Source organism: Sebastes fasciatus, chromosome 7, assembly GCF_043250625.1.
Source record: "Sebastes fasciatus isolate fSebFas1 chromosome 7, fSebFas1.pri, whole genome shotgun sequence".
NCBI classification, from domain to species: Eukaryota; Metazoa; Chordata; class Actinopteri; order Perciformes; family Sebastidae; genus Sebastes; species Sebastes fasciatus.
In genome coordinates, this window is record NC_133801.1 from 18763940 (window position 1) to 18890410 (window position 126471).

Consider the following 126471-nt stretch of genomic DNA (forward strand, 5'->3'; position numbering starts at 1 on the left):
CACTTTCCCGTCCACATCCAGGTAAATGGTTTTAGGGGCATAGGAGGAGGAGCTGGAGCCCATGTTGACCTCCCGCTCCTCTCTTACACACCCGCAAATATTCTGGCTCAAAGCCCTGATCGACAAACCTGACGAGCCACGAGAGAAACAAATAAGTGGAGAATACAATTTTCTTTTCAGTTCCTTCATGCAGATACAGCTGACGCCTGATAACAACAATACATAATGACACAAGAAGATAAGAAAACATCAGCAACAGGTGAACATGCTCAGTTTTCTGTCAACAAATTTGAAATCCCAAGTTTACAAGAAAGAAAAAAAGAATAGAAATACAGAGGAATACAAATACAAAATACAAATATATATCAAACATGCTAAATAAACTGGCCATTAACATGCATTATTTTCCATAATACACAGCCAGTTTTCACTATGCAATCAAACAATAAAACATTTTCTTTCAATAAAACAAAAAGCAATAATTATACAGATACTACAGTTTTAAAATATCAAATGAATTGAGGAAAGCAACAGCTCACTCACAGTGTCAGCGACGCAGCTTCCCCTGTGGAGACCGGAGGTAATGTCCCAGGTGCTGAGGATGCAGCTGACTCACATGCAGACGCACAAACGCACACATAGGCACAGGGAGGAGAGAGAGGATGTGAGAGATGGGGAAGGTGAGGAAGGGTATGTGTGAGGAGAGCCAGAGGGGTATGGAGTACTATGAATATTACTGGCTCTCAAACTGGTTGCCAGGGGACAGTTACTATGGAAAAAAAAAACTCTAATGTCTTAAGTGGTGTAGGGCTTATACCTGCACTTGTCACACAAACACACTTCTTATCTATATAGTCTGTATCTCACAGGGAAAAAACATACAAGCATTATGGCTTTATCAAATACTGAACATAAACTGTTTACTACACATCTATCTGATTGAAACCTGGCTGGAGAATCACATTATGCCTGTTGAAAACAGACGTTTTCACTGGCTTGAAAGACACACACAAAACACTGATTAGAGCACTCAGCGATACATGGAAAATTATATCTTATCACGGGGGGGGGGACTCTACTTCTAACAGAGGGGGCCCTGATTTCAAGTGAGGCTTTGCTCTGTCAGTCAGCCACTGCGATGCATAAGGGCTGATTTGTATGTACAATATGTGTGAATGTGTTTTATGTTCATTACCATTGCCAAGGAGGTTGGTTTGTTTGTCTGTTTGTCATCAGTATTAGGGAAAAACTACTGGCCTGATTTTCATGAAGAGAGCCCATTACATTCTGGAGCAGACCGGTCCTGGTGGGGGTTTGCGCTCTCTGAGTGCCCTTCTAGTTTGATATGTATTTGTGTTTATTTTCTATGTATGTGTGTGTGTGTGTGTGTTTGTGTGTTACCCTCCCCAGACCACTCATCCACTCAGTTGTTGAAAACAGGTCTAGCAGATGGTTTTGTCAGACAAGTTCAGCAGAACACTTGAGAAGATTTCCAAGTGCGTTTTATTTTTAGCAACAAGGTATATAATTGATCAAGATCAAGGATACAATAACTTGTCTTGATGCATTTCATTTCATGTCATTTTATTTTTTATAATCCCTCTTGGGGGGGGGGGGCTTCAGAATCTATAAAACACTGTCTATCTTTACACGCTCAATTTGGATAAGGAGACCTTCTTTAAGGACAAAAAAAGGAAATCACCTCAGGGGGAGCAACAGAGGAGGGATCCTTCAACAGCAGTTGTGGAAGAAGTATTAAGTATTAGTCCATTCATGTTAAAATACTCCATTACAAGTAAAAGTCCTGCATTCAAAATCAGAAGTACATACTTCTGATTAATACTTAACAGAAGTATTATCAGCTAAATGTAAGTATTAAAACTTTTTATGCAGTAAAATGGCCCATGCAACTGCTATATTATTATATATTACAATAATAAATGAATGCCGATGCATCAGTGTGTAAGAAGCTGGTTGAGATGGAGCTAGTTTGTTATGTACAGTTAGACAGGTATCCAGTGGTTCTCAAGAGTCACAAGATAAATCTAAGGGGTTGTGAGACTATTAATGGCGTAGAAACAACAAGTCCAGCTACACAAGTTTATATTAATTATGTGGATATGTGTGATCTTTGCTTTTTTTGTTGTGAAATATTGGACACTTTGACAGCTTCGGGCCTAAAACAGACATCTGAAACGTGACAAGGCTTTTTGTAAGGAGTTACAAGCCAAAAATGATTCAGAACCACTGGTTTAATATTTAACAACACATTGCACTTTATATACTTATCATATGTTTTAATGTTTAAAAGTTTTAATCTGAAAATTATGTAATTATAGCTCTGAAAAAGTGCAGCGGAGTACAATGTGCAATATTTGCCTCTGAACTGTAGCAAAGTTTAACTTGGAAATACTCAAGTAAAGTAACTCAAACTTGTATTTACGTACAGTACTGCAGTAAATGTACTTAGACAGACAATAGGTGTGATATGTTCAGAGAAGATGCTGGTCTCTCTTTCTTTTGTCTTTTGACCCACATAAAGATCAACGCCTGTGCTGTACAAGGGGACTACCTATTGTGGACTACTGCAGGTCCTGACCTAGACACTAAAAAAAGGCTTTCCAACAATAAAGTCACCCTCCTGAACTGGGAATTTCACATCAACAGGTTGTGAACAAGGACAATAGTGACAAGGCTGGACCAGGCAGCAGGAGGAGGTAATTAATTAGATGGAGAGCATCATACATCATCTCTATTCAACTCATAGGACACCTACTCCCCACACGCTTGCAGATACACAGACACATACACATAAACTGCATGCACACAGATGTGATCCTGCTCCCTAGAGTCTAATTACTGCCTGGTTCTTCCAAGCTCCTCTGCCACGCTGCATGGAGGAGAGGCGGAACACGATGGGATAGACTGTATGACTAAAAAAAACGTGACAAAATCAAAATAGATTAAAAGCAATTTCCAAGCTCAATAAAAATTCATCATTTCATTATCTGAGGACATTTCATTTTCCACTCACGCAAGTGATTATGCACGTCTGCGTGCTTGCTCATCTGTGCTCGTGTGTGTGATGTTGTGATGTGTATTCATGAGCCTGTGTGCCAAGGAATAAATTGGGTTTCAAACAGAACAAAGACGGCAAAGCGCAGATCAAAACAGGCGGATCTGATTTGCTTATGCAACCGCAAGACTCATCACACCTTCAGTGACGGAAGAAGATACATTTCAGGATAAAAGCAATAAATAAAATCATGCAGATCTTCATGACAAAAGACGTCCAGCTGGACCTCTGAAAGGAGCAAATTATCCTGATAATGGTGATGGACCAGGCCACTGCGTGTGTGTGTGTGTGTGTGTGTTTGTGCACATTTGTACACTCTTTCACAAATCTCACAACCGTTCAGCACATCTTTTAATCTTGAATCTTTTTGGTCTTTTTATTCCCTGACAGTGTTTTATGCGCAGTGGAAAAAAACCAACATGCAGTATACTGAGGATGAAATAACCCCCTAAATAATCATAACTCGTATGCATGGATACAGTTGCCGTATACTGTTTATTTCCAGGAACGTTTTGTCTATAATCAAGAAGAGTCTGTTTATAGAAAATCAGCTGGAGGCTACATGATTGCATGTCCTGCATTAAACTATGATTGACTGTAAATATGACCCGACCACACCTCATTGACTTGAAGCCTCCTCTTGAAGTTAATTAGCTCACATTTTCTATATTCATTAGGCCTTTTACTTTATGTTTATGATTCAGATAGAGCACAGCTTGATCCCCGTTGACCTTCTTATGTCTAGTATTGGAAGAGTAAGAGGCACTTTGTCATTAGTCACCCAGTTGCTCATGGATGACGTCTTTAGGTAAAGCAGCAAAAGGACAGAACAGTGGTAACACGTCCGAATCATAAAACACAACTTTGCACAGTATACTCCAAAATAGCATTGGTCAACTGCTACATTTATGGATTAAAAGTGGTAAAGGTTAATATATATTTAGAAGTAAATCTTTTCCTGACAAGTGTGCATTGAAATACAGTATTTAAAATTATGTGTGGGCGACACCTAATGGACTAGAAAGGAATTACGATCATACACAAGATCACATTCAGCTCCCTTACAAAGACAAAAGAAGGTAAAGCCTTTCTACTTTGTAGAATTACTTTTTTGAAACACTGATTAAAAATAAATTACAGTTGTACTGTAGAAATAAAAAAAGGCTAATAACATAAAATTATTGTTTTTTTATGGCACAGTTGTGGTGGAGAGTGTTACAAAATTGATGACAAACTACAAAATATTTGAACTGTTTTATTACCTTAGGTTATACGGTGACCTAATGTGGAATAAGAATACACTTTTGTGGTTTAATTGTTTAAAAAAAAAAAAAAAAACCTGACCCAAAACTATTAACTTACATATGTACAGGTATTTATCAAAATATTCCCAGGAAAATTCATAATTGATCAAGAAGCAAAATATATACCAGAGCTGTCTCAGCATCCTATACATGATACACTACATGCTGGTGGACAGAATATAAGCTTTCATATGACAGGATATCATCAAAAGCCTACAGGAATATTGTGCATAGCCATGGGAATAGATGATAAATAATGGCATATGAAGAGTTAGCTGAAAGTGAACTCATCTCTTATCCTATAGTGCATCAGATCCATTATCCTCGTGGCAGGGTGTGCAACAGTAGACTACACATATACTTTACATATCACAGCATGAAACACACACATCCAAGCAGTTGTCACTGCTGTGGTGGACAGTGAGTCTGATCACAAGGTTCTGGACACTCTGCCTCTACAGGCAGGTGGCTGGTTGGGATGCCAACTGGTGGACGGACTTTTCTTATGGGGCTGAAGCTGCGTGGAGATGAACCTGGGGAGTGAGCAGGGGAGCGGATGGGGCGTAGAGGAGGACCTGGAATGGGTTGTGGGAGAGGTTGTGCTAGTGGAGAAGGGCTGCGGGGGTATCTGCGTGGGGCAGACCAGACGGGTCGATCACTTCTGTTAGTGGAGGGGATGAGGACCGGAGCGTAGACAGCAGGGACACTCATTTCTGATTGGACGGCAGTATTGCCAGAACATTCTTCCAAACGCTCCAGAGTCTCCTGGAACAAAATACATGTGTTACAATCATTATCAGCTGTGGTGTTATCTATGATTTTAATGAAGCCATAATTTGCACAATAAAAAAATAAGAAAAAAACCCTATCAACTGGGCCTTTGTTGGTCTATGTTGATCGGTTGATCCAACATTTTAGTCCAGACTGTAATATCTCAACAACTGATGATCAATGATGACATTTTGTATACAGACATTCTTGGTCCTCAGATAATGAATCATAATCACTTTGGTAATCTCTTGACTTCACCTCTAGCACCACCAGCAGGTTGACATTTTTGGCTTTTAGGGAAATGTTTTGGACTACAACTATTGGATGGATTAGCACAAAAGACTTTGCAGACATTCGTGGTGCCCAGAGGATGAAGCCCAATGACTTTTGTGATCCCTTGTTTTTTCCTCGAGCACCATCACGAGGTTAACATTTGTGGTTTTTGGTGAAATGTTTCGACAACCATTGGGTGGATTCAGTGGGCAACTCTGGGGTCTGAAAAGTGAAGCCAATGCTGAAGTGCCTTAAACTTGCATTCTTTCTAATAGCCAGCAGGGGGCGACTCCTCTGGTTGTGAAAAGAAGTCTGATCGTATAGAAGTCTGTGAGAAAATGACCCTACTTCTCACTTGATTTATTACCTCAGTAAACATTGTAAACATGAGTTTATCGTCTCAATCACTAGTTTCAAGACGTCTTCAATACAGCATGATGTTCATTCAGTAAATTATGGTCCCATTTAGAATCAAATCGTCCATATAGCAGGGTATGCTTTAGGGCGTGGCTACCTTGTGATTGACAGGTTGCTATCACGACGTTGTCTGGTATAGGTGTTGTCCATTTTATTGTCTTCAAATTTTAACCCTTTCACAGTTCATGAAAGTTAATTGTAACATTTTGGTCACCTAAAAAATGTCTTATTCAGCGTTCAGTTGTCACTTCTGGTTGCAAAAAGCCAAGATGGAGATGGCCAAAAGGCCGAAATCGAGGCTCCAAAATGGCAGTCAACAACCCAATGGGTGATGTCACAGTGACTACGTCCACTTCTTATATACAGTCTATGGGTGGATTGCCATGACATTTGGCACAGACATCCACGCCTCCCAGGATAAATTGCAACAACTTTGGTGATAGCTGAACTTCTAATTTAGCACCATCATCTGGACAACATTTCAATTTCTGATGACTAATTACTTGCAAAACTAAAAGAAAAACAAATGTAGTATTGTACTTGTACTTGTACTGTACTTTGTGTTTAGTGCTAATTAACAAATGATATACATGTTACCATTGCTACTGTGAGCATGTTAGCATGCTGATGTTAGCATTTAGCTGAAAGAACCACTGTGCCCAAGTACAGTCTCACAGACGGTCGTGTCTAGAAGGTAACCCTCAAATTGCGAAAACTTGCAAAAACTTGCAAAAACTCTCGTGAGACTCGCTGCCCAACGACCTATCCCAACCTTAACAATTCAAGGTCAATGCCTAACCATCACAATTTACATGTAACCTTCTAGACACGACCCTCACAGAGCAGCTAGCATGGCTGTGTAGACTCTTGTTTCATTGTAAAGCTGTCAATGGCTCATATAGATCCTACATGGAAATTCTGGTAATAAAAGAGTGACTTACATCTTCATTGAGAACATAAAGAGGCATGGGGCTCCTTCGACCAAGTGTTGTCGGTTTGGGAACAACATCAACTGCAAAACATATATTTCTTTTAGTGTCGGTTGACATTCTGCAATGTTTATAAATGTTAATTACAATATAATGCATTGTACGCATATAAAGATGATCAACTGTAATAGTTGCTCACCATCGTGGCCATTTTCACTCTGATCCATATAGATGGGAGCTCTTTGGGGGACGGGTCGATGCTTCTTTCTACAGCAGGAAAAACACACACTGCTAAATGGTAATTATAAGCTATAGGTCACTGTGTTTATTACTTTTTCACCAAATGTTCAGAGTATAATGAAACTGTTGAGCTATACTTGAGATTCTAGTCACATCCTCAAGTGCAATATAAAAGCCAATGAGAGAGAGAGAGAGAGAGAGGAGGACCGAGAAGAAAGAGTAGCTGCTCTCACTTGGATGGTTTCCAACAGGCACACACTGTCACCAGGGTGATTAGGAGGAATATGCCCCCGGTGGACAGGATGATGTATAGCGAGCTCCGTCCTAAACCAGAGTGATAGACACAAAGAAAAGAAAGAAAGAAAGAAAGAAAGAAAGAAAGAGCGATGGAGAGGTTTGTGTCAGTAACAGCAGGACAATGCAGTTTCCCTCACACTGAATCACTAACTTGCACCTTTGCTTCACATATAACTTCAAAGCTTTAGATTTATTGTATGCAAAATCTCTGTCAACCTATTCCTATGTTTCTCTTTGACTGTGGAGAAGTAAAGTCTGCAGGATTAGCTGAAGTTGTGTCTTCACGGAAATACATTTGCCAAGTCTTTTGAGTGTGCTGGCATGAATAAGGTGCAGTGGAGTAGCACATTAGGGTAGTCACTTTGAGACTTTGTGCCGTGCTGCTATGCATGCAGAGGCAATGGAGAGCAGTCTGAGGGCCTGTAGCTGTCTCTTCATGCAACACATCATAGTAGGTAATGAAGTCAGGATTACTGAGGTCCACTGAGGCAGAGCGTTCTCCCCACCTGCCTTCTTTTTCTGCTCCCTCCTCATAAATAACTGTCCATTCATTGGATTAGAGACAGCCTCTCCCTCTCTTTCTCTCTCAGCCTGACATGCTGGCGCCCATTAACAGCCTCTCTGGGCCAACTGTGCTGCGCTCACAGCCTGAGTTTGCACTTGTTGTAAACAACATTGTTAGAGAGAAAGGCATGCATGTGTACGGGGCAGCATGAGATGATAATTGCTTCTAGTGAAAAAATGGATGGTTGTTGAACAAGGAGCTGAAATACACACAGTGTCCATAATCATTTTCCATTTTTCTACCTCACCACATTTATCTGACAGCTTTAGTTACTTGTAAATTCGCAAATTAAGATTTTTTTTATACAAAACATATTATCATCTCATAAAATATGACATTTTTATAGATTCAACTTCCCAACAGTAGGTAAAATAGTTGACATTAAATCCACCTCAACCAGCTACAACATTAAAATGCTGCTTACCAGAATGTACTAAGTACATTTACTCAAGTACAATTATGAGGTACTTTTACTTTACTTGAGTATTTACATTTGATGCTACTTTATACTACATCTCAGAGGCAAGTATTGTACTCCACTACATTTATTTGACAACATTAGTTGCTAGTTTCTTTGAAGATTTTGATTATTTGATTATTTTGATTATTAATAGAAAATATTTATCAACTAGTACATTATGATGTATTATTATGGATTAAGCTACTCAGCATTATATATAAAAAAATGGTAACAAATTAGCTCCCCCTTTACAAGCTGCAATATTAAAGAGATGAACACATTAATGCATCAATAATTATAATTCGGTTATATCATATTATTCTAAAATGGGCCTTTCTGCATCATGATTACTTTTTCTTTTGGTACTTTAAGTAGAATTTGATGCTAATACTTGCTACTTTTACTTAAGTAAAATATTGGGTACTTCTTCCACCACTGCTGCTTACACGTTATTGACTTTTACTTGTAGTTAAGTATTCGTTATTTTTACTTAAGTAGAGGATCTGAATACTTGATCCACCTCTGCTAGAAACTAATCTGATGTTACCATACCATCACTTCTTCATCCTCAATGTAAGTGTGTATAACTTGAGATCCTACCGGTGTAACATGCCACCTACTGTAGACAGTGAGCCTGACAGGCATGCTCTTCATGCTGCTGATGGGGTTCTCCACTGTGCAGGCGTAAATGTCATCATCTGACATCACAACGCGTGAGATGGTCAGCACCTTTTGGTCGCGTGAAAGCTGCAGACGAGTGTCATTGGTCAGCACCTTGCCTCCCTTCAGCCAAGCGTAGACGGGCTTTGTGCCGTTGTCGTGGGAACAGTGGAGGTTAAAGTGCTCGCTGTACTCCAGCACGGACGAGGCCATCATCTGGATGTAAGGTTTGGACACGGGGACTGAAGGGGGGGGGACAGGACAAAGGCTTGAGATTGAATATTCAAAGATCTGAGAGGATGGTTGACCTTTAGTTATATAAGAGCATGATAAGTGGAAACCCATGTGTCTTAAAAAGAGCACCACCAACACTGTGAATCACTCTGTATCGTGTTCTGAATAACTAAACTTAAAATTACACTCTCTAGGGAAAAATAATGTATTTTTCAACTTGTATTGATTTTCTTTTAGCTCATAACTCCTCTTCAGAGTCCTGCTCTTTAAAAGGAAGGTCATTCTGCTGCGTACCATTCACAGTGAGCTGAACGTTGTGCTCTCCAGTGAAGGTGTCATCTGTGATGGAGATCTCCACTTCGTACGCCCCTTCGTCTGACAGCTGCAGGTTGTGCAGCAGAAGTGACCCGTTCTCAAACACCAGGATACGGTGGCGGTACTCTGGCCTCAGGTTGCCTATGACATCTGTCCCTATGGATTGCACGACGGTGATGGGTTTCTCCTTGTCCCTCTTCAGCTGCCACTTAATCACAGGCTTGTCCGAGCTGCTGCTGGAGTAGCTGACTGACAAGAGGGCCTCTTTGCCCACCGTGCCCCTCACCACCGGGGTTTGGCTGGTCACGTTCACCCCTGACACCTCACCTGGAAGAAAAAGACAAAGCGACAGTAATAAGGTCTTGAACTGAGGAGCAGATAGAGAAGAATACAGGGATACTACGAGGTTGTTGGGGGACACAGAGAAAACAAAAGTCAGTCACTTTGCAGCCTCTGATGCTCCGCCAGCGAGCAGAGATCAGAAAAATCAACACACAGTGAGGACTAATTACTGCTACACTAATTACTATTATTACTACAAGAACACACATAAAATTCAGAGCAGCAATGGGGCATGGATACAACAGCCCTGTACAATAACAAAGAACATTTATGCATTGTAAGTACGATATTAAGGTATTTAATTTCCTATTTTTTAGACTTAATGGTTCCCACCATTGTGGTATTATATATTAAAATTGCGTACTTTTTACTCCACTTTACTTTATTTGATTTCTGTAGTTAATTAAAACCAGGTTGGCGGTTCAAACCCTGGCTCCTACTATCTGCATGTCCTTGAGCGAGACACTGAACCCCAAGTTTCTCTCCGGGTTCTGCTCTAAATGCTTAGGATGGGTTAAATGCAGAGGTCAAATTTCATGTATGTACCTGTATGTACAGTATATGATGATTGTAATAAATTTAATTTTTGTTATTCCTCGATGCTGTCACAAAGGGCTTTCATTCTTTAGGCCTTAGTCCAATATGTTTTTTTTCTTGGTTGCAGACTTGATGAATATATTTCTTTGCTTATTTGCCTTAAGGCAACCGTTAGTCAGCTTACTGTATGCTACCCACGCAAACAAACTCATATGCACACGCGTTGCTTTTCACTAACCACTGATCCGTTTCTCAGAACTCCCCCCCAGGAATTCCTCATGACCCCTCGTAGTGAACAAGTAATATTCTAATTTTGATTTGTGTTCCCCAATTATCCTCCACCTCCCACAGGGATAAGGTATTACAGTGTGAGCCACATTTCATCCTTTATGGAAGAGCTCTGTCTTGGAAACCAAACACAGCGAAGCTATTAAGTTCCCAGTGGAGGTTCCTATAACTCAGCTGTGGCCGGACACATGGAGGTCTAAACACTGGCAGCGAGCCTGTGGGGGCATCCTACTGTTAGTCCTCAGTGATGGAATGATCAACCTAGAGGAGAGGGAGGAGAGAGAGAGTCGGCACTGTTCGCCATTCTTTGCAGTGAGGCAGTTAGCAGGGCATCGCCTCATTGCCGTGGTAACCATTTGGTCCGCCTGACAGGGGTTGCCAAGGCGATAAAACAAAGGGCATGATTGTTGGAACTAGTTTCCTCCCTTGAAAAGAGTGAGAGAGCGTTAGAGAGGGAGAGAAAGAGAGTGAGTCTTTGTCACTGGTGAAGTTGGAGATAGACACTGGGTCCAGTGATTCTACCAAAACTGGCCTGGTTGGGTAAACTGGGTACATGGTACCGGTCATGAAATTAAATCACACATTTTTACCATCGCATACTAAACTTTTGACATCACTTTACCCCTCAAATGAACTCATCCAATACTTCCCACGCTCCAAAAAAAAGCAGGTCCTGTCCTATTCACCGATATCATCACACTTAACCTACACATCCCCTCCTCACACACCTACAATGGACACTCCAGGCTCCTTTGAGCTCGGGATGGGGGCCCAATAGAGAACACCACCCATGAACGAATCCATTGTGCCGCCAGACCGTGGTTGAACACAAGGACAAGAAAAAACATCAGGGACTAACTTAACCTGGATTAACTTCACTTCAAAAGGAGCAGGAATTTGAGTTTTGAACTGCTTTTTAAGTGACACAAAGACCGTAAAATAGGACAATTGTAAAAAAAGATGTTAATTGAAATGATAATTACTGGTTTGCTCGTTAAGAAACTGTCAGGATATAACAATTTAATATAAAATCCACTTGCTTTGTTGCCATCTGAGGTAGGTAGCACAGTCTCAGGGATATCCTTTAACCTTCTGGATAGCCTAATAAATGTTTGAGCTTACCTGTGAAGAGCAGGAGGAGGAGGAGGCCAAAGAGCGTCAGTAGCAGAGGAACGTCAGTAAAACTGTCGCCTGTAGAGGAGGTCTTCCTCTCTACCTTCATCTTGTGTCCTGGGCAGAGTCTTTCTCCCACTCAGTGAGCATGGTTTATCCAACCCGGGCACGTCTCTGCGGCTCAACACTCTCTCCACTGCCTGCCTGCCTGCAGCACTGGCCTCTGCCTGGTCACACTGAGCCCCACTCTCCTCACAGCACCCCAGTCACAGCCAACAACAGCCAACTGTGTGTGTGTGTGAGTGAGTGTGTGTGAGTGTGTGTGTGTCAGAGACATAGTGTAGATGAGCTCCTCTCTTCCACTCCACGTTGCCCTTTCAGAAAGGAACTCAAAGAAAATAGTGTTTGCCTTTTTAGACGGTTATTTATTTTAAAGTGTTTTTTAAAGCCTCCTGTAAAAAAACAATAAGTGTTGTCTTTTTGTTAAGTAAACCTCAAAGGGGTTGAATTCAAAATTGAGTTCAGCCACTTTGCAAGAATTCCTGCTGGGAAGAACTACTGAACTCTAAGAGGAGCCTACTTAAAGCTCTGAAATGTCTGAAAAACAAATCACATCCCCCCTCTTTGGCCCACTTTTGTCACATTGTGCAAACTCCTCTCTGGACTGGAGCCTCACAATAAACTCACAATTTGTCACTTGGCAACCAGCCCTGCTGTTGACCCACACACAAGCGCAACATGCAGCCTCGAAGCATGTTGCTGCTAGCTGTTACAGTCAGGTGTATGATCCATAGATGGTACTAAACCTGGAGCTGAGAGCTACATATATATATAATAATAAGAGCAACAAATAAAGGCAACACAAAAAAAGAAAGTGCTGTACTAACTTTGTCCTCTAGGTGGTGCAGAAACTACATTAAGGCAGTGATGTTGGCACTGTTTTAACATTTAAGTTGTGGCTTGTTTTTGTCTTTTAAATGTCTGATATGCATGTGGAAAACAGAAAAAAGGGAGCGTGACACATGGGTCAAAAGGTGTAGGTCTAAGTGAAACAAAAGGAAAACATCACACACTTTAATAGGCTACTTTATCAAAAAGTAAGCACAACTACAAGCCAAGTATACCTTTCTGTAGGCCTATAAGGCAACTTAGACTTTTCTGTATACTTGTCAGTATAAGCCAAGTATACTTATATATAGTTTAGTTAAGTATATCTCTGATTAGTACATAAAAAGTATACTCTCTTATGTTAAGTTTAAAAGAAGTATACTAATAGCACACTTGAATAAACTTCCTTTTGGTAAGGGGTGCTCTGCAAGAAGAAGACAGGAACAAGTCAAAAATACAATAGTTTGAATTCATTTTCATTATATTGCCCCAGGTTTTTCTCCTGGCTGCCAATCCACCACCTCTAATTTCTTGTAAACAAGACTGTCATCTTTTATTATATCGGACATGATTAAACTGCCCATATGCTCATTTTTCACTGTGTTTTGGAGATGAAGGCTTGTATGCATTGATGAGTCATTAGTAAGTAATCTCTCCCACTTCAGGAAAGCAGTCTTTTGTCTAGAGTTTTTCTTTTTTAGAGCATTTTGTTTGACAACAAAGGGAGGTTTTATGCAGAGGAGGAGGAAGCACGGTTGATAGAAAGCTCCAGGAATGTGGGAAGAACAGCTGCTGTTCACCACCACCACCACCACCACCACTCTCCCAGGGCTCAGACACAGACTGTGTAGTGGGCCATCAAAGCTGAACCTCTCCCCTCCACCTATGCCCTCGATAAAAGCAGCAACCTCCCTTTTCCTCTCATCTTCTGACACGCTGTAAAACAAGGGTAGACTCTTTCCACTCCGTACTGGAAGAGAGACGGTGCCTGTGTGTCTCAGTCGGTCTGGATGCTTGTGTTATGACAGAAAACCATTCACCATCACGTCTGGTCCACAGCAAGGCTGATGTCATCCTGTGTGACTCAGATAAACAGATTTGACAAAATGTATCTTTACATGATGCCCATCTTATGACTGTGATTCCTTCCTGGACACATCAGGTGCCTGTTTATGCAGCTGAGGCATTAATGTCCTCTCATTAAGTTGCGTAACCTACTTGGTATTAAAGATGATGTATCTCCTCTAAGATGGCCCTGCCAGTGGCATAACCACCGGAAAGCAGATAATTGCGCCCCCTGCTGTTTGTCCTGGCTTATTCATCTCTAATTATCACCCAGGAGACCAGAAAGCTCTTTTCTCTCTGACAAGCTGTCTGAGGAAAAGAGCAAAAACCAACCCAAGCACATCTTTCACATGATCTACTCCTAAAATAGTCCACGTTCAGCTTAACAAGTTGTAAAAAGGGACAGAAGTATTCTACCAAGAGCTTTACAAACTCACGCTCCCTCACACCTGTCTTATTCCCTCACTCTAAGAATTCAATCTTCAGCACAAAGTGGGTGTTGTGCTATGTTTGGAGTAGTGCAGGATATTGATTGTTCACCCACAGTCATTAAAGAGACAGGAGAATGTGGCCATTGCACCTCTGGGACTGAGTAGGAGAAAAGAAAAGAGAATCTAAAAACTCAAATTTGAGTTCTCCAAAAAACGTTTTGCGAGGATTGCAACTCGATCAAAGTCACACATCTCCTCCGCTCCTCTATTTAAGAAACTCCAGATTCTTACTATTTATGATATCAATATTTCTCAAATATGTGTTTTTATTTATAAGATACTTTATGGTGGAAACATTCCTGAGCAGTTCAAGACCTATTTTAAAACAAATTCTTACTCAACCCGTCAGTCTCTAGATCTTCATCCTCCTAAATCCCTCACTAGTAGAGGTCAATTTCCGATAAGATTTAGGGGAACCAAATTATGGAGTAGCTTTTCACATCTATCAAAAAACTGTTCATTTGTCAAATGTTTCAAAAGTCGCTTAAAGGGTCATTTCATTGCTGTTTTGTAATTGCTTTTCCCCATGTTGTCCATGTATCTGTTTTTATGTTTTTTATTTTTTCCCACTCACAATGTTGTTTGGTTACGATTGCCCAGAACTCTTTATAGATATTTAAATCAATATCCTCCTCACAGACACTAACCATACACTTCCACGCAACACACACACTTTTTTGATATATTTACTGTATTGTTATTGTTGTTATTATATATATCTTGTCCTAATTGTTTGTTATCACTATCACTCATTATGTAGTCATATTATTTCTTTATATTAATCTTGTCTGTATGGAGGCTTCAGATAAGCCCAGTGTGTTTTTTGCCTCTTCCTGCACTGTATATTATTAATATATATATATATATTTTTTTTTTATGTTGTGTAGTCTTAAATTGTGCAAAACAAATAAACAAAATAAACAAATCGGTCCATACAAAACCATAAAGAGGATGTTTATGAGATCGTGTCAGCCTGAGAAGGAAGTGGCTTTGCAAAACCACTGGGATGTTGGTTGTCCTATCTCTACAGCTGGTGACACAATCAACAACGCCTCTGTGTGTGTGTGTGTGTGTGTGTGTGTGCACGAGAGAGAGAGAGAGAGAATGAGTGACTTGAGTGGGATCTGCATACTAAAGCACGGCTTGTGTTTTTCCTGTGCGAGAATGGATGTGCAGTTTGTGCAGAGTGCTGTATGGCTCAGATGTGTGTAGGTGGGCTGAGTGGGAGCACTGGGAGACTGAAGATGCTCGAGTCTGTTGCTCATAAAGTGAGCGAAGACTGCCTGGGCAAATGAAGCAACAAAATTGTGTTGTTCTTTTGTGATTTAAAAAGCCTTATTGCAATAAAGGTAGGACCACAACAGTATTGTAAAATACCCAACAGGTGCACACATCACTCGGTAGTGTAGCTGTTTTATAACAATGTTCTAGGATGAAAACATTTTATAGGCTCTGCAATTGCGTACAATCTAATCATTTAAATGGCCCTGTCTAATAGCTATTATTATGAGTAAAAACTTAATTGATTTGTCTAGTGTAATTGGCAGTTGGAAAATGAGAAATGCACAGTTTTATGTTATGAATTATTCATGAGATTCCTTGTGCGAGAGAGCCACGCGGGAGACAAAACATTGCTTCAGCTTCATGGAAACTGCTCCCTCCAATTAGCAGCCGTGTTGATGTTGCAGAGACGAAACAAAAAGGAGCAGCTTGGCTGCTGTAATGTTGTACACAAATCTCAACTTTACCATTGAAGAATAGAAATGGAGGTGGCTGATGACATAAAAGGTACTGTTTGAAACAAACAGACACTTAACCTGAATTAAGGAAGTTTAAAAGAGACATTTCATTGTATATTTAAGGTGGATTTATTAGTGTAATGACATGACTCTACAACAAAGTTCAGCAAGGTACTATTCAATTGGTTTTAAAGCACGACGGCTCTGCAAACTTTTAAACGATTTAACATACGTCGAACCCAACAACACAACAACAGAGCATATTGAAGCATTGTCTCGTAAAGTAAAGCTGCACCAAATGCATCTGTAAATAAAAGTGTAATTACTGCATCAGATTTATAGAAAAATGCTTGAAAAGGTGAAAAGAGAACCTACTTATGTGATCAAAATCCAGCCAACTGCAATGAATTACTTAGAATAAATAGAACATACATAGCTCCTTCTCTTTTGACGTTTTAATCATTTTTGTAAGCAAGTCAAATAGGTAAATAAGATACAAGCACATCAGAAACAATGCAAGATAACAAATAATTCAAGCCACTAAATACGCAAACATATGCATACAAGGTTTATACACAGATGGTATGAACTGATCCATCCAAAATAAGCCCTGTTTAGCATTTAGAGGACATTCATTTTCACATTCACAGATCATCATCTAAAAACTAGCACACTACCAGAAGTTTCACAAGTACATGCAGTGAGTTGCAAATTCTGGGTCAAAGACATCCGTACTGATGATGAGGCTGCTGAAGAAGCAGAGAAGGAGTGTTAAAGTTCACAAAATTCACATAACACAACCCTCAGAACTGTTGGTTCATTTTCCTACTGCTAATTGTGTGTGTTGAAAAAAAAAGAAAATGACTCCTGGGGTAAAAAGAAGTGCCTGAAAAGCCAGCCCAGGCAGCTAGTGCCAACCATCTCTCTCGCTACCTCTCCTTCTCTTCATCCAGGTCAGGACAGGGGCGTCACTGCTCTGGCACAGATGTGTCGTCTCCCTCTACTGCCCCCGATCCTCCTGTCTCTAAAAACAGAAACAGGCAAGGCGTATAGTTAAACACTGAGGAGCCTGGAGAGAGCGGTTTCTCTATCCGCTCTTGTCGTCAAGGTTAGAGGTACTGTGAGGTTGTGGGTGGATCTATTATAAAAACACACTTGAAGAAAACTTTATATCGAGTTGTTACTTTAAAAATTGATTTTCAAAGGAGGTGAAACTTTCCATTATGTAAATATCTCTTTGTAGAGTTAATTTATAAGTTTGCAATGCTGAGAACTTGGCTGACATAACCGATAAGCTCAAAAAACCCAGTTCTGTTGTGAAAAGGGGGTCTCCCCCAATGGGAGGGAGTGCATGGTTCCAGTCCGACAGGTCCATTAATTCTGTTTGGCCCTGTGAAGCATATACTGTACCTAATGCACCTGGAGCTATAAATACATCTCCTACATAAGGATGCAAGGCAGCCAGCAACTGGGTTAGGGAGAGTCACTGACGAGCATCCCTTGTGTCGGCCACATCCCCAAAGAAAATGCTGCTTTGTCTTAGAAGAAAAGGTGAAATTTCGAGGGCTGGGAATCTAAAAGCTTTGTCTTACTTCTCAAACGAACCTATCTGGTTAACGTGTTTCAGAAAAAACAATCAGATTTGAGTGGATAGCTGATGTAAATATGTGGACTTTGTTTTCTTTGGTCCTTTTCGGAGATAAAAATAAAGCATAACAATCTAATCTAAGTGCAACCTTTGCTTTTGTGTTGAAACAGTAGACGCCCTCAGGAGAAAAACAGCCAAAAACATTTTTGGACTAAAAACTGAATTCTGAAACCATGTTCTTGTCTACAGCTGTAAAAAAAAAAAATACAAACTACAAAAACACATCTACCGTCGTGAGAATGTAACTTGACATTTTCCAGGTGAACTGACAAACGTCTTTTCTCTCAAGCGATTTAACAACCACATCTACAAGCAGATTCATTTATAACCCCCTTTAACAGAGCAGCTAATTGAAAGATTCAATTATCTGTTGCTGGGGACCCTATGTGGTAATTACATGAGTCACTCAGTTATGTACTGCATTAATCACACTTGGGATAACCCATAGGGGGCTCTAATAGGTGCATTTAATTATGTATAGCTTTTAAAAGGCTTCTTCTCCAGTGAGTATAATGGTGCATCAGTTTGTGTTCCTGCATTACGGCTCTGAGAAAAGGTTCCAGTCACGACGATCCTCTTCTTACATCTTAAAATGGGAAACCTGAAGAAGTCTAATGCTCAACCAACAACATGCAGAACATCAAACTGCGCTAATATATGAATTCTTTACTGTCAAATAAGCAACTTGCTCTCCATCGCTTACCTTCGGTCACCTACTGTAGTTAGAGCTCCTGATGGGAGCCATAATGCCCTCTTTAACGGCATTATGGGACCTAGCCTTACCCCATGGTCCTACACCACTGACCTGTGACCCCCTGGCTGCCGTTGAGCACATCCCCAGTGCTGCTCACCTCCTCCCCTTCTACTTTGTCCTCCGGCTTCATCTTCTTGCGGGTCATGTGCCCGCGGAAACCAGCCTGGATCTTGGCAGCAGCCCGGTTGGCCTCGGGGTCATCCAGGGGGATGTCCATGATGTCCTCCTCCTCCTGGGGCCGGCTGCACTCCTCCTGCAGAGAGGACCAGAAAGTAGCAGTCTATCACAGAGGGGTAGCATATTACATGATCATATGAGGATGTTTTTTTTATTATTCCTGGAACACTGGTGGAAGAATCTAACCCTCAACAGATTGCGATTGCCATATTTTATTCACTATACTCTACAACATTTTGACAGCGAGAGATGTGCGCTTGTTGCAGAGTGGCTCATCCTTATTACATGACTTCAATGGGGCTCTCAGGAGGTCACTAACCCACATTGCCTCTTTTTTTTTTTCTCTCCCCTCCTCCTCTTTGTCATATAATACATTGATGTCTGAGTCAGTCTATTTTGTAATGAATCACCATCATCTGCTGTGTTTTTTAAGCACGGAAAAGGTTTTTTAAAAAGCCATAAATCTGCACATTTGATTGTTCGTCGTTCATTACACAAAATAAAGCTGCTCTTTTGGTAAAGAAACAAGGTTGGTGTAAAAGATTGCTTCCTGTTTTATAATTGATTTATCAATTTTCAAATAGACTGGAGGTATATGGTTAAAAAAAGTGTTTTTTCAAGGAAACAAATATTTTTTTCTCAGCAATCTGGGCCGAAAAAAGTATGACCCAGCGAAAAATGCTGCTGTAGTCAACACCAGCAGCTCATTCAGTGACTGGAAGCACGGCATCTACTGTCCCAAAGGAAACATGGGGTGGGCAGAAGAGATATTCTGGCTTGTCACAAAGTGTCATTGCAATAGCGCCAAGGCTGTCGACAAGTTATGTAAACAGCAATTCAAATTCTGTGGCGAACACATATCAGCTACACCCCGTGCTTTGCTTATAGAAACAGATTGACATTTCACACAAAGGCAACCCACAGAACGAGCCTACTGTCATCCCACTGCTGCCTCGGTGAAGCAGTGCATCATGTCTCCAGTGAAACCCCTCCAGTGTAGGAGTGTGACCACCCACCTGTTCAGCCAGCATTCATTAGCCTCTCTGTCTGACTGCTCACTGAGCAGCCACAATCCAGTTTTTTATTGTGGCAGCAAGAGATGCAGGACTGCTGCACTGGATTTTGCTGTCTACACACCTTCTCAGGAGTGTTATTGTTTTTATTGCCTCATCTGACACAAATTGATTTGAAATATTCTGATGCAAATCTCATATATTATCCACTAGTGATGAAAATAGCTTCAAAACTGTGTAAAAATGACTTTATGTGGTACAATTTCTGTAATAAAATATATTTTATTCTAGTAAAAGGTTAAAAAACACACATGGCAGTATGCAGTGTGAGGTCAACCAAACACTAATAAACACTATTAGTAACCAAACTGTTTAGAGGTTAAAAATGAATCTATTTAAAAGTTAATCTGAAGCTTCTACTTACATTGTGACAGTCCATGTCTTACTCTCAGAGATGACTTCAGTCTTCAGGTGAGCTGACCTAGTATGACTCGTATGCCTCGATTTCTACGACTGGACCAAGCAAAGCTCTCTTTAAATGAGTCTCCGGTATAATACAGATGCCTCACTGGCTCTTACTAACAATCACTGTATGTTCAGTAACACCCGCTCACGCACAGAGTGAGAGAGGGAGAGACATACAGTCAGTAAGAGAGAGAGAGAGAGAGGAAGAGAGAAAGAGGGAGGGAGGGAAAAAGAGAGAGACCTCCTACAAACTTGACAGCATGTGTTCCATCTTTTCAGTCCCATTAAGGCTGCTGACCTACTGTGTTCACGTTAACATGCACCGAGCGCAGCCTAAAGACTTGAGAAAAGTCACTGAAACAGGCTAAATGTGAATAAAACGTTGTATAAATCACTTTTTCAGTGATTTAAAGTTTTGACAAAATGATGAACTGTGCAGTCTGGATATAAATTAGGAAACCACAAAGTGACTACCACACTGAGCATCATAAAAATTCACAAGTTGCGGTGTTACTCCAACAAACTCCACAAATAAACACAGATGACCAACATAGAAATACTATGTAAAAGCCAGATGGTCGTAAAACAATAACTGCTGACTTTCAAATTCCACTAATCGCGTGAAAATAAAACAGTGGAAGCATCTTGGGCTGTTTTACACTAGGAGGTGTTATAAATTTATTAGAGGCAGAGCGAGCTAACAACCCTCTCCATCCCTCTGATCCCAGCTGGTATGGCCGCCCACACGCCTCTGCCAGCCTCAGAGACAAGACGGAGAGGGAGAGCAACAGAAAACATCCATTTATCTGAGTTATGTATCTGACATGAACGCTCTCCTGCTGCTTTACCAACCAGTCAAACAATATGTTGAGTTATCCTCGCGCCTGATTTCACAAAGCTGACTTCCTTTATCGATCAATTCACTGTTAAAACGAAGGAACGATCACTACTGTGTAATTAAATTGACTGTAATCAATCATAGTTTGCTCGTATCAGTCATTAATGTATCTAACACAGTCTTTATTCTCCTACGATGATGAGAGTAAAGGAACATCAATGTGGGCACTTGTAAACAGTGAGTTAAAGGCATAGAAATGAAAATAAAGAGGCATCTGAGATACTGCAGCTAGGTCACTGTTAGAATAGATGGCCTATATATTGTGCGGTTTTGTGGTAGCTTCGTTTCAGCTGAACTTCTGCCACTAAACAAGAGTACACAAAAAAACACTGTACTGTATGTAAAAATACAGAAAGTGTTGTTTTACGGTTTAATCAGTCAGTTAGACACTGCTATTAAAGGTAGATTACTGATACAGATGGTGCCTAGCAACTATCAGCATCACCATCTCTTATTAATTCCATGACGACACTAAGAGAGAGCAGGATGGTGAGGGGTTACCATGGTAACGTTCTCAGTACCCCTTCCTACACTACCCCTCCCTGTGTGTGTGTGTGTGTTTGGAGCCCTGTTGGTCCAGACGAATCAGACACGGCTAACTGTGACAGCAGTAAAAAATGTTAAAGGCCTTAATTCACGAGACAAATTGTACAAGTCGCCTTTTATGATGATAGATCGCTGAATTAAGTTTCAATCTGTGGAGGCTGAGGTGGCTCCCAAGAGGTTACAGAAGCGGATCTGGCACTAACAAAGCCACCGCATTACAGTTTTATGAGCGTGCGGCAGAGCGAAGGCCTCAAACAGCATCTCGAGAACGCCTGTACACGAACAAAGACACAGATTATGGGGAACTTGGAGACTGAAACTACCATTTCTTCACATCTCAGTTCAGATGTGTCCCTGTCGATGACATTCAAAGTTTATCAGAGCAATCCCCATAACAAAAAATGAACTATTTTGGGGATATGTTCATTCACCTAACCCTAGAGAGTCCAAGGGGGGAAAAAAAGATTGAGGGCCGCTGTTGATCAGACTCGTCCTTGAAGGGTTTATTTATATAGGCTACCTGACACAGGAATGGGAGCAGAGCGGACTTAAATTTAATCTCAGCCTGCTCATACAAGTGGAGGAGATGTGGTGAGTTTGCAGCAGCCTCTATTATATTCAAATCATACAAGTTAAGGCCATAAATTGTAAACTATCGGGGCTATTTTCTCTTTGCAAAAATGTCTTAGGGTACATAAAAATGTGTGAAATATGATATATTCTGTGTTGAGAAGAAGCATCAAACTTTACCTGGTCACCGCTCTTGCCTTCCGGCTCTGTTGAGTCCTTCTCAGACCCAAGCGGCCTTTCCTCTCCTTCGTGGTCTGCAGCCGACCGATCTGCACTTTGAGTGAGGCCGAAGCTGCCCTCCTCACACGTTGCATCACTCTTCTCCTGTATTTCAGAATTTCCTTCCTCTACAAACTCCTCTGCTTCTGAACTTCCCTCCTTTGATGTGACCTCCTCTTCTACCTCTGTATCCTTCGGCTGTGACTCTACAGGTGTTCTCTGACTGTCCTCTGGTAGATGTTGAGCCTCTAAAGTTTCACCCTCCGCCTCCGTTGCAGATAGATTTGACTTGCTAACTTGTGATGAATGATTTTCTGCACCACCTTCATCAATTTCCTGATCCTCCAGCTCACTGTAATTTTCTGTATGTATTTCCTCTTTGTCTCCTCCAGCTGTGTCTGTTGTCTCTTCATCTTCTTTGAAGTCAGGCTCGTTCGCCTCTTTCTCAGAATCCTCACTCTGGTGAAATTCGCCTTCACTTATCTTCTCAGAATCTTCATCTTTATGATCGGTTACATCCTGTGGGTTTTCTTTGTCTGCCTCGGTGGTGGGCTGATGTGATAAGCTGGTGGTTTTAACACCTTCGCACTTCTCATCATCATCACTATCATTTAAATCAGGATCATTTGTGTCCACCTTCCCTTTCGTTATATCAGACGCCTCGTGCTGACTTTCCATTTCCCCATCTTCAGAGTTAACTCCCTGTTCAACTCCCATCATTTCAGGTTCATCATGGTCTTGTGTGCTAGTTATATTTTGGTCTGTTGCCACTAAAGTAACCTCTTCTGACTCTTCCTCCTGTTTCATTTCTAATATCTTCTCCTCTACTGAGCCCTCTTCCTCTGGCTGTTTCTCCTCAACCTCTTTAATCTGCTGAGCCTCTGGAACATCATCAAAACTAATCTCAACTAATGAATCCTCCTTTGGTAAAGCATCACTATCTGAAGCACCTTCTATATGAGCTACACTTTCATGTATTCCCCCAGAAGACGCCTCAGTCTCTGGTCCTTCCTCCTCCTTTGTTTCTTCTACCTGATCTTCTGCTTCATGTTCAGGAGTTTCAGATCGAGACAATGATGACTGTACAACAGCTTCCTCGGGTTGGGGTTTTGAGCTGTCCTCATCATCTACAGCAGCGGCTCCTTCTATTGTTCTTTCTGTTCCTTTAACCTCTGTAGCACAAACATCCTCATCAGCAATCCCAGAATATGGAAAGGCCTCCACTGGTTGTTCAACGTCAGTATTTTCCTCTCTTTCTGAGTCTACATCTACAGTCTCTTGTTCATCACCTCCCTCATCTTCTGCCGTTCCTAACTCCTGAGCACACACATCTACATTTGAAATCTCTCTGAATGATGATGTGGGCTCTAACTCAGACTGAGGTATATCTCGATCTGGAGCAGAGCTGCTATCTTTTCCATTAACTGCCCTGTCAACTTGATCAAATGTAGTTATTGTTGGGTCTTCCTCCTCCTCCTCCGTCCTGCTCAGATCATCTGGCTGTGCGTCTGTAGCTGGGAGCATGTTGGCTGATTCCTCTTCTGAAAGTCCCTCTTCCATTGAAATAACGTGTTTCTCTGTAGCATCATGTTTTTCCTCATATTCTTCTGTGCTTTCAGTTTCTTCAGAGACATTAGGTTGTGTGGTGGAAAGATTTGAGGTTCCTGCGGAATGACTGGATTCATCTTCAGTTTGGGACTCGTATGATTTTTCCCTAAAAAAGCACCAATCAAAATGAAAGACTTGAGATGAGAAATGTTCAATATGACCGGGAGAGAGAATTTAAGTGATAATAGTGAGAACCATACAAAATCATAATGTCTCTGTGACTGTCTCCCTGCAGCTAGTGGCCTCTACTCTCTCAGTCCTGCCCTTTCTTCTCACCCTTGACACTGCAAACCTGAAACGCTTTCAATGCTGAGCTGACCTTCTGTGCTAGATCCAGGCTTCTATTGCACAATGGATTTCTGCTTTAGAGGTTCTTTACTTTGACCTGTCTGAAGCAGGATATAGGACTATTCTATTAATATTGTAAAGTAATTATCATAAGCTACTGTATTTGCTTAAAAACCTCACACAACAACTCCAGGTGTAAACCGTAAAGTAATAAACATTGAAAAATATAATATTTAATTTTTTCTTTGCTTGTCACTTGCTACTATTCTGTCCCTCATGTCCATCCTCTCTCTCTCTCTCTCCTGTGGATCCTCCTGGCTGTTGATAGCACATAAAGTGAGACTCACTTGGAAATGGTCGCCTTTGTTGCAGGCCCTTTTTCAGGAGTAAACTGTTGGGGGGGGCGGGGGGGGGGAACAAACAACAACAAAGGTGTAAAGGTGAATAAATAGAGATACATAACAGAGTAACAGAGACTCACAGACAGTTCCTTTCCCTGGGCCATACGGAAACTGAACAAACAATAAATCTGTGCAATGTTAATACACTGAATGTGAAATACATTTGTCTGTGCAATATATCCTTGATGCAATATACACCTCAAGTGCAACTACCTTTGTTTACATTTTATTTATTACATCTACCCTACCTGTTTTACAATTGCAATTACATCTGATTTACCTGTTTTATTTGCTTTATATAACTATATGTGTTTTACCTGTTATATGTTTTATGTCTTGTCAAGTATTTGTTTTAAAGCACTGACCAGAAGTGGCAACTGTGAATCTCGTTGTAATTAATACAATGACTATAAAGCTTTCTATTCTGTTATATTCAGAGGAAAGATGTATAGGTGTGATGAAAGTAGTGACTTTGATTTAGTACCTCAGTCGCCTTGAATGCATGGTTGTTGTAGAATCTATCTTCCAGCTTAGCAGCCCACTCAGCAGGGTCAATGCCACTTTCTAAAGTACAAACAATCAGTTATTTGACATCAGTTAATGGCATTTGTCTCAATGTAGCACGTGTTAAAGCCAGTTACCTTCTCTCTCTTTGAGTAGATTATCGAAGTACACAGCAGCATATGTAGGGATGTCTTCAGGCTGGTCTCGCAGGACTTCTCGGCTCAGACCCTCCAGGATGGCACCAAACCCTCTCGGGACCCGCAGGTGAGTGTTGGAGAAAGGTACTGACATGTCGGTGACACCTGAGACAGGTAAAGGTATAACTAACTAATTAACCAAGTCCAAGTTGTTTCCTCAGTTATTTACATTCTTCCTCCACTTAAATATATATTTAGTGTATAAAATGTCAGAACATTAGTAATTAGTTACACCTGTTACCTGAAGTAACTCGCAGGTCGTATCCACCTGTGTGTTTTTAAGCTAACAACAGCTAGCTATGCTGTTTTGTTGATAATCGTTTCCAGGCAACGGTTGTTATTAGTGATGGGAATTCCGTCTCTTTTTAGTGAGCCAGATCATTTGGCCCAGCTCACCAAAGAAGATCCGGCTCTTTCGGCTCATCGTTTTATCACTTCTGCCTTTTATAATTCAGGCAAATTTAGCGCTGTTTTGACCTATGATTAGTATGTGTGAAGATATATCACTTAAATTATTCAATTTAATTATTCTAAACCTTATAATTTCAAGAATACCATCATTTTACGTGCTGCTTCGTTTCCGACTGTCACTCATCTTGTCTGCTATTCGCGCACCAGACTCTCTTTCTCTCCTTCCTCTTAACGAGAAAAAAGTCTTAATATTACAAGAATAAAGTCATAACTTAATGAGAAAAAAGTTGTAATACTAAGAGAATAAAGTCTTAACTTGCCGAAAAAAAATTGTAATGTTGTGAGAATAGAGTCATAACTTAACGAGAAAAAAGTCTTAATATTACGAGAATAAAGTCATAACTTTGCGAGAAAAGAAGAAAATAGCACGTAAAATTACTACTTTATAATATTATTATTATTATTATTATATATTATTCTTGTAAACCTATGACTTTATTCTCGAAATCTCAGATTTATTTATTCTTTCCTCAATGTTGCCCTAATACTCTGTCGTACCATAGACCTACAACAATGATACATACAAATTAAAATGTAAACAAAAAACAGTTATTCACTTCCATTTTTATAAATCCACAGGGAGCCACTGGAGAGGGGCTAAAGAGCAGCATGTGGCTCCGGAGCCGCAGGTTGCAGACCCCTGCTGTAGATGCTTGATGGTATGATCTTTGTCTGTCATCACCTGATTGGTCGCACGGACGTCATTAACACAACATTCAGTCACAGTCAGTGCATGGAGTGCCCGTGGCGCGGAGAAGATCGTCCTATCATTCTGCCTTGAATTAAGTAAAAAAAAAAAAAAAAAAACGGCTCTCGGACGGGAGCCAGCTCTTATCGTTCACTTAAAAGAGCCGGCTCTTTGAACCGGCTCGTTCGCGACCAACACATCACTAGTTGTAACAACAGACACTGACAAGGATCAAATGTCAAAACATATTTAGCTTTATTGGATATTTATGCGGGTCCATTATAAACATAGAACAAAACAATATAGAAAGTACATATGCAATGGCTAAAAAAGACAGATAGCATGTATATCAAAAACAACACGTGTGTTGTTCTTCTCCCTCTCCTGTTCCAGCAGCAGCGACCTTTAGTCAGGCATATGTGATGACTGCATACTCAGAGTTGGTGCTCATCTTGCGGCTGACCTCTCTGGGCTGGGGGACATGCAGTCTGTCAGCTGAACGTGAGGCCTGCAGGTGACACCTTGATTCATCTCCCCACCACTGGAGGAGAAGAAGAGAAAAAACTCAATGTTGCATGTTGGGAATAGCAAGACATGTCTCAAGACTTTTAGGGTCAGTAGGTTTAATTATATTATTAATAGTGAAAAATAAAGTATTTATAGAATCCCATACTTAAAAAAAAGTAAGATACATTTAAGAAGTGTTAAAATTGAGCAGACTCCACATTCCTTGTTTGGCAAACTCATAGTGACTGATGCTCACTATGCACAGCAGCAGCTCCTAACTTCCCCTAAGCCTTGAGCTGTCTATAAAGCATAGCCAATTAACTGCTCATTTGTTTAAGCTGATATATTCTGAGTATTCATTCTGCTTCATTGTACATCAACAGCAGTAAACTATAAGAGATCACCATAACATAGGCATTTACCTGCTTTAGATTATGTGATCTACGGTTGCAGAGTTGCTCATATAGAACAGAGGAGAATAAGCTGTCCTATGAATTTGGGATTCAGTAAGATAAAAGTGGCAAACTATATTGACTCTGAAGTCACGTTCTTCACCTCTTTTTGGTCTCCAGGAGTCAAGTAGCCAACCGGAGTGAGGTCCGGTGTACTGACACCTCGGACGGTGATCATTATGTCAGCATACGGAACCTCAGTGTCACTCTCGTTATCTGGGCCAAAGAAATGATGCAATACATCAGTTATTGTACTACAAGCGGTGATGTTGTGTCAAGTGTGGTGATACTGCTGATGCAGAGATCATCTTACCTGGTGTAGGAATCCTCAAAGTCACTCTTTCACTTTGTGCTGACAGTGACCCTGCATGGGGAACATGTCAGGGATTAATGAAAGGCTGGACTGCATTTGGAGACTAAAATTTTTGCAGATTATTTTTGATTATTTAGATTATTATTTTAAAGTGTTTACCCTTCACTGGTGAGGGGACAGCGTGAAGGGGTAGTGGTGAGCTGAAACAAAAAAACATAAAGAAAATAACTAATAAAGAATTTAGCGAAATCTAGATTTTTAATGGTAATTGAACACAGATTTATCCAAATAGTCATTCTTAAACTGTACTCACCCTGACTTGGACACAACAGACTCCCCTGAAATGGGTGAAATTATTAACAAAATGATATAGAGATAAAATTGATACTTTTTTACAGAACGTGTGTGTTCATAGAGTGTGATATTTTGTAATCACCTTTATCATTCCAGCTCTGTCTGTTCCGGTTCAGACACAGGTAAACGGCCAAAGCTGCAAGCACCGTCGCCACAGCAACAGTAACTGTTGCTAAAACCTTAATTCCAGGATATTCTCCTGTTAACATGGAAACAACAGTATTGACTTGGATTGGATTGGATTGAAAGGACTACTTTTACTTTTCAGTTTCACAGTACCGAAAGTTTCAGCAAACTAGCCACCTTTTCCTGATATCACAGCCAAACACACTTATGGTATTTCTTTCTACAATAGAAACCATGATCATGATCACTATCATGATATATGATATAGTGCCATCTCACCTCCATTTGAATCTTCAAGAGATGCTGAGAAATATAGAACATAGTATATATAAATAAAAGTAATTTATACAAATCATGTTTCAATTGTGAAATGTTTTATATCAGACATTTTGATAAATATTTTTAACATACAAGGTCCTCACCATTTTTAGTTCCAGTCTCTGGGGTAACTGTCGAGTTTGGGGCACTTTCTTGAGCTGAAAAACAAAAATAAAGTACTGCAGTGAAATTAAATCTACTTCTGGCTTTGTAACATTTGTTTACTTGTTGTTGAATAATTGCCAAAGACAAGATATATCTTATATTGATTCTCATATAATAACCTTGAAGTTGCAGTAAAACAATGCGCTCTATGTTTTTGGCAAGTCCAGGGTCCTCTGTATTATGTGTGTAGCAAGTGTACTTCTTCTCAAGATCTTCAGTAGACACGTTTGATAGATGAAAGGTAATTGTGCACAAGCTGCTTTTACTCTCTGTCCCGTGACAGACACGGCTTTTTGATTTCTTCCAACAGCCACGAACAAATCCAGTGGGGCAATTGTATGTGCAGTTTAATGTTAGAGGGTCGCCCAACACCACAGCCACGAACTCAAATGGGCCCTTCAGATCAAAACAGCTCACAAAATCTGCAAAAAGAGGAAATTTGATCGACTTTACAGAAAAGAAAACATCATATTACATCAAATACCGAGCAGGGTTTTATAGATGAGTGTATTATTGAATCCAAGTACATGTATTTAACACACTTATTCGCTAAAGTCCAGTCCAATGATGACAAAGAATATATTTTACCTTGTGTCACCCAAAAAAAGAGCAAAGTGAAGTGGACGGAGATCATCATTGTTGTTCTGATTCCTGCTGCTTCAAAACGTGCAATCAAATATCTTGTGCTCATGTAGTTTGGTGATGATGCCTGCACCTGCAGAAAGATTCTGAAATACCCACACAATGCTCCAACCCGTGGGGAAGGGAAACAGGAAGTGGCTTACAACAACATTCAGAGCTGTGTAAAAATAATTCATAACTTTCCATTTATTGCACCTGACTTCCTGCAAAGTAAAAAAAACAAAAACATTCTCAAACATTATGATACACAAAGGACACACTAACTTTTACTTATTTATTAATAATGCATTGCATGCATTTTGCAAGTGGCTTGAAAAAAGCACATGATAATGTGGTTTACACATGAACTGCAGATGCACCATTGCAGCTCACTCTCTGCTCGAACAGAGGATGTGCCTGGCATTCATTTCCCACTAACACTAAATCATTTATTTTCAAATTCAATTCAATTCAATTCAATTCAATCCTCGCACTTTGAAGACAAAAAGGGTCTTTTGTGATAAAGCTTTCAATGTTGCATGTGTGGATTAAATTAATTGATTCCAGAAATCCATCTGATTTGATTCTCTTTATAACCTCTACATTAAACGAATTACACAGATGATATAAATAATTGAAGTGATCCACTAACAGAGACAATATCTAGGTTAGCCTTAGCACACGCTCATGCATTATGGAAGTGGAAGATACAGTTACAGAACATTAATGCACGCCATGATCAGCTAGAGCAACCACCTGGGACTCACATTCCATGCTCATGTTTCACTTTCAGTGACTGAGGGCCTCTCACTTTCATGCCTTTAAACAATCAGCCCTGTAGGCTCAGACCAAACAGCCTTGAAGGAAAATACACAAAAAAATGAACCAGTGTGGACTTGATTAGAGAATCAGTAATAATGTGCTCAATGCACCTGTTCTGTTTTTCAGGTTTGTGGATTTTTCTGCTGCTGACACAATCTGGACTCGCCTCAGGTAAGAGCAATGACTGTTAAAAGAGATATCGTTTTTCACAGTATATTTAACAAATTGAGCTAATTTAAGAAGTAACAAAACCATCTTGACTAGACAGTCAAACATATTGACTAATGACAGACTTCATGACATTCATTTCTATATATAAGAATCATCTGAAGGGAGTGCAGTCCTCCCCCTCATCGAGGAGACAGACATCGATCAGTGTCCAGAGGGAAAATACTTCTCACACCAGCTCTGTTTGGAGTGTCCCTCTGGTCATTTGTAAGTCATCAACCATCTTTGAAATTACTGACCTGTATAATTTTACTTTAAACACTATGAAAATAGATGAGATTATTTCTGCTCCTTTGAAGGAATCACAAGTGAGAATTTGAAATAAGATTAAATTGTGTTAAATCACTACTAATGGGACTTTTAACTGTAATATAGATAATAAATTGATATATTTATGTTGTATAGTTGTCCTGGCAATGTATCTGCACCTCATAGATGTCCAGCAGGAACATTCAACCTCTACACGGGGAAAAGCAGCATCAGTGACTGCAAGGTAAGAGAAAGCTGTGGATAAAAACCCACCATCATACAACAAACTTTTTTTTCTGCCATGCCCTCCTTTGAAAGCCAAAGAAATTGTGTATTTCACTTGATAGTCTTTCTAGCAATGAATCACTTGTCATAGCAGGAGAAGCACGGGTGGAAGTAATAACATTAACGAGGACTCTACAATGCAGTAATTCATGATTAGTTACACCTGTCTTTGACCCTAAGGTCAAATAAATAAGGTCCCTTCAATTTTAGCTTCACTTCACATTTTGTCCTTGATGCTGTACAACAGGTAGTATCGTTGTAATTGTACTGTTTTTTCTCATTTCTATCTGTTTGCAGCCTTGTTTTCCAGGTCTCATTAGTTCAGAAGACAGAGTGGACTGTAGGCTGTGTCCTGCAGGTTTCTCATGTGATCCAGCCGAGGGCACCCTCTCTTTATGCCCCCCAGGACAACATTCACCTGAGGGGGTCCTACAGTGTCTGACGTGCCCTGTAGATTCTTTCTGCACCTCTGGGTTTCCTATTAAGGTAACTATATTCAGTTTTAACAGTTTTCTTCATCTCCTTGTATTTTTATATCTGGTATATTTTTTTGTACTTTGTACTTTGCACTACTAACTTTTTTACTGCCTTTTTACTAACATGTTTTGCACTATGGAACTGTGATGCTGGAAACTTGAATTTCCCTCGGGATCAATAAAGTTACTATCTATCTATCTATCTATCTATTAGAGCAGTGTATTTAAATTACAAATCCTTCATCCTAAAGTGTGTTGCATCTGAGAGAGAAGAACTTCTAGTTTGCCATTTTCCAGTAAATGGTTAGTAAATTGTGCCTAAAAATTCATATGCTTTTTCTCCTTTAAACCTCTCTTCTATGTGCTTTAAAGTGTGGGCCTGGCAAGGAGCCCAATGTAGATCACAACGCGTGTAATGACTGTCCCCCAGGCTCCTACTCCACTATGTGCACTATCCAGTGCCTGCAGTGTCCAGCAGGTAGTGCGGTAATGCATTATCTAATCTGCTCTAGATAGTGTTTGATATATCAGTACATTTTAATGAATATGTGTCCTCTGACTGCCGTAGGAAGTTACTGTCCAGATAGTGGGATGTTTCAGCCGCTCCCCTGTCCTCCTAGTTGGTCTTCTACACCTGGGCAGACTCAGTGTCATAGCTGTAATGAGACGTCTTTGCTGTGTGGGGGAGCTGCTGTGGCCCCCCGCTGGAGCCAGCCAGCCCACAGGGCCAGTCAAACGATCAGCTGTCGACCAGGAACATACAAAGACACGAGGGAAGAGTTAGTATGTGTGGTCTGTCCAATAGGTTAGTGTTCATCACTGCATACTGACATTTATAGTTACAGTTTCCTCTCCTCCTGGAAGACGTCTAATATATATTTTTACATGCTTTTCTTCGCACCAGGTCATTACTGTGTGGGAGGTGTGGCTGTACCCTGTCCTGCTGGGACTTACGGCACTGAAGAAGGCCTGCAGAGGCTGAGAGACTGCACAATCTGTCCTGCAGGTATAGAGTATTGATTGATAGTGGCAAACCTTCTGTTACTCACAGTTTCACGTCCAAACACTATAATACGTGCAATCATATCAGTATCCGTTTGAATATCCATAAAATCTCAACTCATTTACAGTTTTTCCAAGCCTAATAGGCCAATTTTACTTAGCTACTTGTTTTGCATGTCTTTACCATATGTCTTTACTTGTCTATAAATACTTTTCTCTAGGGTTTTACTGTCTGGAAGGCAGCTCACGGAGACCCACCTCCCAGTTCCTGTGCCCACAGGGCTATTACTGTGAAGAGGGCACCGCCACCCCACATGGGTCACCTTGCCATGCTGGTACAGCGGGGGAACAACTGGGTCAGACAAGTAGGGCAGCATGCAAGAGATGTAGAGAAGGACGCTTCTGTCCTGCAGGTAATTCTTAGTGCTAATACATTGACTTCAATGGCTGTGTCAAGGCAAATGTGTCACAGTAACCACAGCCATACTTGAAGGAAGAACATGAAATGGAGATTGTTTGATTTTATATGTTATGCGTGTGTGTGTGTGTGTGTGTGTGTGTGTGTGTGTGTGTGTTACAGGCTCATCGGGTCCTGGCTTGCCCTGTGCTCGGGGGAGATACTGTCCTGCTGGCACCTTGGAAGAAGTGATATGTCCTCGAGGCACCTTCACCCCTCATCAAGGAGCAATAAGTGAATTTATATGCTGTGTTATTACTGTTTTATACTCAGCACTTATTAAGTAATATTTCATATTCACAGTCATTGATTTTTCCCCCCTGCATACCGGGTCTGAGGCTCTGGTTTGCCGTTTATTTATAACGGAAATTTGGAAACTGCCCTATAGTCCCTCAGCAGCTCAGTTTAAACTTATATGGTGCCATAGCAGTCTATCATAGCAAAACTCAGGGATTATATAAATCTATTGAGTGTTGTTTAGTTCCCATGATGAACCAGAATATGTAGAGAAATTGCAACAGATGGATGCCAACAGGGCAAAGAGAGAAAGTGTCTAATTTACAATTCTAAAAAACAACAACAACAACTGTCGATTGCAAGCTGGAGCTGTGAGTCGATTATAGAAAAATAATGGATGACTGTCACAGGAAATCTAGCTGTGTCCTAGATGAGCAGGGACTATAAAATAGGGGTAGCTTGCCAAAGCTCCATAAAATACCTTTAAATGAATCAAACAGACCTCCTAATAAAGATCTACAGTGTATTTTAAACCTATACATTCATCTTGTAACTATTCCCTCCAGGTATGAAGGACTGTCTCAAATGCCCGGTTGGTTTTTACTGTCCTGAGGGGAGGAGCGACCCGGCGCCTTGTCCACCAGGCTCCTTTAACCCCTTAGAAGGCCAGGATGAGTTGGCTGATTGCAGGGAGTGCTATGCAGGGAAGGCCTGCACACAGGTAGCTCTGAGAGCCCCCGATGTGGAATGCATGCAAGGGTAAGTAACCTCTTCAGATTCAAGAGAAGGCTTTCTGTGAAAGATTAAAAAAACATTTCTCTCACAAAGGGATTTTTGTAATCTAACTCCTGATAGGTTTGTGTGTCCCCCTGGTTCCTCTAAACCCAACGCACCAACCAACGCCTGCCCACCAGGGACACTGAGCAATCGCACTGACCTCACTGACCGCTCACAGTGTCAGCGGTGCCCAGCCCGATATGCCTGTCTTCGAGGTGCCTTTATCTTTCACACGTGTTCAGTTGGCCTTTAAAAGTACTGCCTAACATTTCTGTATTAGTAGTATCAGAAGAAATGTATTTGGTTGCCTATGCCAAATAGAGCTGGGTGATATATAATCTATATTTTTTTAAATGAATCAACATATTAATAGCTTCAGCGTGTGTTTTCCTAGACCTAAAGGGTGCATTAAGGATATAATATAAACATTTTAGCTTATTGACCGCTCTAGAGAAATGAAATGATCAATGAATGCCTCTGCTAATTTGATCACTATATCCACATTGATAATCACTTACTTTCTTAAAGTTTTCTTGTTTGTAAACAAGTTCTAAAAGCTATAATAGTAATTCCCCAAATATTGTCAAATTATATCACTATAGGGGTATTTGGTTGAATATAGGCTCTACAGTGATATCTGATTGTGTCAGTAACACCTAAACCTACTTTACTGTATATCAATACATCTACAGCTTGCAGCTTGTTTGCAAGTGTTCCCACCTTGATGCCTTTATTATTTATGCTTTATCAGGAACTGGTGGTAGCCAGAGGCCTGCACTCTCCTGCTTTGCAGGGCATTATTGTCCCCCTGGATCTATGTTCCCCACCCAGTACAAGTGTCCTGTGGGGACATGGAGTGGTACCAGTGGATTGAAGGCTGAAAGTGAGTGCCGTCCATGCCCACAGGGCTGGTACTGTTTGGCTGGATCTGGAGCTACGTCAGGTCGATGCAGCTCTGGACACTACTGTCCTGAAGGTATACACATGAGTGTGACATAAGTGATAATATAGGTAATATCTAGATGAAATTAAGAAATGTGTTTACTGCTGTAGTTAAAAAAATCAAACGCATGATCTTTTAAAGTAATTAAAAGTTTTGCTTTGCAAACTTTTTAAAACCTAAATACAGCTTTCTGTATGAAATAGAATTCACAAAGCAAGATTTGTTTTCTCTTCAAGAGCTGTAATCATGAGTCATTCATGTGGATGTAACTATTCTGATGTTGCATCACCAGGTACTGCATATGGCACCCAGTTTCCTTGCCCGGCGGGCACCTACACCATCCGAATGGGCAACAGATACAGAGAAGACTGCCTGATTTGTCCTGAAGGCTCTTTCTGTCAAAAGGGCACCTCCAAACCTTCACCCTGCCCACTGTAAGCAGTCATTGTGTGTTGAATATATATGAGAATGATGATAATGTGCTATATGGGGTCAAATGAAGGATTAATCTGGTATAATAAGAATGATTTAGTATACCCAATCTGTCCTGTCTTTCTCCAGCTCCACATTTCGCCATCTGAAAGGAGGTCGGAGGCTTGAGGACTGCTCTGCTTGCCCTGCTGGCTATTTCTGTCCCCACTCAGCCACTGTCAACCCCAGAGTGTGTGGAGCTGGCAGCTACTCTGTAAGGCCCCATCTATAACACTGTCCACTGTCGCTGGTCAACTGACAGAACCAGCGGAAACCAGAACTAGTGTATTAGTCTCGTCCTTTCTATAAGCCCGTGTGATTGTCCTATTTTTAGATTAGCATTTATCCGCCCACAGTGATCGTCTTACATTACTCACCATGTATGTACATCTGTAAATGTCAGCGAAAGGAGTAGTTAAAGTTTATTATAGCTCATCTTCTGCTCTCAATATTGAAGAAATATCAGTGTGTTATTCCAGCATCTTGCAACTTCAATCCTCCTTTCCCCTTGTGTTTTCAGTAAGTATTTTGCTCTGTCCCTCCCCCATACCGGTTGATATATCTTTAACTTCATCTCTCTTGAATCTTCCTTCACGTTCTCTTGTGTGTAGGACGAGGGCTCTGCAGAGTGTTCGCCATGCCTGCAGGGCCACTACTGCAGTAATGAGACCACGAGTGAGGAAGCCATGTTAAGCGTCATGGTGTGTCCCCCAGGCTTTCTCTGCTCTCAGGGTTTGGCCCGAGACCCCCAGCGCTCAGCCACCCTCTGTCCTCGAGGCTTCTACTGCCCTGGAGGAGGCATTGTGAGTGAAAGAACAATGCATACTATATATATATGGTCTGCTTTTCAAATGTCTGAAGCACTTTTGGTCCATTAAACTACCTGCAAATGTGATTCCCCCTCATAGGATCCCAACCCCATTCCTTGCCCCAATGGTACCTACAGTGAATCTCCTGGTCTGCGTGACGCCAGCGAGTGTGTCCAGTGTCCGGAGGGGAAGTACTGTTACTCCCAGCAGCCTCAGGAGCAGCCTATTACCAGGCCTGTAAGATGCCAAATGGATGAGATATACACTTTGATTGTATTTCCAAAATAAATGTCACAATTATCATGTATGCTGTAATATTTCAGACGGGTGTGTGTCCTCATGGGCACTATTGCCCCAGGGGGACTGGCTACCCTCACACCTTCCCCTGTCAGGCTGGCAAATATAGGAACAACACACTTGGTCATAGTGGAGAGGCGTGTATTTTATGTCCATCCAGGCATTACTGCGACAGACCGGGAACTCACATGCCTTTAGTCTGTCCTCAGGTAGGAATATCCAGCATTGTGAGAAACAGATTTGTTGCATGTGTGAGACAGTGTGACCGAGACTGTGCATGTGTCACTCTATTAATAGGGTTTCTACTGTCCGGAGGGCACTTCTACTCCCAAACCGTGTCCTGAAGGAACCTACAGCTCCCACTTAGCTCTCAGTGATGGGTCTGAGTGCTCCCCTTGTGGCGGAGGCCAGTTTTGCACCAGCGTGGGACTCTCAGAGCCCTCTGGAAGCTGCAAAGAGCGCTTCTACTGTAGAGAGAGAGCCAAGTCTGCAGTACGAAAATCCTATTTCAATCACTTATTAAATTGAAGTTTCTAGTCTTTAATGCTTTACTCTTGTCTTCATCTATTGAAGGTCAGTGACTCATGAAAACCAGTTTACACTTTCTGATTTTCAGCGTGCTCATGAAACTCATATTATGAAACGTTATTATGTGTTACATTAACTTACTTGGAAATGAGCCTTTTTATGAATGAAATAACTTCACTACAGTACATTTTCTTTACATGCATCTACTGTGACTATATGTCCAGACTCCTGCGGATGGGCCGACAGGAGGTTTGTGTCCAGCAGGAGGTTACTGTCCTGTAGCTTCGTCCTCTCCCTTCCCCTGTCCACCCGGCTCCTTCAGCAACAGCACTGGCCTCAGCAGACCTGAGGAGTGTGTCAGCTGTCCACCAGGGTAATGCCACTCATAACTCACTTAGTGATCTTCCTCATAATACGATTATTCAGATATCAGCTTATTTATTTATGTGAAATAGAAACCTCTATTCTTTGTGTCTCTCCCTGTCAGTTTCTATTGTTTAGGTTCCAACAACACCTTACCTTCAGGTCCTTGTTTTGCTGGTTTCTACTGTACCGGTGGCTCAGCCTCACCTGTTCAGAAGGAAGCAGAGGAGGGTTATTATACCTTGGAAGGGGCAGCCAGGCCACAACCATGTCCTCCTGGCACTTTTCAGACAGTAAGAAATGATAATCAATACAGAATACCAAGTGCCATTCTATTGAAAGTGTACTGTTAAAATGAGATAATGAGATAAAGCCATATTCAAGGTTATTCCCTTTTCTATAAATCTTCCACAGCGTCGCGGTGCACAGTCATGTGTGGAGTGTCATGGAGGCAGACTGTGTAACCAGACAGGCTTGTCCCAGCCACTACTGTGTCCCTCAGGACACTACTGTCCCCCGGGGTCCTCCGTTGCTCGGCCCTGTCCTCCAGTCAGTATCCGTGTGTCAGTGTGTGTGAATGTGGCTGTGTTTATTCAGCTGCTTGTCCTTGTTCTTCAGTCTTCTTCTCATCTCTGTCAGTCATGTTTGCTGTATCTCTTACTTTTCCACTGAAGCTTCATGAACTGGACTCACCCTCATACATATTCACATTGTAAAATGCTACTATCTGATTATTCAGGGCTCGTACTCTGACCAGCCTGGTGGCGACGTTGTGCAGCACTGTCGGCCATGCGAGGCCGGCAGGTTCTGCAGCCGAGCCGGTCTCTCTGACCCTCAGGGTCTCTGTGACCCGGGACACTACTGCACCTCTGGAGCCTCCACTGCTTCTCCAGTAAGATGTAATGATTAACAACTGTGATAGCTTGGTTTCCAGAAGCTTATCCAAGAAAGAACTGATGTTTTATTAAAAACTAAATAGAATGAAATTGAAAAAGAAATATAATTACATAAAAGCATCGAAGTGTGAGTTTTTTTTGGGACAGTGTAAGTAGGTTACTCTCATGGCTGTCTCTTTAAGATATAAAGTGCCTCTGACCAGGTATCTGAGGTGAATACAAACACCTCAGGTACTGAAAGGAATTAAATTGATTACTATGTTTTGATGTCATTACCAAATTGTTTCTTTTTTTTCACTCATATGCAGTGAGGTAGCAAGAAACCAGGCTCCAATGCCTTCATTTATTTACCATGTTGACCTCTGAATGATATACAATGATGGTGAAATGTTTGACATTTTGTCTGCTATGTGCTTGTTGTGAGGCAATCTTGTATTTTTAAGCCAGAGCGAAGGAGCACAGACAAGGAAAACTTAGGGCAGTTAAAGGTGCAGTGTGTAGGATTTGGTGGCATCTCACGGTGACGTTACAGATTGCAACCAACTGAAACTTCTCCCGTGGCCGACATGAAAAGGACCCACTCCCTATGTTCTGTATATGAACAGCTCATTCTAAGGTGAAAACACGATTCTTGTTTTCAGGTGATTACTAATGAAAATGCACTTAATATTTATGTTCCATTTCTGCTAATAGATCCCCCTAAATGCTACACACTGTTCCTTTCAAGAGGTGGAAATATCCTGGTCTTTAAGTTGAATAGTTTTTCTTTCGAAGTTAGACCTGTGTAGTTGATTTGATGGCAGCTATTACTTTCCCACACACTTTGACTGCTAAAGTGTTTTCTGTCATTTGATATGAATATGAATTTAGAGGCATGTTCAATCCAAGTGTGCATTAGGCAATTAAAAAAATGTTTTTCAGCAGTGTTTTTTGGATAAGCTGCTGATAGTGCGTGGGAAATGAATGACAGCTACCAACTCAAACTGCCCACAGCTTTAACGAAAGTTCTGACTATAATTGAAAGCCAAAATGATCAAACTTTGTCATAATCTGATGATTACTTCAACGTTGCCGCAGGTGGCCGTGGCCTCTGGAGGTGTATGTCCTGCAGGCTACGTCTGTCCACGAGGGACCGCGTACCCCCAGCAGCACCCCTGCCCTGTAGGAACCTGGAGCAGCACTGTGGGAGCCCAAAACCTGTCAACCTGCTGGCCCTGCCCTCCAGGACTCTACTGCAACAGTACTGGACTCAGCCAGCCCACAGGAATCTGTACTATAGGTATAGGAATTAATTATCCGGTACAGCATATAGGGAAAAATCATGTTTTTGAAACTGTTAACAGCTTAATGCGATAACTTTGAGATGTTAACATTTGAAGTGTTTTTTCTTTATATTTATCTACTGAACATTCCAAACTAGTATTTTATGGGTCGGTGAAGATTTTCTGCCCTTTTTTTCCTCACTTTCTGTCCATTAATGATTTTGTATCTATTGATTTATAGGCCATTACTGTTCAGGAGGCGCCATGTCTTCAATGCCCTCAGACGGTGTGACAGGGGACATTTGTCCAGTTGGACACTACTGTCCCATGGGCTCAACTTCTCCTCTACTCTGCCCTGATGGGACATATTCGAACACTACAGGTATAACAAATTCATTTCATGGAACTGCATGACATATCACATATCATGATTTCAAATATAAAATGCAGGCATTACTTCACTACTTTTTATTTTTTTTTTGGACGAAGGAGCAGAAGAGTGTGATGAATGCCTCTCGGGGACGTACTGTCTGTCAGGAGAAGGTGTCCAGCCCTGTCCAGCGGGACACTACTGTCTCGGTGGCGGTGTCGAGGGTATCCTGCCCTGCCCTCCTGGGACATACAACCCTCAGTTTGGCCTCAGCCAAGTGGAGCAGTGCCTCATTTGTCCAGCAGGTGAGAGTATTGTCACACGGTTGTCTCTGTTGCTCTGCAAGACACTGGAAACTTTCTCATTAAATGTTTAGTTGGCTGAATCAGATTTTAATGTACCGAGACCTTCATTTGCTAGATGTGTTGGAACTAATTGATTTAGATAAAAGGCAATAATAGAATGTTTTATCACATTTAATTAACCAGAGGAGGAATATTATTGTATGATGTGAGAGGATTAACAATCGACACTTCCAGTGCGTTATTGCTACTCCAGTGCTTGTTTTCAATTCTTCATGCTGTGTTAACAGGCTTCTACTGTGAGGACTGGGGCCTGTTTGAACCTACTGGACCCTGTCAAGCTGGTTACTACTGCATAGCAGGTACACTACATGTATGATACTAGCGCAGTTGTGATAATGGCAATTGTCAAAAGTCCCCAGAAAGATCATATGACCACACCTGAGGCAGAGAGGATAAAACAAAATACTCCTGTCTGGAAAAGAACCGCCCCGCTCAGGTGCAATCACTTCCACTCCATTGACTTGGCTCGAAGGACCATTTTGTTGGACAGGAATACACTGGCCTTGGCTTAATGACATGAGCAACAGAATGAGAAGCAGAGCAGTTTATTTTTGTTTTTAGCAGTTTATTCAGAGGCAGATTCCTTATTTATTTCTTTGCCTATGTCTGTGTGGTTTTAGAGGTCAAAGGTCAGAGGTCAGAGGTCAAAAAGAAGAACGTTAGGAAGTCAGCGTATAGCCTCTCATTGAGTGGAAGTGATTGCACCTGATGGCGGCGGTTCCTTTCCAGACAGGAGCGTTTGTTTTATCCTCACTGCCTCAGGTGTGGTCATATGATCTTTCTGGGGACTTTTAACAGCAATATTACCTTTTATCATTATAACCTAAAGACCTGATACTGTACAAAAGGGCCAGTGTGCTACTAAACTGAATTGGACAACTAAACTTACCTTAAAATGTGCGACTTGTCAAGGTGTGAACTTTCAGAATCCAGACGGTAACTTCAGCACAGGAGTTGGAGGAGCCTGTCCTGAGGGGAAGTACTGTCCTGAGGGCACCAGTCTCCCATTGCCCTGTCCACCAGGAACCTACTCTGACAGGTTGCTGGATCCAAATATTACACACTTAGTAAGCAGTAAATCCTTTTGTTTTGTTGAGTAACTGTATACGTTTGTGTGTGTTTACACATGGTATGGTTGCAGTCTTCATCTGACAGACGACGCTGGCTGTAGTCCATGTCCAGCGGGTCAGTTCTGTGGCGCTGCAGGTCTCACACGTCCATCTGGACTGTGTCAGGCAGGATTTTACTGTCCAGGGGGAGACACAACAGCTACAGGTAGAATGACAAAAATATTGTGTTTTTGTTTTTATTCATGAGAAGTTAATTTCATTGTGCTTGTTGGATAATGCAAAATGAACCTGGTTTCGACCACTTTTAAATATCAATACTAGGATTTCACTGTTAATTAATTAATGATTCATAATGAATGTAGTTCATACATGAACTGAAATAGTGGAGAGCAGGGCTAATATATAATGTGTGGAGAAAAAAAATCCTATGAATAAACATCATATCGAAGAGAAACAGATGCTGATGAATGCAGGGAGTCTGAATGTGTGAGGGTGTTTTGTTGAACGAATGATTACTGAATTAATCAGGGTTTATCACATGATTCATCACATTAAGAGCTTAGCAGTCATAATCTCAGTAATTCACCACATCTAACTGGTTTTTCCTCTCCAGGCTCAGAAGGAGGTCTTTGCCCACCAGCTCATTACTGCCCCGAGGGTAGCGCAAGCTCAGTGCCCTGCCCAGCTGGGGCCTACACCAACCTCACAGGCCAGGCGGTGTGTTCCCGCTGCCCTGCTGGCTACTACTGTCCAGAAAAGACTGGCGACTTCACCAAGTTCCCCTGTCCCCCTGGCTTCTACTGCCCCGATGGTAGACTCGACCAAAACGCTCTCAGTCACTATCTCGGAGCTTGTTGTTGTACTTAAAGGGACTATTTGTAACTTTCAGAAATGCTTGTTAATTGCGACACCTGTGGCCGTTAAGTCAACGAAAGTCAACGTCTGGCTCGCGCTTGCTCGCTCTAAATAGACATGAACGAGCATCGCTCAATACAGTGAGGCGACACACGTCAGCTAAAACCACAATATCACTCTATATTTCAGCTCCTTGGCAGTAATGTTAGCTGACCAGACGAAGGTCTCTTCATGAATCGATGCTGATCCTAGTGTTGACTTTGAGGCTGAAGCAGGAAGAGAAACGTTATCGCCTCCGACCGCAGCCGGAGAGAGACACCGGCACCCAGTCGGAGACGGTAACATTTCTCTTTCTGCTTCAGCCCCGCTGCAGGAAGAGAAACGTTACCGTCTCCGACCAGGATCCAATGATAACGTTTCTCGCTGCGGAGCCCCGTCACTTCACAAGACACGGAAAACCTCTGTTGGTCTGGAGGAGCTGCAGCATTTATTTCCGCACAAACGTCCACTGTACATTCACTAGATATTCTCAGAGCTACTAACTCCTCTGCAGTGTGTAGTGTGTGCGCGTTCACGTCTAGAGGTGGAGCGAGACAGCAAGAATGCGCGCGGTGTGTGTGAGTGAAGGCAAGCAGGCAGAGGAGCAGAGACTACAGCCGCACGCGAGCGCGCATATGCGAGCGCGCATATGCGACCGCGCATATGTCCCGACCCGGTACATTTATACGCTTAAAAAGTTACAAACAATCCCTTTAAAGATTGTTTTCTGCTTTGATTTCCTTCAGCTTTTACAGTACAAGTGCAAATGTATAGTATTTAAAACACCGACATGGCATGCAGCACTTGTTTGAAATCAAATTGTATTGTATTTATAGGTACAAGGCATGCCACCCAGTTTCCCTGTCCTCGCGGATACTACAACCCAGAGCCCATGACTCAGAGCCTGGACAGCTGCCTGCCTTGTCCTCCAGGACACTACTGTGAGAAGGAGAGGCTGACCAAAGTGTCTGGGAAATGCAAGGCTGGTCAGTAATAGTGCCTTTGTTTATTTCTTCCAAAGACACAATCACATCCATACAGCCTGGTTTCTCCGTGTCAGGACTTTGTCCTCTGCGCCAGCCTTTATTGTCTCCAGGGGTCGGCAAGCCAGTCTAAAGCAGTCTAAAAGACTCGCGGGTAGGGAACAAAGAGTGCACATTAAGCACGAAACATCACAATTCAACACCAGTCAGTCATTTTACTTCTCCTCTCTTTACAGTTTTATTCCTGCATTTCAGCAACAGCAGCAGCTTTTAGATAATCCCCTGTATATTATTTATTTATGTACAAAGGCGCCAAACAGCCTGGCTCCATATGCCAACTATCTAATGCACGCACACGACTCAGGCAGATATTAGAGCAGTGGCTACCTGATTTGTTCTCATCAATGACTCATCTCTTTCACCTTGCTCTGTATGGCTGTCTTCCTGCTCTGTGCAGTGTCTTTTTTCACCCTGTGCTGAGAAAGTTATAGTGGGATGTCTTCATTGATTCTATTTCATGTCAGCAGCGTGAGTGTTTGTATATCACAGAGATGGACAGCAGTCAAAACAGTCAGTACATCATTTTCATTGTTTCCCACTCTTGTCTTTGCTACGTCTGTTCCTCTCAGGTTGGTTCTGTGTGTCGGCAGCGTGGAACTCGCAGCCTTTTGATCTGGACAATTACACAAATGCCAACTGTCTTTGTCCAGCTACATCCACAGGGGGGCGCTGCCAGGTGGGCTTTTACTGCCCCTTAGGTAGCTCAGAGCCTCTGCCTTGTCCACCTGGAACCTTCTGTAACATCTCAGGTATTTGGACACTGATACTGCCTGCTCATGCACACAAGCCACTAGTCTACAATCAGTATAAGTTCACAATAACGTGAGAACACGACAAGTTCTCACTTAGTAAACAGTGAAACCAGACAGTTAACATATTGTAGCGTTTGTTTATGAAGTATATCTGCATGACAGAGCCCGTAGTTCTTATACACGCTTGTGAAACTGCGGTAACGTGAGCCGCAGAGTGCAAAACTGTGGTGCCGCCAGCCGCCGTTTGAATTCCTTTGCTCCTAAAGTAGCGTTATTATGATAGGGATGGCCTCTAAATCACTCTGAGGCTCACGTTACCACAGTCTTGGAAAGGGAGGAGTGAGTGGAGGGGTACTCAGTTGATTGCAATCTGCAACTACACCACTAGATGCTGCCAAATCATACACACTGTACCTTTAACTCCAAGGCATGTGGGGTTACATTTAACTGTGTTTGACATTCACTGATCCATCATCATAAAGCATATTTAGAAGTATATTGAAATATTTACTGCAATATCTTAACCATGTATTTGAATGCACAGAAATACACGTTGCACTTTCTTGCTAAGGAATTATATTACAAAGTATGACTGTATATTGCCTTACCTAACATCAATAATTGTTACATTTCACAATATATTTTGAAAATATTATGCCATATTTTACACCAAGTATTACAAATAGCATTTTATTCAGACGATGGTACAGTATATTTTAAGAGTGACCGAGTAGATAAGGCAACTCTAGGCCTTTTGGGGGGCGCACACATTTTTCTGCAGAAGGAGTCTAAAGCCAACATATACATAAGATTTTTCGATATGTGAAATGCACATAACAAATGCATTTGTGTTGCTCAAAAGGTTTGGCTCTGCCGATGGGTCCCTGCTTCCCTGGGTATTACTGCGTAGGAGGAGCCACTGAGGCCAGACCAACAGATGGAGAAACAGGCAGCATCTGTCCACCTGGGGCATACTGTGGTAAGCCCTGCTTTACTGCCTTGGAACGGTTGTATTACTAACTTGCCAACAAAGTTTTTAAGCATATTAATAAAGTAAAGTAAAGTGCTGGGTGAAATGGACAGTACATCGGGTCCACAGATGTCTGGCATAATGCTTACTTTTGAATCTCTTTCTCTCTCTATATATATATATACTGTATATTGTAGGACAACATAGCCTTAAGCAGAAGTAGACTGGGGGTGTTGAGAGAAACTGAGACCATCAAATAAGTAATTTGTATAAACTGGGCATCATATACCAATATAGTGCAGTATAAGAATCTGAACATAAAGTAAGATATGATAAGACGTTGTAAAGGTCAGCTCTTTGGCATTGATTGGAATGTTTTTATAGCACGACGCCCCCAGCCTTTAACCTTGGGGTTTTGTTATGATTCTCCAACTTCTTCCCACAGCCCAAAGACATGCAAATTAGGTGGACTTGAGACTCTAAAGTAGCTTTAGCTATGACTCAGGTGGAGTGGACACCCTAAATTACCCATGGGTATGAGTCATCTTGTGTCTATTTTTGTTAGCCTAGTCGATAAACTGTTGACCTGTGTAGGGTGTCTTCACACTTTTTGCTGAATGTATCCTGGTAGAACCTTTCTCGCCGTACAGCAATGAATGAATGAATGGCTGAATGAATGACTACTTCAACTATTTCTCTCTTTCAGTTGAGGCATCAGGAAAGCCAGAGTTGTGTCCAGCTGGTACATTCTCGTCAGTGCCAGGCCTAAACAGTGAGGCTGGCTGTCAGCCCTGTACCGCAGGTTTCTACTGTGGAGGAGCAGGTCTCAGGGCTCCGACTGGACCCTGCAGCCAAGGTCAGTACTTACACTGTGTCATCATTCATTGGTTTTATAAAACTAAAGATTTTGGCAGTTGCCTGTTTCATAAAGGTATGCGTTTGATTCATTCCTTGTTCTGCTTCAGCCTCCTCGCACCCTTTACTGTATTGTGACTCTTGTCACCTTGATATAGGCTATTGGTGTCCACCTGGTCAGCCGGTGGCTACAGCTCTGCCATGTCCTCCAGGGCACTTCTGCTCACAGGGCAGTGCATCTCCAGCGCCCTGCCCATCAGGAACCTACCAGGACAGAGAGAAACAGGCAGCCTGTGCTGTCTGTGAGGCAGGTAGGAGTCTCAGCAGAATCATATATTTATTTTCTTTTTTTAAACACTGTTGTTTGACCTCGTGCCATTTATGTTTCGCTGAACAGGCTGTAATGAAAACAGCTCTCAAGCACCCCAGCAAGTGTTTTATTTATTGACGTTGATGGCTCGTTCCAATGCATCTGTTCCATTTATTACACTGCACTTTGCAAGTTTGTTGAAAGAAGTATTCTACAAATAATAGGAATAAGTGTTTAATGTTCCATTATTTATGTCTTTCCCATACTGACAGTGCTGATTTAAAAACATGCATTTTTCTTCTTTCAAGGTTACTACTGTGATTTGCGACTAGCCAATGCCTCTTATCCGAGGCCTTGCCCTAAAGGACACTACTGCCTTGCAGGTACGGCCCTGCCCAACCAACACCCCTGCCCCTTAGGCTCCTTCAACCCGAGACAGCGGACTCACAGCCTCGCGAGCTGCACGCCATGTGCTGCTGGGCAGTACTGTCCTTCTGTGGGACTGTCAGAGCCGGCAGGTGAGAAAGAGAGAGACCTCTTCTTACTATTCTCTTCTCTTCATTTCTGTTCACTGTTAATTTTCAGCAGTAGTAGGTCCTGCTTTGTATGTGATGATGGTTGAATTTTTACAATGATTAAGTCTGATGAGGAAATTAATAGTGTGTTTAAACTTTAATTTATACATAACAATTTTACTATAATTCCAACAAGCTTCCACTGTGTGAATGACACGATAAGACAAAAGCGTGTAATAAGAATGCTGTTCTTGCTTTAGGCGTGTCATGTTCACACCATGTAGTCTGTACTGCAATGTAAATGCATCCGTGTGAATATGCTACGCTCAGAGCTATAGTGATGTAGAATAAAAAGTGAGAAAGACTGCTCATGAGACCGATGTTTTGCTTTATAAGTTACGTTAGGGACGTTTGTGACGTGTTACCATACTTATGTTGTTTCCATACATGTTGTACTTACCGGTAGTTAGGTTTAGGAAAAACATCATGGTTGGCCCTAAAATAGGTATGTAAACTACGTGGTTTTGTTGCCTAAACCTAAGTGACACCTTCATACAAGTGTGTAATATTCACTCCTACGCAATGCAAAACGTGACACGGACAGTGTGTCAGTGTCAGTCTAGTGGACAGGTGGGTGTATTACACGCTTTGGCGTGATACAGGGTTGATATATAGCTAATTTGGGTGATGTTGTTGTCTGTAGCACGTACTGTGGAGCTGTAGATGTGTCTACAATACTGTATGATGATTATGTGTTGTTGTCTTCTTCCTATACTATAGGACCATGCCTGGCTGGTTATTGGTGTAGAGAGGGAGCATCCTCTCCCAGCCCACTGGATGGACTCTCAGGTTCCCTGTGTCCACCTGGTCAATACTGCCCCTCAGGTTACTGGCTTGTTCTCCTTTAATAAGCGATCATCCAGCTGCTTCAGTGCTGCTTTACTGTTGATACCTGAGATTTATTTTTTTTAAGTTGCAGACTAATATTTTTTTGTAATCCAACGCTGATGCAGCTTGTTCTATAGGCTAATATAACCAAATTTATACTGCGTGAGGCTATTAACATTCTAGCCCATTATATCCGAGGGCTACGATGTTTTATTCATGCTAATTACCATTTGGTGGCCTACAGGAAGTACTGACAACATTTATCTTGTAACTTTGTAACAGTTTTTTCTTCAAATTAATTTGTACACTTGTTCTCTCTGACTCGGGGCACTGACCCGTGCTTTAAAAATGCTGCTTTTTCCTGAGTTGTTCAACGCTGCACGCAACAATGGGTGCTTGAGTGTCTCACTTAATTTAGCTGTACTTAAACCCTTCTTACAGTGTGTAAAACATTGTTACAGTTTATTGTATCGCCAAACCTAATAACTGTCATGTCATCTTTTAATAGTTTCTTCATCATGTTCTGCATAATATGAGTTGATGTTTGTGTCATTTTTACAGGCACCACAGCTCCCGTGGCCTGCCCTGAAGGAAGCTGGTCAAACAGCTCAGGCCTGCGTATACAGGAGGACTGCAAACCCTGTCTGGGGGGGTTTTACTGTGACTCTGCCGGCCTCACTAGACCTAGTGGACCCTGCAGTGGGGGGTACAACAGACTCTGATGAACTTTACAAATGCATTTTACTTGTGTCCTTGTTATTGTTCAAGACTTCCTCATTTTCATCCTGTCATAGAGTTGTCATGCTCTCATGTTCCTTATGCAGATATTACTGTGTAGAGGGAGCCGTCACGTCCACCCCTACTGATGGACTTACAGGGGGACCTTGTCCTGAGGGTTACTACTGCCCAGAGGGAACTGTTCAACCCGTGCCGTGTGATCCAGGGACATATGTTTCTGTCACACATGCTACCCAGTGTGAACCCTGTGTGCCAGGCTGGTACTGTGTGTCTGGCTCTCTTTACTTGTGTCCTGCAGGTGTGTGTTGCAGCTGTTCGTATGCCCCTTAAAACCATTTTAAAAACACATTTTCAGTCGTATGCTAATTTAATGAAGTCATCAAGCAAAGTATTATCCAAAGAAACTGAAACACACTGATGCAATTAGCTATCAATTTAACTTTTTATATCCTTCATATTCATGCATTTCCTTGTGTTTGCTCTGTGGCCTGCAGGCTTTTACTGCCCTGAAGGAACTGGCTTTGACTTAAGAGGCTGTCCAGAGGGAAGTTACGGTCCTGACCCTGGCTACTGGTCTGTGTCTCAGTGCAGGCGGTGTGATGGCGGCCATTACTGCTCTTCCAGAAATGGCACAGCTGTCACTGGACCATGTCGGGAAGGATATTACTGCTCACATGGAAACACCTCTCCACAACCTCTCTCACAGGCTGCAGGTAAACAAACATCTTTACCGGACATGCACTGCATGTTCACACAGTCTGACAATACATGTAATGTTCTTACTAAATATGTGAGTAAATGTAAATTGTCAGCCTATCTAAGGAAGTGGTTCTCCATCAGTATTCCTATTTTGAGAGGGTTGACAAATGGCAGCTTTGTCCTCTGTGTCTCTCACCAGAAGAGGGAGGGCCATGTCCTGCCGGTCATTACTGCCCCCAGGCCACCGTCCATCCTCTGCCCTGTCCACGTGGAACCTTTTCTAATCGCACCAAATTAGTCTCCCAGGTCACTTTGACTCAATATTGCACCCACATGTCTCCTTGATAACGGTTGAGAGTTTTCTCCTCAAAGTAACAACAGGATATCATTTTGCTTAGAATTGGCAAATTTTGTGTAATGATTTTTTTCTCTTTTGTTTTGTGAATTGTGAAATTCTGTGCATAATTCAAGATGTTTTGTGGTTCATAAGACAAGAAATATTTTAATCATATGAATATAAATACAGACAAAATGTGGTATACTGTATGTTCATACAGATGTTGGCAACAGCCAGTTGCATAACTGGCTCTGCCCTGTTTGTCTTGATTGACAGACCAATGATATTATGAAATGAAATGGTATTGTGATATAAAGGCTGACCTTGCTGCTGTCAATGTGAAAAGAAGCAGAAACAATCATAATAATGAACTGAGCTTTAAAAATCCTATTGGATTATTTCACAGTTTCATGGTCATATATTTTGTCTGTATTTATTGTTTATCTGTTATTTATTTCATATTATGTCTTATTTGCTTCATTTCTTATTTACATTTCATTATTTATTATTATTTAATATTGAACACTGTGGGATGTCTATAACACTTTATAATAAACGTTAAAAACAAGTTATGGTCTGCAGTCCTGCTACAGTACACCAGCTCTATACAGTATGTATACAATGTTTTCTCTGTCTTTTATTGTGACAGCCAATCAATGTCTAATCCCAAATCAATGTTGCAATGAGCCACTCTCTTTTTTTCCATTTTCTCATAGCCTCTCTCTCTCTCTCTCTCTCTCTTCCTTTTCCTTCCTCTCTCGTTGTCTCTCTTATTTCCCCTCTCAGGAGGATTGCCAGCCATGTCTCCCCGGTTACTATTGCGATGCTGCGGGGCTCTTAGTGCCTTCAGGACGATGCTGGGAAGGTTTCTTTTGTCTGGAGGGTGCAGATCGCCCTGACCCTCCTTTGAGAGACAGGCAGGGAGGACCATGCCCAAAAGGTGATCAGATCCCTCTCGATTTAGACATCTGTATCTCATTTTCCCCAAAAATGGGAGAGAAAAAGTCATTAAAGTCAATAAAACAAAACAACATGGGGATAATGTAAACAGGTTGCTCTTGTTTAGACAGGAAACAGCAGCAAACAGCTTGACTTTGCATGCTATTGTATGGAAATCAAAAGATAATGAGAATTGTGAAGCACAGAATTAAGTTGAACATTCACACAAGCCCAGAGGCAGTTTTGTGAACAAACAAAACCTTCTTTCAAGTTAATAGGACTAAACATAAGTAGCTGCTCTGTTGACACTGGAAATCGAACCCCTGTCCCCCGTGGACTGTGCGTGTCTCTGTTTGTGCGCTTGAGTGTGCGTCTCTTTCGTGACTCTTGCTTTCACACAACCAGGTTATTACTGTTCTGAGGGCTCGGTGGCGCCGCAGCAGTGCCCCGTGGGAACCATCAGTACAGAAGACGGCAGAGCCAGCTGCAGCGCCTGTCCCCAGGGGTGAGCTCGCTTATCAGCCACACACAGTCACTCTGCACCGTAAACATACAGACATTCTCACATATAAACATGATACATACAGTACATGTTTACACGCATAAATGATTTCCCCTCTCATTTTGTATACACATATACACACAGAGACTCAGGTCTGTTTATGCCTCATTTCAAATAAAGTTAATTGCTCTCGCACATACTTTTCTCTGCTTTATTAGGCAACGTTTCGGTCAACAAGGACCTTCATCAGGACATTAAACATTTATTATAACAAATATTTATGCCTCATTGTCATCATCAGCAGACAAGAACTAAGTCATTCCATCCTTGTTTTGTCTGGATAGTTTTTATTGTCCTGGCAGCCGTAATGGCTCTCTGTCGAGGACTTATGAGTGTCCAGTGGGTCATTACTGCCCGTCCGGGACCTGGTCCAAACACCAGTACCCGTGTCCAGCTGGATCCATCAACCCCCACACTCGGATGGCACAACCCCAGGACTGCTTGCCCTGTCCTCCAGGTCACACTCCATTTACCGCTAATGATTATGAGTTTCCTTAAGGTTAAGTAGTTGACTCAGAGTTTAGGACGACCTTGACTGCAAATGGTAATTAAACATTATATTTACAAAATTGAAGTATATACTTCGAAAAGCAGCTGTTATCCTATAGCGAAATAATCAAACAAATACTGGGATTAATACAGTATGCAGTGCCTGTTCTGCACTTTCCCTTTTGCAGGGTAATTCAAGGTAATTTCACTCTTTTTTTTCCTATCAAACCAGGCTCCTTCTGTTTGTCCACTGGGAAGGGTGTTGCATCAGGCCGGTGTGGTGCAGGGTACTACTGCCTCTCTGGGGCCCGGTTACCCACACCAGAGGACGGAGGAACGACCGGTGACAGATGTCCTGAAGGTCATTACTGTCCCCAGGGCTCCGCGGCGCCACTGCCCTGTCCCCTAGGACATTACAGCAACAATTCCAGAAACAGTTATCTCTCCGACTGCCGGCCTTGTCCTCCAGGTTGGAACTAATTTATGATGCATGCATTAGTGTTTAATTTGTCTTTTATCTGCCAGAAGATAAAGCTTCCATTACATAACTTGATTTACTGATAATCCCCTTCACTAGACATGTGCGGCTGCTTAACAGCGTTCCTTTTGCTTTGCAGGTTTCCTGTGTGTCACCAGAGGGCTCTCTTTCCCTTCTCATATCTGTCCAGCTGGCTCTTTCTGTCCAGGTGGAGAAAACAGCAGCCAGCAGGCCTCTATACCCTGCTCATCTGGAAACATGTGCCCACCTGGATCTGATAGGCAGGTACCCTGCTTGCCAGGGACCTACCAGGATTTACCCGGACAGGTGAGGAAGATGAGGACGAACAGACTGCTGGTATTCTCATATGTCCTACTGTCCCAACTACTACTATATAATGCAATTAGAATAACCTACATTAACTGCACTACTGCGTTACACAGTATATGGCTTGATACTATGTTTTACTCTAAAACTGGATCAAAAACAGCACTATTGACTAACTGTATATGACCTATAAAAGGTGGGCTTTTAATATATCATGAGGCTTTGCTATTTGCACATTCTGGGGGAAGTTATGGCTCTCTTGAGACTGTCTTCAACATCTGTGTGCACTGTTTATAGTTTAGCTTTTATCATCTCCAACACAAGCATAGAAACGGTACATGTCCGTTGATATTTGTGAACATCTGTAGTCCTAATTTTGTATTTAGTCTGTGCAAAAAAAATGATGTGCGTAATGTGCCCCTCCACAGGCAGAGTGTGTTAAATGTCCAGCAGGATTTTACTGCGCTGGCTCACTGGTTGCTGACACTGGCCATGTGTCTAGTACTCCCACTCCCACACTGTGTCCGAAAGGACACTACTGCCCACCAGGTAGGATACAACAATGCAGCTATTCTAACACGTTCATGACAAATGCACAAGGTTGTCAGATGATGCTATAAATATATATGGGAGACAAGTGATGCTGTGAGATTGATTAATTAGCTGAAAATGTGTTATATATTGCATGCAAGACATTGCTTGTTTTGTGTGTACTCCTGATTAAGTGGCTGTAACAGCAAATGGCTTTCTAATTATGCAAATGACCATTATAGAGCATAATCAAGATAAGGACGGCCCTCACAAACTGCTCTGTGATGTTTAGTCCTGGACCATCTGTAGATATTATACGCTATTTATCTACAGGAACGCAGTCTGGTGTAGCATTCCCATGCCCAGCTGGCGCCTTCAGCAGGCAGATGGGGTTGTCCAATAAGTCGGGCTGCGAGCTCTGCCCTCCAGGGAGATATTGCAGTTCCTCTGGACTGGCTGCTCCCACTGGGGACTGTTCTCCCGGGTAAACACAGGCAAACTGAACACATACCTCATCATGTTCACAGATAGACTATGAAAGATATGACATCCCTGTTTCTGTTTCGTTCTATCTCCCTTGTCTATAATTAAACCTCCCTTATGCTCTGTCTCCCTCTGTCTTTCTCATTTATCATTTCCTACACCCCAAATCCCCCTCCTCCTCATCATCTCAATCTCCATCATCTTGCTGCCCCTAGTTACCTCTGTATCCACGGTGCTGTTTCTGCCCAGCCAGAGGAGGGCCCAACAGGAGGCCGCTGCTTTGCAGGGTCCTATTGCCCCCAGGGTACCAGCTATATGGTACCCTGCCCTGCAGGCACCTTCAGCTCCATACACGGTGACCGATAACACTGAATAATTACACCTATACTCTGGTGGGGACATTTCAACATAATGCGCTGTCTTAAAGGGACTATTTGTAACTTTCACAAATGCTTGTTAACAGCGACACCTGTGGCCGTTAAGTCAACGAAAGTCAGCGTTGGGCTCGCGCTTGTTTGCTCTAAATAGACATGAACGAGCACCGCTCAAAACGGTGAGGCGACACACGTCAGCTAAAACCACAATATCACTCTATATTTCACCTGCTTGGCAGTAATGTTAGCTGACCAGACGGAGGTCTCTCCATGAATCAATGCTGATCCCAGTGTTGGCTTTTCCTGCTTCAGCCTCCTGGCTGAAGCAGGAAAAGCGGGTCGGTGCCGGGGCTGAAGCAGGAAGAGAAACGTTATCGTCTCCCGACTGCGCCCGCCGGGAAACACTGGCAACCGGTCGGAGACGATAACGTTTCTCGCTGCGGCGCTCCGTCACTTCACAAGACACGGGAAACCTCTGTTGGTATGGAGGAGCTGCAGCAATTATTTCTACACAAACGTCCACTGTACATTTACTAGATATTCTCAGAGCTACTAACTCTCCTGCAGTGTATAGTGTGCGCGCATGCACGTCTAGAGGTGGAGCGAGACGGCGAGAACGCACGCGATGTGTGAGTGAAGGCAGGCAGGCAGAGGAGCAAAGACTCCGGCCACACGCGAGCGTGCATGGGATCCCGACCCGGTAGATTTATACCTGTAAAAAGTTACAAACAGTCCCTTTAACTGAAGGTATTGGTGCTGTTGGTGTGAATTTTTGTAATCAATGAAAGAATTTCCCACCCTCCCTCATCAGAAATCAATTACTGAAAACAAGTCATTTTTCTTTTAGTCATTTCTGATCGAACATATGAGTTGTATTTCTGTTTTTCCAGGGGCCGTTTCTGTAGAAGTATGTCAGCCCTGTCTGTCTGGCCACTACTGCGCTGAGGTTGGCCTCTCCTCTTCATCTGGGCCCTGCAACCCAGGCTTCTACTGCGTAGAGGGATCCAGAAAGGCCACACCATGGGGTAATACCACAGGTAACAGGCTGATACTCCTTGCCCTTTATGTAATGTTAATAAATGCACAACTGGTTTATTTGAGAAATGGTATTTGTAATATTAAAAAAACAAAACAAACGGGGTAATCTGACACAAGCTTGAAAAACACCGTGCTGTGCACCGTTTTCTTTCGATGCACTTCTGTTTTTATTTAACATTTTCATGACCTTTGACTCCACAGTGCTGGAGGGGTTCTCCACAGAACATTTACCAGTCCCCACTGCTTCCCTGGGATTGCAAAAAAACGGCCCTGGCCTTTTAGCCCACTCATTAACCTAATGAGTAATGACATCCAATAAAGGTCTATTGTCTCAGTTACAGGAGATACCGCATCGTCATCCCCACTTCCTGGCGATTCAACCCCGGGTCAGGTCCATGGTGGTGTGTGTCCTACAGGGCACTATTGTCCTAAAGGGAGTGCAAAGCCAAGTCCCTGTCCTCCAGGTAGAAAACCAACATATCCAAACAGAGCTCTGAAAGAAGTGGAAATGATTTCTGTTGCCATGTTAAACAGAAGTACATATACATTAAGTCGCCTGTAATTTCCCTGAGTAAGCCATGTGTCTGACCTCTTGCTTTTATTACACTGTCTCCAAAGGTAGTGTACAGTTCCATAAAGCCCCCAGAGGTATAATATAACGGCTCAATGTATCCAGAACTTTAGAGGTCGCTGTAAAACCTAATGGGAGCCCAATAAAACTGTCATTCTAGTCAGCCAGCTACTTAACTAAGTGAAAAAATGGAGCCATCTATGTGGCGCATGCATGACACTATTATGCCATGCTATTTACTTTTTCTCTGTCTATGTGTGTGTGAGAGAGAGGGAGAGAAAAAAAAGTAGAGTGGACATTATTTTTTACTTACATGATAATTTGTCTCCTCCATGTAGGCACTTTCTTGGGGAGGTCTGCGGCTGAGTCTGCGGCTGACTGTGAAGCTTGTTACCCGGGTTCCTACTGCCCCTCGTGGGCGCAGACCTCTGCCGACCTTCTCTGTCCCCCGGGGTGGTTCTGTCCAACAGGATCAGTGTCTGGACATCAGCCAGGTACAGTACACACATCATCAGGGGTCAGCTGAGGTTTAACCACGGTAGTCTTTGCACTTCATCATTTTCTTAACACAAAGTCTGATCACGTACAGTAAGTCTGGTTTCCAAATGGTTATGCTCACATGATAGAGTGGTTCAGAAGATAAAAGCTTCACTTACTTTACTCACTGTAAAAGGTAGTACCGTAGTGCAGCTTAACATATGAATGATATTGCACATTCTCTAATGTGGACAAAATACTATACACCAAAATGGTTGTACTTTGAAGTAAGGTGAATCAAATTGTCAACATGTTCCATATGGCATTTTGTCTTGACCTGTGATAACCATGTATCTCTGAAATATCAAGCCAAGAAACACAGTTTTCAGATTTGTGACGAAGCATTTTCCGAAAACCTAGTTGGTTGTTGTTTATTATTAATAATTATTAATTATTAATTATTAATTATTAATCATCTGAAACTAAGAATAGTTGTGTTTTCATTAGCTTAGAATGAGTCCTTCATATTTACATAGGGAGCAGGTCCTCTTCACCGAGTCCGCCATGTTGCTCCACCATGTTTCTACAGTAGCCCAGAATGGACAAACTAAACACTGGCTCTAGAGAGACTGACTCTGACACGCTTGTGAAACTGTTGTCTCATGAGCCGCAGAGTGCAAAACCGTGATATCGCCAGCCATAGGGACTCAGTTGGTTGCAATCTGCAACCACACCACTAGATGCTGCCAAATCCTACATACTGTACCTTTTAAGTTTATCTGCAAAACTTAAAATTACCAACATTGGAGATACATGGTTTTCATTAGATAGCAACTATCTCCTATCTCTTTTGATCAGTTTCAACTAATCAGTACTCATCCTTTTTGTTGACGCAATTTGAAATCTAACTTACAAGAAAACGTTCTTTGACATATTTTGCAGTTTAACTGCTGGTATGTAAGCCTTTAGGATCCACCTTTGTAGCAATGATTGTAACTGTAATACGTTACTTTAAAGTCTTTTCTATGAATTTGCATTGTTTATGTCTGCTCCCTTATGTAGTTTGTTTTGTACCTGGTGTAGTAGCTAACTGGTTCTCTGGATGTGTCGCAGAACTCATAAATTACATTACAAATCATACATACTCTACAAGCAGCATGGAGGTGATTCTATGCCTCAGATGTGCTTTCCTCCTCCTCCTTTTGTATTACATGCACACCTGGAGATTCTTTGAAAGGCATCCTCGACCCCCTTTTCGCCTTTCATCGAGGAGACGTTTTGCTAATTTGAGCATGAAATGGCCCAGAACCTATAAAGAGTCGTTGCTGTCAGAGTCAGGACACCTGCTGCTGAGCCTGCTTTCTCTTCTCTTTGCCTCCCACAGGATTTCAATACAGGACGAATAATGCTCAGAGTCACTTTCTTCTTCATTCCTTTGTTTCCATGGTACCACATTGAGCATGGTGAAATGCACCAGCCATGCTTTTGTTTGCTCTTTTATTCTAATTGCCACATACATGGATTTAAAATGATATGTCACATTAGTAGAATAGTCTATATATTCACATTACTCTTGATTTCATTGTTAACAAGGAACTGAGTTTGAACTTTTCTTTATCTGACTGTGTCGCAGGATGTCAGTGCCCGCCTGGCCATGCGTGCCCACATGGTAGTGCTGAGCCAGCCATCTGTAGTGCTGGCACTTTCCAATCTTCATCTGGACAGTCCACGTGTAACACCTGCCCACCAGGTAATTAAAAAAAACTCACACGTGCACTCACATGTACACAAAGAAACAAAGGTGAACTGATGACGTGCACCTTTGGGCAGGTTTCTACTGTACGGAGGGTTCATCTGTGCCCTCTCCGTGTCCGGTGGGCAGTGTCAGTCCATCAGCTGGCAGGACGTCCCTGACTGACTGCTCCCCCTGCCCCTCTGGCTCCTTCTGTAACAGCAGTGCTCTGACAGAGCCGTCTGGACCCTGCAGCCCAGGTCTGACAGTCCAGAATCACCACGGGGAATGGTGTCAGAGAATTAAGCTATAAGAGTGTCCTTTCCTCTCCTGTATTTCTGCACTGTAATAAACCACAGTTTCCCTTGAATGTTGCAGTGTTGTCAGTGAGATGTCTAATCGGATTGTCTACCACAGGACATTTTTGCTCCCCGGGGTCCACCGAGCCTTCCCCTGTCTCCCAGCCTTATGGAGATGTTTGTCCCGTGGGACACTTCTGTCCTCAGGGTAGTGGGTCACCCAAACCCTGTCCTGCTGGCAGCTTCCTCCCAGTGCCTGGAGTGTCCTCCCCGTCTAACTGCCACCGTTGCCCCCCGGGGAAATACTGCCTCAGCCCTGGAGGTTCACAGCCGACAGGTGGGGGATTTCACCAGGTTTCCCATTAGTCAAGGACAGTCAGTCTTATCATTGCTCAATGAGTATAGAGGGCCGATTGTGTAAAATCCAAAACATTTCATGTTTCAGCTGTTACACCACAACCAAGCACAGGTTCAGGTTCTCGAAAACAAAAAAATAAATAAATATAAAAAAAAGATTATATATATATATATATCTATATATAAATATATAGATATATATATATAATTTTTTTTTTTAAATATATATATTCTTTTTAAATAAAAATATTATAAAAAAAAGATTAAAAAAAAGATTATACATATATAATCTTTTTTTAAATCTTTTTTTTAATATATATATATATCTTTTTTAATAATAAATAATGATGTGATCAGCTAAGATGACATATGAGATAGATAATCACTCCATGCTTGTTTTCTAATACCTCCTTGTGTTAGGTCTGTGTTTTGCAGGTTTCTTCTGCTCTGGAGGTGCAGATAGCCCCACACCTCGAGCCAGCCCCTCTTTATTCAGCTGTCTTTGTGAAATACTGGAGGTTTATACCGCAAAGACAGACGCTGCCCTCTGGATCCACAATCTGTCCTGCTTCAATAGCTCCAGTAATTCTGGTAAAATATGGGTTTCTTGAGTTTGTAATAACACAATAAATGCTTCCTTTTGAAAGGGCAGGACATCAATTTCTTCAAACTATTCAACTAGAGAGCAAAGCCCTTACATGTTGTGATAAATGTCCCACAAAGACGCAGCTTTTCAGCTTGACCTTCCCCTCAAGTATTCTACAATTAATCACTGCCTTAGAGTGTTACGTTGAGAAAAGATGTTGTTCCCCTTGGCAGTCTAAACTGTTAAATCAGCATTTAGAGAGAGAAGAGTGGCTCCTCTTTGGTTTCCCCTCTGCGAGACAAAGATATTAACTCAGACATCTTTCATGTTTTATCTGCCACGTTCTATTATAGGGAGAGACGGTAACTGGATCGAAGCGGTAACGCCGCCACGGGCAGACTCAGACCATATTGTGACTCACTCACTGCCGTGTCTCAAGAGTCCACATTATTCCTGCTCCACCTACAGAGGAGATATATGCCCTCAGGGTGGGTAAATCCTGACAGTGAACTCATGTGAGCTCAATGTGATATTTGGTTCCCTCAGGCACACATGTAATCTTTCATGCTCATGACACGGTAGCCCCATTTACTGAAATTGCTGTGACATATGACTGATTTCATCTGATCTCTCCAGTCTGCGCGGCATATTCCAGCTATAACACCATGTCATCTTGGTTTTATTTGAACAATCGAATGATATTTGAAATGTTAAATCGGGACAAGGTGTATGAATGGCCACTTTTTTCTTTCATCATTAGTTTTAACAACATGTCAAGAATTGCAGAAAAGGCTTTTATACAGTAACTCTGTGAAAAGCAGCACAAGATAAATGCTGATGGTTATTCAAATAGAGTACCTCCCGCACTTGATCCTCACTCTTGATGGTTATAATTGCCCTATATGAAGACCTGAAAGGCTAAATGTTGGAGTTAGACCTCCCTCTTAAGCAGCTGCAGATGGTTGGGTGATGGTGCGCATAAATCAGCCGTACTAAAATAACCGCTGATGTCAGACCAGCAAGGAGCAGATTTAAATTCTTGCAGCAAAGTAATTACTGCTCCCTGGAACAAAGAAAAAAAATGGTGTGTTAACTGTAAAAGAAGCAGAAAATAAGAGTTTAAGAAAATCCTCCATCTCTAGAGGGAGTATGTTCTTAAGAACAGTAATCCTCCTGATTGGACTTTTGTTTCCGCTGAAGTTCTTTTGTTTCAGTGATACTTTTTGTGGCTATTTTTCAGGTTTCTATTGTCCTATGGGCTCTTCCTACCCCCAGCCCTGTGAGGCTGGCTCTTACTGTAACCAGACTGGTCGAGATGCCCCAGCAGGGCCCTGTGCTGCAGGATATCACTGCCCCAAAGGCTCTTTAAACCCCCATGCCACCCCTTGCCCCGCCGGACACTACTGCCCCGCTGGAACTCCTCTTCCTCTGCCCTGTCCTGTTGGGACCATGAAAAGTGAGATATTGCTCTTTTGTAACATAGCTGTAATTGTTAGATTGATTCATCTAATAATCGAATCCATTTAAAGGAACAGTGTATAACATTTTGGGGATCTATTAGCTGAAATGGAATATAATATTCATAACTATGTTTTAGTGTATAATCACCTGAAACTAAGAATTGTTGAGTTTTCCTTAGCTTAGAATGAGTCCTTCATATCTACATAGAGAGCGGGTCCTCTTCGCCTCCTCCGCCATGTTGCTCTGCCATGTTTCTACAGTAGCCCAGAATTGACAAACCAAACAGTCAGGTTTTACGTTACCTGAACTCCGACATGCTTGTGAAACATGAGCTGCAGAGTGCAAAAGTAGTGTTACTATGGTAAGGATGACTTCTGAGCGAGGCGAATGGCCTTGGTCTTGGAACACTTGCGGAGTGAGCGGAGGGGTACTCACGTGGTTGCAATCTGCAACCACACCACTAGATGCCACCAAATCCCACACACTGTACCTTTTAATGATCAAAAGAAAACTGTGTGCTAGATGTATTTTCTCTTTCTTTGAAAAGAGAAACAATTAATTTTTAAATTCAATTCAAATCAGCAATCCCTCGCCCTTTTTATGCCTCCGCGCCGGCGACAACCTTGGCCGGGGCATTATGTTTTTGGGTTCTTCATCCGTCCGTACGTCCCATTCTCGTGAACATGATATCTCAGAAACGCCTGGAGGTAATTTCATTACATCTGGCACAAACGTCCACTTGGACTAAAGGATGAACTGACTCGACTTTGGTGGTCAAAGGTCACTGTGACCTCACAAAACACACTTTTGGCCATAACTCAAGAATTCATATTCTAATTTATGACAATTTCCCACAAATGTCTAAGAGGATAAAATGCTGTAGTGATGACATTTTGGACAGACATGGATGTAAACTGCAACTTGACTGGTTGGCGGAGACATTCAACCATGAGGCGGTAATTATAGTTTTCTCATGAATTAATGATGAATGAGTAATGAGACGCAATACTAAACTGAGAAATACAACACCTACAGTAATCCTCTTTGCTGCACACTTTGTCAGTTGTTCCCGCTAATGTCCTTACATGAACTGACGTCTATCTTTGCAGTTCAGTGATGCGGAGGAATATGAAAACTGCCATTGAAGCTTTTTTACTCTCCCTTGGGCGCCTATGAATAATTTCAATCACAAAGTGGTTTAATTGTGTAATTGTATTCTTGTCTCGCGGCGGACAACTAGAATCCTATTAAAATGTGCTGTAGCTCCTTTGTGTGATGAATTAGAAGCTGATTAGGGAATATGTTTGTACTTTACAGCAAATTATCATTATCTATTTTAATGCTTTCATTATGCCCATTTAGTTTGTCAACAAACACTGTGTACACATGGAGAAGAATATACTGTAGATACAACACCAAACAGTGCAAGACTTTTTAAAGTTCGTCAATTTATGAATGAATTTCCAATTGATATGCATATTGTGTGCAATCCATCAGGCTCCCTCGGTGGGTCTACAGTGGAGGCTTGCCAGCAGTGTCCTCCAGGTCACTACTGCCACCAGAGAGGGACGGCTGAGCCAAGTGGCCGGTGTGCAGACGGCTACTACTGTCCTGAGGGACAGAGCTCTGAGAGACCACAACAACATGTCTGCTCTGTGGGACACTGTTGTGAGAAGGTCAGCCATCCAGTATTAGTCTTCAAGCTATTGTCTGTCACCACTGCTGAATATTGTATGTGATGTCTCTGCATGAGGCTTCCTCCTCAGCTGTGGTTTTTATTCCGTCCTGACAAGTGCATCACTGCATACTATAAGTAAATTGATGTTTTCTTCTTCTTCTTCTTCTTCTTGTTTTGCTTGACTTTCTCAGCCTTCTTGCTGTGTAGCGTCCGTCTCAGTCTCCACTGTAATTGCTGTGCCGTGGTTATGCCTAATGATGTATGTTATTCTCCACATATAAATTCTAATAAAGTCAATTTAATGGTTGCTCCAGGGCAGTGTCAGACAGACCGCCTGCCTCCCAGGCAGCTACCAGCCCAGACAAGGCCAGGGCAGCTGTGAGACATGTCCCGCTGGCTTCTATTGTCCAGATCAAGGTAAAGCTGATCGATGGACAAGTTGCTGTATAAATGTAACTAACATTTTGATTAACTAGAGTTTCATTCTGTACCGTACCTGCACATCAGGAATGAGCCTTCCACTTCAATGTGACAGAGGGTTTTATTGTCCCAGCGGATCAGCGAATCAACAGCCCTGTCCAGCAGGAACCTACGCAAACACGTCAGGACTAGTTGAGGAATGGCAGTGCTCACCTTGTGACCCCGGGATGTACTGCAAAGGAACAGGTACAATGCATCCACTCCTCTGTGCCTATTAGTTACTTGTTATGTCTGTCTCTCAGATATCTATCTGGCAGACAGCTGCAGTATACATTTGGTGATGTATTCCTGAAACAGCTGGAGGCACTAAAAACTTTGCTTGAATGATATGTTTTATATAAGGGAGGACTTTCCCCAGTGGGCCATGTGCTGCAGGGTTTGTTTGCGTTGGCGGAGCCTCTGAATCTATACCACGCGACAGTCTGACTGGATTCCCGTGCCCTCTCGGCTTCTTCTGCTCTGTGGGGACTTCTGTACCGAAACCATGCCCAAAAGGAACCTTCAGGTGCATATTCAGCAATATCTCTTAATGCTTAATAATCTCCCTTATAGCTCTAATTACCACAAACCATCCTATTTATAAGATTTAAAAGAATTTGAACTCTAAACTTACTTTTATACTACAGTATTGCAGTACATGGTGATGAGGCATTGTTCTCTATGCATCTAGTAGTAGTATTTGAAATTTTGAAGATGTAATCAAATCCACAGACATTGATGATGAGCCATGTTCAACTTAATGCTTTGTCAGTGTAATGAAGTCGGTGTGATGAAGCCTAGCAATTATTATCCAAATTACATGAAATCGCTTGACTTGCTACAGCTGTTTAAAGTTTATAGTTGCATCTTTTGACAGTGAGCAGAGCGAGCTTGTGGATGAGTCTCAGTGTCGTAGCTGCAGTCCTGGCTCCTACTGTTCAGAGACCGGCCTCTCTGCAGTCTCCGGACCCTGCCTGCCAGGTCAGCAATAACACTGAGAGTTTGTGTCGGTGTGATGCATAATCCTACTTGATATAAAAGAGTAGCTTTTCAAGCATTTTATTGAAGTGTTTTTTTCCCCAGGTGTCTACTGTCTGGAGGGATCCCAGACTGCTACTCCAATGTCAAGTGTATCTGGAGGTGTTTGTCCAGCAGGTTACTACTGCGCCGAGGGCAGCAGTATACCCTCGCCCTGCCCAGCTGGCTCTTACCAAAATGAGACTGGAGGAAAAGGCAAAGATTACTGCAAAACATGCCCTCTTGGTAAGACTGACTTTTATTTATACTGTAGAAATGCCTTCGCCCTCTCTGCAGATGTCCTCACTGTTTGAATGTCTTTTGCCAGGCTGGTTCCAGGATTTATCAGGCCAGAAAGAGTGTAATCCCTGTCCTCCCGGGTTCCACTGCCAGTACCCGAGTAGCAGCCCCACCAGGGGGAGCTCAACTGGAGTCTCCAGCCCTCTGCCCTGTCCTGCTGGCTACATCTGTCCCAGGGAGAGTCCAGACAGTCAGCCTCTTCCCTGCCCCAAAGGCACCTACAGCCCCAGCCACGGCCTCACCACCACAGGTAAAAACCCAGAACCTTTGTGAAAGAAGACACAAAGTGGGATTATCTTGATTCGACTGATATGGGGAGTAAATTATGTTTTGCGGAGTAACTCTCGAGGGCTTCAGTCAAATCGGATTTTCCTGTTAGACTGGAGAAATAATTTCAGACGAGGTTATCGGAACAGTCTACAATAAAATAAAATTGTTTCAAGACTCGTGAAACAAAGTTTTTTTTCTGGAAATGATCTTCCTTGATTTAGTTTACTTTTTAACACATTGACACCGCTAGCAGTGTGCAACCATCTCAGAGACATGGTGATTGATCCCCCCTGGCAGGTAACTTGTTTTGCTGTTTGGACTGAAGGCAAAGCTGTCACTCTGTGTTTGGCAGGTGAGTGCCTAGTGTGTCCAGCGGGTCAGTTTTGTGGATCTGAAGGTTTGGTTGAGCCTTCAGGAGCGTGTGCTGCTGGGTTTCTTTGCCTGACGGGTGCCACAGTGCCGAACCCGACTGATAACAGAACTGGATCTCTCTGTCCACCTGGGATTTTCTGCCAACAAGGGCAAAGAGCAGGTAGATGGAATAAGAGATAACCTAAAATGAATGTTTATGTTTCTCAGTAAGTTTCCATTTTTTAATGCAATTTCAATTTGATGAATTTGAAAGATAATATCCTCCATTCGAACGTGTTGTTTCCCCGTTTTGTGCCCTAGGTGATTGCTGGGCAGGGTTTTATTGCGACTGGGGCTCTAGCGGAGCAGATAAGACTCTGTGCCCAGCAGGTTTCTTCTGCCCCAGAGGGACACCAGTCCCCATGCCTTGTCCTGCAGGAACATTTAGCTCTGAAACAGGCAACACACATCAAGACAACTGCACCACCTGTGCCCGTGGCTACTACTGTCAAGGTGGGAAACATAGATTATCTTACAATTATCTTCAGCAAGAGCATTTTTCTACATTCAACAATCACACCGAGAGGAATTCATAGGGGGGTTTGATATCGTAATTTCCAGGACTAGTCACATTAGATTAGCATGCAGTGCAGCCACAGGACAGGTTTTAATAAGGGACACAGCTATGATCAGAGACAAGTTGAAAGGACATAAATCATTGCCTAGCAAAGTGCAGAATCTTTACAAGCCCATATGTTCACTTTTTAATTAAAAGCAACACATTCACATCAATTCTTTGGGGATTGTCCAAAGTCACTCTGGGAAGCACATGGTTTTACTGATTGAAGCAGATCTCAAACATCTTGAGGTAAAATAGGGACAGCTAATGGAAGTTACACCTCTCTTTATCTCAGCTAATCTAACTGATTTTACAGTGTCAGAGTGCGTTTCTTTAATTATGCAGCTGCATTTTTTCAAAGATAAAGACGTTCTCAATTTGTGAAATCGTGTTTCATTTGATTGGTCTCATCGGATACCATCTGTGTTTATTAATTCTTCTTGTTGCGGCTCAGTTGAAGGTACTGTACAGCCCGCACTGTGTCCCGTTGGATACTACTGTCCGCCCGGACTGACTCTAGGACTGGAGTTCCCCTGCCCACCCGGCACTGTGCAAAGCCAGCTCGGAGCCTCCAGTCCTGATGCCTGCCTGCTCTGCCCTGCTGGTGTGGAAAGGATTAGAGTTTTATTCTACATCATCATAACCTAACCCTTGAAAAAACTACTTGTGCACAGTCAAGTCTGTCTGTGTTGTATGTGAAATATTCATGATGATTACTTTATTCTGTCGGTGTTTCCTGCAGGAATGTTCTGCTCTCAGCCTGGTCTGTCACAGCCAACGGGACTCTGTGAGGCAGGATACTACTGTCCTGCTGGATCAACCAGCCCTAACTCTACTGAGTATCAGGTGTTGCTATTGTTCTCTGTTGCCTCTATTGGTCTGTCACTAGTAATGTTGGTCAGTAGGTTGTTGTTCCCTGAGAAAGATTCATAATGATATGGATGACCCCTATGACCTTTCATCTAATGAAACATAAAAAAAAAAATCGAAATTGCCGAAGCACTTTCATGCTCCCTGTTTTCCATGTTTCACCCAGTTTGCCCATTATCTCTTTTCTAACAGCACCATTAGCTGAAATGTCAACTATTTACATGAGATGTAAAAAAATGGCTGCATTTACATTTCATTAGCTATGGTTATGGATGGTTCCTTGATGATGAATCACTTTTCCTTTAGCTTTATACTATCAAGCTTAAATTTCCACTAGCACACAAGAAATATTCAAATCAAACTGAGAGCTTACCAGGAAATTTTACTGAACACATTTCTGCTCCCTATTTTAGTCGCTCCATAATCTTTTTTCAATATACCCCCTAGGGCAGAAATGTCATGCACAACATTTTACATAATGCGTAATGATCACATGATCCTTCCACATCACATTTTTAGTCTCATTCCTCACAAGACTCTTAAGATTATCGTGTTCATTCAAGCACTTTTGTATTGTGGGGTATAATAAACAGTTCAGCCTCAAGAGAGCCTCAGGGCATCAGTCGACTTTAAGATGCATGCAAGCAATGCATACTTGACAGTAATATGTTTTCCGTAATGCCATTAAAAAATACAAATGTTATTGCGATTGTAATGTTTTAATTTGTTCTCCTGTTTCTCAGAGGAATTCTACCAGAAGCCTCCTTTGTCCTTCTGGGCATTACTGCCACTCTGGCACTGGCTATCCTCTCCCCTGCCCAACAGGCTCTCTCTCTGTCTCCCGAGCACTGAAGGGAGTTGACGGATGCCCACCGTGCCCCCCTGGACTGTTTTGTGACAGGCCTGCAATAGCAGAGCTCTCAGATGCTCTCCCATGTCATGCTGGGTAAAAACTTTTCCTTTTCTGCTTTTTCAGTTTCAAATCTCGCCACACACAGTCTTGTTTTGTTGTTGTCGCCAATAATGGGTCTTATTGTTCTCTTACATTAACTGTTTCATTTGACCTGAAGAGAATTCAAGAAAATAGTTTGTTTTTTAAAAATGAAAGCTATCTTTCCCAGTCTTACTCTCCTGCTTTCAGTCCCTCCCTGATGTCTACCGCAAAGTAAATTAGTTTGGGATTTATGTGTAGGATTTTAAACATGGATTCAAGGCACCACTCCAATATGCCTGCAAGATATCCGGTGTTCAAAAATCAATTGCAAGCCAGCATACACATAAACTACAAAATCAGACAGATAATTGAGGACGGCAGATGGCTTTTACATGAGTGTCTGTTGAGTGTCAGCAGGAAAGGGAGCAGGTGTCTTCAGCAGGATAAGATACACACTTGAAACGCTTTGCTCTCTGTTGCATTGGGTTGCAGATATGCTCTGCAATAAATACTCAAAGATAAAAACCCACCTTAAAGCACCTGTAGCACTTCTGCTGTTTATTTCTACTCCGTTTATAAGCTGTAAATAAAAAGATCTGAGAAGAATTTAAGCAGAATTAAAATTCAGTGCAATTACAAGATATTTGGGCCATTAAACATTATTTTGATCGACATTAATCACTGACTGCAACACTGACAGAAGCAGCTGATGAGGCTTATTTCTGAATAATTTGAACTTAAGTATAATTATATAACGGTAATGGTAACTGTGTTAGGATTACATACTGTATGGTGTATTTCAAACTGTTCAAATTGTCAGTACTTGCTTTCTTGGGAGTATTTATTACTAGATGATTAATATGTCTAACTGGTTAGACTTTCATTCAATTCAATTTGATTGATTAAGTGATTTTTGAATGAAGTGAACTCTCCTCAATGAAAATAATTTCATTGTCAAATGTATCAAATCAGGTTGTCTAAATACAGTCAAACACAGTCATAATAATATAATTATAAACTTCATTTATAAAGTACTTTTTTCAAAATAAAGTTACAAAGTGATTTACATGGTTGAACCAGGATTGAAACATTCCAGGACTTTAGCCAAAAATAAAATCAGGCAAATAAGACATTTTATAATAAGGCTTTTTTTGAAAGATGTGATTTAAAAGATGTCACTAATTCTGCAAACTGGATTGTTGTCCATTGACAATCTGTCTCAACAAAGTACATTTTGGGGCACATCCTGAGGCCTGTCCTCTATCCGAGAACATTAAATACCATCGCAAAACTGAAATCCTCTCCAAAAACTGGAAATGATATTCCCTCACTGACAGATTGCTCAACCTCACTAATGGCTGCTTTTGGCAATATTTGTGATATGAGGTTTGTTTTCCCTGTTTTTGCCTACAGGTATGTGTGTCTTGGTGGCAGCTCCAGTCCCAGTCCGTCTGATGGTTCCCATGGCTACCTATGCCCCGCTGGCCATAGCTGTCCTGTTGGCTCAGCAAGTGAGCTGTCCTGTGAGCCTGGCACTTACAGTCCTGCCCCCGGAGCAGCCCGCTGTATAATATGCCCCCAAGGGTCCATGTGTTCCTCCTCAGCCACTCAAGAGCCCTCTGTCTGCCCAGCTGGTGAGGATGGTGAAACTAAACTTTGAATCTACAGTAAAAAATCAGATCACTTACCCTTTAACGTATAGCAGCAAAACTGTCCAGTGGTCAAATGAACCAATATTTAATAAGTGCTCTCTTCTCAGGTCATTTTTGTCCTGCTGGGACATCCCTGCCTCAGCTCTGCCCTTTAGGGACGTTCAGCAACCAGACAGGAGCTTTTTCTCTCTCTGCCTGCTCACCCTGTCCCTCTGGAGCGTACTGTAGCTCACATGGAGCCTCAGCACCACAAGGTGACCACACACACAAATATATATGGTGACACATTATTCTAGCCTTTTAGCAAAATGGACACACCCTTATACTAGTCAAACCATTTAGTAGCAAAGACACAAATTGATTGTGTTTTTGTCTAGGTTCTTGTTTGCAGGGTTATTTCTGTCAAGGTGGAGCCATGGAGCCAACACCGCAGAGCTCTGACAACTCCCCCAGGAACGGACCTTGCCCCGTGGGCCACTACTGTCCAGCAGGGTGCCTCTCCCCAATCCAATGCCCTCTTGGCAGTGTTCGTGACACCAAGGGTACACCTACTGCTTACACTCATTAGGATAAGATAAGATAAGATACAGGGAAATTTGTCTCGGGCTCCAAGCCACTGCATCACACAACATACCAAAGTCACAATGTACACAGATCATAGATCATGCAGCATACATACACTCATGCATGAACGTGCACATATTACGTGTAAGACAGTAGTTCTTTAAAATAATAAAAGGTAATAAAAGACAGTAGTTTCAAATTCTAAAACCAGGTACAATCATACCAGATTGAAATGGCATTTTTCCTGTTAGTTACACAGTAATTTTATATCAATATCATCTCTTTAATTAGGAGCTTTGATTTGCATTTGAAAGAGGTGCTGATGGGATCCCTTGTTATCTGCTTGTCTGATCTGCATCACTGTTATCTGTTTTCATAGGAGGGGTGTCCATGGAGAGCTGCTCTGCATGTCCTGCTGGTCACTACTGCTCCACTGAGGGTCTGGCCCATCCCACTGGCCCCTGTGCTGCTGGTTTCTACTGCCCTTTTGACTTCTCTTCATCCACTCCATACGCCTTCCTCTGTCCCAAGGTTATTCATGTACTATCTAATTATTTTTTCTCTCTGTATTCTCTCTCTTCCACTGAATGCCCTTTCCTCTCCTTCCCTCTCTTCTATTGTTCTTTTTGTTTTTCTAACAGTATCTCTTCCTGGAGAAGCTTGAGCCATGTTGAATAAGGGATAATGTACAGCAAGCTGTTCATTGTTGTGAAATAAATCCCGACAGGGCGATGTGGTGTATTTCAATAATCCTCTAGCTGTACATTATCCCGCTTATTACACGGCTACTTACTTTAGAAATCAATAATTTGACAAAAACATGATCCACCCGAGTCCGACATTAGGTGTGCGTCCATAGCAACGGTCTGTTATACATAGCAACGGTCTGCTATAAAGAAATAACAGACCGTAGAACGCCCTGATTGACCAGTCAAAATCGAGTATTCAACAAAGCGGTGTGTTATAAATATTTAAAATGTCCTGCTGCATTGAATCCCACCCCTTTTTCTTTTCCATTGTCTCCTAGGGTCACTATTGTCCAGAAGGCTCTGCCCTGGCCTTGCCTTGTCCCACAGGGGAGTACCAGCCGAACCCGGGCTCAGATAGCTGCATCCCGTGCCGACCTGGGTTCTACTGTGAGGAGGCCATAGTGGGAGATCCCTGGCCCTGCCCACCACACTCATTCTGCCCTGCAGGTACTCTAAAAGGACAATTTTGACTACAAGGGATGGGAACTTTAATTTTAATTTATATGTAACCTTATAAACCGTCCCAAGAAATACAAAAACACAACAAAAAAATGCCTCTTTTAGTGTAAACTGTATTCTTTTGTAGTAATAACTATGTAATAAATCACACTGTCGGCCTCCGCTCTACTGCATCTTTTCTTTCCAGGCACAATGGTGCCTCAGCCCTGTCCTAATGGAACATACACGCATTCAAACCAGGGAGGGCTACAAGAAGAGAGAGAGTGTTTACCGTGCCCTTCAGGGAGGTTCTGCAGGTATACACAGGATGCATCACAGCCCCAGTGTGTGCATGCACAAGCTCTCAAATGTCTCACATTCACATGCATACACACACAGACACATGCACATCCTGTACATATACGTATACACAGACAGACACATGCTCAAAGGCAAACATCCATCTGTGCTCTGATTATTCTCACAATTAGCAGAATGCAGGAGTATATCATGTTGAGGAGTCATGGCTCACTGAACAGCCAAATTAACACCTTAATATGCATGAATATAATAAATGTAGATATGGATACGTGAGGTGAACATGTTAGAAACAATGTAATTATCATTCTATTTGCCTAATGAAGCATACACTTAGTGTCCTCTAAATGTTATTGTGCGTATAAGTGTTTCTCTGTATATTTTCCTCAGGGCCGGTAGGATCCAGGGTGTGTGTGCTGCGGGCTATCTTTGTGTTTCTGGGAGTGCGGATTTCACCCCTCAGGGACCAATGTCTAATCTGACCCAGTGTCAGTGGGGCATGCAGTGTGCTGGACCATGTCCTCCAGGTCAAATACATCAATTCTTAAAGAAAACAACAACAACCTAAACACTACCAATAATTCATATTTGTATTTTTATACATAGATTGTCATACTTAAATTCTTTGACATTTGAGATTAGTTCTCTCCAACTTGAAGAGTTAATCAATGTTTTCTTTAAATATTTATTTAGAATAAATTGTTAATGCCTGTAAGTATTTTTTTATTCCAGGTTTCTACTGTCCTGAGGGCACAGAGGAGGCTGAGTTGTGTCCTGCAAATACCGTCAGAAGCTCCCCAGGAGGTGCCAGCCTACAGGACTGCTTACCCTGCCCACCTCAGTACTGGTGTAAACCTGGTATGAGCTGATAATGCTCTTTATGTTTTGAGTAGTTGGAAGTGTTTTTGTAGATACAGTAAATAGGTTTGCGAGGTAAAAAAGCAGGATAAAATTGTAATTATGTAGAGGTCTTTTTTTTGGACCAATTGTTTTTGAAAAGTGATGAATAGGACCGGCTGAGTCGGAGACACTGATTAAAAAAAATCAAAGCAGGAAGAACATTGTATAGTTTGGGACCTCTGGCATTACAATAAGGTCATTTTTTCTTTGGCCCACATGTAGATGAGCAGTTTTCAATCCTGATGCTTAGGAAGCAGCATACTGCTTGCTTGCTTTCCTACTAGGTAGTTAATTGAAGTAATTGTGTGTCTCATGTGTAAAGTGAGTATAAGTAGATACCAGCAGGATCCTGGGACTACAGCTAAAACCACAGGCTTAGAATTGGAAAGAGCCAGAAGAGCCCTGCCTTGAGAGTTATAACTGAGTCTGTGATCATGAAGGGTTTAACAGGTTTTAACAGGTTCAAAATGTAGCCGGGGGGGCTACAAGCGCTTCAGTGATCAATAAAATATTGAGATAGATTCCTCAACTGATAAGCAGGAGTGTAACAAATGTGGCATAAAACAATCTCATCATGAAAATATCTGAAACCTTTTTTTTGTTTGTTTGCAGGAGACCCAGTCCTTCATCTGTGTCCTGCTGCACATTACTGTGATGGTCTGCCTGGCAGTGACTTCGACGGAGGGACAGGACCCAGGCCATGTCCGCTGTACACCTATCGATCTTCTCTTGGAGCAGGCAGCAAGGGTGACTGCCTGACCTGCCCTCCTGGTTCACACTGTAACAGCACAGGTGGGACACACTGCATCCCACACGACAGACTACAACCACTTATTAAAGAGATTAAAATTACAAACACAAATATCAGATTCCTTTATTTCTTTTAGTGAAAGCCGTAATAGTCCTCTCTCTGGCGGGTTTGAATTTGCATTTGTAAAGACAGATGAAAGAAAATTACCTTTTCTAGGTTGTATTCATTTCGCTATGTTCGTACATTATTATACCATTGCCTGAGTCTGTGCCTCAGATAAGAGTGAAAGAGGTATAATGTGATTGAACATTTAAAACGTGTGATACCTGAGGCTATAGTAATGACTGAGTGGTGGATTTACAAAGAAAGAGCTTTTTCTAATCTCCCTCAAAAAATGCTCAAAATTATTTAAAATTGAAATCATAGTGTTATCTACAGTAGTTGTTGATTCCCAGCAGATGGTCTCCCTCCCTCTGGTTATTTGTACGCATAAATAAAGGCTTCTTAAAATTATAAGTAGTAAAGAACTTCACGTGTGTTGGAGTCATGAGCTCAATGGTCGAGGTGTTTTTCATTTAAGGTCTCGCTCAATGTGTGTGGTTGACGATGCGGCAAATATATTTCTATTTTGGTTTATAGTGTGTGAAGTGATGATGATTTTCCAGGGCTTACAGACTACTCCAACAGTCCCTGCCCTCCTGCTTTCTGGTGCAGTGGGTCCGGACCCCCCATCCTCTGCCCCGCAGGCACCAAGAGGCCCCTTCCTGGAGCTGCTGCACTCAGCCAGTGTGAGCCCTGTGCAGGAGGAACCTTCTGCCCAGATCCTCGGGCTACAGGGAAGCCCAACGTAGAGGGAATCCCCTGCAGGGCCTCTTATCAATGCCCCTTGGGTAGGTTCATCAACACAGTTTATAATGTAAGCATTGCACATTATATTCTGTATGATACCTTTATTTTTTTTAATAAACGCCTTTCTCCCTAAAGACAGTAATGCAGTTCTGCACAGTAATGAGTTTTTTTGCTCATAATCCAGGTGCAGTCTCAGAGAGGCTGTGCAGAGCTGGCTCATACTGTGGACCTCAGACTGCTGAGCCTCAAGTCTGTCCTGAAGGGTATTTTTGTCCTGAGGGATCCCATTCCTACCACACCCCCAAACAACTGTGAGTGCACGAAAGGTCCAATATCCTGAAACCCTGGCATGCAAACAGTCGAGATTGACATGGAAATGAGAGGCGTTAACTGTTGAAATGGTGAAAGCTTAATGGAGTTGGACTGATTCTACATGGTGTGGGTTAAAGCTTTTATAAATAACCCTGTCACTATGCCCCACAGCTGTCCGTTTCCCTACCACTGCCCAGCCAACAGCTCTTCCATGAAGTCCTGCAAAGGGGGTTCAATGCCTGTCAACACCAGCGGGCTCAGAGGATCCAAAAGAAGCTGTTGTCGTATGTGCGAGGGCGGCACCTATCGTCCGTACCTCTCCCCCATCCCACAATGCCTTGCATGTCCATCAGGATACTTTTGCCCCCCAGGTCCTCTGCTGACCACAACACGTCATTCCAGATCTCAATTTATGTGTAAAATATATGTTATTTCATGCCTAACTCCAAATGAAGTGTGCATTTGTTTTTAATTCAACAGGTTCAGACTACTACAAAAGTAACTCCTGCCCTGTTGGGTATGTCTGTCCCATGGAATCCACCCAACCAACACCCTGCCTCCCTGGCTCCTTTGGTAACCTCCCTCGTGCTGAATCAATGGGTGACTGTCACCCATGTCCAGCTGGCACCTTCAACCACCTGCCTGCTCAGAAGGCCTGCTTTCCCTGTGGAAGCTCCTCCACCTCAACAGCAGGTTACATCCTATCAAATGTTTCTAGATAAATCAGAACAAATAATAGGGCGGCACGGTGGTGCAGTGGCTAGCACTGTCGCCCTCATAGCAAGAGGGTTCCACCTTCAAACCCAAGCTCGGCCCCTTCTGTGTGGAGTTTGCATGTTCTCCCCATGTTACTCTAGGTTTTGTCCAGGTTCTCCGGCTTCCTCCCACAGTCAGGTTAGGTTAAGTTGACTCTTAATTGCCCGTAGGTGTGAATGTGAGCGTGAATGGTTGTCTGTCTCTCGGTGATAGTCTGGCGAGCCCTCCAGGGTGTACCTGGATTGGCTGAGATCGGCTCCAGCCCCTCCGCGACCCTGAATAGGATAAGCGGTAACAGATAATGGATGGATGGATGAACAAATAATATGTTTATTTTTATCATTTTTAAGTTACTGTTTTGTTGTTCATCAACACAGGACAATTCTGTTGATCTTCTTGGTGTGTCATGTCACACCTGTTTCCTCAGGTTCTCCTTCTTGTACCTGTATCGGTAAGAATCGTTCATTCCAGCCCTCGGATGGTTCATGTTTGTGCAGAACTGGTTTCATCTTCTACAATGAACTGGATTTCAAAAGCTCTGCCTTTGACAGTGAACTGGACTGCCAGCCTGAGGTCAGTAGCATATAGTTGCTATCAATTACTGTATCAAATTTCCACAGTGTTTCCCATCTTTGGATAGTCAACCCAAATATATTCACTTCCATCCAAAACATTTTTTTTTTCTTTTTGGTGTTTGAATTTGTATTTTTTTCTTTTAAAAAGTTTTATGGAAATGCAATCGAAGGTGTGTGGATTGATTGAAAGTCTGCCAGACAGTTGCGTTCTTGTGCAATTGTATTGACTGGAAAAATTCCTTCAAGGTAAAATTGTAAAAGGAGAGGTTGATTAACAGCCCATCCTCAAGTGTTTTGTGTTGCAGTCTCCTGGAAGCATATCAACAACTTCTGCACCACCAGTAAATTATCAACCAGTGGAAAACACCGGCTCGATGTTTGGCGAGGATTTTACTTTATATTGTTTTTTTCAGAAGGTTTTTGAAGTCCATATAAGACTGAGATGGAGAAAATACTCTTGTGCTGGCTTCCAATCAAGAATGATGTAATGACCAGCAAGCTCTGTGTGTTTGAAGTCCTTTAGATGTATATATACGTGTGTGTGTGTGTGTTTGTGTGTGTCAGGCAAACAGACGATGTGCCACAGGACAGGTACGTCTGGCAGCATCCAGAGAGTGTGTGTCACCTTCCCTCCACTCCTGTAATATCACCTGTGGACGACATGGAGGAACTCTGGATGTGGAGATGGGCATGTGAGTCTCACTTACACTTTTCAGTTCAACTTCAAAATACTTTGCACAGTCAATAAATGACCGTGTAAAAACTACTAAAGTTAGAAGAAATTAATTAACATCTCTAAGTAGTAAATAGCCTGCTATGCTGTGTGTCATTCTGTCTCTTCTCCTATCTGCCTGATCCTGACGCCCCTAGCTGCCAGTGTGAGCGATACGTGTCTGCTGAAGAGCTCTGCAACACTTCCTGCCTCTCCAGACTACCTCAGCTCTCTGCCCAGCTCTCGCCAGATGGCCACCTGCTGCTCAGCCTCAGAGAAAGAGACAAGATGGTCTGGGCCAGGGTAAGGGAGCGGTGACAGGGCCATTGACAAAGTGATGATTGGCCGTACCTTACAACATAATGGATTCCTTATTTACCTTATACGTACTCATGAGTTACATTAAATGTGTGTACGAATGAGTGGAAGGATTTTTGGAAGCTGCTACTACCAGATAAAAAATAAGCACAAATCTAATATAAGTATTGTACTGATGCAGCCTTCAGACTGTAGGGTCCAGCTAGATCGGTGAGTTGGCGGAAAGCTTGGCGCAGCATTTATCAGGGTCTCGGCAGGACACCTGGAAAAATGTTGCAGCTGCACATTTGTCGATTACATTGCATGACGGCGAAATAATGACCTCCTCTCTCCATGCAGGAAAATGTATTTAGCAGTTCAACAAAATAGTCTGTCTCATAATTTTAAGATAGTTGCATCACCTATTAATGTGCATCTTTTGTGCACACTGGGTTTAATTTAGAGATATAGCAGCCATTACTTTTATAATTTTTCTTCTGTCTTTTTCTCTACTACAGGACATTTATCTACACTTCAAACTATTTTGTGTTTAAAACATAACTATTGTTTTACCATAATCTACATGTTTAGCCATGAAAACACTATTTAAATGTGTAAAGTACAATTTAAAACGGATATCAATACTGTAGGGCTGACCCGAATGCTTTGAAGCTTTGACCGTTACCATGGTATTCAACCTCCAAATCACTATTCGAATGCTTTGTTTTTTAGATTCTTTGAGATTTTGTTTTTTATATAAGTATGTAATAATGTAGAAATCCCCAAATAGCCCAGGAAATAAGGAATAATCCCACAACATTATTCATTATTCATATTGAACATTAATTATTCTGAGTTATTCTCAGACGGATATCGTTGTTTGTAGAGGTGTGTGTGTGTACAATAGTGCGTCAGCTGCACTGTCGGCGGCACAGAAGAACATGTCAGCCTGCCGCGCCGCGCTGCTCCGCGAAGCTTCGAATACCTACGAATGTTTCTCACCGAAGCTTCGAAGCCCAAAAATGGTATTCGGGCAGCCTTACAATGCACATATTGTACAACAACAACAAAGCCTCTTATGCCACTGTGTATACCAGATTCAGTAATCAGAAAAATATACCATATGTGATGTATATAATTAATGTAGTGTGAAGGTACCCTGGTGTGTTTACTCATTATGCGTTTGTGTCTCTCTAATGATGCACAATATGCCATAGCTGTTCCTTATAGTTCTCCAATATGGTGAAAACACTCAAACCTTCAGTGCATTGTCTTTAATGCAAATGGATGCCTCGAGAAGGCCTCTCAAAATTAGCTATCGATACCTTGTCATTTTATTTCTTGAATTTATGTATCATGCTGTTGTATCGTGCCGCAGTAGCAGTTCTTATTGAGCTTGTATGTGTTTACTTCCAGACTGTAATGAACGTTTTAGGACCAGATATCCACGCAAGGAGTATTGGTAAAATCCATTTGGTCCAGTTCGACCCTGAAGGGGTGTTTGGTTGGATTCCGACACAGAGAGAGCTCATCAATCAGTTTCTGTCAGGTGACTAGCCTTAATTTGTCGTATTGATTCATTTTATTTTTCTAATGTCTTTTAATCAAGCCATTTGATTTCTGTATCCAGTATCATTTTAAAGGAAATTTTAAAGTTCAACATTTAACTTGATTGTCTAAATCGTGAGCACCGATTTACCTCTACTCAGAATCAATAGAACCCCTAAATGCAAGACCCAGAAGGAGGAGAGACACAGGAGACGATGATGCTGTCCTTCCTCGTATCCCCAACCCCGTCGTCTGTCTGTCCTCTGGGGACATGCTCATTTTCCATCTCACCATCAACCACACTGGTACCACAGATTTTGTTTATTTTCATGTTGTTTTTTTATATCATAACATTATGATTTCCTTTTTGTTTCAAACACAGTAATCTTGCTCTAACTTTCTTAATATAGACCGCCGCCTCAGCCACTTCCCAGTGTATCAGAAAGACCACCTGTTTAACAGTAACCCCAGCTGGGACTTTGGTGCCTTCAGACGTCTGCAGATACTCATGAAGCAGACAAACTTCAACTCTACAAGGTAGTGTTGAGTCCACTCTGCAGGTAGAGCCTCAAGTTTTTGAAAATCCCATTTTGTGACCGCATCAAACGTTTCTCTGTTCCTCGTCTTTTCTCAGGTTTGCGCATGTGTTTTCAGAAGCAGGGAAGTATGTGTTTGTTGACAGTGCTGTCCCAGAGTGGAGTATGGTGGTGGTGGTCAGTGAGGAGGGGACAGAGTGTGACCCTCGGGCCTCCGTCTTTCAGCCCATGACCCCGGCACAGCTGGTCAGGTATGGGATTGTTAAGCAGCACAGACTCAACCTTCTACCTGACTGGGGAGTGATAGCAGGTGTGTATCCTTACTGTTTATCTACTCAACATTTTATCATGCAGGTGCATGGAGGTAATGGGTTTGCTTACATTTTATCACCGCGTGTAGGGATCCTGAGTCTGCTGCTGGTTGTAGTTGTGGTTTTGACCACCACAGTGCTGGTTCTGCGACCTGGCAAAGCAAAACTTGTCTCCCAGTGGAGGACTAAGCCAAAGTGGCGCAGCCTTGGAGAGCCCTTCTGTCCAGTGGATTGTGTTTGCAGTGGAGACAGGTCTGTTGGCTTGACCTCTGATGATGTGTTGTATCCATCAGGACACTGATGTTGGGTGTCCTAGTAGCACATACAGTATACTATGCATGTACTCTTGATGATACATGCTGAAAGTCAGCCTCCTCTCTGTCTCATTGTTCTTGTCAACCTCTCTATATAAACCATGTGAAATTACATAAAAATGTGTGGCTTTGTATTTGTGTTTCAGCACAGTTGTCCCAAGCCTTGGTGGCTTCCTAGGCAGCAGGGGTGTAGGAGAAGGAGCAGAAGCTGAGGAGCCTGCTGTTTCAAAAGGAGGTAGGCTCACTGTATATTACCCTGTGCTCCAGATCAAACCCCTTTCAAAAAGTTTAGTAGCAGGTGGGTGTGGTGGAGTGCACAGTGAGTTTGCTGAGTTGTTAAGAGAAGATAAAACTTTTATTCATCCGGAGGGACATTGCTGTGCAGCAGTTGCAATAAAAAGTGGGAAGAATGCAAATATAAAAAGTGCAAATATAAAGATAATGTCGTGCCGCCACCCCTATTTATTAAAGGGCAGACGAGGTGGTTTGGCACCGGAAAACTTTTAAAAGGGATGTTGAAGAACTAAGCAGGAGTAGTGCAAATTGGCATTTATTACTGAAACAAAGGGCAAAAATGAAACCTGGTAATTTCAATAATAGAGAATAATGACCATAGCATTAATAAAAGATCTCTAAGTTACGTCTGACACCTCAATCCATCTAGGAGACCCATACATACCAATGAGTACACTAAATAGAACAGAATGTCATTTACTGCAGAACTACCTTACCAATCTTCCTACATCGTAACAGGCCCTGCCCCTCTCTGCTAAGACGACATAATGAGGCAAACCTGTTTGCACTTTCCTTGATTGAGCTGCTGAGTCTCAACATCCGAGTCAGATCAACAACAGAAATCATAAAAACCCATAAAATAAACGAAACCAGTTTGTGTCATTTACACACCTTAATTGAAAATGTAGCAAATAAACTGCAACATTGGACTGAAATTAATAATTAAATAGACACAAGATAATGTTGGGTGTCATAGCCTGACTCAAAAGCTGTGACAAAATAGGGAGACCAGACGAGTGGGATGCTAAGAAAAGTAATTTATTTGTAACAAAACATAATCCGACCAATTTAACGTGTGAATCAGTACAACAGTAATGGAGTCCATGCATGTGGCAGTTTATGTGGTTAACGGAACACAAAGAAACTACAAGCCATTGTCATGCCTGCTGGGAGTCTCCCAGATAGAGAAACTGAAGGAGGACGGAGGAGTCTATAGGGCGGAGCACACCGGCTCAGGTGTAGCTCATACCGCTGACGACCCTCCATTCAGCACCTGCAACACAACAAGCAAAGATGTTGTCACATGGGCAACAGGACCTAGTCAAAAGGGAGAAAGGCATCCTTTTCACAGATAATAGTATACAGTATATGGGATTAACCCATCTGTTTTCATATATAATAATTTGGTCATAAATCAGTCATTGAAAATGTTTCCAAATGTCCAATTGTTCTTTATCTAGTCTGTGATAATTGTTTCTACCTAAATAACTTAAAGGTAGAGTTGGCTTTAATGGTTTCGCACTTACTTCTTATTGCATTATTCATGCGGCGTGATAGGGCGTTTAAATGTCCATTGGCCTAGTCATTATGAAACCATCACGCATGACCAGGTAGCAGTTAACAGCCCATTCACCGTTTGATTGATGATGAAGAAAATAATGGCTAATATCACACTCTAATGACTTGTGCTGTTATCTCTGGCTCTCTAGTTAGCCTCTGCAATTTTAATTCAAGCACTTACCATCCATTGCGTGCTCCATCTGGACTGTCTGCAAAGCCAGAGATATTGAATTGTTATGGACCTTTTGATCTCAAGGTGCAGCCATTCATCAGGAGTGTATCTCCTCAGTTCTTTAGGATGACGTGATGATACTTTTTTCCCCTTTTATTTCAGCCCATTTCTAACTTATTATGTACATATTTATATAATTGATATTTACTGCTCCCGTTTAGGAAGTGTGTCAGGGCGCTTTGATTTGGAGGAGTTAAATGTGAAGACTCTGTACGACAAACTAGAGGACCAGAACCTGCACATCGCCTCACAACTGGCCCGACACCGCAAAGACACACAGGAGTTTTATAGAAACATTTGCCAACAGACTGAAACAGTCAAGGTGAGTTTTATGATAGTGAAGTGAAGGCATCAAATAATTGTTCCAAGGAAGAATTTGCCATTAGATATGTAATATTCAGGACTTGTGGTCCTCTCAAGTGTCACAAGAAAACTATGTAAACTTGTATATTTTCTTTCAGAATGTCTTTGACAATATGGATCATAAAAAACTGAGTCTTCTTAAGGACCTGCTAGTTCATAATGCAATGAGGGATAAACCATCTAACAGCAGTGCTGGAGAGAGAGATACACAAGGTAAAACTCAATGATGATGATGATGATGATGATATTGGATTGAATTAGAGAAACTGATCTTTTCAAAGAAAAGATATAATTTCTTCTAATGAAGGAAAAAAGACGACAATATCTAATCATAAAACCAAGATTATTAAATGAATAGTTTGTCATATTGGGAAGTACGCTTATTTGCTTTCTTGTCGAGAAGATTGATACCTCTTTCTCTGTATGATAAATAGTTTAGCACAAAGAACCAAGATGTAAAAACGACAATATGTGGTTTCACGGTGGGTTATGTGTGGATTAACCAAATAAGATATAACATGTTGAGGGATCTTTTGAGGTGCTGGTAGGTGCAACAAAGCCTTTATGCTGAGCTAAGCTAACTGGCTGCTGGCAAATAAACGTTTCCCAATATATCAGACTATTCCTTTGACAGTCTTATCACATTTTGTGCCTGAATATAGGATAACACACAAGTGTTCAAGTACTTTCTTTGTATTCAAAGACTCATATCTACCTGTTGTACTCTTTAAATCACCAGTTGTTGTGTTTTGAGAGGCTGAAAACTCTGTCACATCCTTTATTAAATGCTTTTCTCTGAACTATTTCTTGCATGTGACTGAACATCCCCATCGCCCTGCAGCTGAGGCCTCTATACCGTTACTGGGAGCTGTTCTCAGGTCAGTGGAAGCTCTCTTATGCAGGCTGACAGGAGAAGCTTGGCAGAACCAGGATTTGCCCGGTCCCCCATACTGTCATACTGGTCCTCATGATGCCAGGGAATGTGAGCTGCAAGCTGGATACACACATCCCAGTGACACCAACACGTGTTACACACAGGTACCGTAGTGGCATTTGTCGTGTTTGTAGCACATCTTGGAATAATTGAGCGGAGAATAATTTTGTCTTTCGAACTACGTCCACAGTTTTCATCAATGAATATGACCAAAGCAGAGCCAGGTAAGGAACAAATCTATACAAAGGTTTGTTGAATTTTTAAGAGCATCAGGATGTTGATGAATCTGTCTTCTTCAGTCCATCTACAGAGCACAGCTCCTTGTCTCAGTGACCACGACCTGTCCAAGCTGGTCAGCATATCTCCTCTATTCAAGACCCTGCAGGAGATCCAACAGTCTTTACAGAGCCTCACCAAAGCTGAGTCGAATCAGCCTCTCCACAATGGTACAGAAAAAGCTTCAATGCAAGGCCTCAGAAAGAGAAATTAAACTCATAATGAACTAATTACGGTAAATATGAAGCCTTAAATGCAGCATTTCCATCTGTTTCAGCAGCTACAGAGCACCAGGGGAACCACAATGGGCAACTTATCCCGACTGCCCTGGACAACCTCTCACCTCAACACTCGGCCGTTTTCCTGTTTGGTTGCCAGGTCATGCAGTTGCTTGCAAACTGCCCCTTGTTTCCGTCTGTGCTTCTGCTACTGGCCAAGTCAATCCCTGTTTCTTCATCTTCCTCTAATGAGGCTCTGCTGCCACATTGCTCAAGGGACTTTTATTTCGATGCAACCAATCAAATCCTTTATCTGTCAGAGACAAAGCTTCAGCACGTGGGACATTTCATCGCAACTATTCTGCAGTCCATGGCCTACATAGCATCAGGTAATCGGAGAGATAGTTATAGAGGAGAGTCCTGAGACCCAATCTTGTGTCATTGTTTGGCAACAGTCGTGTAATACAGTCCAATAGCTCTGGCAATCATGTTTAAAAGCACAGAGTATGTAATCCTCTCTTGGAATCAATATGATATTTGTTTTTCTTCTTTTAATCCAGGATCAAAACCCCAGAGCTTTGTGCAAGCTCTCCATGAGGCCGTTTCAGCTTTGAGCCTTCAGCTGTTCAACTTTTCTTTCAAATGGGGCACAGCAGAGGTGAGTAAAGTGCTATTTAAGCCTCACACATCAGCCTCCCACTGCACCGGTAGGGGCAGATAACTTTTTATGATTTCTTTTACAGTCAAAATGTGATGCTTCAGAGGGGCGGCACGGTGCATTAGTGGAGGAGTTTCTCAACATTAGAGTTCCCACTGAAGCGCAGTTTACTGAGCACCTATTAGCTAACAGGTTGGTGAGAAAGATCAAATCTGAGAATAGTATGCCCATTACACAAAATTAAGCAATTAAATACTTTTCTGCCTATCTTCCAATTTAGACTTCAGAAATACAAATGTTTCAAGTTAGAGCAGCTCATCATGAACCTCAAACAGAGTTCAACTGAGGACACAGACACAGGTAAGACAAATGTTCATTTTTAATGAGATAGAAAGTTATATTGCTCCCTTTCCAAGCATGTAGAGATCTACGGCGACCTTCAGGTAACGTAAATATGTGAAAGGCTCTCTCTAGAGCCAGTGTTTGGTTTGTCCATTCTTGGCTACTGTAGAAACATGGCGGACTCTGTGAAGAGGACCCGCCCCCTATGTAGATATTAAGGGCTCATTCTAAGCTAACGAAAACACAACGATTCAGGTGATTATACACTAATGAAAACATAGTTAGGAATATTTTTAGGGCTGCCCCCTCTTAGTCGATTAGTCGACTAATCGGTCATTTTGGTCTTAGCCGACGAAGACTTCGCACATCTCTGGTAAACATAAGATTTAAAGTGGCACTTTTGCTTGATTATTTGTGGAGAAACAGATCCGTCCATTAAATAAACTAATCAATTAGTCAACAAAATCTTACGAGTTTTAGTCGACTAAAAATGTCTTTGGTCGAAAACAGCCTTAATATATTCCATTTCTGCCAATAGATTTCCCGAAATCACTACACACTGTGCCTTTAATTTGATACCATGCATCTGTCACGGCAGAGTAAATATGGCAATGGCATCAGACATCAACAAAAACAAAAGTGATTGAAAATCAAAATTCATCATCACATAGAGGCTGGATAGTTGCTAAATTAGTCAATTTAAAAAAGCTTGATATTTATGGCATTCATAGTCAATATACCAACATAAAAAAAACTTGCATAAAGAGTGTAAACTTTTGACCTTTTGATAAATGGAAAACATATCAAGACCTCACTAGCAGTCTTGAACACTTTTTTTCTTGAGATGGGTTTAATGCTTTCAAGACATAATTTTCTGCCGCGGGACCATTGATCCATAACGGCAGGCTATCTAGCGAAATAATAACAATAATGCACCCATATAAACTAATAAACAAATTTAATTGTGATGTCAGATTGAAGTCAAGACGCTTTTCCATTTCTCCCCAGTCAAAGACATAAACATCATTATACGATTATACGAGGTCCTGGAGAGAAAAAGAGTGAAGAAGAATGGTCTAATATCCTAGGACATAATGATAGCATGCCAATGAGCACTGAGGCTATATTGAAGGCAATAGGTGGTTACGCTTCTGCTAGATGCACAATAATCACATATCATTAGGAGTTTCAATTGTTGTGTCTTGCTGATCAATTGAGACATTAAACCTCAAATGAATTATTTTATTCTGGAGAATCAAAAGTCTTGTTTACTTCCTGCAGGTTTGCCACCAAAAGGGACACCGATGCAGGTATCACTCAGTTACAACTCATCTTAATTGAAGAGAATAGTCCCCGTCCTCCATGCACCACCAATTACTTCACCATTTCCTCTGTTACAGATGTCCTGCATAGAGGAAGAAGTTGACCGCATGAATGAGTCTTTCTTGCAGCTGAGCGTGCAGCTACAGAAGAGGGCTCAAATGAGCACATGGCTGAAGGAGAGAGAGAACAGTGCTTGCAGCCATTCTGCGGTAATTATCTGGAAAATTACACTCTTTATATTATATATATAATCCAAAGACTTTGTCTGCATGGTAATTTAATTGCATTGTGAAGGTCTTTTTGTGAGTGATCTCTTGGTATTTTATCCTAAAAATTGTTCAATTAATGTTTTAAACTTTCTCACTACTCATTATTATAGCATTTCATACGTATAAATGACACATTACATTGATACATTTATTTGATTCAGTCATTCAAGCACCATGTTCATTTGCTCCTCCATTCAGCCCGACTAAAGAGAAAAATGTGTCAATCAATATGCATGAATATGTGTGCCTGCATTTGCATATTTGCATCGTTGCTTGAAACCATGTGCATGGACTCATTTATATCTTTTACCACACATTATCTACAATACGTTCTCCATGATATATCCACTTGCAGAGGGCAACACCAACAAGCATGCCAAGCCTGAGTCGTAATGGAACAACCCTGCTGGAACTGAAGAGACGCTACGTATCACAGCGCCTCAATGAGCTCCAAATCACATTAGGCCAGATCAGACAGAGCCAGCAGCATGACAGCAAGTCAAGAGACGGGACAAGGAGCAGTACACAAACAGACAGCAGCACCACTCAACAGGCGCAGAGGGAGCTTTATCCTGGCGTAGATGGCTGCAGTCCCGCTGGCGGCCAGCGGCAGGACGATATTCCAGCTAGCGAGAGTCACAGCCAACAAACAGTAGAGTGCAGAGGTCTTGGTAGCTATAAACTGGAGAGTCATATTTCTGACCAGCAGACAAGTGACACCGTCCAGAGCAACAACCCTGACACTTCACTGGACTGCCAGATGCTGGAGAGCCAAGATCGGCTTAATGTCCAGGAAAGCAGGAGCTAAACAGGCAGATCAGAAAAGACAATACAGATATCAATGACATGTGGAGGCCTACTGATCAGAAACTGGATCTGAATGTAGATCAACACTGAGAAATGTGTTGTTTTTATCCAGTTCTCACCATTTCCTCTCTCGTCCTTTTTGTGCTTTAGCTTTAAAATAGCTCTATAATCTATGTACAGTATGATACTCTGTCTTGTTTGTTGAGCGACGATCTGAATGACCTTTGCCTTAATTAACAGCTGTGTTCTTTTTAATCATCTGTGATCCTGAACAGAAATAATTTCTGGCAAACAAGCAGCGGTGTGGCGCAATCTGTCATCTTGTCCAAATAGTTTCACATGCAGGAGTTAATACCGGCCTTCAAGACAGAAGCTCTGTTCATTACCATATTCTAATTAAGACAATAAACTTCAGCTGAACGAACACAAGGTGACACTTGTGCTTCTGTGTGGGTTCCTGCTCACAGCGACCTCTCCCTCTTCTTGTAAGAGGTGACGACCCACATGTCTTGATGAATATTAAATCTCCCTTTTCCTCTGTTTCGCACACACTCTAACCTTTATTTTTCTAAGCCTCTTTTCATTTGTGAGCTTTCTTTATGACCAACAGGTTAACCAAATGAGCTACTAAACTTGAAATCTTCGTTCGAGAAGACTGCACGACTGCTGCCTTCCTCTGGTTCTGTGGTTTATCTGACGCACGGGGGTTCAGGGTCTTTTAATAGAAAGTGAGTATTCCTACAGGGGGCTGTGAGCCAAATCAGAAGGTCAGATGGAACAAGTCTTCACTTACTATCAGTGTTAGCTTCCAGCTCTGTGCCAAGTCCCCCAGGTTGAATCTGTGGCATTGCCCTGTAGCTGTGTATGAGGGGGTGTGGTTCAGTGGCTCCTGAGATTATATGCCTTATCACTTAGATTAGCTGCTATGTGCCACTGATCTGGCCTGCGTGTGTGTGTGTGTGTGTGTGTGTGTGTGCCTCACGGTGGGACATGACATCATAACTCTACGCCGAGCTGCTCTAAAGCCGTGTGTGTGCATCTTTGTGTGGTGATATGAAGTGGTACTAGATTATGCTTGCTCTAGTTGTTTAGATCAACACAACGTCTATTTTTAGTGAGACTGTCTTTGTGTGACGTTTGTATGAATTACATACAAAAATATATTACAAGAAGCCTGCCACCATTCAGAAATATTTAATACAAATGTCTTAAAAGGGTGAGTTGTTGGGAAGAATTAAAGTATAGGCTGCGCTTGCATGCATCTGTTTGTTGCCATTTTGTTGTGGAAAGATGGAAAAACACGCCACAAAACAACATTTAAATCAACAAATTCATATGCATGCAACTCGCCCTTTTAAGCTAAGCATTTAGTTTTATATTAAATATTTCTGAGCAGACTTCTTGTGATATATTGTGTATGTAATTCATATATTTTATAATTGCAAAACCCAGTGCTGGATGTTACAGATGCAGATGGCTCAAGAATGAATATGATCGATGCTTAGAGATAAGTACACTGAACCACATTCCAGCATTAAGAGGTTTTTCCAGCAAGCTGTGCATGAGATTTACATCTCAGTTTCCAACATGTTTCATCCGTGGCTGTCTGCTGTAATCATGTTATAATCTTGAAATCCTTCCAAATCCCTAGAAATCTGCTCTCTGCAGTGCATCCTCAAGGGGCCCAGCACACGTACACACACACACACACACACACACGTATACACATACATGAGCAAACACTCTCCTCAACCCACTTATTTATACACAATCGCTTAAATTAATCACTCGCTTATGTAAACTGCTGGTTAATACCGTCCTCTTGCTCTCCTGTTTATGAGTGGGTGCTCTCTTTGAGGATAAGTTTACCCTCAAAAACTCAAAAAAAATGCCGTATTCATCCTCAGAGGAACACTTGAAGAGTGTAAACCCATTTTTTATTCACCCTTTTCTTTGAAATGATTTTGTTTTTGTCGCACTGGATGCCTGTAAAGAGGCTTCCTGTTGTCTCCCTGAGTCTGTGGTCTGTCGCCAAGCAGGCCTCCCTTAGTCGCCATGGTACTGCATTACTGTTGCTATGGTTTCCTTATCTGCAGGATGTGGTTCAACCAGGCCTGCCATATTTAGTCTGCTCCTCAGAGCGCCGGCCTACTGCTGCTGATGCTGACAGCAACACGGGAGTGCACTCAGCTGCTTCTTTGCTGCTCTTTTTACATTCAAATCTGCTCCAACCACTGAGCATTACTGCAAAGACCTGTTGATTCACTCTGTCAACAGTCCTCAGCGTTTCTCAGCTCTAACACAGCGTGTCCTCATACTCAGTTTGATGTTTACACATAGATACAAAGAAAGGAATTCAAAATGTACAGTTTTTTTTTTCGACGAACCCGGCCACTCTTGTAGCTGTGAAAGACGGAAGAAACATATATTTAATCAGAATAATTCATGTGATAAAAAAGGGGGGAAAAATCAGTGATAAATTGTTCTGTAGCAATTACTGAAGAATATAATAATTATCTGATTTATAGAGCTTCAATTTTTGACTCAAACACATGGGGGGCATTTTTGGAGACCAGTGGCAGCTCAGCAGGTGGGATGGTCGAACAAGATGTTGGAACGTCAGCAGCTGAGGTGGAGGGCTAAGGAGTGGCACCACGATTCACCACCTCTGGACACTCACCAGAAGGACGAGCCACGGAGGTCCGCTTCCTCTTCTGGGGAGGGTTGGCAGTGAGAGCAGAGTGCTGGTGCACCCGGGGAAGGTCAGCAACACACGAGAGGATATCAGGCTCCAGTTAACTCACAAGAGACAAACACATCAGATGCACTGCAGAGGACTCATTTGTCAGATTAACAGACCCTTCACAGATTCAGTCTTTTATAAGATTTTAGAGAAACACCTTGTATTTGATATTAGGCCTGTACAGTATAGACTGTGTCCCAAAACATTCAGTATTAACAATCTAGTCCACCATGTGTTTACCATTTTGTAAAACTGTCTGATTCTCTAGTTCTTGAGGATTACATTGTGAACATTTTAGGATATAAACATTTTTTTCTATCCAAAATAAGAAAAGCAAATGTCCGACCTGATTGCCTCTGCTGCGTGGACAATCACGTCTCACCTGTGTGATCTAAAGTTTCATCCAGTCAGCCTGCTAAAGGCCTGAGATCAAGTCCATATCTAACTACTGTATGAATCTCAGAGGGGCCAACATGGAGCTGAGTTATGGCTCTTTTATTTTGTTTTATTATTACAGATTAAAATGCTTGTTAAAATACTATTTTGAATGTGATTAAGTCTGTAATGGGTTCAATTAATGAGTTTTATCGGTTGGCCTAAGTGAAGCCGACTGTTTGTATTTAGTATTTCTTCCTTTGAGTTTAGTAAATCCTTGTAGTCGTCACACAGCAGCTGGACCGATATGTGCGTCTCCACATTGAAAGAGGCACGTGGCACAGCATCTGAAACTTCATTAATGAGGCCTATTTAAATCTCCCAAAAGATTTCTACATATCACTCGCTTCTGCTGTTTCACACAGACTCCAGGTTGATTTAGTAAAAACATTTAGAATATATAGCTGTAGCAGCCGCCTCAGCATGAGTCCGGCTCAATCACAGCTGTCCGGACAGTTTTTATTATTATAACTAAAAATCCAGACTGCATTTCCTCTAGGAGGGTCAAAATATTTTCTTCTGTCCTGTCAAGTATATTAGGCTGGTACATGACGTTTTATTTGTTATGTTGGCACTTAAATGTAAATTATGGCAATATTTGCAGTAGTGATGTCATTGTGCGCAGTATTAAAAACAACACGTTATGGCCCGTTGACCACAGAAATAATGAAAGTACAGTATTTTACCATAAGTGAGAGTAAAATGACTGTCGTCCAGTGGTGGAAAAGTAACCAAGTACAATTACTCAAGTACTTTACTTAAGTACAATTATGAGGTACTTGTACTTTACTTGAGTTACATTTTATGTTACTTTATACTTTTACTCCACTCAATTTTGAACGCAAATATTGTGCTTTTTACTCCATTACATTTATTTGACAGCTTTAGTTACTAGTGACTTTGCATATTCAGATTATTTACAGCAAATAAATCAATTAATACATTATGATGTTTTATCACAGGTTAAGCTACCCAGCTGCATACAAAGTAGTTAAAATTAGCGCCACCTTTACCAGCTGCAACATTAAAGTGACGAACATATTAATGCATCACTAATTATAATTCAATTTAAAATTTGAAATGGGCCATTCTGCCAAAATAGTATGTTTACATTTTATACTTTACGTATATTTTGATGCTAATACTTTTGAATTTGTACTGAAGTACGACTTCAAAATGCAGGACTTCTACTTGTAACAAAGTATTTTTACACTGCAGTATTGCTACTTTTACTTAAGTAAAAGGTTTTAATACTTCTTCCTCCACCACTGCTGTAGTCATCTCATTATACAGATAAGATCAGTACACACAGATGGTATTTTCTTGAAACACTGAAATTCATTATTCAATTCAATTGAAATTCAAAAACATAATTAAATCAACACGCAAGCAAGAGATGTCCCTGTGGATTCAGTCTGTTGGCCATTTTATTACGTCCTCATCACATCCTTCAACCTTTACAAGAGAGTCGAATCACTGCAGTTTTCAGTGAGAAACAAAAATGTGATATAATTACACTATTCAGCAGTCACTTCACTCCTCTTCTGGGGCAGGATGTGTTGGCGTGATGTGCAGAATGTGTTATAATAACTCTTCTTCACCCTTCATATTCAGCATTGTTTATACCCTTAAATGATTAAAGGAAAGGAAAGGCAATTGTTTATTGGAGTGCAGCAGTCGTGCAGCATGGAAGAATTTGTGCCCAAATATAGACAGAATATCACAGAAAAGGTCAAGCCCTTTTAAAGCTAAACTCCAGAGGATAGAAGATTAGTGGATGGTGTCCTGCTGTTTCATTGCTGCAGGGAGCCAAAGATATAGATCAGTCTGTGTATGTGCTTAGCATTCATATGATTTCAAAACACAAATCCAGGGTAGGGATCCTTGCATTTGTAATATTTGATGTTTTTATGTGTGGATATGCATGCATATTGTGCACAGTATGTGCTCTTTGTAAACCTGCAGCCATAATATTTGGCTATATATCACTGAAACCCTTCAATTGAACCGCTATCTTCTGAGCACTGAGCACACGTTTCTGGACTAAGAAGACATTAGCCTTTTTCACAGCAGACATTTCGATTTGTCATAGTGGGAAAAGCACAGGCGTAACTAATTTATTAACACTAACAATGGCTCTGTTGTATTCAAGCGTCCCAGTGGGACTGACAGTAAATCAATATGAACAGTACCTGGATCCTGAAATCAAAGTAGCTAAATGGAATTCAGCCATTATTCATTTAATTATTTACACCTGTGCATTTCCTACTGTGACATATCAAACTGTCTTCTGTGAAAAAGGCCTTTTGCAAAGACTTGGGTAGTAATAAGCACCCGATTCAACTGTTATCAGGCCATCAGATGTTTTCAGTTGCTATAAGCACCATAGATGTGGGTCATTTGGGGCCTAGTACACCTACCACGTTTTAACATGTTGTAAAACTTAATGAAACGTTACGTTTTGAACACAAACAAAAAGTCTTCTTTAGGTTTAGGAAATAAATGTACAACTTCTTTAGGTTTAGGCAAAAAACAGTTAGGTTTAGGCAATAAAACTACAATTTCTTTAGGTTTAGGCAACAAAACTACAACTTCTTTAGGGTTAAGCAATAAAACTACAACTTCTTTAGGTTTAGACAATAAATCTACAACTTCTTTAGGTTTAAGCAAAAAACTGTTAGGTTTAGGCAATACAACTACAACTTCTTTAGGTTTAGACAATAAATCTACAACTTCTTTAGGTTTAAGCAAAAAAAACAGTTAGGTTTAGGCAATAAAACTACAACTTATTTAGGTGTAGGCAATAAAACTACAACTTCTTTAGGTTTAGGCAAAAAAAACAGCTAGGTTAAGGCAACAAAAAAGCAGTTAAGGTTAGGGTAAAAACATTGTGTTTTAGGTTAAAATAACTACGAACACAAAGACAACTACACATTGTTGGTTTCACACAGGATGCAAACTCCAGTCTCTTAGGTGAAAGTCCTGTGTTTTATTTCCATCGTCCCAAACCTCCAGCCTTTATGGAGCTTCACACTGTCTATACTACAGCGCCTGACTTCCGCTTCTCCTCCTGTCATAATTACTACGGTCGTTAGAGGTCACTGTAGTGTTCTTTTATACCTTCTTTCGGTGATCTACCACGTGAATAGATAATAAAACCTACAAGTGGGTGTAGTAGGCCCCTATTGACCCACATCTATGGTACTTATAGCAACTGATAACACCTATTTAATAGCCTGACAACAGTCTAATCGGCTGGAATAACGCACACACTGATGTGTAACAAATGAAAGCGTTCTAGCAGCTGCTAAACAACCTTATATAACACATGACAAAGCCAGTTCCTCTTCTCCTCAAAAATACAACTGATTTGCATTTGTTTTTTCTATATGCCATGCTGTGTTTTGTTTGTTTGTTTAGCTCCTGCAGTCAAGAGAAAAGCAAACAGTGCTTGCATGCTGAGCTGGTTTGGTCAAATGACAGTGTAATGTGGTCATTGCACATTGTAGTGTAGGAGGGAGTGACTCACGCATGCGTATCAGAGCCTGTCTGCTCGGCTCTGTGCTAAGTGACTGGTGAAAAACAAAGAGGCAGCGAGCAGCGGCTGGGAAATCTCATCAGTCATCCTTAATGGAGGAAATAGACTCCAAACAATCAATGGCGTTATTTCTTTGAGGGGTGAAATACGAGAGAACTGTCATCAGTGCTTTTGCTGTTTGTGTGAACAAGACTCTGCAGCAGTAAGTGACTAAATCGGCTTTTGGGGAATCCACAGGTTCCTCCTCTTCTTCTTCTTCTTCGCCTGTTTTCTTCTGTGTTTTCTGGATGGATCTGGACTGAATGACAGCAGGAGGAGGAGGACCGAGTATCCATCACAGTTCATGCACCGATTGGAGTGAATTATGAAGTGCTAGATAGGTGACGAATGGCGAGCATCTGCATCTCTTTTATACCTCTTTTTGGCTGCCTTTACGCACACAGTTTGGTTGGGATTTTCCAGTCGTGAGGAGGGAAGGAAGTTTACCTGCGCGCTCGTCTGCCGAGGAGAGGCGCTGTCCGTGGTGCTGAAGTCATCTTCAACAACTCCTGGCTTCGTGTGAAGACAACTTGACTTGGTTTTCTCTAAACAAGCAACAGTCAAGAGAGGGGGACACTGTTCCACCAGCAGCTCCACCACCAAAGAGCTTAATATGGTAACTCAAACCAGAGTTCACCTGCAAACTTTGGTACTTTTGTTTTCTGTTGGTAAGTATGAACTGTGCAACATGTTTCAAATATCTTGTTTGATTGTGAATGTTGCATGTCTTATTGCATCAGATTGTTGGTTTACATAGATGCACATGATGGAGTTAACCCTCCAGCTTGGCTGTGAACTCAAAACCCACTTTCAGAGCAGCAGAAGTGAAATAAATCACACCAGGAAAGGACACAGAAAAAAGGAAATTAGCCTTCTTCTTTTTTTCCTTTTTCTAGTTTCCTCCCCTATCTGTTTCTCTGCCCTATTTCCAGCCCTCAGTATGAAAAAAAAACAGAAAAGAAGGAGAGATGGAATCGATGTTGTCATTGTCCGCCCAGGGGGGCTGTGGGTTATATAAGAGCACTGGACCCAACATGGAAACAGTCACACAAAAGACATCCATGTGGAAAGCTCACAGCTGAGACTGCTGCCTCACTTCACTTCACTTCACAAGAAATGCTTGTGTTTATAATCCCCCTCCATGTTATCCTTCACTTCCTGCCATCCTCTAATTACTCCATCTCCTGTAATGCATTTATTCATCAATCAATGTGTCCTCTTCTTCCTGCTTAGCCCACAATACAATACAGTACACAGTCCCTCCATTTGTTACTGCTTCTGCAAAGCTAATACTAATGGGCAGAGGCCATCATTAGTGCTTACTGGCCTGGATGATGTTGGATTCGCTATCAGTATTGTGACTCAAGTCTCTCCAGTGCTCACGGAGCTGTATAATTGAATTTGTGTCTTCTTAACGCTCACTGAGTTTTGAGTCTGGCTCAATGTTGGAGTCAATGTAAGTGCAGAGTGCAGGAGCTACTGACCTCGATAAGAAGACTGGGCCATGATGAGTTAATTACTACATGTATAGTTGAAATGTGCTTGTCACAGTACTGTGTATGGTTGTATTCTCACAGTCATTAAGTAAAGCCTGACAATGTCAATGACCGTGGCAGTCTGTTAATATGTAATCCTTGCATAGAATTAGTACATGATAACTTATAGCTGCATCTATAAGCACTTTTACTTTGAAAAGCTCTTGTGTTTACAGTGGGCCCACTCTGGGGCAACCAGTTTGGTCCAGTGAGTATTAAAAAGCTCTCTCAAAAACTCCAACAGTTGAAGCTTCCCTCCAAACATGTTTTAATGACTATAAAATACCCTGCTTTGAATAATAATTAGTGTCCCATATGGTTTATCCACAAACAAAGTTCAATTAACTTGTTAGTATGTATTACCTTCTGCTCACTGAAATATCCAAAATCTTTGAATATAGAAATGTTATTTTAATGTCAAAAGTTTAACACGATGTCTCCTGCTTCAGTGAAAAGTCCATTCTCAGTGCTTGTGCACTGAAGATGTCAAGTTTCCACATCACATTTGCATATTTTGAATACTAGTTTCATACTGGCTTCTAAACTAGTTGTGATAATCTTGTACCTGCACATCTTAAACCAGCCCGTTGTCATTCCTATAGGGCGTCAAATACAGACACTTTGTCACGGCCGTCAGCGTTCAATACTGACTCACAAGACAACCCTTGAGCGTCAGTACGAGACGCACCGGGCTTTCCGTTAACTACAATGTAAACCCGTTTGTGACAATATTAAATGCACAGAGAAAGTGTTGTAGTGGTGACGTAGTTTAAAGAGCAGAAGAGACACACCGAGTGGGTGGGAGGGTAGGTGGTTCGTGTCCTGTGTTTACAACGTTCAGTGTCATTTTCACTTTACAGACGTACTAGTTTTAAGCCCCACCATGTTGTTCATTCCTAAACCTAACTATAGTGGTTTTATTGCTTGAACCTAAGCAAGTGTTTTTGTTTATTTCATGCGACCAAGAAGACAAAGCGTCACTTTGTGACGAGTTGGGATGAGAACGTGTTGCTTAACCTCACATTTAAGATGAGCACAGATACACTTTCTCCCTTCAGCAGATGCATGTGAAAACAACCTCTAGTGTCAAACTCTGCACATACATGTACATCATTCTGCTCAGTGAAGGTCAAACATGAAATACAAATATGCAAAGCTTTGACTGAGTTTTCATCAGACTAGCTTGCTGAGCTAAATGTGTGTAACATTTCCATGCTTCCCTCCAGTCCACCTGAGCCGGCCAGTATGTGTCGATGTCCCGTCGGAGACTGACGCCGTCCAGGGGTACCCCATGAAGTTGACCTGCATTTCCTGTCTGAAGAGGGATGAGCTCAAAGCAAAGACACGCGTGGATTGGTACTTCATGCCAAACACAGAAAAAGACATCCCACCTGACAAAACTCATGTAGGTCGCTGCTGCATTGTTGTGTATGATATGCCACGTTGTATGTGTTCATACTAGTACTATATATTTTATACATGCCTGCTTGTTTTTTCTCTCCCCCAGATATACAAGTATGACGTTGACCGCACAGTTGAAGTGGACGGACCGTATAAGGGTCGTCTGACCTGGAATGGGAGCCAGGATTTGCAGGACCTCTCCATTCAAATCATCAACGTCACCTTTAACGACAGTGGCGTCTTTGAGTGCCACGTAGTTCGCACGTTTGCGTTTGACTACTTCACTCCCTCGTTCTCCGTCATCAGGGACATCAAGTTGAAGGTGAAAGAGAAAGGTGCGGCGAATAGTTTCCCACTTTGTTTTTCCATGCTTAGGTTTAGCCAGATGCTTGGTTGCCACTCAGTGTCCAGTCCAGCTATAATGGAGACAAATCAGTTTAGCAGGGTTATTCCAGAGCTACACATGAGGTCATTCAGACCTCAGACTTGTGTGTGCCGTTAAGTGTTTCTCCGTCAGTGGCATGCATACCCCTGTCAGGTTACCAAATATAGACATCAGTCCCAAGAGATCTACAACTCAAATCTGACACTTAAGCTGTTTCCCCCCCCCAATCTATCTATTCAGAATTAGTTTTATTTCAACATTTTAAACTAAAATCTGAAAGAAACACTTTTAACAGTCCTGAAGTAAATGTATAATTCATATTTGGCCTTAAAAATGGCAGTAGGCAGAATGTTTTTTGGCATTATTGGGCAAAAATTCCATATTAACCTTTCAGCATATTGTAATTCAAGTGATCTGAGAGAAAACTAGACTTCGGCAGCTTTAATAAGCTCTTGTAAAGCCAGTGCAGGTCCAGCAGTGTCTCAGCGGGAGTGGCTGTACTGCAAATATTTCAAATTTCTAATTAATAATATATTTTCGCACAATATGTTTTCCCTGCATTGCAATATCAGCAGAACTACAGAATTCATATTAACCAATAGAACTTTTATCAAAAAAGTTTGCTATGCAGATGCGGGACAGCGTAACTGATCATTTCACCGCAGTACTGTACATTCGAACACTAACATGATGATGATGATGATGATACAGCTGCATATGCTGGAGAGGTTGAGCTCAGGTGTGTTAATGCACAATCCCTCCTGGTAGAAACTCAAGTCTATGCTGTGCTGAGTGTTCTCTTTGTGCTCTACATGCCCCTCCTTCGATGTTGCATAAAGTGTTTATCTGACCGCTTTAAGTGTTTTTTTTTCGTTTTATTATATATTTCCCACTCGTTGTTTTCACTTTGTGATGCATCAGCACTAGGGCACTAACAACACCACTCTCCTTCTCTCCCCTTTGTCGCCACTGTACCGAAGAGGAATAATTCTGTGTCTTGTTTTGTCTGCCTTTATTGTTCATCAAAGCTTTCTTCTGTTGTCAGTGAAGGGGTTAATTCAAACCAACCACTTTGCTATCTATAATAAGGGGTAATGTATTCTGCTTCCCGAATGCTTGGCTTGCTGAATGTGTCATTTTCCACCTTGATCGAATATACAATACAACATGTATATTTGGAAATACTACTATTTATATCTGCTTGCACGTGGTATATAGTTCACTATCAAAGGCATTTAAAGCTAAGCCAGGCCAGTTGTATGCCAGCGTTTGGACCTGGAAACAGAGGAAAATTGGACGTGATTATCTTCCGAAGTGCAACTTTCCAAAAATATACTACAGTTTGATGTCTTATACATATTAAAAAAGCCTCTCTTTCACATCTCATACATGTGGGACCAAATTCCACAAAGCCGTCAGCCTGCGTGCTGTACATTACAGCTATAGGGAATCATGTTACTGTAATGACGTCCATAGTAGTAGAATGGATTAGTTTACGGCAAACGTATATGCGCTTTCCCATCTAAGGATTATATTACACTAATAGCCTCTATTTGCAGAGGCTGCAGAATCAAATCAGTGAAAGCTGTCAACTGTCTGGCCTGCAGGCTTTCTGGAATTTGGTACACAGTCACATGGCACACAGGTTCACAGGGGCTCGTAATGATCCTGAAATGGAAGATATTAAAGGATAGGTTCACATTTTTTTCCAAGTCAGATGCACACAACAGTTTTTGCTTGCTGTAATCATTCCTCCTGTTCATACCGGCCATTAAAAGATCCCTTTCTAATGTGCTTCCAGTGTAAGTGATGGAGAAAATCCAAAGTACTGTGTCTGCAAAAATACATTAGAAAGTTTAATACAAAGCTTCAGCCTTCTTCCGAACTTACAGTCTTTTTAGTGTGAAATTCTGTCTTTCTGTTGCTATTCTTCTGAACTCAGCTCTGTGGAAACATGAAGAGGAAATTCTGTACTAAGAAGAGTGTAGCTTTGGAAGATACTCGCTTAATCTGATAAACTCAGACTGCTGAAGCCTCATATTAAAGGAACAGCGTGTATTAGCAGAAATGGAATATAATATTAATACTGTAACTATGTTTTCTTCAGTGTAAAATCACCTGAAAGTAAGAATCGTGTTTTCGTTAGTCTACGTAGGGAGCGGATTCGTCACGGAGTCCGGCATGTTGCTCCGTCATGTTTCTACAGTAGCCCAGAACGGACAAACCAAACGCTGGCTCTAGAGAGAGCCTTTCATGTTTTTGTGTTACCTGAAGGCCACCGTAGTTCTCCAATACGCTTGTCAAAACTGCAGTAACGTGTGTCGCAGAGTGCCAAACCGTGGTACCGCCAGCCACCGCCTGACTTCTGTTGCTCCTAAAGTAGTGTTATTATGGTAAGGATGGCCTCTGCGGCTCACATTACCGAAGTCTTGTAAAGGGAGGAGTGAGCGGAGGGGTACTCAGTTGGTTGCAATCTGCAACCACACCACTAGATGGCACCAAATCCTAAACACTTTACCTTTAACTTCAGATAAACTGTAGATTTGTCCCCATCACTTACTCTGAAAGGACTTTTTCAATGTTCATAAGGGCGAACGAGTATTGTTCTAAGAGAGACTTGAAATAATGTGAACCTATCCCTTTACAGTAAATAAAATATAAAGATATAGCTTAATGTAATTAGTCTTACATTTACATTAAACCAAAATATGAGATGTGTAAAGCCCTGAGAACCACTGTGACTTTGCATATTCATCTTATTTCATATCTAAAGGTACCCTGTGGAGTTTCTGACCTCTATGAAGCAAAGTTTTTACGAGTGGGTCCACGTTTTGTTCGTACCCTGCGTGCGCATAAGTGTGCACGTGCATGCTGCCGTCGGTTTGACGCTATTCTATTAACCGACAGTTGTTGTTGGTGGCACCAACAACAGCAGTGAAGAAGAATGCTTTATTTGCAAGAAACTTCTCAGGGCACCTTTAACTTTCTAGGCTCTATTATCACTGTACTGCAGGTATGGTCATAATGTTCTGTATGCAACATAATTCTTGCATCATTTTTAAAGTGTATCTTCGAACAGGAAGCACACCAGAAAACATGACCTTGCTTTGCTTAAAGTTCATAATAACTATTGCACATATTGAGTTGGACTCAACCGTAGTAATTTTACCTTCTCAATTATCAGCAGTGTTGCACATACATGAACAAGCACTTTCTTAAACCGGTGAATAAACAAGTCTCCCCTGCTATATTCAGCACAATGACATTCATATGACGAATGCATACTGAATAATACATGTTCCTTGCTGTTGTTTGTGCTCCACAGCCACCAAGGACCCCGCAGCGCTCTACTCTGAGATCATGATGTATGTGCTGCTGGTGTGCTTGACCCTCTGGCTGCTGATAGAGATGGTCTACTGCTACAGGAAGATCTCCAAGTCTGATGAGCAGACACAGGACACGGCGTGAGTCTCACACGGACACAAATGTGCGGATGCAAACACAGATGCGTCGGGGTACGACGGAAAGCAGCTAATTCAAAAGCAAACCTTTTGTCAAAATTTCCAGATTCGTATCTGTACTAACCTTCTTTTTTCTATGACTCACAACACAACAAGGCAGTGGGTTCATATTATGAGTCACCAATACAGCGTTACCTGTGTATGCCTCGGTGTGTGGTTGTTACATAATAGGAATTTTAGAAACATGTCGGAAAGAGACATTTATGGGGCAATCAAGAGGCAGAGAGTGAAGGACAGAGAGGAAGGGAAAGAGACAGTCAGACGGACAGACAGACAGACAGACAGACAGAGAGTTAATTGAGTCTACACTGCCTCAGTTGTGTAACCCTTCTGCAACAGCAATCTGTCTTTTCACTTAGAATACCTGACAGGCCTGAATAATTCTAAGTACTGCTGACTGCTTTTTTTTCTAAACAATCTTTTTACATCAGTGGTGGATTTCGCGCTCCATCAGAAACCCACTTTCTGCGTCACCTTGTCAGCACTAACAAAGACCCCAATGCACCTGTATAGTCAGCTCCCAGCGGAGTATCATGGCGTTGACGATGCCAGTCAGTCGATCCAGGTTGACAACTTTTGAACAGGCAATTTATGTTGCGAACAGAACAATCACAGATAACACAGAGCACATGTGCTGAGCCAGTTATTATGGTTTTTGCAGACAATTAATTTTTACTCCAAATCTGACACATAGAGCCCCAAAGAGTAAATATACACGGGGTGGAAACAACACAACACAACACAACATAATAGAAAAACCTCATAAAGTAACACTTTATTTTACAGTAATATCCTAAAAATTTCCTACAAAGTTTCGTGGGAAGAACTGTATAATTAGGGATTTATTCTGGGAAGAAAAGCTCCATTTATTATTTGAAATTTAATCGTCCATGTATGTTGAATTGTATACTTGCTTGGTTACTGTGGTTACTCTAGCGACCAATTCGAATTATTTAATTAAACACTATGGTACTAATAATAGAGAAAATAAAGACTGTAGTAAAGTCTTTGGACATTATTAGGAAGCTGGAAGTTGCAAACCTGTGAAATAAACTATTACCAAACAAAATGACCAAAAATAAAATATACAATATAAATACAAACCAACGCAGCTGTAGTACAATGAACTAAAAAAATCATTGAATTTAATTACTAGAGCTGAACGAATTGACAATTAGTTGATCAACAGAAAATTAATCACCCACTATTTTGATAATTGAATAACCATTTCAGTCATTTTTTGATCAAAAATGCCAAACATTTGCTGGGTCCAGCTTTTCTTTGTCAAACATGACTGGATATTTGTAAGTGTTTGATTGATGATCAGCCAAAATAAGAGATATGCCATCTTGGGCTCTGTGAAATTGTGATCAACATTTTTCAGTATTTTCTGACATATTATAGGCAAAACAATAAAGAATACAATCAGTAAATAAATCAATAATAATAATAATCATTATTTGCAGCACTAGTTAACACCTGAATCGACTAAAAGTGAACGATAAGCTGAACCAGCTATTCTTTTATATTGTGTTTTACTGTATTTTTCTTGGATTGTGTGGTTTGCATATTCCCTCTAATATGTGGATAAAACATTATACATATATAAAATATGTATTTCTGCATTTTGTTTCATTTGGAAACTGAAGTAAAGCCTCATAAAATCAATTAGATCTTTTATAAATCAGTTGATAAAGGCCATGGAAGGTAATTAGATGTTACATTTACTGGCACATTTAAGCCATGAGGGGGCTGCCGACTAGTGTTTTAGTTAAAGTAGAAATCAGCCCAGCATGTAAGTAAAGTTTATTGATCCACAGACAGATCAGCAGTGCACTTTAATTCAAGCATCAAGTGATCGAATGTGCGTATCTCTGTAAACTTCATCAGTTCCTGCAGCTGAAAGAGTTAATGAGTTGTGGCCGACTCTGAGCCATTATTGACCTGTATGACAACACATCCCACAGTGAGAAGCTACTACACACATTCAAAGAGGCTGTTCTGTGGTCGGCTTCTTAGCTACCCGGGCTTTAATGGATATGTACCGCAGCTAGAACATTTTGAGGTTACATTTTGTGATGCATTAGTGGCTCGGATCATATTAGTCATGTTACCGAGGGAAAAGATGGAACGCAAGTGATAATCTGTCAAAGAGATATACAAAACAAGGCTATGTTTGAAATATGCTGACGGAGTCAGAAAACTCTTTTCACTATTATGAATTTTATGCTTAGTCTACACAGTTTCCGTGCAGCTCTATTGAATCGGGAGCATATTTGGTGAAGGTTTTGTGGTTTTTAACAATATGAAAGTCTGCTGTTAAATACTGTATGAGGGTGTCATGTCTTCCTGATGCGCAGCCCGCACAATAGCTCCCCACGGCTCACATTACAGTGATGATTTTTATCTTTTAAAATGCATTCCCTCTGGGGGGTGTACACATTGCTGTGAATAAGGGACGAATACGAATGCACAAAAGCCTCACAGTCCCAAAAGGGAATTCAGTCATGTATTCAAACCATAACCAGCACTATTGTGTGGTATATGGTGGTAGAAACCACCAAGTCTTAGACACTCCTCTGTTTTTATACCAATCTGCCTGCAGGACAAACTACCTAGCCATTCCCTCTGAGCAGAAAGACAACCCAGCCGCTCCTGTTACCGAATAAAAGTGCTTGTCAGTGACACGGTATTTTACATGTGACTCTCTCAACCTGATCCTGATCAGTGAAATCACCCCTCTCTCTCTTTCAACTCATTGTCTGTACCTTTATGACTCATAAGTGTGCAGCTCTGTAGTGGAGTCCTGTTGCTTCAGCTCCCTCTGTGTCCCTTCTTGCTCGTTCCCTTCAAAAGGGCTTTCATTCCTGGCATTTTTGGAAATGTCGCCTGATCACAAGTCCTCCATTCGTCCTCACTCTCTCCGTTCAGTGTTCAGTATTCCATTCGATAGTTCAATAAGAGCATGACAATTTCAAATACAATTGAAATACAGGCCCCTCGGGCACCAATCTGCATAGTGAAGATAGTAAATTACATCACTCTAAAATGTACGGCATTTGCATGTATATGAAGTAGGGCTCCTGATTTATAACAATGCTAAAGGATACAGCTGTTTGTGTGAATTAGATTATGTTGAATTTGTATATTGTTTAACATTGCAGACATGACTTTGGTTATTTAGCATATAAATCAATCCACGTTGAATAAGATTGAACATGTTCTCTGCTCTTTTTAGGTATTAACCGATCACGCTGGGACTTCAGTGACAGACACTATGAAGGTATCATTACTCCCAGACAGCCATGGGAATCCTGCCAACCGACCTCCCCTGTGTATCGACCGTGTTATGTGAGGAGCCAGTCAAAAAAATGCTAAATTTTTCCCCTTCTTTTTCCTCACTTTATTTTTGTTTTACCTTCGTGCCGGGCATCGGAAATAAATTGTTTTCAGCAGGTTAAAGGACAAAAACGTCGGTGTCCTGCACTTATCAGATAAATATCAGCCATGCTTCATTTATTGAATATTTTCTTAGTAGTTAGTGGTGCCTCTGTGATTTATAACCAATGAAAGAAACTGACCTCCTGCTGTCAAGGCTGTTATATACAACTTATAAATGACTCTGTAGTACTCGTTTACTTCATTTTATTACACTTTTATAGACCACGCTTAGATTTTGGGTCACATTTTTATTTGTATTGGCCAATATCTTTTTGATGTCTTTGTAAGGAAAATGGATTGCATAGCTTTTATACTGTATGGATGTGCTTTTCTCCCTGTTTCAGTGAAACCAAAAGGTAATGGAAATATAGAAAAACAGATGAAACAGTCACTTTATTTGAGTTGATCTGAGTTCATCTAGAGGTCTTTCCTATAGTCTCCTCCGTTTAAACCTTTAATCCATTTTCAGTTACTCTAAAATGTATTCTTAAACTGTTGCTGGTGTTCTACAATAGCGTTGCTATTGAGTCTAAATGTGTGCCTATTTCTATAGTACAACACTGTAGAAACTTTGTCCATTACAGATTTGTGTGAGTGTGCTGCTTTTGAACTATTAAATTCAATGCTTTCCACAGTCTGTGTTGAAGCTCCTCTGTTCACTGAAAAGCTCTTGCTTCTGTTTAATTGCATGTGGAGATGCTATTGAAATTGCACAATGAGAGAGTCCGCTCGGACGTTGAGAGGAAAATGCAGTATTGACTCTCAGCGGCTTGTTTCTTATGTTCTCCTTATTTGAAAGGAAAACCATTTGCTCTAAATCAACCACAATAAGGACCTCTGGTGTTTCCAGCTTCTGCAGTGCAGAAAAAACAGCTAACAAAAACGACTTTCGATTTGTTTCCACTTGAAGTAAGCTCGGTGTATTTTAAATGCCAGTCTTACAGAGCTGAGATACGGCGGTGTGTAGCAGAGAGTTTTATTTAGTGGGAGCAGAGCTGGTCCAGATAAGCAAGGCCAGAAAAGGTTGTTGAATACAGAGAAGGACGACAAAAGGTGAAGGCAAGAAGAAAGAAAGGGGAAAAGACTGTCAGTTATGGAGGGATGGGATGTACATTGCTCTTTTAGCTAGCCGTGACCCACAGCAGTGACAGATATAGCAGCAGCTGTTGTTATAGCAACCCAGGAATGCCTGTAGCAAGGTAGATTGCCAATTGCAAAGACATTACCATGCGATAGGAGACACATTCATTTATGCACAGCCATAAAACAAATGTAGAGTGGTTTATTACTTCTTATGCACACAATATATAAAGAAAGAAGCCACCCATTATGCTATAGTACACGAGGCTTGATAGACATAAGAAATGCCACCACAAACCTACCAAGGTCAGGTAATATTGTCTGAATGACAACTAGGTAATGCAACAAGTGCAACCTTCATCCATCCATCAAGCTCACATAGATTGGTTATTGATTGCGCGACACATCCCATAAACTCTTCAACAATATGGCATTATGGCTTTGAGATGCATTGTGAAAGTGCAATTCTGTAACCCTCCCCCTTCTCTTTCTCTCTCTCTGTGTCTCTACTTCTTCCCTCTCGATTGTTACAATGGGCCTCCCAGAGGATACAACCCAGTAATATGGCCCACATTCCACTAATATACGTTTCAATTAAGCCACCAGGCCCCAACTGCCCTCTGCGCTCTGCACAAAGCATTTTAACTCACATTACACCAACAAAGCGTGGCAATAAACACTCTTAATTTGGAGCTAATTTTCTTTGCTCATAAAAGGAAATAGCTTAATGTGTTACTAATGACTGAAAGGGATTCAGTAGCTCAGTATCTCACTGACAAAGCAGTCTGCACATACAATACAACACATAAAGGCTCGTAGTCACTGTATTTAAAGCGTTGCCACCACTTTCTCACTTTTACGACTGCAGGTTGCAGCTATTTTTCATTTTGCCGTCGCAAAACTTGACCTCAAATCATCATTCATGTAATCTGTAGTGCTCAATGCTTGTCCATCTATGGAGGGTCTTTGTCTCCCCCTAGTGTAAAGCTCATTATGTCATCAAACGTTGACAGGAAATCAAAGCTTATCAATGTCAAGCTCTCCGTCAAGCATGTCTCTCCCACCTGAAGACACGCTGATGCACAATTGTTTGATTTCTGATTTGCTGATGATGCCGATGGTTTACAATAAATTCTGATATTTACGTTATTGATTTATTGATCCTGTATCTGTTTGGCCGGTGGGTTGATGAGAGACACTTGACTGTGGCCCGAGCGGTAATGATGCCAGACATCAGACATTTGCAGTCACCCAGAAACTTATTGATTGTTGTTGATCAATAGTCACTCTGCTAGAGCTGAGTTTAAACATTAAAGAGTTATAATCGATGGGAACATATTGAATGAACACAAAGTGAGTAATTATTATGCTTTGCATTTCTCACTAGGATAACCTGTTAACCATGAAACCTGCTTTTCTCCCATCATCCTCCTCCCCTCTCCTCCTGAAGGGTCCACCCTCTGTGTGGCACCAGTCTCTAAAGGGATTTTCAAAGCATTGTACCAGACCGAGCTGGAGCTAAGAAGGTGTTTCCACAGTTATACTTCTGCCTGCCGATTTCCATTTCTTTTAGTGGCTGAAGACGAATGCACACATTTCGAATGGGGGCATAGAAATTGAATCATTTCTTCCGAGGGAGCTTTTCTGAGATAACCACCGGCAGCCCACTCATAATTCTAAATCTCCACATTTTTCATGCCCTATACTTCTAGACAGGGCAGGGCTGTTGGCTTTGCTGCTCACAAAAAAGCCCAAATCTTGTTAATTCATTTCTGGAAAGTTCCAGATTGATTATAGACTTCCAAGAAAGGAGAGACCAGAGGTATTTTTGGATTGCAAACAATCTCTAGACTTAAATCAAACTGGATGTTCAGGGACGCAGCCCGAAGAGAGAGTTAAAGCCAGACTGTTTTCTTCAGATCCGGCTGGGTTGATAATAAATCGGTAATAATTAGGAAACAAACGATGTGATAGAGAAAATAGAGAAAACGTTACGGCTTATTTGAAAGGTAAGCCCATTTAGAAATGTAACAGATCATTATACAGTGTTGTCATAGCAATTAAGGATAAATATCTCTACAGATACACCACATTAAACATCAATAATTGATTTACAGTCTAAATAGGATATAGGATATTTTTTCATATAAAAGACAAACTCAAAGTCAAATTTAAGGGAATAGTTTCACATCTCACACTTTCTTGCCTACAGTAAGATCAGAACACACCACTCATTGGCCTTCGGACAGTTCCAGGTTAGCTGTTTCCCCTTGATTCCAGTCTTTATGCTAAGCTAAGCTAACCAGCTGTAGCCATAGACTGTATAAGAAGAGGACGTAGTCACCGCGACATTAGCCATTGGCTTGTGGACTGACGTTTTGAGGCCTCAAGTTCGGCATTTTAGCCGTTGCCATGTTGGTTTTTTGGCCATCGTCATCTTGTTTTTTTTGCAACCAGAAGTGACATGAGAGGGTGGAGCTAAGTACAACCAAATGCTGACTCAGACGTTTTCAGGCAACCAAAATGTTACAATTAACTTTCATGAATTAAAAAAAACACTGTGAAAGGGTTAAAGTTGCAAAACGAAAACACAGACAACTCCGTGGTAGCGACCTGTCAATCACAAGGTAGCCACGCCCTAAATGCATACCCTGCTTTATGGTCTATTTGACTCTAAATGGGACCATCATTTACTAAATGAACATCATGCTGTATTGAAGAAGACTTGAAACTAGTGATTGAGACCATAAACTCATGTTTACAATGTTTACTGAGGTAATAAATCAAGTGAGAAGTAGGCTCATTTTCTCATAGACTTCTATACAATCACACTTTTTGCAACCAGAGGAGTCGCCCCCTGCTGGCTATTAGAAAGAATGCAAGTTTGAGACACTTCCTCATTGGCTTCACTTCTCAGACCCGGAGGTAGCCCACTGGCCAGCCTTATATTTACTAAACAACCATGAAAGTGTAATCGATCTTCTCATCTAACTCTTGTCAAGAAAGCATATTTCCCAAAATATCAAACTATTCCTTCAACTTAGATAAAACCTTATAAACCATCTAAGAGAGAGAGAAAATAGACAAAAAATGCCACTCATATTTGTGTTTTAGTGCAAATAAAATGCTGCTATAAGGTCATGCAGGGACAAGACTCTAACTCTAGTCAGGTCTCTAAGAATTAAAAGAAAAGTCACTGATCACAATTTTTGCTTTTGGAAAAAATGCACCGTCAGCACAGTTCTACTAATGCCCATCTGTGATTCTAATTGGCAACAGCACACTATTATTATTATTCTGATATTTGATTAGAGATTTACGTTTCCCCTCTGACTCAAACATTCTTCAAAGTCAATTCTTATTATGGAAACAGAAACCTGCTGGCACAACACATCACTCAAGTGTTTATAGTGTCTTTGTCAGCCGTTAAATTGCACCTGAACAACTTTGAAGAACCTCTGGAGAACCTTTTCACTTAAATTTAGCATAATCTGACTCGGGACAACGTACAGACCCGGTGAATTATTCCTGAGTGTCTGTATAATTGTATCAATGTTGCTGTTGAAGAGTTGTTATCATCCCCCTGCGGTGTCATTGGCTTAAAGGAGAGCAAAGAGGTAGATGTGTTTGACAAATAGAGCACATCTCCTGACTACTGAATATTCTCAGGAATATTCATTTACTGTCATGTAATCCATCAAAGCTCTTTTTGAACAGAAGTGGTGTGTTGGTTGTTTCAGTTTCCTCACCTCCTGTCTCCAGCAGTAGATTTTTAATGTGCACATATCTCTTAAGTCCTCTTGCTATTCCACACAGATGGCTGATATTTGAAGAGCAGTTTCCTCAAACCTGTCACGCCTTTTTCTAATCTGGCATTTATTTTTTCTGATAGCCACAAAGCTCGTCTGATTTATTTGATGTTTCTTTAAATCCAAAGCAAACTCAGATGCAGGAACAGATGCAGCAGACCTGTAAGTGGATATAGAATAGACAATAAACCATATGGACGACTGTTAATGTCAGCCACATGTCCACCTACTGTGTGCATTATGGGAACGCATAGGTACGTGTTTATTTTATCAATAGCTTTTAATGTTGCAGCCGATAAGGGGTATTTCCTTTATCTGTAGTGTGTGTTCGCAAATAAATCATTGAGCGTTTGCATTGTTTTTGTTGTTGCCACTGAGGGCTGATACTGCAAACAAAAAAAAGATAGAGAGAGAGAGAGATAACATCCAAACCCCAGCTGTTTAAAACCCCTAATCAAAACCGAATCCATGAATTAAACAGGAACCCTTTCACTGTATACCTTCACCTTTCCTCTCTCCCTATCCATCATCCCATCCCCCCATTTCATTCACCCGCATTTCAAACAAGAGGCATCTTTGATTAAGCGAGACAAAGAGGAGTCCTTAAATAAAAAGACCATTTACAAGTCAGACTGGGAAGCGAGGCAGTGACTGGGCCCTGCTTTCCAATTTGCGATGAGAGGATGGAGCTGGCCCGTTGCACAATGACGTCGCGGCTCTATTGTTAGTGAAATGAACACCTGGCTGCCGGAGAAGTGCTAAATCACGGCTGTGTGTGTTCAGCCACACCTGAGGCGCTCCACACAAAATGTGACACAAAGCAGAGCATCACAACGCAGGCTGGCTGAATTCAACAGTAACCTGGTGTCTGAGATGCAGGGGGTTTTTCATCTAATCAATCAATAACTGGTCGGTCAATTAAATGAAAATTTACTGAGTGTTGCTAACTGCAAACCTGGTATCCAGGGAGAAGAGGCACTGACAATGAAACACCGCTAAACCTGATTAAACAAAAGTAGGGGAGAGGGAAATTAACACCAGCGGATTTGCGAAGATTTCTAATTGTGCTGTGTAGTCAAAAGTTGATAATGGGGAAAGGGAAGATTCTAAAAACAGTGCCAGACCTCTGACAAGCTTGGTGGTGCTTTATTACTTTTGTGCAGCAGCCAAGGAAGCAGTTGGCTGATATATGCTTCTTGACACTGGTTAGAGAGAGCCCCACTATGTCTGATAAATGTTATGTTTCCTCCAGAAACATGGTTATAATGCACACTCTTCACCCACACACCTCAATTAAGGGCAATCATTAGGAATGATACCTTGTGTCTCTTATAGGCCTATCGCTATTGCTGGGGATCAAAACCCACTTAATTAAACTCTTCAATTCCCTCTCAATCAACCTGTGGAGGACAAAGTTACAGATGGGCAGTGACATATAACAGCTGCTCTTTTCTGCTGCTATCTCGTGCAAGGTAGGAGACCCTTACTAGCCTATTCCAACAATGAAATCCAAGACTGTTAGTCAATGCTGCCTTCCACAAATCCTCTGGGATCAATTACAACAAGGTGCATACACGTTTTATCCACAGCTCTAACTTCTTTAAAATAGCAGATTATTTCCTGTGCGAGTTAGTATTATTTACACAAATCACGGCATGGCCTTAGTACTTTGATAAAGCCTTCATGCTTATCTGGCAGAGATGAATGTGAGCATCCTCTGTGACTTAACGAATAATTTGGAGCAGCAACTAATGAACACATGGGATCAATAGCAAAACCGCACAGCATAGCCTCCGTTACTGGACACTTCCTTTCACATCCCCGCAGCAGTTGACTACCAGCGGGAACAGCTGACCTTATCTGCCTCGACTCTGTCAAAGGCCTGGAAACAGGAGAAACTGTTACTGAGAGGCTGGAAGTTACATCAGTGGGTAGAGGAGGGGGTTGAACCAAAGGTCCATCGCCATCTTGTTGTGCTGAGACAACATCCAAAACAAAATAAATCACTTGGTATCAAACAGGGCTGTATTGTACAGCATAGGATATTTTGTAGTTGGATGGCCAGGGAATGGAGTTATCTAAGTTCACTGTGCTGTAGATTTCCTCCAGGAACAAACACATTTAAAGAAAACCAGGTGGTGTGAGTTGTGAGTTTCCTGAGTTTCCTTTGTGAATTGTATTTTTTTATAGGTTGAAATGGCCATAATTGGATGTGTCTGACTACAATTAGATTTCAGCATCCTCATTATATTAAAACAGAATTTTTTGTCTTCGTTTTTGCTCTTTGTCTTCGTTTTCAATTGTTATGTTTGTTTTATGTCTGCAACCGTGTAACTGTGCAACTGTGGCCAGGACACTCTTGGAAAAGAGATTTTTAATCTCAATGAGTTTTTACTCCTGGTTAAATAAAGGTTACATAAATAAAATAAAACAACATGACCAAGAGTCTACAGCCATGCCAGCAGCTCCGTGAGGCTGTACTTAGGCACAGACACTTTAAGTTAAATAACAGCCCGGTCGCATGAAAAGGCGTGTGAATGACACGATAATGAGCAAGGCAAAACCGGGCAATAAGAACTTGTTTTAGGTGTGTCATTTTCATGCCATTTAGTCTGTACTGACTGCAATGTAAATACATCCACTTGAATATGCTATGCTCAGAGGTAGTGATGTAGAATAAAAAGGGTTGTGTCTAGAAGGTAACCCACAAATTGCCAAAAACTTGCAAAAACTTGCAAAATCTCTCGCAAGCCTCGCTGCTCGACTTCCTATCCTAACCGTAACTATTCCAGGTCAATACCTTAACCATCTTGCGAGAGTTTCCCATTTTGTGTGTTACCTTCTAGACACGACCAACAAAAAGGGAGAAAGGCCGCTTACGGCGAGTGGCAGGGGATGGATGGGCCCAACAAACACAGGATTTTAAACCAGGAGACGGGTGTTTTGTTTTGCATGTTATAGTAGCGACGCTTGTCATGTGTTTTCCGTACTGATCTTACGTTGTTTCCGTATGTACTTTACTCAGTTTACGTACTTATTTTAAGCCCAACCATGAAGTTTTTCCTAAACCTAACTAAATGGTTTCTTTCTTCACGCCTCGGCAAAGCAAAACGTGACACTGACGCGCCATCCTCTGGTAGACAGGCGGGTCTATTACACACTTTGGCATGATATCGGGTTGTAAATAATGCTAACATCAGCATGCTGACATGCTCACAATGACAAGGCTAACATGCCTGCATTTATCAGGTAAAATGTTTACCATGTTAACCAACATTTTCTAATTAGCCATTAGCCTAATTAGCACTAAACACAAAATATAGGAATATAGGAAATGATGCTAACTCTAATATTAATACTTATTGTGAGGCTAAAAAAAGTAGAGCCTACATACACATATGATTCAAACAACCCAGATTCAAAATAAAAGACGGAGAGAAGTAGAGAGAAAAACAACAACAGGCAGCATCATTACCACATGGCTCTTTCCCCAACACACTGCATTATCCCTAGCAGCACCTTCCTGTTGCTCCTCTCAGCAGTGTAGATCAAATTTACTTCCCCTAGTGAATTTGACCCCCGCTGCACCATAGAAATCACTTAACCAAGTGAATTTGATCTAGGTTGAATTGGATCAGGTTACGTGTTGTGCAACTGTGGAAACCGGCAAAGAAAAGGTGTGATTGAATACTAGAATAGACCCTGACTGAGGAGGCGAGGCTTTTCCGATAATAGTAAACAAATTGCTTCTCAGCAGCTGTCCAGAACCAATTAACCTGTGGGACACTCGCAGGTATACATTTTACACGGAAACTGACAATTTGAATTGATGAGATGAAAGCAAAGCCAGGTGTGCAACTATAGAAACATAATTACATCTTTTGAGGAATGTGAATACCAACCATATCTTATTACAGAGCCACAGAGTGGAATATCAGGAATTTCAAATTAATGAATTCGGACTAATGGGACACACAGCAGCAGCAGTTTTGGATCTCCTTTGCTTCTCTTGACTTTAAGGTCTATTTTGACAAATAAAAAATAAAGAATATGACCCTTTATATGCAGCTAGGTGATGAATATGACAGGAATTGGGCTGATTATCCATTCAACCTGGACGCGGGGCAAAATCAGTGCAGAAATGTATGTTATTCCGAAAGAACAATTAATTACCTAAAGGTCTCCTAATGGTGCGGATACGTCTTTCTCTGTTCCGTGACTGTCTTTTTCTTAAAAAAAATGGTTTCCTTGTAAAAGGCTGCCTTAATTGAAGGTGATGGAAACATGCATGCTCTCTCACACACACACATAGTTGTCCGACAGTGAATTAATTTCCTGGGGGAAAAAAACGAGTACTGCTGGAGCTTTTCTTGTTTCAATCTTGTCGTAACAGGCAGACTGAATATATTAGTCTCCTCCAGTCACGTACTGTAATGAATTATACTGTGTACTTTTCTCTCTTCTCTGGGGAAGCCAGAGGATTAACAAAAATATGTCAAAGCAAAAATGAAGGAGCAGATATGTCACTGAACTTAAATGAACTGAACTCAACAACACATCGGTGTGCCAGTGATTTCTTATACTTATATAGACAACGCAGAATCACTTTCCACTAATACTGTGTCTGTTTCTGTACGCTCATATATTACTATCCCCGAAATCAGAGTAAATTACCACTTGGTCTCTTGGTATTTCACTCCTCTTTATATTCATGATACAGTGAACTGGCGTAGCTGCTCTTTTGAAACCACGCACAAAGCCTTCACCCTTTCAGAAAATGTCGCCGTGAGTGCTGACATCTGTTTTTCAATGACACACTTGAAACATTTTCACATTCGCAGAACCATTTATTTTCTAAATACGGTGTTTAAATATCATCAGCGTGGAAAACAAACTTCTCCCAGGGATATTTATGTTCTAATAGTTATGTGCAAATACATACGAATGACAAATTGAAAAATGGGGTTCGCTGTGGAAATTGTGAGAAGCTTGAAATTAACAAATGCCAGAAACAGTGGGAGGATGAATATAAATAGGGTTTGGATTTATAGCCCTGAGATTTTCAGATATACCAACGGGAATGGCTGGAAATAAAGCAGGGAGAGCTCGGTCGTGTTCTTAATAGACCTGTCCGATTGCTAACAGCTTTGCAGAATCAACAGTGGGGGTTGGTGGTGGAAGCCTTACTGCTGGAGAGCAAGACTGAGCAGCAGAGGAGCTGTGCATGGGTTCAAAATCACTGATGCTTGAGAGGAATCGGTGGGGAGGGTGTAAGGTGATGCGTATCATTCTCCTGTCGCCAAGCAACAAATGTGCCCATGAGCAAAGCATCTTACATCTCCAGTAACTCCAGCTGCTCAAGTGGAGCCATTCAATCACCCGGACTGTAGTTCTGTCAAAAAACAGAACGACCCATGACAACCCATTTTGTGGCATTACATGTCTCTTTGGTCGCAGAAGCTTTAAAGGGGACATATCATGCTCATTTTCAGGTTCATAGTTGTATTTTGGGTTTCTATTAGAACATGCTTTAATGTTAAAAAAAACAACATTATTTTTGTCATACTGAGAATTTTTTTTTACTTACTTTTCTGTCTGAATATACTTGCATTCTCCCTCTGTCTCAAACACTCCGTTTTAGCGCCTGTCTCTTTAAGCCCCCCTCCTGAAAAAGCCCAGTCTGCTCTGATTGGCTTGAGAGAAAAATATGGTGCACCTTTTGTAAAGGTAGCTCTCAAGCTGTGGGCGATATGTTCTAATGAGCCTGCATGTGAGAATAGGCTTGTTAGAGATGAACTGCTCCTCGCCTCGAAAGTAGACGAGATCAGGCGGCAGCAGCAGGGGGCGATCAAGTCGGACACATTCCAGCCGTTTCCAGCAGCCTTCAAAGCATTTACAGGAAGTCACAGGAAAAGTGACATCCTGATAGATCCGATCTGTAGGCTACATGTAGTTTGCAGACCACGTTCAGATTTATTTATATTTGTTTGTAAATATATGTGGAGATGTGCGGGTATCTGGCATCGGATTCTTATTATTTTTATGTCCGCCTTGTAAAGCACATAATGAGCACTCATTTTGATAAGTTCTATATAGATAACCTTCATTATTATAATTAATGTTATTAATAACCACACAAGATATGTTTGGTAACAGATTAAATCTTCATTGCACAACATAAGACTGGCCTAAAATCTAGTGTTAAATATTACAATACCAACACAGAAAGTTGGGATTTTCTACAACACGTGGTGTTTGCTGTCAAAACTAAGAGCCAATCAGCTCTTTAATCAGGCGTTTTCGCATAATGCCCTGGGCCTTGCAGTCATTGGAGAGCAATTACGGAGCCTGGCTCTAAAAACTGCAGCCGCCTCGATCTCGGGAGATTATCGTTGACCACGTATGCATTACAAACGAGCCTATTTTGTTCAATTTTTTCTGATCTAGGCAGCCCACAAAATCTGACTGGGTTGTCTGTGGATTTGTAGGCAATCAAAATGTATGTGCACAAGCACTGAAAAAGTGAGCTTTTCATGATATGTCCCCTTTAAGCCAGCGGACCTGTCTCAGGACGATGTAGACCATCATTTGTGATGTGAAAGATTTTCAAACTAGGAAAGAGATAAAGCAAAAAATTCAAATACGCTAGTCTGGGTTGGAAGCTTGTGAGGTGTCCAGGTTCTGTTTTTGTTTTTTTTACGTTACATTTATTTATCTGACGCCTTTATTCAAAGTGACTTACAATAAGTGCATTCAACCATGTGGCTGCAACCCCAAAAAATTGCAACATCAACTTCATCATCTACTTCTTGTGCTAGATTTAGAGACAATAGGAGATAAGAGCGGATGAGTTTTCAGTCTGCGACAGAAGATGTGTAGAGTTTCTGCTGTCCTGATAGCAATTGGGGAGTTTGTTCCACCATTGTGGAGCCAGGAAAGCAAACAGTTAAGACTTGCTGGGCCCTCTTCATTTTGATGGAGTAGCAAGCCTATTGGCAGTAGCAGAGCGTAGTGGATGGGCTGGAATGTATGGTTTGATGAATGGACGTATCCTCCTGATCTTGTGGAGAATGAATCTGCAGGAGTGGTTTGTGGCAGAGATGTTAGCAGTGAAAGAACGTTTTCTTTCCACTAGCTATGTCCTGATGCCCGATGTTAATATTTCCTCATCTGATCCCAAGATAATACAGTATTTTCTTCTTTGTTTATATAAAGTTTCAACCTAAACTAAACTTAAGTAAACTAATCGACTGCATGCTGACGTACAGTAAGAGAAAATAGAGCAATTAAGTAGCCGACCATTTAAAATGTATAATTTGTTTTTACCCGGCGGCCATTATCTCTGTCTTATTTTCAAGAAAACAGTAAGAAGTAAAGAAGTAAACTTTGCAGACAAGCAGTACAGCTCTTTATTGAAACTACCTCAAAGTCCTTTATAATCATCACCCACTCGCTCACTCGATTTTTAAAATGATTTTGCAGTGGGAATTAGAAAGAGAGAACTATATCACTAACATGAAAACATCCAATCTAATTGAGTGTAACTTTAAACTTAGCCGCCACCTCGAACAACATCTGAACTCATTAGCAGGAGAACTTGTGGTGTGCTTAGAGTTTTGGCATGAGGAGAGAAGGATAGAGTCCTAATGAGCAGTCATTATGAAAGGTAGATACCTACAGTATTTTGCTGCTGATTCAATGTCCTTAAAGTTTTTATTCTGTATGTGAAATAAGACACTAGTACTTCTCTATTTTTCTCTGAGTCTGTCCCATCTGATACACGTTTTGTATATAACATGCTGGATGTCCAAACAGATTCCTTCTGCCGCTTAGATTGGCCGCTGCACTTGATAAAATGATTGTACATTTCTTCGGCAGTATTTATTTTGTTCCACCTTGACGTTTCTCGTATTTCCTATGTGAGTGGATTACACTGCTCATTTCTACGTTGCCCTTGAAATCAACACACACACACTCTCCTGCCCACTTCTTGGCTATATGATGAGACATTACAGTAATTGATTGTGATGGTTGTGAAGGTCCCACTGAGTGACAGTCAATAACACATTAAACGCAGAGGACTTCTGTCGCCAGTCATTCCAGCAGATGCAGACCAGCGTAAGACGCACGCCTACAGTGCGACTCATACATATATAAACACGGCAACAAACGCACATGCCAATCAAGTGGCACTATCACAGAGGGACAGAGAGAGCAGGCGATGCCACGAAAGCTCTGAATCCCGCTGTGCCCTGCAGACCAGTGAGGCTGCAGCGCTCTGTACTGTACATCTCCCTTTAAAGGCTGCATCACTAAATATTTCAAAGGCACTGGTTGCCCACATCTACTCATTGAAACTGCTATAAAAACACAAAGTTGTTTGCACACATAAGCAACAGTATTTCTGTGGAGCCACAATGCTTGTGGTAAAAAAAATCCCTATGGAGTGCTACTTGATTACAACAGAATAAATGCCTGAACAAAAATGCATGGTTAAATCCAAAGCAATTAAAAAAAAAAAAAAAACAGTATTCCCTGTAGCTCTTAAGACAGCAGGGTACTTCAGATCTTTCCTTTGTGGTGTCCTTTCATATTATTCATGGAAACCCCCCAGCCTCCATATGTGTCTCTTTTTCATTCCTCCCTTGGCCCCTTGCCCATCACATCTTCTTATCTCTCCCTTCTCTTCTCCTCCTATCGCTTTGTCTCCACTTTTTGCATCCTTTTCCCCATCCTCTCCTGCCTCACATCATTCGTTTGGCAGCAGCAGAGCATCGGTGTTTCAATGCTATTGTGCGCTAATCAAAAAGGACACTAAAGACTCATTAACGCACAAGCTGCAGGCAGCCTCTTGATGGGATACTTCTCCGAGTTCTCCCACTGGACGCGTTGACTTCAGCGCAACGGTGAACTTCTGACAGAATACGCTCGTAATGTGAGAAGACATACTGTAATACAGTGCACTCAATATGAGGAGACAGAGCGGTGCTGTAGAGATGGCACGAAGACAGAAGGAAGAGCAGGGAGAGAGATAGAGGCAAGACTCAAAAAGGTGACTTTCATGCTCAAAGATATCAGTGACAGTGGAGGTACCACATGATGAAGTGAGAGAGGGGAGAGAGTGAGAAAGAGAGAGACGGCATGACAGTTTTGAAGATGACAGGCTCCATGAACGAATGCAAGCAGTACATAGGTTGCCTGAGGATGCGTGTGTAGAGTCAGAGGAGACAGCACTCGGGAACACCAACACACCCACGGCAAGGAGACCTCTTGCCTGGTCCAGACTCCTTATGTAAATACAGATCACAGCTTCTCAGTGTTTTGGGCTGATGAATAATCCGAAAAATGCAGATGAGGACAGTGTTTGCACCATAAATTCTTACTGCTGGGGGGCGGCGAATGACCACAGTCCCAACACTAGGATGAAATGAGCAATGCTGTAATATAAGCAGGTAAGTCTAAACCGGCGTGTGCAGCCATTACACTGTCGTGAAGATCAATGCGTGGCCTTTGACACGGACCGTGCATGCTTCAGTTACACTCCCTGCGATGTAGGTGGAATGTCCTGCGCGACCGGTCTCCGAGGGGCCGCGCTTTAGACACGGTTCATTTCTCCATCTCTCATGCGTTTGTTGTTTGCTGACACATTCGCGGAGGTCTGTGCTCCCAGGCCTTTCTCTTCATTATTTTTTTCCTCGAGTAATGCAGAATGAGGTCTGTTTTTTGGTCACAGTGCCTGGCTCTGATAATTGCAGGCATAAATTAAAACATTTTCTCTAACAACATCCTATGCAGAGCTCAGCCGTGACCTTCACTTCCAAATAAAATATTTAGCTGCAGCCGTGGATCCACTTGTAGCTAATTAGGGAAGGCCACGTGGTCAGGTGGCGACATCTGACGGTCTGTGACTCTGCCAAGCGGAAAAGGGCAAAGGCTCTTCATGTGAGAGATAGATGGCTATTAATCAAAGAGATTAAGAACTACTAGAACTTTCCTCTTATAATTGTGAGGGCTTTTGTGTATCACACTTCTATCACACTAAGTATCTTTTCTGTAGTGTATTATCACCTGAAAATACGAATCGTTGTGTTTTCGTTACCTTAGACGGAGCTGTTTATATCTACATACGGAGCCAGTCCTCTTCATGGAGTCGGCCGCCATGTCTCTACAGTAGCAGGACACAGGAGACGCTTCAGTTGGTTGCAATCTGCAACCTCAATGCTAGATGCCGCCAAATCTTTCACACTGCACCTTTAAGTTACTTTTCTAATTACTCAACAGCAAAAGTAATTAGTTACTCGTCACTCAGCCTAGCTCTGTCAAAGGTGCCTTTAAGCAACCTCAAAGCCTCTGTACCGACACGTCACATCTTCTGTATTCAACACCTGCTGAAATACGAAACAAGGTTTAACAAGCAGTCAGCCTTCACTTGGAGGTATTTACTACCTTAACACTGGACATATTAGTGGTACAAGAGTAGAAACTCCCAGCAGGTCAAGTCTCAAGTGTATAATAGCAGCTACAGTACCTTTCCAGGCCCATCACTGTGCTGTCAGGACCCGAGGCGAAACCTGTAATACAGACGTTTTCAGCCTGTAATCACAGTTTCAAACGTCTGCCTGAATGTTGATCCCACAGGAGAAAAAGGTACTTAATGCAACAAGCTGTATAATGAGACATTTAATGCGATTGGCAGTGGTTTCAGCCTTTTGTTGTCGCGTTAAAACCGATACCACTCATCCAACAAATGAAGTTGGCACACTGTGAAAGCACCTCCCTTTGATCTGCACTCAGGCATCCATCTCTCCAACTCTATCCAGCCGCTGCCTTCACCGAACTGAGCCCATGTGCAGCAACGGAGTGCCGATTGCCTCATCTCTCATGTTGCCATACAATCCAGCACGAGGAGCACCAGGTGCTCCCCACAGCTCTTTCTGACATAGATGAATTGTTGTGCTCTACCCTTACTTCTCGCAGCTTAGCGGATGGAGTGTCAGTGGGTGTCCTGGATTAATCAGATTGTTCTTGGGGTATTTCCCATCTCTGTCAAGGCCAACCGTTATCTACCTGCTCCACCCAGACACTTGTGATTTTGCACTTTGGTACCTTTAAGTTGGTCTAGAAAAAGTCTCCCTCTTGGCCGCACTTGTCTCGTCATCTCTGCTCATTGTCCTTTCTCCCCCTCTCTCCTCTCTTACTCAAGAGGAAACCTCCACACTTGGGCTAATGATCACATCACAGACTCACCACTCGGAGCTCACTAGCTCCCAATTATAGTCGAGAGTTGGCTTCTTTAAAAATAAAGATCCTCATCCTCCTGCTACCGAGGGCACTTCAACTCCTGCTGCCTTCATTACCCGAGGTTCTCTGTTTGTCTGTTCGTCCTCCAGTCTTTCCGCCCCGTCAGCCTCTCGTCCATCTGCTCGTCTTTTCCTTTCATGTCTTCTTCTTTCGTTCCTTTGCTGTCTGTTTGTTTCTTCCTTTCTTAAATGGAAGAAACTTTTCCTAAAAACTAAAAAAGTCCTTTAACTTTGCCCCCTTCATCAAGTGATGCCAAGCACTGGAGCCGACTCGCTTAACTTTGGTTGAAGTAGTCAGCTGCAACAGAAGTTATTCCTCATGAAGAAAAATAGTAAAATTACTTCTATTTTTGTTTTTTTTTTACCCTTGAGAATGAAGCTTTATCAAATGGAACCGGATTTACTGACGTGATGTGCTGAAAAATGTGAATCCGAATGCCAATAAGCATGGCCGCAGCTGGGAGCAGATACATTTAGAAAGGGTAACAAGCTTTTGAGTTTGACGCTTTGTAGTTTAATCATTGTTGTCAGCACTGTATGTTGAAGTGTATCATATTGCGTAGACTTAGCAGCATATTTCCCTCAGCCACTGCAGCCTTAAAAGAAAATGAGGCTCTTTCAGGCTGAAGTTGAAAATAATGAGTCAATCTGGGCATTAGCATGCAGATAGAGGGCAGTTGCGAGCAGCACACAACTGGGGGTAAAAACTTTCACATTAAAGATTCAGGAAGAATGGTTTATGCGTGCACTTTTTTGCAATAAATAACAGTACTTACTGAAACAGCAGAAATGAAGACACATAGATGATCATTTTCTGAATCTGAATGACTCGGCCATGTCCCCCCTTGTGCATTATCCTCCTCGAGACTTCAGCGGCATAGATATGGTACATTTGAAATTTTGAAAGTGTTGCACATGTCCTCCTTGAATAATAAACTAGCTTTCACTTGAAATTTGTGAAAGCTGAATGCAGAAGCCGTGTTTTTGCAGCCGCAGTGATGCAACAAAGCTTAGAGAAAAAGACAAACACGTCATTTTCTAACCTTTCCCCATTCGTATGCCTTTTTCCTTTGCCATGGTGTCTCTTTATATCCATTCTGTCTGTGGAGCTGCTTTCTTCTTTGTCCCACACATTCGCCTTTGGATTGCACAGTAGGTCACAAACGTGAGTGTGTTTGTGTGGGTAAAGACCAGAAGGCAGACTCTGGGACTCTGGGAAAACAAAAACTGTTGGTTGTTCTCTCATGTCAACAGACGAGGGTCGTTGCTCAAAACAAAGTATCAGTGGGAAGGTGAGGCGATATTCTGTGTGGATGTGGTATCTCTATATCTGTGGGTAGCAGCAGAGGCATCAGCAGCTGTAGTAGTATGAAGGGTGAAAAGGCTCAAATATAAGCCTACACTGACTATTAGTTGGATCAAAGTGGACAAGCTTGGTTTACAATTTGATCAAAGGAACAGTGTCGGGGGATCTATTAGCAGAAATGGAATATAATATTCATTACTAGGATTTCATTAGTGTGTAATCGCCCGAAACTAAGAATCGTTGTGTTTTCGTTAGCTTAGACTGAGCCCTTCGTATCTACATAGGGAGTGGGTGGGAGTTTTTATGTTACCTGAAGGCCACTGTAGTTCTCTGACACGCTTGTGAAACTGCGATGACGTGAACCGAGTGTAAAACCGTGGTATCGCCAGCCGCCTTCTGACTTCCGTTGCTCCTAAAGTAGTGTTATTACGGTAAGGATGGCCTCTTAGCGCGGCTAACAGCGGTACCGCGTTTTCTTGCTCTCGGTTGCTCACGTTACCGAAGTCTTAAAGGGAGCAGTGAGCGGAGGGGTAGCTTACTCAATCTGCAAACACACCACTAGATGCCGCCAAATCTTACACACTGTACCTTTAACGCTTATTTCACTTTCTTGCAGTTAGATGAGAAGATCAATACCACTCTCACAGTTAACTTACCTTAGCATAAAGACTCTAAGAAGGGGGAAACAGCTAGCCTGGCTCTGTCCAAAGATAAATCTACCATGACTTTGGAAGCTCGCTAATTAACACGTTACATCTTGTTTGTTTTATTGTACAATTAATGAAGTCTTTATGTTGCCGTGAGGTTGCCAGGCAACCAGCTGAGTCTCTAGGAACACATAACCGCTGTAAAATCACATATTTTTTACACCTTGGATTTTTTATGGATTAATCAATTGAGATGTAACGTTTTAATTAGTGAACTTTAGAGATACTGGAAGGAGGATTTAGTGACTTTTAGATAGGGCCAGGCTAGCCGTTTGCCCCTGTTTCTAAGCTCGGCTTACCAGCTGCTGGCTGTAGCTTCATGTTGTGCAGACACTCATGAGTGTGGTATCGATCTTCTAACTCTTCTACTATTCCTTTAAAACGCATTAACACAGGAGATAAAATTGTCCTGCTTATTTTTAGCTTTTAAACAAAACAAGATACGTGCACCACTGTGGTATTATTTTCACCTCTGATAGTTGTAGCAGGCATATCGATGTAATGCATTTGTATATTTTATTCAGCATGTGAAAGAATCCACAATAACCACCCGAGGATCATCTCCTCGCCTCCGGTTATACGGAATGAGCCGATAATGACAGAGGTGAAAAGTCCTGTGATATAAGAAGACGAGAGTCCCTCCGTGGCGTTGTGCCCACATGGAGCTGATTAAACCACCAGCGAGGCAATGCTCCAATCTGCAGCACAATAGAGCCAATAAAGTCAGTCACATGCCACAGTGCTGCTGCCATTAACATCAATATGGTGCATGAGGTTGGATTGTTTATGTTCTGCAATCTTTTTTATGGCTTTCTTTTTATATGCTGTTTATCTGTAGAATAGGCAGTCTGCTCTACCCCGAGGTTCAACTAAGATTAAACCACCAGCCAGGAGGATGCCATCTGATCCGACCTATCTATCTATCTATCTATCTATCTATCTATCTATCTATCTATCTATCTATCTTTCTATCTATCTATCTATCTATCTATCTATCTATCTATCTATCTATCTTTCTATCTATCTATCTATCTATCTATCTATCTATCTATCTATCTATCTATCTATCTATCTATCTATCTATCTATAAAAACAACTGAACAGTGTGGGAAACAAAAAGTTATATATAATAATGCAACATGAACAGAAATAAAATAAAACTCCAACAACAGGCAAGTGCAGACAAAGGCAAAAACAAGAATTGATTTTGGATTCAATCAAACCGTAAACGGCTTATTTTCCATTTGGCCTCAGCATTGTGCGTAATCGCTCCAAACTCACCCAGGGAAAAGTCTTTTCAATTTTAAATCAGCCTGCAATCAGTTCCAAACAGAGGAGACAGGACACATTAAAGCATCTTAACAAATTCATTGCAGACAAACACTCAGTCATGAGCGGCCATAAGGCTAACAAGCTTGTTTGGGAATGCAAAGGCAACTCCACAGTGTCCTATCATGCCGTCCACATGCTGCTGGGCCTGGCAGCTCCAGCAACGGGTGACCTTGAGCCTCACAATTACCAGACTGTTTTCTGTTTTCTCTCTGCCTTAACTCTCCTCCCCTGTTCTGACAAAGTCACAATTTGCATCGGATTCTCTCTGTGAACAAACAATCTGGGCCTGGCCATCATAAGCGATGAAACTGGAACCGATAAGATTTTAAAATTTCCAGCATGAATTATTTACTTTACAGCTCCTCCTCCTCCTACACTTATATTTCATTCAGGACATCTCTGTCTCTTGCTTCCTCCTACTTCCCCCCTACCTGCCGCTCTGTAGCATCCGATGAAATGTAACAGTGAAGCTAGATGGAAAGTTGCCACGAACGCTGGAAAGCTCCACTCAACTGTAATGAGCAAAGTTCAATCAAACATTGCAAAAGGAAATGGTACAATTAAACAGGCTTATGAAATAAGCATAAATCCTGCCTGCAGACAGCAGCCGCTTCCTTGTGTTGACATATATCGTTCCTCCATAATGTCCTCTAAAAGGCATAATTACTTGAGATTGGATGAGTGTACAAGCTAAATCAGTATAAGGAAGAAAAAGCTAAGCTGCTCTCCAGTCAATCTAAGAGGCGGGTAGTGGTTTTCTTTCTAATTAATTAAGATATTTAAATCTAGATTCACTTCACCATTTTACAGTTTAGCTTAATTTTCCTCTCATACCCTTCTCTCTCCTTTTATTCTCTAACACAATACTGTATCTGGGTTTTATGCTACAGTAAGCAGCTCTGCCCTCAATTTTCAGTGTTTTTCTCACTAATACATTTATATTTTAGTATTTAAATTCCCTTAACAATCCTCATTTCATAATTTAGTTTAATTTTATTTTCTGCCATTCTTTCTGCTCTCGCTCTTTATGATTCTCTCTTATAAAACCACATACAAGATATCTGTGTTACATGTTTTTAAATGCCAAGCAGCTTCTACTATGGGTGGAAGATAGTGGTGTTATCCAGTGGTAGCTTAGTACTATACTAAAAGGAATAAGTGAGAAAAGGCAGCATATTTAAATTGTGTTCTTAGTAAAGGTTAAGGCCGGTGTATATTCATACATTACTATATATTTATTTATATTTATACATACATTATTTATTGTCAACAAATTCCCATGAAAAGACCAACACTTTGTCACTTTACAACTTGCCTATACCCTGTCTGTGGCACTCAATCCAAAACCCACTTGTTCCTAATAAAGATATCATTTTTGAAAATAGATAAATAATATCATTTTCAAATAAGACTGAGGGTGTTTTTCCTCATGCAGTTAATTTGCTTTGTTCCCATTCAGGGACTAATTAGATAAAAAAATTTGCATTTTCACCACACGCTCGCACGACAATTGTTCTTCAGACGGCGCATCAGGTAAACTTTTAGATTAGATCATCTTTATAAGCCTAGTTGTTGCGGAGGGAAGGGTCGATTGTGTTCTTACTGCAACCAAACGGCTGCAGAGTTCAAGTGGAGAGCCTCTCTAGGCGATCTCAGCCCACTTGTTTTGGCCCGCGTCCCTGTGTGATTGCCCAAATGAACTGAACCATGGGGGTTAAAACATACCAAATTTAATGGAAATTTATCCATAACTTGTCTGCAAGTGGGAACTAAATGTCTGTAGCTAATTTTGACCCAATCCATTTACTGTTATGTACACTGGATAAGCTGATGAACATCATGCAGCTCTGGGAGCTCTGAGCTCTGTGCTGTCTGGAAACAACTAGACGAAGGTGAACTTAATCCTTTAGCCTTTAATCAGTGCTATTATAACTAGGAGGAGCAAACATGGCTCTGTTTGCTCTGCCACCAACCAGACCTTTGTTCCCTGATGCTTGTTAAGTGCATCCAAAAGTGAATTATTCTTTAAAGTTTATTAGTTTTATAATGCCATGTGCTTGTTTGGTTCCATTTATGATTAGTTTTCTAAAATACCAGGGCACTATAGATTTTAGCACACGTTTTCGTTTTTGGGACTATTTAAAGTTGCGGATTAATACATATTCTGTGCACTAGTCAGTGGGACAGACTCAACCTACAGTGCTCGTGTTCATGGTAATAAAGGAATATGTTGTGGCTCACTGATGGGTTTTAATAGTTTTTGGACAACAGCGGAGCTCCATGGCACAGAGGAATAAGCTATCAGGCTTTGGCTGCACACTACGTGTTAGCGGGATCAATTCATTGTTGGTTTTGGCTTTTTTCTGTGGGGATGTGCTTATAATAACCAAAGTATAGAACATTGCGAGGCTTATCATTCAAATAGCTCACTTTCCCTGGAGGAAAGGCAGCTGCTAGTGCATCTCTCACATCCGGATATCTCATCTTTCTCTCTCTCTTCCTCATCTCTCCTTAACTCCTCTCTGTGTGCCTCTGCTGTCACCATCTTCTTCCAAACTGGCAGCCATTCCTGTTTCCCTCTTTGTCTCATTCAACACAGTGTGTCAGGTTATATAGCGAGTACCAACCGGGGAGCGAGCCTCAGTGTTAAGCATTGGATGTCACACATTTGGTGCTAACCAGTGGTAACATGATAAATTCTTTATGGGATGGGGTTAACTTTAAAGCGTTGACTGCAGGTGCATAAAACATGATTCACTTTCAGGATTAGTCAAATGATTGTGGTATGCGTGTGTGCTGTATGTGTTCATGTCAGTAGTATCCTCCTTGTTGCCAGGTCTGTGCCTTTCTCTGGCTCACCTTAAGTCGGCATCCGCTCTCCGGTGGTGTGCTCTGTGTGCCGTGGCCAGGCTGAGAGAGGAGCGCATGTGTCTAGAATCTCCAACTCCTGTTCAAAACGAGGCTAGAAATGACTTCCTGAAGTGAATTTACAGCCTGACATTAAGATTATACGCACTATCGTAGATCTCTTGGCTGAAAGAAATCCTCCGTGGATTATAAAATGTTTCATTAGCATGACACGAGGGTGAAGCCGGTGTGTAGAATAGCATGAACTGAGCACCATCGTCTAAGTTGCTGTGATTTATTTAGCATGCTGCCAACATACACTCATCAACTCAAGTTAATAGAGGCCATATCAGGCAGCACCAGGCTGCGACGTTGCCTTATGGCAGTCAGCAGTTAGATGTGTTTGTGCCTCCCACAACAAGCCTGGGGACTGCGCGTGCTTGTGTGTGTGCACTGTATGGGCGTATGCATCTGAGTGTGTGTATGTGTGTGTGTGTGTGTGTGTTAGTGTTTATGTGTGAATCAGTAGGAAAGTCTGAACTGTGATTTGGCTATCTGCTTGAGAACAGATGTCACCACAAGAGCACAAAAGTGAGAAGAGCCATTCCTTGCGAGGGCAGCTTCCCACAGAGGAACATTACACTTTCAGATTGTATCACTAATCTGTGATATTTCATCCATTGTGAGGGTTTTGGGTGTTGTCATTTAGCTTTTTGCTTTATCTATGATCCCTTGGCCTGGGTTCACTCATGCTTCAATTACTTATTTCCTACAAATCCCAAAACGCCTTTTGGGAACCTTGGAGAACATCTCGAGACTTGATGCATCCAGCTGGATATTGTATGGAAGAAAATTCAATAAGATCAGGGAATAATAGTGGCTTGAGAGTGTTTGCGGAAGGGAAAAACCAATACTGAAAACACAATGAATCTGGCAATTGTGTGTCATTATGGGGGGTTTATGGTGCAGAGATGTGTAGGCTGCTCCGCTCCAGTGCATTTCTCTCTGAATGATTACTGCACATGAATGCAAAATAATGAAAAAGATCCTTTATTTTGAATTAAAAAGCACATCATTAAAAATGTGTTTACCTTTTTACACCTTTAAATTGTATCATGTTTTGATAATTATCACCAGGAATGGCCAAAATAGACAAAAATTGGACCCAATGATCTGTGAAGACGTATTCAGATTCTTTACTTATACAAGTAAATGTGTAAATAAAAGTTGTAATATCTAAATGTTAATACTGCATTCCAAGTAACAGTCCTGCATTCAGCATTTTAATGTAACGCAGGGAAGTATTACCATTAAACTGCATTTTTCCCTTTGGTGTGTCGTGGAGAAGTGTAAGTACAATATGGAAATACCCATATAAAATATTCAAATAAAGTACCTTCTGAAATCCTTGAGTTAATGTACTTACTTCACATTTCTGCCAGTAATCCTAGATTCATTTCTGCAATATAAATATCTCCATTGTTTTTCCCACAGTGCCTACAGTCTTTGACCACTATCGCATTTCAATGTCAAATGGATACAGTTTGAAGGTAATCTCTCTGACAGGCCCTGACAGTACACAACTGTTCAGTGATCGCCCTCTTTTTGTCTTCTGGTAATGAGAACAAGGTGCTCTATTGATTAGACTGTGTTGTGTTGTGTTACCATATATTAGCCAAGTTGTGCTTTAACAAATAATTATAATTTCGTGACTGCATCTTGCACAGTTGTTGTTGGCGAACTTTGCCAGGTGTTTATATTTCAATCAGGAGAGACTCGTATGAATTGAATGGTAATTTATTACAAAGTGCACAAATTTATGAATAGTAACAGTCTTTGACGATTTAGACCCAATGTGATTATAGTAAGGGGGAAGTGATGCCGTAGTTGGATTAGGATTATTCCCCCCGGGTCTAGATACTGGTGATGGTGGTAGTGAAAAGAGTGATGCAGATCCGATGAATGAAGTGGAGCAGGATTACTCTGATGTGATGAATCTGGAGGTGATGGGGTGGTGGAGGGTCGCATCAGTTTGTGCTGACACTGACACTGAAAG

At 41.6% G+C, this 126471-nt stretch overlaps 6 protein-coding genes and 1 long non-coding RNA gene across 16 annotated transcripts in view; 3 read left to right on the forward strand and 4 right to left on the reverse strand.

Annotated features, from left to right (window-relative positions):
• The window catches only part of pde9ac (phosphodiesterase 9ac), a 12120-nt gene extending 11410 nt beyond the window's left edge, over positions 1-710 (reverse strand). For both annotated transcript variants that reach the window (XM_074642018.1, XM_074642017.1), the window contains exons 1-2: positions 544-710; positions 1-128 (exon numbers count right to left, since the gene is read on the reverse strand). The exon at positions 1-128 is cut by the window's left edge and continues 6 nt beyond it. In XM_074642018.1, the coding sequence (XP_074498119.1) occupies positions 1-63 (63 nt within the window). In that variant the 5' untranslated portion in view covers positions 64-128; positions 544-710. The remainder of the gene's footprint in view (positions 129-543) is intronic.
• A 3608-nt stretch (positions 711-4318) lies between these two features.
• On the reverse strand, positions 4319-12100 carry hepacama (hepatic and glial cell adhesion molecule a). Of its 2 annotated transcripts, none has more exons than XM_074642019.1 (7): positions 11831-12100; positions 9521-9868; positions 8953-9234; positions 7244-7334; positions 6970-7058; positions 6783-6853; positions 4319-5145 (listed from the first exon to the last, which is right to left on the reverse strand). In XM_074642019.1, exons 1-7 carry the CDS (start codon positions 11928-11930, stop codon positions 4783-4785), a joined length of 1344 nt encoding a protein of 447 aa, XP_074498120.1. In that variant the 5' UTR covers positions 11931-12100; the 3' UTR covers positions 4319-4782. The 2 variants fall into 2 exon arrangements, with proteins under 2 accessions (XP_074498120.1, XP_074498121.1); XM_074642020.1 differs by having other exon boundaries at positions 6970-7037; positions 11831-12097.
• Positions 12101-16444: 4344 nt separating this feature from the next.
• nrgnb (neurogranin (protein kinase C substrate, RC3) b) lies at positions 16445-25618 on the reverse strand. Of its 6 annotated transcripts, none has more exons than XM_074642023.1 (7): positions 25534-25618; positions 25233-25397; positions 25076-25155; positions 24538-24581; positions 22256-24008; positions 18504-18659; positions 16445-17028 (listed from the first exon to the last, which is right to left on the reverse strand). In XM_074642023.1, exons 2-7 carry the CDS (start codon positions 25384-25386, stop codon positions 17005-17007), a joined length of 2211 nt encoding a protein of 736 aa, XP_074498124.1. In that variant the 5' UTR covers positions 25387-25397; positions 25534-25618; the 3' UTR covers positions 16445-17004. The 6 variants fall into 6 exon arrangements, with proteins under 6 accessions (XP_074498124.1, XP_074498122.1, XP_074498123.1 ...); XM_074642021.1 differs by having other exon boundaries at positions 18458-18659; XM_074642022.1 differs by having other exon boundaries at positions 18458-18659; positions 25527-25601.
• Positions 25619-26682: 1064 nt separating this feature from the next.
• On the reverse strand, positions 26683-29477 carry LOC141770751 (uncharacterized). Its single transcript, XM_074640598.1, has 10 exons — positions 29275-29477; positions 28806-29108; positions 28626-28679; positions 28483-28506; positions 28160-28276; positions 28037-28061; positions 27883-27923; positions 27724-27774; positions 27514-27626; positions 26683-26992 (listed from the first exon to the last, which is right to left on the reverse strand). The coding sequence occupies exons 1-10, from the start codon at positions 29375-29377 to the stop codon at positions 26861-26863; spliced, it is 963 nt and encodes a 320-aa protein (XP_074496699.1). The 5' UTR covers positions 29378-29477; the 3' UTR covers positions 26683-26860.
• Positions 26955-30564, forward strand: LOC141770752 (uncharacterized). Its single transcript, XR_012594622.1, has 3 exons — positions 26955-27064; positions 30256-30300; positions 30450-30564. It is a non-coding gene; the product is annotated as an uncharacterized LOC141770752 (long non-coding RNA).
• A 95-nt stretch (positions 30565-30659) lies between these two features.
• Positions 30660-86280, forward strand: LOC141770936 (uncharacterized). The gene is made up of 101 exons (XM_074640787.1): positions 30660-30850; positions 31189-31377; positions 31740-31845; positions 31936-32172; positions 32272-32373; positions 32591-32782; positions 32950-33060; positions 33630-33822; positions 33919-34055; positions 34592-34816; positions 35076-35217; positions 35345-35468; positions 35866-36057; positions 36163-36300; positions 36387-36569; positions 36658-36852; positions 37113-37261; positions 37376-37544; positions 37666-37800; positions 37991-38143; positions 39225-39417; positions 39651-39791; positions 39899-40084; positions 40372-40443; positions 41057-41183; positions 41286-41419; positions 41828-42025; positions 42945-43094; positions 43721-43900; positions 44766-44882; positions 45580-45729; positions 45887-46039; positions 46347-46556; positions 47334-47438; positions 48003-48147; positions 48266-48477; positions 48674-48892; positions 49078-49184; positions 50002-50155; positions 50560-50659; positions 51001-51173; positions 51438-51674; positions 51823-52010; positions 52439-52559; positions 52875-53025; positions 53240-53379; positions 54289-54435; positions 54772-54900; positions 55346-55501; positions 57118-57234; positions 57315-57476; positions 57634-57852; positions 58293-58463; positions 58812-58946; positions 59699-59914; positions 61417-61595; positions 61912-62014; positions 62105-62263; positions 62420-62582; positions 62934-63037; positions 63140-63319; positions 63402-63623; positions 63996-64175; positions 64316-64507; positions 65068-65217; positions 65356-65459; positions 66227-66429; positions 67831-68051; positions 68177-68323; positions 68447-68611; positions 69013-69164; positions 69661-69829; positions 70029-70137; positions 70529-70665; positions 70871-70996; positions 71651-71830; positions 72455-72679; positions 72823-72949; positions 73122-73321; positions 73431-73643; positions 74134-74279; positions 74846-74973; positions 75152-75296; positions 76707-76839; positions 77000-77143; positions 77249-77375; positions 77473-77684; positions 77775-77937; positions 78146-78234; positions 79968-80128; positions 80268-80382; positions 81011-81207; positions 81294-81327; positions 81403-81549; positions 81657-81986; positions 82158-82255; positions 82341-82447; positions 82536-82615; positions 83879-83907; positions 83998-84129; positions 84545-86280. The coding sequence occupies exons 1-101, from the start codon at positions 30752-30754 to the stop codon at positions 84995-84997; spliced, it is 15966 nt and encodes a 5321-aa protein (XP_074496888.1). The 5' UTR covers positions 30660-30751; the 3' UTR covers positions 84998-86280.
• A 5839-nt stretch (positions 86281-92119) lies between these two features.
• On the forward strand, positions 92120-102668 carry scn3b (sodium channel, voltage-gated, type III, beta). 3 transcript variants are annotated; one of them, XM_074642028.1, is made up of 6 exons: positions 92120-92419; positions 94513-94691; positions 94794-95022; positions 98398-98536; positions 101199-101282; positions 101832-102668. In XM_074642028.1, exons 1-5 carry the CDS (start codon positions 92365-92367, stop codon positions 101260-101262), a joined length of 666 nt encoding a protein of 221 aa, XP_074498129.1. In that variant the 5' UTR covers positions 92120-92364; the 3' UTR covers positions 101263-101282; positions 101832-102668. The 3 variants fall into 3 exon arrangements, with proteins under 3 accessions (XP_074498129.1, XP_074498130.1, XP_074498131.1); XM_074642029.1 differs by having other exon boundaries at positions 101199-101270; XM_074642030.1 differs by lacking the exon at positions 101199-101282.
• Positions 102669-126471: the final 23803 nt, after the last annotated feature.

Coding starts and splice junctions, on each gene's coding strand:
- scn3b (XM_074642028.1), top strand. CDS start 92,365: ATGGTAACTCAAACCAGAGTTCACCTGCAAACTTTGGTACTTTTGTTT. Junction 95,023..98,397: donor GTTGAAGGTGAAAGAGAAAG/GTGCGGCGAATA, acceptor TGTGCTCCACAG/CCACCAAGGACCCCGCAGCG. Junction 98,537..101,198: donor GAGCAGACACAGGACACGGC/GTGAGTCTCACA, acceptor ATCTGCCTGCAG/GACAAACTACCTAGCCATTC.
- LOC141770751 (XM_074640598.1), bottom strand. CDS start 29,377: ATGAGCACAAGATATTTGATTGCACGTTTTGAAGCAGCAGGAATCAGA. Junction 29,109..29,274: donor CTTTTTTTGGGTGACACAAG/GTAAAATATATT, acceptor CTCTTTTTGCAG/ATTTTGTGAGCTGTTTTGAT. Junction 27,924..28,036: donor TCTGTTGTGTCCAAGTCAGG/GTGAGTACAGTT, acceptor TTTTTGTTTCAG/CTCACCACTACCCCTTCACG.
- hepacama (XM_074642019.1), bottom strand. CDS start 11,930: ATGAAGGTAGAGAGGAAGACCTCCTCTACAGGCGACAGTTTTACTGAC. Junction 9,869..11,830: donor CCTCCTCCTGCTCTTCACAG/GTAAGCTCAAAC, acceptor TTTTTCTTCCAG/GTGAGGTGTCAGGGGTGAAC. Junction 5,146..6,782: donor TTTATGTTCTCAATGAAGAT/GTAAGTCACTCT, acceptor ATTTTGTTCCAG/GAGACTCTGGAGCGTTTGGA.
- LOC141770936 (XM_074640787.1), top strand. CDS start 30,752: ATGTTGTATAGTTGTCCTGGCAATGTATCTGCACCTCATAGATGTCCA. Junction 42,026..42,944: donor TGGCTTCTACTGCCCCGATG/GTAGACTCGACC, acceptor TTGTATTTATAG/GTACAAGGCATGCCACCCAG. Junction 82,616..83,878: donor AACTGAGGACACAGACACAG/GTAAGACAAATG, acceptor TACTTCCTGCAG/GTTTGCCACCAAAAGGGACA.
- nrgnb (XM_074642021.1), bottom strand. CDS start 25,386: ATGTCAGTACCTTTCTCCAACACTCACCTGCGGGTCCCGAGAGGGTTT. Junction 25,156..25,232: donor TCTACTCAAAGAGAGAGAAG/GTAACTGGCTTT, acceptor TTTGTACTTTAG/AAAGTGGCATTGACCCTGCT. Junction 24,009..24,537: donor ACAAAGGCGACCATTTCCAA/GTGAGTCTCACT, acceptor GTGCTTTTTTAG/GGAAAAATCATACGAGTCCC.